The sequence below is a fragment of the Carassius auratus genome, unplaced genomic scaffold (assembly GCF_003368295.1).
Source record: "Carassius auratus strain Wakin unplaced genomic scaffold, ASM336829v1 scaf_tig00216514, whole genome shotgun sequence".
Classification (NCBI taxonomy): Eukaryota; Metazoa; Chordata; class Actinopteri; order Cypriniformes; family Cyprinidae; genus Carassius; species Carassius auratus.
The window spans coordinates 349,761-493,939 of NW_020528609.1; the positions used below are offsets into that span (position 1 = coordinate 349,761).

A 144,179-nucleotide genomic window follows, 5' to 3' on the forward strand; every position below is an offset into this window, starting at 1 on the left:
CCAATTGCACAGCCTTAAGAGCGTGCATATCATGAATGCTGGGTCTTGTTTGTTTTCTGACAATCTACTGAACCTACTGGTAACTTGTTTGCCACGTAGCAATAAAAAATATACTAAAAACCTTGATTATTCTGGTTAGTCACATTGTACTGCTATTATTTTGAACAATACTGTAGGTGAAAGAGTCTCTATGTGCTGAGAATTAGCTGACCTCTGTGATGTGAGGCAGCAAGCAGATGGTCGGTTTAGCCAGTCTGTCTGCTTCCTGACCTTGGCCCCAGTTAGTCAAGTATAAACACTAAGACTATTTGGCATATTTCTAGAGAGAAAAGCGATGCCACCCCAGGAGGGATGAAGACCATCTCTTTTAAACAGGTCAGGTCTGCCCCAAAAGCTCGTCCAATTGTCGATGAAACCTATGTTATTCTGCGGGCACCACTTAGACATCCAGCCATTGAGTGATGACAATCTGCTATGCATCTCGTCACCACGGTAAGCAGGGAGGGGACCAGAGCATATTACAGTGTCTGACATCGTGCTTGCAAGTTCACACACCTCTTTAAAGTTATTTAATAATTATCACTCCGTTCCGCGCTCACTGATACCAGAAACACCGTTCTGCCTTCAAGTATTTCAGTGTATTTCAACGTTATATTCACAATGCAGCCTATATTAAAATAAAAAATAAAACAAATAAAACAACAGGAGAGTTTCAAAGTGACTTAGGCTATTGTGTGCAAACTTTTTTTATCCTACCACACGTCAAACTAATAACATTGTCATCATTAAAAGGTATAATTGCTGCTTTCTGCTGTGCAAATATTGTTTGTATTGAAAATAACAGTACACTTTCATCAGTTATTGTTACGTGACCATGGTAATAAACCGAAATCGTACAACATTACATACAAAACCATAGACGCAGTGACATTGCAAAAACAATTGAATTTAGTGAAATAATAATAATTATTTTTTACATAAACAGAGCATGGTGGTAAAAATAACATGAAACTAACAGAAAGAAAATCCTGATCTCACATAACTACAACAAAGGTGAAACTTACCTACCTCCCGACCGGCAAAGTTTACCGTGAGTCTTCCGGGTCCTCTAACTTCTGCACTAACTAACCTAAACTAAATAACATGAAAAACACCAATCACCAGATACTACCCACTCTAAATATCAATTATAAACTGAAAAGCACAAACATTAATCCCATACCGGAATACGTGCTTGTGAAAACGGAAACATTACGTCAAAACATGACAACCTCCACCAGGCGCGCAGATGGCACTAGGGACGGGGGGGACATGACCCCCCCAGATTCATAGTAACCAGATCCGTCCCCCTCACTTTCTCAATGAAAGGTTCTATTGGTAAACAGAGGTTTAATCTGAGTTTCCGCGATGTACATTAGACCCGGCCCGCCGCTCCTTTAAACATGTACTAACTAAACGATTTTTGAACGATTATGCGTTGTTTCACACAACTTATCCATGTTGGCTTTTGTTTGAATATGCTTGTGTGCAGGGGCGCAGATCACAAGCATATTCAAACAAAAGCCAACATGGATAAGTTGTGTGAAACAACGCATAATCGTTACTCACCTATCAAAAAGAAACAAATAAACCTCGGCGTCCGTTTCGAGCCCTTCCAACCCTTGAGTTTCTCTCCACCGCTGGAAAGCTGCTCCGATATTTACGCGGGTCCTACCTTGATTGTAAACCCTTTTTTTTTTATCCACCATCTCTCTCACTAAAAGCGTCAGCTAAATGACTAAATGTAAATGTAATGTAATATGCGTCCTGTGCACTCAAATTGAGCGAGCCGCTCTCTTCTCGCTATCAGGACAAGACACGCCCCCTTACCTCTGATTGGCTACAAGTGTATTTTGGGACTCGATCAGACACAGTGGTCAAAAGCGTCTTTCAAAAATCGTTTAGTTAGTACACGTTTAAAGGAGCGGCGGGCCGGGTCTAATGTACATCGCGGAAACTCAGATTAATCCTCTGTTTACCAATAGAAACTTTCATTGAGAAAGTGAGGGGGACGGATCTGGTTACTATGAATCTGGGGGGGTCGTGTCCCCCCCCGTCCCTAGTGGGATTTTTAAACTGGGGGGGACCAAGCTGTCCAGCAGTCAAATTTTTTCAGTCCAGAAAAATCATCAGCTCAGTCACAGACGAGGTCTTTATTTTTTTTATAACAATTCAAAATAGCAAACCTTCTTATATTCTAGATTAATTGCACACAATCTGAAATATTTCAAAAATATTTGTTTTAATTCTCATAGTTACGACTTACATCTTAAGAAAATAAAAAAAAATTCAGTATCTCAAAAACTTTTATATTCTATTTTGAGGTTGATTAGTTTGGTAAATTTTGAGTATAAATACAGTGTACCTCCTGGGCTAGTTTAGAACATGCAACCACAATTATGGGAAAGACTACTGACTTGACAGTTGTCCATAAGCCGATCATCAACAGAGGGTCAGCCTCAGAAGGTCATTGCTGAAAGGGCTGCTGTTCACAGAGTGCTGTATCAAAATATATTCCTCTATCAAAGCAACCTGTTCTTCAGTAACTCCTCAGCAGTGCCACAGACTGATAGCCTTCATGCCACGCCACACTGAAGCCCCAAACAAGTATTGAGTGCATAATTAAACATACTTTGGATTTTAATTTTTCTTTTTCTTTAAAAGTTTCCTACTTTTAATTTTTCTAAGTTGTAAGTCAACATCAGAATTAAAACAAAAAAACTATTGAAATTTTTAAATCAGAAATATTTTCAGTCTGTGAATCTAGAATATAAGAAAGTTTGCTTATTTGAATTAAATTACAAAAAATAAAGAACTTTTCCATGACATTCACATTTTTTTTAGATGCACCTGTATATGATCACTACGGTTACCGCTACAGACACAATTGAGGCAGTTACCAGCTCTTCGTAGGACCCCGGGGTCAGGAGTCATAGCAATACACACACAGAGAACGTAAACGTCAGTGGAAGTACCATCGTCATGTGTGTTTATTGACAACAGAACAGTGTGTAGTGATGTGAGAATGTGGGTAAAGTAATGCTTACACTATTATTGTGCTTCAGCCTGCATCTGCCCTGATTCTTTAGCACCAAAACAAACACACCCATACCCCAACAGGACCTGCTACGGTGGCCAAGAGAGATAAACATTAAAGAAAAATTAAAATCCAAAGTATGTTTAATTATGCACTCAATACTTGGTTGGGGCTTCAGTGTGGCGTGGCATGAAGGCTATCAGTCTGTGGCACTGCTGAGGAGTTACTGAAGACCAGGTTGCTTTGATAGAGGAATATATTTTGATACAGCACTCTGTGAACAGCAGCCCTTTCAGCAATGACCTTGTGAGGCTGACCCTCTGTTGATGATCGGCTTATGGACAACTGTCAAGTCAGTAGTCTTTCCCATAATTGTGGTTGCATGTTCTAAACTAGCCCAGGAGGTACACTGTATTTATACTCAAAATTTACCAAACTAATCAACCTCAAAATAGAATATAAAAATTTTTGAGATACTGAATTTTTTTTATTTTCTTAAGATGTAAGTCGTAACCATGAGAATTAAAACAAAATATTTTTTAAATATTTCAGATTGTGTGCAATTAATCTAGAATATAAGAAAGTTTGCTATTTTGAATTGTTACAAAAAATAAAGACCTCGTCTATGACTGAGCTGATGATTTTTCTGGACTGAAAACATTTGACTGCTGGACAGCTTGGTCCCCCCCAGTTTAAAAATCCCATCTGCGCCCCTGACCTCCACAAAGATAATAACAAGCCGAGCCGTGCGAGCACAGCGAGACCCCATGGAGCTGTGCTCCGCACTCCGTCTGCCAGCAGGAGCAGATGAGAAGCAAAAGAGAGCCCCTTCTTATACCTGACGTCAAACAAGGCGTCTTTAAAGCGGTTGCCCCACCCGCAAACAGCAGCCAGTTGGACATCACATGACCTAGAGAAAAAACAAAAAAAAAAGAACAACAGGCGCATAACCGCAACTAAGCAGCACAAACTGTTCAAATCGCGTGTAATAGCATAACAGTTATTTCAAAATCAGTCGACAGGGAAAGTGATTGAATGTGCTGAATCATAAATCATGCTTTAACCCGAAAATATTCAGTAAAAGAACAGACAAACTCCTTGAGAACTAGCCTGTAACTTCCCGCTCGGTTATTGCCGTCATTATAATTATAATTGTACTCATGATGGAACGGTGGTGAAGTGCGCTTGGAGCGAGTGAGAACCACATCCACGACACTCCGACTTTTAAAAAATCTGCTCCTCTTCCAGTCAGAATCATCTACTCCAATCACTCTGGTCGGGTGAATGCAGCGCTCAGAGAAGGCACAGGACAGAGCAGCGTGCAGATGAAACATTTGAAAGCACATGAGAGAGTAACTCTAGCGCTGAGTTAACACTGCTGTGAATGATGTGGTGCTGTTCAGTTAATGATGGAGGCTCCAGAACTGCAGCTGATAGAATGAGCGCTGGAGCACGATACAACTATATTTCTTCAAAAGCAGATTGTAGAGACATTTTTATCATCCACGATCAAAAATCTTCATATCCCACACCACTAGTTTATAGTTTATTTATATAAAAGGTAGGCTATATTTGTGTATAAACAAACTCATCTTTTCAATGCAGACGAAATGCAGAAGCTTCATCGGAAGTGGAATTTAGATTTATTTACAGTGTTTAGTGCAGCACAAGAATGCATTTAACCTGCAGTTACAAATACATGAATAATGTTTTGATATACAAAACATAAAATGTTGAATACTCATATGAAATTGTAAGAAATTATATATATATATATATATATATATATATATATATATATATATATATATAAATAATCAAAAGATACTTTAAATGTGAAATTAAAATGGCCAGTATGTGTCAGAAAGTCACTGTTAATAAGTGAGTCATTGCGTTTGAACCGAATCATTTAAATGGTTGATTCATTCAGGAACAAAACACTGTCATGTTGGTCAGAGACACAAAACTGTGCTTTGGAGGCTGTGTTTGGAATTATTTTTTGTTTTAGAAATAGAGCAGAAACAGGCAATTTGGTGACTAAAACGCAAATCTCTTAATTAACTTGTTTACTGACCCGTTGTTTATATATATATATATATATATATATATATATATATATATATATATATATATATATATATATATATATATATACACACACACACACACACACATAGAGCTGTAGTCAAGTCCAAGTCCAGGACTAGTCGAGACCGAGTCAAGACCGAGTCCAAAGAGGTTCGAGTCCAAGTCAAGTCCAAGTCCAAAAGTTTCGAGTCCAAGACCGAGTCCAAATGAAAGAAAAAAGGGTCCTCTTCAAGACCACATACTTAACTACTGATAATGTTTGTGATGCGAGAGAAAGCATATCTCCTATTCTAAGAAAATAATTTTACATTATTATTTGTAATGATCAAAAAGCATGTGCAAAGTAACAACTCTGTAGGACAGGGGTCTCCAAACTACATCCTGGATGGCCAATGTCCTGAAAAGTTTAGCTCCAACTGACCTTAAAACACCTGGAAGATTAGTGTGTCTAGTAAGAGCTTGATTAGGTTCAAGTGTGTATAATTAGGGTTAAAGCTAACAGGGGCGTTAAACAAGATCCTGGGCCCTATGCATAGGCAGTCCTGATGGGCCCCCATGGCCCCCACCCATGAAAATATCCAGGTAAAAAATATATATTTCAGATTCATACTTTTCAAGGGCCCTCTCTTCCTTTGGGGCCTTGCTACTGGTTTTACCCCCAGTCCGACCCTGGGAGCTAAACTTGGATAAACAAACAAAGTTTGGAACTGTAAGGTCAAATAATTTGTATGTACTTTATTTTTTGTTGACATTATATCTGTGGTCAAAAATGTATATGACTATGCCTAATTGGCACAGTGCACAGACACACGCAAAGCTCGGGATATGACAAATGCGCGCAGCAAGGCTAGAATGGATACGTTTGGCTCTACTGGACATGCGCACATAAATACAGCGAAATCTTTGTCATACTGTACTAGTGCTTGCATAGACTATTCAGTGCTGTCGGAAACAATCAACTACTCCAGCATGCATTAACCATAATGCATACAAAGTGTTTGCAAGTACGACGTGAATTTTAGAATTACAATATTGCGTGGAGCTGTTACTATATGACCTTATCTATGTTGCATGTAAAAATAAAATATGTAATGTAATAATTAGGGTTGTGCCTGAAGCCGAATACCTTATTCGGAATGGCACGGATAATGGCTTAAAAAACGAATAACGCTCAAGGAATAATTCTGCCTGAATACTCGGCTAAAGCTGACAGAGTCTGGTGTTTGCTAGATAACAGGTGAGCCAGGGCATCAGCGCCAGAAGTGAATGAATGTAAACTTTATGAGTGAAAAGAGAGCAAATCAAACACCGCATTGTTGTCGCCTCTCTGTTTATCTCTCAGAAATCAGAGCGTTGCAAGAGGAATTTTACCTATAATAATACATCATAGCTACACGTTATATTATTTGTATTTATTTAAAAGGCAAATATTGAAAGCTTAGGCTACCATATGATACGAATGAAGGGAATAATTACAGCGCGCTCACCAATCAAACAGCCGCGCTGCGCGTCTCAGTCTCTCAAAAACCAAATCAGTTCTCTCTCAAGAGTAGGCTAATAATCAGCTTCGATACGGATACATTGTCTACTTGTCCTACATGTTTGCATCTTTACCTTTTGCTGGTTTGCGCGGCACACACACATTTGTTTAGTGAAGTTCATTAACATTAAGACTCGCTCAAAGTGTTCTGCGTAATGAGAATGTGTGCATTGAATAGATTCAGTCGTGTTCAAATGATCACTAAACGTTTGTCATGACATCTCTCTTCTTGCATGATAAATATTATTTTAGAAATTAATAATTATTTCAGTTTAACACGACATACTTGTTCAGTGATAACTACGAAAAAATACATAAAAAGTCTTATCAAGCAACTGTACGATGTTGTATCCGAATGCAGATAGGAAAAATTTTGTGATTGTTACAGATACAAATACTGGCTGTTACATAAAAATGTAAATATGTTATGTCATATATAAAGTTTTTAAAATTTACATATGTAATTGTTGCATAAGGCTATACATTAATAGGCGTTTATTGATAAAAAAAAGAGGCTATCTAGGTGTAGACGTAAATAAAACACAATCTAGCAGGTAGAAAATTAAATTAGAAACATCTAAACTTTTAATTTTTTATTTTATTTTTTTGCTGGACTCGGTCGAGACCAACTAGAAGACTTGGCGAGTCCAATGGCCAAGTCCGAGACAAGTCCGAGTGCAAATTCAACGAGTCCGAGACAAGTCCGAGACGACAGAAAAATGTCTCGAGTCCGGACTCGAGTCCAAGACCGGACTCGAGTACTACAGCCCTACACACACACACACATATATATATATATATATATATATATATATATATATATATATATATATATATATATATATGAAGATTAATGAGGTGAAAAATATACAGTTGGTGTGATATCTTTAACTAAAAAGAGTTGCAAGTTTCATTGGTCCAGTACTGTAAAAAAATAAGTATAATAATCTGAAAACAGAACATTGTGCATTATAGGGAATAATATTTAGAGATATATAAAGTTGGTTTGATAACTTTATGTTTAATGGCTAAATAGTTCATTTAAAAAAATCCAAGAAATTAAGCCTTGTTCATTGTTAAGGGCATATATTTATGACTATGAGTTAGTTTGGACTCAAAACATAACAGTCACAAAGAGTTTAATTGGCAAAAAATAAATAAAAAAATAATGAATACTAATTCTTTCTCAGCTCGCTAAACGAAGTAGTTTACTATTACAAACAACAGAATGTTACTACTACTTTTATGTTTCTCTCAATTTATTTGGATTATCCATCCCTATACTTTTCTCCTGTCTATTTCTTGCTAGTCAGGGTGAAAGGTAAGATGTTTGTCTTTTATTTTTCTTTTCTTTTATTAGGCAATTTATCTGGGTTTAAACTTTAGGAAGCCCGTTTGTTATTTTCGCCTGGATACCGCTTGCAGTATCACCGGATCCACCATTCCTCTATCATGATCTTGAAGTGCGGTCTGGTGTTTCTTCGGTTCACAAGGGGGATTATATATCTCTTGGGTTTTCGGGCCATGAGCAGCCCGCCTATGAGCATTCCTCTTGCGAGAGGTTACTCGTGCGGTGGACAGGTTGCAGCTTGATTGGCCATGCAAACAAGAGACCCCCAAACGTAGTAAGCTGGAGGATAGGTTTCTGACCTCCATGATGAGCTGTAAACTCATGGAGCAAACCGTATACTTCCCGCATCTTTGGGCCCTCGACGTTGACTTTTTCAACTATCATGGATGCAAAGTCGCGGGGGTATTCGGAGATGACTCGGGTTGAAGAGATGCTTGCGAGCTATCTCTCACCCGAATCTGCATCCTCGGTTAAGAAACCTACTCTCCCCACTAAACCTAGTAAAAGCCAAATACCAAGCTGCAGGTCAGGCTGTGCTGCACACTATGGCAGTGTTACAGGCATATCAGGCTCATCTGTTGAAGGCAATCTCTGGGGAAGAGCGGTGTACACCGGATTACACGGTGCCCGTCTCTCCTCGGTGCCCTCAGGAGATTGGTCTGCCAACCCTGCTGGTGTTCCAGGGTACAGCGATGTCCGGCGAAGCGCTTCTCTCAGTTACTGCCCGGTAATGTAGCGGTGCTAGGAGGCTCGCTACATCTACGGAGGTCTCTAGAGCGGCTAGTATGGTCGTCCCCTGCCGGTCTGCTGCTTCTGGGCACCGAACTAGTAGCTCTAGGTGCACTGAGCTTCGTCGAGCCACAGATTTGTCTCCCTGTGCGACTAAGCAAACGGCCCGTGCCTTCGGCCTTTCTATGTAACAGCTTTAGTCAGCACGGGGAGAGATCTGTTGCTTAATTTGACGGGTATTGAAGAGGCATTCATCAGTTCCTCCCTTGACGCACTCAAGGGGAGGGACCATCTGCACGGCATTGCACAGTGCCCGTCTCTTTCAGTGCCTTCAGGAGATTGTTCTGCCAACCCTGTTGATGTTTCAGGGCGCGGCAAAATTCTGGCGAGCGATTCTCTCAGTTACCGCCTGGAAACTAGAGGTGCTAAGAGGCTTGCTACCTCTACGGAGGTCTCTAGAGCAGCTAGTACAGTCATCCCCTGCCGGTCTGCTGCTTAAGGGCACGGAGCTAGTGGCTCTTGATTGACGGGATGCCACTCGGGAGACACCCTCTGCTCTCTCGCTGCATTTGTGGGGCCAGACGACTGAGGCCTGCAATGAAAACCGAGATGCCTTCTTGGGACTTAGCTATAGTTCTCGAGGGTCTGGTTAAACCCCCCCTTTGAACCTTTAGAGTTAGCGTCTGATAGACTTCTGACTTTAAAAATGTTTTTTTTTTTTCTCATGGCAATAACTTCTTTGAAGAGAATTGGGGATGCGCAGGCTCCGTCTATCTCACCATCATGCTTAGACTTTGCCCCAGGCAGGGTAAAAGTGATCATGCATCCTCATCCTGATTACCTGTCTAAGGTTACATCTTCGGCTGTACACCCAGTCATTCTTGAGCCTTCTACCCGCCGCCGTTCAAAACGTCGGAGCAGGAGAAATCTTATAGACTGTGTCCAGTCCATGCTCTTCAGGCTTACGTCCACTCCACTAGCCAGTGGCATAAGTCGGAGCAGCTTTTCATCTGTTATGGTGGTGGTAACAGAGGAGCAGCTGCCACCAGGCAGACCATGTCTCACTGGGTCAGGATGCTATTGCTTTGGCTTATGAGGCGCCCTATTTATAGCCCTGTGTTGCGGGCGTGCACCCAGATGATGTCATCAACCGAGGCTATATAACCACCGGGTCAATTCTATTGACGTGTTACAAACATTATTCACAGCTGGTCACGAATAAGACGTTTCCCAATGCGCTGAGCAGTGCAGCATCTTGTTCCGCTTTCTCAGGGAGCAAGGTTACAGTTAAGTAACCGGGAATGTTTTTCTCTATCTGACGTCAGTAAAGCCAATGTAGGTCAGATGTATGTTTGCATTTTCTGATACTTTATTGAAATAGCTCTTCCCCACAGAAGTCAAAGTCTACATTGAGTTTGTTGTTTTCTCATCACATTTGGTTACTTTCATATATGTGTGTTTTTATCTCACTTTTGCCCTTTTTCCTTTGCACAGTTCTCACGACACACATATGAAACGTATTGTGTTCAATACTTACATGTTACACATGTACTTACACACAGATTATCTGATTTGGGTGATCTTTGGTTAATGTTACTGGTATCTAGGGCATTTAGGGAATTTCAGAGTTAACCATAGTACTTCTGAAAAGTGTCAGTTGCCAGTTGATAACATCATAATGTCTGACAGGCTGTATTTAACTAGAAAAACTGTTACTAAAACCAGTTTTCAATAAGACATTGACTTAATGCCACTAGTACCATTAGATTAGACTACACTTAAAAACAATTTTAGTATTTTGTTCAGTTTACTTAAAAAAAACACACCACAAATCTTTAGTTAATTACTCAATTGTCATTTGCACTCAATTTTATTATTATTTATATAAAACATTTTAAGTGCTGTTTAATGTGTTTTTATATAAAGGGAAATACCTATTTACGTTGGTTGTTCAGTTATATTTGACATTTAAAAGTTTGTTGATTTTTGCGGTTACCATTACGCTGAAGTGTAGACCTTGTGGTTAGACTAAGATTACTTGAGCTGAAACGATGTTCTTGATAGGCGGTAACTGTGCTGATGCCAGAAATAAGATCACCTTTACTTTTGCATCATTACTTGCATACTACAATAGTTATACTTTGCATCTCAACATGTGTTATGACATAATTTTATTAGTTCTTATAAAAATAGATAAAGGCTCTCCTCTTCAACACAATGGTAACTCAAAAAAAAAAACTCTTTATAAACTCATATTCTCTAAACTCTTTTAAATGCTCAAAATAACTAGACCTCAAACACTTAAACTTTAATGTTTTTTCATTCTCATGAAAATGATGAGAACAAACAACTTCATTTACACAAGAGTTACATTGTTGAATATGTGCAGCAAGTTGATAAATTATAGAGAATGAATTTTATAAATTATAGAGAATGAATTTTTTGAAACTTCTAGAAATGCAGAAAGTAGAGTTAGGATAAAGGGATAGAAATACAGTTTTTACAGTATTAAAACCTTTATGCCTATGTAGAGTGTTCCGAGAGAGCACAACGTATCCAAACCAGGAGAGCCAAAAGATCGTCCATCAAACTGAATATCACCAATGAGAATGGACTGTGCATCAGTGTTACAGTGAACTCTGGAAACAAACAACAGAGTCAACCTTTGTACTTTACCATCCCTCCACCTCCAGGTACTCTGCATTATAGCCAACTACCTGATGGAAAATGCTTTTTGGTTTTGGTTCTTGGTCTATTTTGAATCATTCCATATTGATCCAGTGGCAGTGGGCTCAGTTATGATCATGAGAAGTATGTTTATTAGGTAATTCAGTCATATAAATAAAAATACCTCAATGACTTATGCTATTAATGGATAGAGATCAAAGAGTTTTTTCCTTCATTTCACATAAGAATAAAGGCACAAGGTGAACATTTTCTATTACATTTAATCATTTAGCAGACACTTTTATCCAAAGCGACTTACAAATGAGAACAATAGAAGCTCAGATCAACAATGGCTGGGCGATGTGGCCTAAAAAAGTTTTTTTTTTTTTTCTTTTTCTTTTTTTATTCTAGCCCATCATGCATCTAACCATCCAAGTGCACACTCTGCGTTAAGAGCTGTTCAGATTGAAACACAGCTCCGCAGTGAGTCAGAGTCATGGACGGAGGACAGAGCAAGTGGAAATATATTTTCTAGTCTAGATTAACATTTCGTTATGCCACTGGTTTAGGTTTTTTTGTTCTTATAGAACTTGTTTGTAAATAGAGCAGACACTGTCTAACCGTGTCTACACCGGATGTGAGAGTTGTCGTGGAGCTAAAAGTGTGTCTAAACTTGATGACATCACACTATAGTGCCAGATCATCTGAACACAGTGTCAGAACATTTCATCATAAACAGAACGAGCATCAGTTCACTGATGGGGATCGTGTCCAGTGTATCCATCACTGGGTTCTGTTGTCTTTTGTCGGATCACGCCACTTGTGTCAGGTTTAGATCTGATGTGTGTTTTTTAATGAGTTATGTTACAGCCCTGCTCATTTTTAATGTCTTTATGAAATATCTGTATTGACCGCATGATCATATCATCGTATCATGTTGAGCCCAATCTGAACTATAGGAGCCCTGAGTGGAGCGTCTGCGGGTGATAAAAGATAAAATAAATAAAATAAAACTGATTTTCATCCAAACAAATCGATGTAAACTACACATTGGAGTTAAATCGATAAAAATCAATTTATCACCCAGCCCTATTTCAAGTTTGATAACAAAAGTTCAAACTTTTACTCAATTTAACTATTTTTTTTTCTTATATTTCAGTTTATTTTAGTAAAGGTACATGTTGTATATGTGTCATTTACTATCTTTAAATTAAATTGTGTTATATCATGTGTTTAAGCCATCCTGCTCTCTAAAAATAAAAATTACAAATTATTTTATTTTTAAATAAAACTTGTTTAACCATTATTATGCAGAATAGCTGCTGGTTAGCAGTGTTTTTATATTTATATTTATTGTTTTTTCAAGTTTATTTGTTTAACACAATTTTCACAATTTGAGTTGAATTACTGAAATGAACTTTTCCTCGACATTCTAATTCATTGAGAAGCACCAGTATTTGTACAACATTTGGAACTGCCTTTTATCACTTAATTAAATGTATCACACATTAAAATGTTCGTGTTATAGGGACTATACTAAACAGATATTTAGAAGTTAAAAATGCTAATTATTTAAAATTAAAATAAAGCAATGTAAACACTTGCATTTTCACAGAGCTATAAGTTTGTCCCATCAAGGTAATGAATAGTTTGACACACACTTCGTGGTCTTCATCACTTGAACACTTGGGCCAAATACAAGAAACGTCAGAGAAGTAGTCAAGTGCAAAGACCGCAAGTGGCTGTTTGAACAAGGCTGTCAACAAGGCAAATCACTCCCCGAGAGGATCGTTCAAGAACAACCCATCATCACTACTGAGTCGCACTTTGGCTTTTAGCTCGAGGCTGACAGATCAGTCAACATATAATGGTAAATAATTGTGTCGAGCACGAGTACGACTGTTTAAAAACGTTTTGAATACATCAGGATTACGGGACTTTGGATTTTACACAAAACATCCGATAAAACCTTCCACGGGATGTTTCGCGTTCGGGATATCTGCTTAATGACGATCTTCTCCGTCTCGGTCGTGTTCGTCGGAGCTGAAGGAGTGTCAGGTGAGTTCACTGCTGTTTATCTGTGCTTGCTCCGGTCGGCGCTGCGTGGCTGCACGTAATTTCAAATGTTGAAGATTCATCGTGTCGACGTCGTATAGAGGTAAAGAAGACGGCTCATTAACAACTGAAAACATTCGAACGAATGCGATGTTCACCATATGCTACGATCTTTCACAGACGTATCCGCGACGTACCAGAGGAATGTTTGTGTATGCGCGTGCTGTCGTGGGAGAAGACGGTAAACTTCGTTTGACGTTTGAATTAAACTCTGGTTTATGGTTTGAGCCCAAACTCCGATACTCACAAATATATAGCCTTTACGTTGCACAAGGCACAAGGGAACAGTTTTTGTAAAAAAAAAAAAAAAAGGAACCATTTATGTTAATTAAACTACAGTTAAAACTATAATATAAAACCAATACTAGCATGTTCAGAAAAACATCCCTGTTTTTTCACAAAGCCTCGTTTTTGGAACTACTATTTTATTTGTTTTATAATGTACAAATTTTAAAACGTAGTTATAATATAAATCCATTAATAAAAGACAACCCTGCTAACAACATTACGTAACTGTTACGTAACTGCAACGTAATTTGGTGACCAAAGTTTCGTCGTGGCGTGGCAACCGGAAAAGTGAAAGGTGCGTATACGTCGCCACGACGTAACTTTGTGACGTTGCCAGTAAGTAACTGCGACGTCGTGGCAACGTCGCGGATCGGTGGTCGTGGTCAGTTTGTCATTTTTTTATAATTATTCTATGGGCTGACATGCAGTACTTCCTCATATGCCCAAACTAATTTAAAGGCTGTTTCAGCAGCTGTGAATGATGAATACATACTCGAAAGGAATTCAGTTAATTTATTAACAAGCAAATATGAACAGTCATACACCCAGATTATTAATAAAAACATAGGATATACAGCGAAATATTAATGAAAGCTTTCAGCCCATACAGAAGCGCATAAATTGAGATATATTAATAATAAATACATTTCCATATATTTAAATATCTATACCCTTATGTAAGCATCCAGGGTCAAAACATTATGCACAACATAAAAGTCTTAGTAGGCACTCAGTACATTGCATTTAAATATTATCATTAACAATGCACACATTCATTAACTAATCACAAGCTCCCACAATAATACGTCAGCTAATCACGCCCTTAACCAAACCACTACAAATAATTCATTGAACATAATATGCAATAGCTTATGAACAGATGTATTATAGCAAATCAAGTTTAATGAATCTCACACCTATCATACAGCATTATGGCCAGTTCACACTGCCACAAAAATATATCTAAATATATAGATAATATAACTTACTTTCTCTATTCTTGCAATATTCATGTGTTCGTGTCCATGAGTAATATCTGCATCCGCCGAAGTCTGAAGAAAACACAATATGCTTGTAGACAGCAATCCTCGTGAGAGAGAGGTCTGGTGTGGAGGGTGGATCTGGAACTGACTTCTCTTGATTATCTGTCTTCACAAACTGCCCTGAAATACAATTCAAACATTAACAATGATTGTTATAAATGTAATGTAAGGCTCTTACATTCATAATGCTCATTTTGGAAATATAGTTAATATCAGTAATATGCAGCATGCACGATACAAGGAAGTGGTCAGTAACAACACTTTGAGGTATGATAACTATATCAGTAAGGCTACCTTTAAGAAAAAATAAAATGAATAAATTAAGTTATGCATTCAAATAGTTAGACATGCTAAAATACAGAATTTGTTAACAATAATAATAAAAAATAATATGCTGGGGAAAAAATAAACATTTCATAGGGCCGTAAATATGTTTTTTTTTTTTTTTTTTACTTTTAATAAATTGATATGAAAATATATGTACTACGAAAAAGGAGTAGAGAAAAATGAAATATGTATTTTATCATTGAGGATTTCGTAAAAAAAAAAAAAGAAAAAGAAAAAAATTCTTGTCTCGCTCTCATGAACCCAGTCTCGTGTCTCGTCTCGTCTTGTGGGATAAGTGTCTCGTCACACCCCTAGTAGCCAGAGCAAGAGATACATTAGATTTATTTTGCATGTCTGACAGTCTAACATTAAGCTGAAGTATTTCAAAAGAGTTAAACCTGTATCCTGTTTTTCTGGGTAACATTGAGAATATCACTATATATTGTTGCAACACCTCCTCCACGACCAGTCTGACGGGGGTCATGCTTATAACAGTAGTTTGGTGGAGTTTAGACTAATGCTAAATCAAAAATGCCTGTCAAAATTAACACTGGAACAAACACAATCTTTATTGATTGGACAGCACAAGTACTTCTATTTAAGCGGGTGGAACAAAACTCATCATAATGGTTATTTGAGAATTGTCTTACTAGTCACATGGAGCGAAGTGTCCTGGAGATGTTGTCAGAGAGAAGCTCCGCTCCAATTCTGCTGGGGTGTAATCCATCAGCGCGAAACAGTCTAGGACGCTCCCAGAAAAGATTCCAGTTATTAACAAATAGCAGGTTCTGTTCTTTACACCATGACAACAACCATTCATTTAAAGCAAAAAGTCTACTGAACCTTTCGTGTCCTCGTCGATACGTGGGCAGTGGTCCTGACACGACGATCTTCGCTGCGGGCGTCGTGCTGCGAACCGTCTCGATCAGGCTCCTGAAGTCCCTCTTCAGCGTCTCCGTCTGCCGCAGCGTGGTGTCGTTAACCCCGGCGTGAAGCACGACCGCTCTGGGGCTCTCGTCGTCCTTCAGGATCACGGGTATCTGCGCAGAAACATCGAGAACACGAGCACCAGGCAAACAATGAGTGTGCACTTTACCTTCGGCTAACGTAGCACGGACGTGTCGGACGATGGAGTCTCTGATGATCACAGTGTCGTGTTCTGTCTGGCGAAGTGGAGCTCCTGCGGGTGGAGATCCTGAAGACCGGAGGCGTTGGAAGCAGAGAGGTCGTCACCCAGGTCCTGGCTCATTTCTTACGCTGTGGACATCTGGGAAGATCGCGTCCTGGTTGCACCGAGCCTGTGCAGAGAACCACACAAGAGAGGTGGTAGGAGGGTTAGCTGTATACTTACCCTGGACTTATGAGCATCAACCCCTGAATGTTTCCAGCACAGCTCTGCACTCGCTCAGCTGGTCCTGCTTCTCCACAAGGTCACGGATCTGCTTTTCCACAGCCTCAAACTCCTTATTAGAAATAAACAAACTAGAGGATAGAGGAAATGCAGAAAAGAAAAATAGCAAAATGGAAAACATACATAAAAATCTTAAGATACCAGTATTCACATGTTTTGATGTTACAGATGCATGATGATATGTTGTGTAAAATAAATATGAAGTTATTTAATAAGCTTTCTCGGATCACCTGTGTTTTCTATCTCTGTCAGCAGGTCCCTTTAGACATTTTCTTGGAACTTCTCCTCTGTTTTAGAGGGTTTTTAAGACACTCCTGAAATCACTGTACAATTTTTTTTTAATCAATATTTGTTTACAATGAAAAATCAGAACAAGCTTGAAACAGTGGTTTGAAATAGTTTCAGCCCATTTTAGACCGCGAGTGACGTCACTGATAGACTCTACAGTGCAGACTTTTAGGTTAAATTAATTATCTTAACATTACTTCATTTATCTATTGACAAATTACCATCAAAAACATTTACAAAGCAGTCAAAACCGATCCTTTACGCATACGATGTAATTAAAAGCCCAAACTTTCATTAATAAGAGCTCAAATCTAATATGCTATAACGTTAATTATGTTTCTATGCTAGCGTAATACTTGCTAGCAGACATTTCGGGAAAAATACCATAATCACAGAGGTATAAATATTAACAAAAAGTACTTAAAGTAGACGGTGGATAATATTAACGTGTTACTTAACAAATCTGTCGCAGTTGTTTCCTTTTCTTTGGTATAACTGACGAGAAACAGAGAAAATGTCAGACGAGTCCTCTCCAGCAGCTGATGTGTACGCGGTTGCCATGGTAACTCAACGGCTAGAAGGCTAATAAAAACAATAAAATAATAAAAAAAGGTTTTAGCAACGTTAGACTTTTGTTTTTACTTTGTTTTATACATTTTATCAACCAACTTATTTATTATAAATTGTAAAACTCACCTCAGAAAGCTAATTCTCCTGTCAGACACAGTTGAAGTGAAAAGTGCGTCAAACAAACGGGCTGTCCTCCTGATACTGTATCTGCGGCAGATGAGATGGTGTAGCCAGTCTGTGTCATTATTTCATGTTTATAACTCCTTACGGGATAGAAAGTTTCACAACTCTTTCATTGTCAATACTGTGCGCGCGGTGCTTCAGTTCAGTTGTGGAAGTGCGCGCCTGTATCTCACGTTAATCATGTCACATTAAAAGCATGTCCATATTCTGACTTGGTGAAAAGAAACATATTTTATCTTGAAGGAACGTTTAATTTTGTGTCTGAAGTTTAATTAAACTTTTTAAATAGCACTATACTCAGAGAGCATATAAAGAACATCCAAAAAATATGGTAATGAAATTACGTGCATACGACGTTGTAGTTACGTTGCCAGTAAGTCATGAAGTTACCAATATATTACCAATAGAGGACCTATCTGGGACGTTCTTGGTTATCTGGTCACGTTGGAAGGACGTACTGACGACATTGTGAGTTGGTAATGTGATGGTAATAAAATAACGGGCATGCGACGTCGTAGTTACGTTGTCAATTGGTAAGTCATGGAATTACCAAAAATTACATTACGTAACTGTTACGTCGTGTGTTAGCAGGGAACACCATTTGATGTAAAGGTATCAAACCAATTGTAAAATATTCAGAATATTATTCCCTATGATGCAAAAGGCTTGTGTTTCAGATTATTCCTTTTTTTGTTATTATATACAGTACTGATACCATATTTTTCATGTTTATTATACTGTATCCACTTTAATTAAACTGATGTCAATAAAGGTATCAAATCAACTGTAAAAATCTCTCAATATTATACCCTACAATGCAAGGGTTGTAAAAATGTAAATGTAAACTTTTCACTATATTAATTATTGTAATTGCATCTCACTAATCTAAATCAAAAGGAGTATTTTCCATCTACTTTAAATGGGGTGGTAAATGCTATTTCATGCATACTGAGTTTTTTACACTGTTAAAGAGTTGGATTCCCATGCTAAACATGGACAAAGTTTCAAAAATTAAGTTGTACGTTTGAAGGAGTATTTTTGGAACAAACTTCCGGTTTGTCACAAGTTTGGGAAAGTTTTTTTCGAGTATGGCTCTGTGTGACGTTAGATGGAGCGGAATTTCCTTATATGTGTCCTGAGGCACTTCTCCCGGAAGAGCGCGCTCCCGTATAGCAGAGCACTGAGAGCACAACAGACTTCACTGATCAGAGCCAGAGCGAAATGTCACAAAAGAAGTGTGTTTTTGGTTGCCAGGGCAAGACAACCCTGCACAGATTACCAAAAAAAAAAAAAGAGAAACAGCATTAAGGGACCAGTGGACGGAGTTTATTTTTACAGAGCATCAACGGAGTTGTGCAAGTGTTTGTGTTTGTTCCCTGCATTTCGAAGATGCTTGTTTTACAAACAAGGCCCAGTTTGACGACGGATTTGCGTATCGTTTATTTCTTAAGGATGATGCAATCCCAACGAAAAAGGGTCACGATCGTGTGTTGGAACCGCAGGCGGTGAGTAAAACTGCTTCAAATATCTCTGTGTTGTTAACTTAGCTATCAGCGCGTAAGCACATCAAGTAAACAACATGCGATGTTGTCATCAAACTGCACTTTCCACATGTACACCTTAAAAAAAAAAGACGACATAAAGTGGAACTTAGTCATTTTCCAAAACCGCTAAGCAAAGTTTCAGTACATACCACATAGAGACGTCCTGCTGTAGTCGTTGATGCTGCTGCTCTTGTTCGATTTCAGCCTCAGGATCTGATTCTGGATCATAAATATACGCTGAATCTGACTGTTAGCCATGGTTTGTTTTGGATGATGTTTTTTTTCCCCTCAAGGTAATGTCACTAGGGCTGGGTATTGTTCAAAATCTTTCGATCCGGTGCCAATTTCGATACCTCAGTTTCGATACCGGTTCCTAACGATACTTTTTTCGATACCATATGTTTTAAAATCCATTTCAACATCAGCACAAATACATTAAACACAAAACTTTTATTTTTCACCTTAATTAAAACAAATTCTGGTAACACTTCACGCTCAGGATAACATTATTAATACAACTGGTTGTGCTTTTTGGATAGGGGTGCGCCATTCAGGGGCAGACTGGGACCAAAAAGACTTTCTGGCCCACAGCAGCCCACCACATCATAACGCAAACGCCCCTGTTTTGATGTCATATATTAATTTAATATTTAAGTAAACAGTTTGGGGATTTTAACCAATAGGGCAACTGATCCACCGTTGAAAAAAAAAAGAAGAAAAAAGAACAGCAGCTGTTCATTTAGCGACTCCGAGTGAGCGACAAATGCTCATCAAGACATTCTTCTAGAACTAACACTTTGCATTCAGTTATCAGATCCATACGAATCATGCATGAAATAGAAGTTTATAAACTCAAACGACAGCTTTATGTGCTTTACAGTTCAAGTCACACAACATTTGCAACGTTTCTGAAATGCTGCTCGCACTTGTTTCTAAATATTGCTGATTCAAGCGTTTTAAACAATTTGCGCGCGTTCGGAGCTTTCGCTCACTCATTGAAAGCATGCGCTGCGAGAAGCATTTCAGACAATGCGCATACAGAGAATGAATTCATCTTTTGCGTATCGTAACTTCTGAATGAACACATACACACACAATTATATCAAAATAATTGTCTCTGCAAGTATTCTCGTAAACACAGTCGGTTATGTTTTAAGTGAACGTATACAGTGTCCTGCTGCTCGGGAACCGGATAAATCTGTCTCTCTCTCTGTTTTTTAGACGACGTGAAAGGGGGCGTGTTTCAAGATACACAATGGAGTAGACCAAACTAAACAGGGAGGGAGGGCAAAACACTCATCCAAACAAATGCTTAATTAACACCGGCTTTGGTTGCAATACTCTTATCGCATATGTTGCACTTTGCTGACACGGCATCCACTTTTATAAAGTGTAGCCACACTTTAGACCTCTTTGTCATTGTAAAACGGAAACGTTTTGAGAAAAACCAATACTTGTGTTGTGTGACTGCGAGTATCTTCAGAAATGCTCCCCGTCACGTCACGTGGTGGTGGACAGCCAATCACGGCGAATTTAGGTCCTTACATGCACATATGCTACAAGCTCACACAGACACAGCCGCTTGGCAAAAAAAAAAAAAATCCGGCCGCTTGGCTTTTGGAACCGAACTTTGGCACCGAAAGATAAATAATTTTTCAATATTCATAGTATCGAAGTTTTTCGTTCGATACCATAAAGGCATCGAAGTTCGGTACCCAGCCCTAAATGTCACAGCTTCCAAACGCTCTCAACGCAAAAGCCTACTGGCGCTCGTGATTCTTTAGCTCCACCCACACCTCACGCCTCCAGACGATCGTGTTTTTCCGGGAAAAATTGGTACAGACTATCTTTCTCTTATGAATATAATAAAAGTAAAGACTTTTTGGAGTTATGAAGGATGCAGTACTACTCTATAGGTACTCAAGATTAACAGGAGATTGAGTAAAAACGAGCATTTCACCCCCCCCTTTAAAAAAGGCTGGCTGTGATGCCAAAAGGTCCTAACAGTCAATGATAATCTTTTCTACACAGTTCAGCATTGCTGAGAGGGCTAGGTGTCAACAACACCATATTAACATAGTGATTGAAGTGAATATATATATATATATATTAGTGCTGTCAAAATTAGCGCGTTAACGCATTCGATTAATTTGAAATATTTAACGCGTTAAAATAAAATAACGCAATTAACGCGGTTGCAGTTTTTTTTATTTCCAGTTGTGGCCTATGTGTGTTCAATGTGCAAAGAAATATGGATAAGACCAAGGAAGGACTTTTAGACGGAAAGTTTCAGTATAAAACTCTGCCGGATTACTCTTCAGTCTGCCACAAGAAACATTATGACTGTATGACTGTAACAGTGCGTAAATCAGACCTTTCTGTAACGCTAACGTTAATAAGCTTAAACGAAAATAAAGAAATAATTGTGTAGCGGAGTATTTTTTGTACACAGTGCCGCGAACTGTCAATCACTCCTGTACGCGTGCATCACTGTCCTCCTCAGCTGCAGCAACTTGCGCTCTCTCTCTTCATCAAGCTTTAAAACAAAAAGGGGACAAAAAGATCATATTGTCTTTGTGCATAGGCTATAGATTAATTAGATAAATGAATATCTAAATTTGTGCCTTGCCGTCTACGGTATTTTTTTAGAACTTAGAAAAAAGATGCTGCAGCCAATGAACAGCCAGCGGGGGCTGCAGGACGACTGAACCTCCGCGGACAGATTTTAATGTTTATCAGACAATAAATACTCAAGATTTTGCTTTAGTATAACTCACAACGAGTTTCACACACCTTCTCCGGCCACGTTGAGTTGTTGACACTTAACAGTGGGAAAAGCGACACATGCGCTATTCACTTGTATTATTTAAGGGTGAATGGGTAATGTAGTTTCTGCTCTGGGTGGGATGAATTAGGAAGCTTGCATTGTGAAGGGCGCTCTGAAAATCGGCAGTGCAGGTAAAAGATTAAAACCTCTATTAAAACAGATGTCCAAATGAGCGTAGCGGTACGCTACAAGCACGTTCTGGGCGCACGGAGAGGTGGCGGTACGCTCAAGAGCTATATTTGGAAGTGGCGGTAGTGAGTACCGGTGCATACCGGCCCACTTAAAGCACTGGCAATGACTATACTTTGGAATTTTTTTGCAGTCCACTTAGAATTCAACATGGAAATTCAACATTTTTGTTTTTTATTGGCATTGATTGTTTTGAAATTCAAATGGTACTTACATGCCTGTGTTTTTATTTCTGTAATAAATATGGCTTTCAAGCCAACAGTTAATTTGGAGGATATTGATGGTTTATTGCAGGTATGTTGTTTACATGAGAAAATCTGTGTTACAAGTTAAACAAAAATTCCAATAAACAATCATATTTTGAATTTAAATAGTTTCTTTGTCTTGAGTTTACATTAATTATTTACATTTTACATTTACATATCCAAAAAGTTTCAGTCTTTTAATTGCGATTAATCGCGATTAATCGCGATTAATTTTAAAAAATTGTGCGATTAATTAGTTAATTTTTTTTAATCGATTGACAGCACTAATATATATATATTTTCGTTCCAATATTAATGTTGGAAACTGTTGTGCCGCTTAATAATTTTTGGAACCTGTAATATTTTTTTCTGTATTGTTTAATAAGAAAAAATTAAAAGAAGAGCATTTATTTAAAATATAAATCTTTTTGTTGTTGTTGTTGTTAAAAATGTTGGGATCAGTAATTTTTAGGGGTGTAACGGTTCACAAAATTCACGGTTCGGTTCGATACGATACACTGATGTCACGGTTCGGTTCGGTTCGGTACGTTTTAGATACAGCAAAATGTAAAAACATCTCAACTTTTCAGAATGCCGCAAGCGCACCGCGGGTCATGTGACAAGAACTAACCAATCAGCTTCATCCTTTCCCGTAACAACGTTGAGAGCTCAGCCAAGATGAAGGATCAGCTGATCATAGTTGTATATGGATTGCAATTTTGAAATAAATTTAGTAGCAGAGCTACTGCAAGCGATTTTTAGAGCTGCAAATCCATTTATCCTTCGCTGAAATTTCCGCGTCTCATGGAGAGAGCACGTCATTGTTGCTTAGCAAAGACAGACGCCTCATGAGCGCTTCTGCCCGAGCGCTTTGGAAAGGAGGAGAAAGACGTGCTTAGCGTTTTCCATGCGTTTTTAGGAGCGATATGTGAACGGCCCCTAAGGCGCTCGCTCACTCAGCACGCGCTGAAGGCTCGTTGCAAAATGTCGAATGCATTTAACAGACCAGAAATATAAGATCCTAAAATAACCAACAGGTCTGGTGTTTGGGTTGGATTCCCTGTAAGCTATAGTGTCTAAATGCTGCAGGGATAGTTTGCTGCGTGCATGTTTCTCCTTTTTTTCGTCTTTTCCCAGATAGTACTGACGCATATATCCCAGATATTCCCGCTGGTTTTTTTTTTTTTTTTTTTTTATTCCCGCTGGTGTACCCTGTCATGTTGCAGATGCGACATACCGTTGTTTTTTTATCCACCACTCTCTTGCCATCACCATTATAGCTTAAAGGGAATCCAAAGTGCACCCAAACACCAGACCTGTTGGTTATTGGAGGATCTTCTCATTTCTAGTCTGTTAAACGCATTGGCTATTTTGCAACGAGCCTTCAGCGTGTACTGAGTGAGCGAGCGCCTGCTGAGTAGCCTAACATAAACAAAGAGTCCTGAAAAAAGTATTTCCGTTTCCAAAATAAATATTTGGCAAGATTACAATTTTTTTTTTCTTCTTTTTTTTTTTTTTTTATGGAGCCTTGATGAGCATTAGAGAGTTGTATACAAATGTATGCATGTATGTATGCATGTACACTAAGTAGACATCGAAAACGGCTCTTTTACTGCCTCGGGTACCGCCGCCGCGCCGTCTATAAAGTGCATTTGCAGCCTTTGACCGCTGAGTGGCGCTTTAACCACAAGTTATCAAACAAGCGCATCACAGCACATTTTCGCTAATAGACGTCAGTTTTGCCTCGCTGATGTGTTACATTTGACTGCTTTAGTCACGGAAAATGAAAGAAAAACACTATAGTTTAAATATTTAATATATTTAATATTTAATATTCACAGATGAAAGTTTGGTATTTATGAAGTTATGTGCATTTCTTAGAACGAATTCAATCAGGATAAATGTCAAGCCTGTGCCTGAGTCTGTGCTTATATTTAAGTTATTTATATTTATATAAGTTAAATGGTATTAAACCATATTTTAGATTTGACAGATTTAAAAGGTGTGCAGTATTATTTATATTATATTAATTATGCGTTATATTATTCAAAAGAAATTGTGGTTTACTTTGCATCGGAGCATTAAAAAAGGTAGCCTATTTTAGGGGGGTAGGCTACATGGATTAATATGCAAAATGTCAATATTTTAATATACTATGTAGGGCTGGGATAAACGATTATTTTTTAAACGATTAATCTAGTGATTATTTTTTTCGATGCATCGATTAATCTAATGATAAATTTTTTCAGACCGATTCGATTTCGATTATCTCCCCATTAATTGACTACTAAAAATTTATACATGTTGATTTACATATCTGAATGAAAAAAAACATGAATTCCTTAACATTGCAATATATGTTTATTGCTCTTAAAATTATAAAATAAAAGACTGACTAAGAATGCATTACTTTGCACTTGTATAGAGATAGCATTCAATAAAACCTTGAAGCCTTGAAAACACATGGCTTACCGAAACAAGCTTACTGAACACATAGGGCCTAGCTTACTGAAAAAAAGCTCTTCTTTCAGATGAAAATAACAACAACTTGATGTCTAGCATTCAATAAAAAAGGTCACCCAAAATACTTGTTAAGAGTAATTGAAAGAATACAGTAACCAATGTAAACTTGAGGGCTTTAAGCTAATACAGAGAGTGCTTTTCCAAAAAAAAAAAACAATTAACAGTGGGAGCCAGCAGCCTGTCAAATCTCCACGTGAAACTTTGGCGTTCCGCCCTTTTTCTATCTTGTTTAATGATTTTGATTAATATGCATGAGGGGGAGAGAGAGAGCGCGAGCAAGACATCGCTAGTGTAGTTTGAAGACTGTGAGTGCGCGCGCAGCCGGGGCTCTCTCTCGTACGCGCCCTGTCAGGCGCAGCAGTCATTCTATTCTACATCACTCACCGATCAAATAAGGCTTTGACAGCCGCAAAAAAAAAAGATCAATGCAGAAAAAACCCCTGGATTGGTTACATAACGTTGGACAGAATGTTGATCCGGCCATCGCGTATATTCAGCGCACATAAGGTAAACGTTTTGCAAACGTTTTTTAGAGAAATAAAAACAGGTAGATGAATTGATGCGCATATTTTGCGTTTACGTATTCTTTGCGTCGACATCATCGATGACCTCGACGTGTTGTCCCAGCCCTAATACTATGCATATATTTTAATTTACATTTTAAATATAAATATATTTTTTCCTTTAATAAAACAACATGCATTTTTGTTATTCGTTACCTGTTATTCGTTATGCTGATAATAACGGCGAACACACTACACTTTATATTTATATACACACACACTTTATTTATCTAACACACATACTTAGTATACACTTAAATTTTGCACACAATATATATGTACATACATAACTTCATTTTGTAATATACCTGCCTACAATTGTCATTTGTATATTGTCATTCACTATCTACATATTTGTATTTTTTATTCTTTTATTATGTGTTTTATGTTCTGTCGCTGTCATTCTGTTGTACTGCGGAGCTTCTGTCACGAAAACAAATTCCTCGTATGTGTGAACATACCTGGCAATAAAGCTCATTCTGATTCTGATTCTGATTCTGATTCTGATTCTGCCCTTTATTTTGACATAACTTATTGGGAAAAATTTGTCTGTAAACTTATTAAGAAATTGTTGCATGTTTAAATGTGAAGCACTGTATAATTTCCTTCCCATAATTTAGGCCTGATTTGCCTAAAACAATAAATGAATAAAATTAAACCGGCACGATTAAATCTTTGAAAGCATTAATAAAACGTCCTCACGGTTAAATGCAAGTTCTCTCATTATAATCAACAACGTTCACACGATGTAAAAAAAAAAAAGCATTAGTAATTGACAACTTAAGTGATTTTAAAGGGAACCTTCTTTACTTGCTTTTAAAGTAGGGTAATATCATATGGCCAAAAAAAAATCCCAGTTTTTTTTTTTTTTTTTTAAAAATCTGATCTATGATTTAAACCGATTTTTAAATCAATATTCAAATGACGAAGAAATTGCAAAACAAGTTTTAATATAGTTCTTCATCATTCATTTAGCAGTCAAATTTATTCTAATGTTCGAATATTCGTTCGGTGGGGTGGCATTCGATTTTCAGTTTTGAGATTCAAATATTCTTTTTTTTTTTCAACACTTGACTTCCGTCGCGGATTCATTCTCACTCATGATTGAACCGCCCGTTGGCGAACGATTTATTTCATCTCATACTGAATAGGTACAAAATGCCCAAGACCTCAGCTGTTTGGGAGCACTTTAAATTAAGTGAGGATGACAAGACAATATGCGATTTGAAACTGGCCTACCACAACAGCACCAAAAGTTTGAAAAATCACCTGAGTTCTTTAAGTAGCACGCGGCAAAAAAAAAAAAAAAAATGCTTTTATGCGCTTAACTTGCTATGATAAATAGGCTAATTGCAACATGCTTTCAATAAAAGCATTGCGCATTTTAAAGATTTAAATTAACAAAAAGTCAGAATAAGACAAAATAAATCCCTTATATAGAATAAAACTAATTGTAATAGATATTACATTTTGTGTCATTTTAAAAACAATTAATTTATTCTTATTCAACTGTTTATAAGCGTGCTACCGTGTTCTTTATTTATTGCAGTTCGTTGAAATCACTGTGTGTTACTAATTTAATTTCTGTTTTGGGATTCGTTTTAAAGAAATGTTCGTTATTAATACCTTATTAAAGTTCTTGCTCTCAACAGACTTTGTGTTTTGTATCACTTGTGCACTGTCCGTTTTCGGAGCATAAACCTGCCCGTGTAATGCGTACCGGAAACTGTTCTAATTAAAAGATTATTAAATGTTTATTAATATTTAAAGAATGTGTGCCACCTGATCATATTGCACCAAATGCAACACTGCACTCCACTGGGTCTGCCGCAACACATTTACGATGCCGAAGAGTGAAACGTGAAGTCGTGAAAGATGATACAAATGCAAACCGACACTATTATTATATATTTAGCCCCACCCACCGAAGCTTCGAATATTCGATATTGATTGCCACCTAAGCTTCGAAGCTCAAAAAATGGTATTCAAAACAGCCCTACAAATGTATAACTGCAACAAGATGATTTAAAAAAAACATTACTGTTTTTTACTATTACTATTAAATTCATTACTATTAAATTTATTAATTAATTTATTTATTTTTATACTAGCCCATCATGCATTTAACCATCCACTCAGCTTTAAGAGCTGTTCAGATTAAAACTGGCAGCTCAGCAGCAGTGAGTCAGTGTCATGGATGGAGGACCTGTTAATATATTTTCTAGTTTATATTTCCATCTCGTTATGCCACTGGTTTAGATTTTTTTTTTTTTTGAACTTATTTATAAATAGAGCAGACACTGTCTGTGTCTACACCGGACGCCAGAGTTGTCATCTGTGTCCCACAGCGAAAAGTGTGTCTAAACTTGATGACATCACACTACAGTGTCAAATCATCTGAACGCAGTGTCAGAACATTTCATCATAAACAGAACGAGCATCAGTTCACTGATGGGGATCTTGTCCAGTGTATCCATCACTGGGTTCTGTTGTATTTTGTTGGATCGTTCCACTAAACAGCATTAAGGGACCAGTGGATGGAGTTTATTTTTACAGAGCATCAACGGAGTTGTGCAAGTGTTTGTTCCCTGCATTTCGAAGATGCTTGTTTTACAAACAAGACCCAGTTTGACGACGGATTTGCACATCGTTTATTTCTTAAGGATGATGCAGTCCCAACGAAAAAGGGTCACGATCGTGTGTTGGAACCGCAGGCGGTGAGTAAAACTGCTTCAAATATCTCTGTGTTGTTAACTTAGCTATCGGCGCGCATACTATGCATATATTTTAATTTACATTTTAAATATAAATATATTTTTTCCTTTAATAAAGCAACATGCATTTTTGTTATTCGTTACCTGCCCTTTATTTTGACATAACTTATTGGGAAAAAGACGTTGTCTGTAAACTGATTAAGAAATTGTTGCATGTTTAAATGTGAAGCACTGTATAATTTCGTTCCCATTATTTAGGCCTGATTTGCCTAAAACAATAAACGAATAAAATTAATAAATTTTAAAACGAATAAAATTAATAAATTAATAAATCAACAGAATAAAGTTCTGTTGTCTTTTGTTGGATGGTTCCACTTGTGTCCGGTGTATATCTGGCGTGCATTTTTTATCATTTTATTTTACAGCCCTGCTTGTTTTAAAGTTTTTATTATATATCTGTATTGACTGCATGGTCATATTATCTAATTATTTACTGCCATGCTACCTACAAAAGTAAAGCTTGGCGTGTCGAGCAACGAGCATTGCTGCAGGTTGATTTTTGCGGATGTGCTGTGCTTGTGTTTGTCTTCATTTCATTTCATCTCTCTCACTCGCAGCGGAGTCTGTGAGAAGCAACAACTTCCCCTCCGCGCGAACTGATACCAGAAACACGCTCCGCCTTCACCCAGTGAATAAAGTATTTCAGTATGTTTGAAATGTTATGTTCATAACATAGCATATAAAATAATAATAATAAAATAAAATAACAGGAGAGTTTCAAAGTGGCTTAAGCTATGTGTAAACTTTTTCCCTATATCACATGCCAAACTAATAACATTGTAAGCATTACATCTTTAATTGCTGATTTTTTGCTGTGAACATTTTGTTTGTGATGAAAATAACAGTACACTTTTGTCAGTTATTTTATCTAAACAGATCAATTAATTTCTTCAAGATTTCAAAACCAGATAGCATGCTGATAATGTAGCACTGTAAGATTACATTTGTTTGAACGCATTGTTGCGAAAGCGATTGAGTGTGAATCTGTTTAAAGGGATAGTTCACTCTCAGATTAAATTTTGATATGTTTTAGCTTACCTCAAGGACATCCAACATGTAGGTTTCTCTGTTTCCTCAGTATTTCCCATTTTGATATTTTTAGGTCCAACCATTCTTGTCTGTTTCTCACATAATGGAGGTCTATGGTCACCACCTCAAAGAGCATGCACAGAGGAGGCAAAATTAAACAATTCCCCATCATAAGTACACATTGATGACCTAAGACACGAAACGAGCGGTTTGTGTAAGAAAACGAACAGTATTTATATCATTTTTACCTCTTGTACACAACCATGACCAACTGATGTGAGTGCACGAGTGCTTTCTGATGTGACGTGCGCACGCTCTGGCTTTAGTCTGCGCAAGCGCAGAAAGCCCCGGATGTGCTCTCTCACGCGTGTACATCACTCATTGTTTACACTTACTGCCTACCCAGATAGCAAATGACATGTGGCCCAGTTCTGGCCCACATCTCCCATATTCTTCTGGCCCACATAACGCACGGAATGACAGCGATGACTCAACCTGAGTCTGGCTGACATATGTCAGCCACAACTGAACCAGATCTGGGCCACATCTCAGAAATGGTGTGGGTGACATCTGGGCCAGATCTGGCCCAGTTTTGTCTGACAGAAGTCAGCCACAACTTTACCAGATCCATGCCACATCTCACAAATGGCATGGGCAACACCTGGCCCAGATGTCAACCACGCCATTTCTGACATGTGGCCCAGATCCGTCCCAGTTGTGGCTGACTTCTGGGTTAGATATGGCCCATATTTACCCTTTCTAGACACAAAAGAATATGTAATTCATCCAGAATAAAGAAAACACTCATGTAGTCTAAACTGCTTTATTAAAATATAAAAATTAGACAAATAAATATACATACATGAATACAACTGCATGTATAGATATAAAACAAATACATTTACATTATTACAAAATAAAAAATACAGATAAATATTTATAAATATAGTTAAATACACATTAACATTACATTTACATTAAGCAGACACTTTTATCCAAAGCAACTTACAAATGAGGACAATGGAAGCAATCAAAATCAACAAAAGAGCAATGATATACAGGTGCTGGTCATATAATTAGAATATCATCAAAAAGATGATTTATTTCAATAATTCCATTCAAAAAGTGAAACTTGTATATTATATTTATTCATTACACACAGACTGATATATTTCAAATGTTTATTTCTTTTAATTTTGATGTTTATAACTGACAGCTAAATTCAGATGTGGCAGAGAGGAGTGAGTATGAGAAACATTCAGATACACAGGCTGATTCAGTCCTCTGAATTGGGAGAAGCGAACATGCATTATAAACTTCTTTCAAATTAGAATCTGTTGGGGAGATAAAATGTGCAAGATAACGTATATGTACTATTAAAAACATCAAACAAAAAAAAATGTATCTTTTACTCTCCAGCACTGAAAGCAGAACTGATAAGGGAGCCCTTGATACTAGCCGCATTTCCACTGTCGGGCCAGTGCGAGCCAGGGCTTAAAGTGGGCCGGGCGGGGCTCATAGCCCCGGGCCAGAATAGCTCAGGGTTTCCACAGTGGAGCTTGAAGCACCGCTGCACGTCACTAAAACATGCCCTTTACACGCCTCTCAGAACGACGTCATGCAAAATTAATCACACATAAACACACTTATTTCTATTTTATTTATTTATTTATTTTTAACGCTTATGAAAATAGCCTGCTTATTCAGTCGAGTCTGTTTCTGTTTATTAGCCACAGTATAGCTGTCATATTTATAATGAATGATAATATCTCTATTTTTATAAAAGCTCCCGAACAAAAAAACATTATTAGGCTATATTCTTTTATGATAGGCAACGTGAGATAAACTCTCGAGAAGAGGCTTGTGACAGATAATATAAGTTACTAAATAAATACACGATTGTGATAGAGAATAAGAAGCTGACGTCTGATTTCTTCAAGCGGTCTTATTTTACCATGTTTACTATGGTAATATGTTTAGCGTGCATATCTTTTTCATCGCTTATACATATTTCTGCCTTGCATGGTGATTATAATCCACATTGGATCAAGTTATTTCAAACACTCGCTGCTGACTGAAAGAGAGTTTTGAGCTTGATTTATTAAAAAAAGTGTTTAATGCTGGTGTTAAAGCTGTTATCTTTCTGAAATGATCCACAGCGCAGACTCGCTATTTTTATAAAAGCTCACCAACAAAAATCATTTTTATATTTTGATGATATGCAACGTGGAGCTAAACTCTTGAAACGAGATGACAGATAAAATGTTACTTAATAAATACACAATTTTGATAGAGAATAAGAAGCTGACGTCTGATTTCTCGAAGCAGTCATATTTAACATGTTTACAATGGTAACGTTAATGTTTAGCGTGCATAGTCTTTTTCATCGCTTATACATATTTCTGCTTTGTTTAGTGATTATAATCCACATCGGATCAAGTTATTACAAACACTTGCTGCTAACTAAGAGTGAGTTTTGAGCTCAACTGATTTTAAAAAGTCTTTAATACTGCTGTTAAAGCTGTTATCTTTCTGAAATGATCCGCGCTGATGCTCTCCAGACACGGAGAAACTCCGCCTTTGTTCATAACCCCTCCTCTAGCCCCAGCTGGCCCGCTTTGGCCCAAGGTTTTCGTCGGGCCAAAAAACCTGGCCGTTGGCCCCGAGGAAGCCCCGGCGAGGCACGATCAAGCCCCGGAAGTGACAGTGGAAATGCGACTGGCCCTGGCACGCACTAGCACGCCCGGTCTTAGCTCGATAGTGGAAACACGGCTACTGTGACACAGCTCTTTCAATTTAACATTACCTTTTTTGCAGTGGTGGTAGTTTGTATGTCCATCTATAGTTGCCATCATCTAAGGTCTTTTGAGTACTGGTATCATCTGAAGTCCTCACAAGTCCTGCAAGTCCTGTGCTGTGCAGTTTCTAATAACCTTGGGATGGACATTTGCAGAAACAGGAAGATTAGCATAGCTGCTGTTCATATCATTTCAGGCAATGTGCACTTTTTACTATTTCATCAATGGAGTACATTGAGTACTATTTTTAATCTAGTAGCTTTAAACTGAAATAATTTTTCTAGATCCCTTAATAAACATATTATTTGTTGTCTGTTTTTGGGGAACAGACACAGTCTCTATAGAATGGACTGCATATGCCAGAGTAACATTTAATACATTTTAATAAAATTTAACTGGGAGGAACATCATAACTGTAATTTACGCAACCATTCAAGAGTTTGGGGTCTGTAAGATATTTTATGCCTTTATAAAAAATCTCTTATGCTCACCACATGATATGTAAAAATTGATAGCCTGAATGCACTGTAAGTCGCTTTGGATAAAAGCGTCTGCATAAATAAATGCAGGTCTTTTGAACTTTGTATTCATCTGTGAATCCTGAAAAATAAAATGCATCACGGTTTCTACAAAAAAAATGAAGCAGCACAACTGTTTCAACGCTGATAATAAGTTTCTTGAGCAGCAAATCAGCATTTCTGAGGGATCCATGTGACACTGAAGACTGGAGGAATGATGCTGAAAATACAGCTGCACATCACAGGAATAAATTAGTTTATAATGTATTCACATAGAAAACAGCTATTTTAAATTGTAATAATATATCACAATATTACTCTTTTTACATATTTTAATCAAATAATTACTACAGAGGTGAGCAGAAGATAATTATTACAAATTGTATCAACTTCAAGCTTTTGAACACTGGTGTACTGTATATTTGAGGTTTGACTTACTGTACTAGTCTTGTATATAGCATATAGCATATATAGCATCTTGGAGATGTTGTCTTACAGTAGGTTCACTGCGACTCTGCTGGATGCAGCAGGCCATCAGCACTGGAGAATCTAGGAACAAAACAAGCAATTTGACACAGAGCCAACAATATTTAGTCTGCAGTTCCAGGTTTATTAGATGGAAACAAGCTAGAGCAGGTGAAATGCAAAAAATAAATAAATAAAATAACAAATTCATTGCGATATATGTTGTGAAAAAAATGCATATTAGGCTACTTAACCTTTTTAGCGCTTCCTACATCTCTGTCAGCAGCTCCCATCAGAAATATTGAAATCTTGGACACTCCCTTCTGTTGTAGAAGGATTATTTTGTCACTCTTGAAATCGCAGAACAGTTTTATGTTTACCATAAAAGATCAAAACAACTTTAGTTTTCTGCCAATTTTCGCGCTCCTTGATAACGTGACGTCATCGATAAACAGTAAAGTGTAAATGTAAGGTTAAATAAATTACGCAATTTCCAATCATCCATTGAAAGATTACCAACAAAACAGTCAAAAGCTATCATCTACAGATGAAGATTTGATTAAAAGCCCAAACTTTCATAAATAAGAGAACAACAGAGTTATCATACCTGACGATACGTCGTCTGAAAACGGTAGAAATGCTAACGGACTTTTTCGAAGACATTAAACCATTCCTATAAAGTAAATAAACAACAGAAACGAGTCAAATACAAGTAAGAGAAGTGTCAACAACAGTTATAAGTAATATTTGTGTGATTTTATGGACTTAACTCACCTGAAATCAGCGAGAAACGGGGTGTTTCCTCGTGACATTTGCAGTGTCGCGCTCCGTTTCCATGGCAACTCCATCTGGTCCGCGCGCACCCCCATGAAAGCACGTCACGAATTAAAAGTCACACGCTTACGTTACATAAATAAACATATGAATAAACATATGCCCCTTATTTTTTTTTCTGTAAGAGGGGCCGCGGCCATTTGTAGATTTAATGTGTCTGGCTTTCGGTGTCATTCCAGCTATATTAGCTGTACAAACAGCTTGTTTTGCTGTTTACTGTTGCAAACTGCTGTATCTTACCATGTTATTTTTAATGTATTGTCTTAATTATGAACGTACTGGTTTGTAGTGCAAACAGTTTGACCGTTTACTGCACTTTGTTCTTCTTGTTATTTCCCTATAACCATGACCATAAGTCTCACACATTCACATGCAATTGTTTGGTGGATAGAATTAGATCACTACATAATTCAAAATGTCATTCAATTATGATATTTCTAATTTAAAATTAATTTTGTAGTTCTATAGCCCAGTGCAAAATGCCAGGCCTGCACATAATAGTGGGACAAAGTGGCACTTTTATAGTTTAAGATTTTGTATTGTTGCTTTTACGAACACTCATATATGTATATATATATATATATATATATATATATATATATATGTGTGTGTGTGTGTGTGTGTGTGTGTGTGTGTGTGTGTGTACGTGTGTGTAAAAGGTGCATCTTGAAGAAATGTGAATATCATGAAAAAAGTTCATTTTTGGTAACTTTTTTTATTAAAAAGTGAAATTTTAATATATTCTAAAGATTCATTTTTTTTTATTTTTTTTTTGATGATTAGAGCTTAATTTAATGAATGTAATTATTACATTTAAAAGTAAAAAAATGAGTTAAACAAATATTATTTAATTATTTAAAATGATTTTTAAAGAAACTTTGTCCTGTGGTGTGACAGTACAGGTGTCACAATGGAGGACTTTTTTTATCACACCAAAGGACGTTTCAGCCTCTAACAATTAATGACCTTGCTATTCCAAGCTAACCTGTCATTAGTGGCAAGCAAGACACATTTGCTAAATTTTCTAGGATTATGTATCTTAACATGCACTTTTTAATAAAAAAAATATATATAATTTAGGGGTGTCATATTAATGCACAACAAAGCATAAAACATTTTAAGTGGTTCCAAAAAAGTTCAAAGGACATGGTGTCACACCAGAGGACATGGTACAAAAATGTAAAAAAAAATCGAATAACATTGCAGCTTCATAAAAGGTCCGTGTAGGTCAAATAAATGTGTGTATGTATTTATATTACGTGTCCTGAAATATTATGGGCGTCCAGTACTTAAAATAGTTTTAGAACCACTGACTGGTAAAGAAAGGTGATCTGCCAGGACGTGTCTTCAGGAAATGGCACATCTGGTCACCTGGTATAGGCCATATCTGGCCCACATACAACAAGCCATAACTCAACCTAAAACCGGTTTGTCGCACACGGGCCAGATCTGGCCCACACACAGCAAGCCACGACTCAAATTAAAGCCGGTTTGTTGCACACGGGCCAGATCCGGCCCACACACAGCAAGCCACAACTCAAACTAAAACCGGCTTGATGTGTGTGGGCCAGAGATGGCCCATATAACCTCTGCCGCTGCCAGAACTGAGCCAGATGTGCCATAGTTGGCCCAGATGAGGCCCGGATATGTTTGCTATCTGGGTATGGTTTACACAGATTTCAGAAGTATTACCTTTCACTGTGAAGATCTAAACATATTTAGACGTACGGGAAATTGTAATGGAAGACGATTTCAATATATCCATAGACAACGTTGAATTTTTTTCACAACCATATTAATTTGAACAAGAATACACAGATCAAGTACTCAGGAGCGATCCGCTGCAGCAGCACGTCTTCAAGCCTCAGAGACAGAGATCTCCTCAAAATTGGTGGTGTTTTAGTAGCAAGTGTTGTGAGATGCCAACAGAAGTGGAGAGCATATGTTGTCACGAATGGAACAACTACAAGACGACGACGAGGACATTGACAGTATCGCATCACACACCTGCCTGACTGAAGATCCTGAGTTTTCTCCGCTGTTGAGACCCACTGTTTTGCCACTTTGTGTTTAGTTTGCCACGTATAAACTGGAGGCGACGTCCAATGCCAGAGGGAGCCAATGGCACGCTGTCAATAGAGTGAGTAATGTGTTGTATTTTTATTATAATCGCAACGATTACAGGATGCATTATAAACAAATTAATTAATTACAATTACTGCATTATATTACAGTGCAGATTGGTGGCGTAGCGTGTGGTAAACAATGAGTGTGAAAAAAATGAATAAATAAACCCAATGAGTGATGTACACACACTAGAGAGCACATCCGGGGCTTTCCACGCTTGCACAGACTAAAGCCAGAGCGTGCGCACGTCACATCAGAAAGCACTCGTGCACTCACATCAGGTTCGTGTCTTAGGTCGTCAATGTGTACTTATGATGGGGAATTGTTTAATTTTGCCTCCTCTGTGCATGCTCTTTGAGGTGGTGACCATAGACCTCCATTATGTGAGACACAGACAAGAATGGTTGGACCTAAAAATATCAAAATGGGAAATACTGAGGAAACAGAGAAACCTACATGTTGGATGTCCTTGAGGTAAGCTAAAACATATCAAAATTTAATCTGAGAGTGAATTATCCCTTTAAATCATGCTTTAACCCGAAAATAATCAGTAAAAGAAACAGACAAACTCTAAAGCTAAATATGTTTAACATGAATTCTTGCTGAATATGCAGTTAAATGGCTGTTACCATGAATTGTAGAAAACGTCGTGAAAACCACGACGCTCATATTCAAGTGTTTGTGCAAAAATTATTAATGTGCATTAATGACAGGGAGGCGTCGTCTCATCACTTTAATTTTTTCATGATAATGAATGTATAATTTTTTAATTAACATAATATCGTGGTGTCTCACATAGGTACATTAAAAATATATCTACAGAAAGCTTGAAATGTTTTTAAACGAAAAGGAATAGTGTAATGTGTGAATGTTGCATTTCTCTCGTCGGAGAGAGCCAGCACTGTGAATATAACCAAAACAACAGTCCTATTATAAACCGGTTCAGCAAGTGAAAGACACTATCCATATGAAAGAGCAATTCACACCTTTATCTCGATCCCACAAGCCATGAATAACTATCCAAAACCCAACCCCCTCCAGCTGAACTGAATTCGGTCTGTGTTTTGGCTCTGAGGAACAGTGTGTTACTGGGCTGAAACATGCCTGCACTACACTTCATAATTTTCTCGCAGCCCATATTATTATTTTCACAAGACCATAATGATAATAACAAATCATCAATTAATAATTAATCATTATTTTACGAAAATCATTGTTATTTGTGATCGTGGATGTTTGCGGAAGGCTTTAAGACCAAGCGTAGTCCTCTGTTCCCACCTCACAGCGCGCGGGTCTACGAGGCTTCACTGTCTGAATCAGATGGAGGCGAACTTATTGATCATGAGCCCCACATTTAGCAAGGCAGGAAAACATTCATTCTAACGGAAGGAAGACATATATCATTGAGCTAATGCTGAGAGAGAGATAGTTTAAGAAAATCCAAACACCAGAAACGTTATGCATTTTATGCAGAGTTGGCGTCAGAGCAGATCTACAGGAGGGGCATTGGATCATTGGCGGGGGGGCACTGTCGTTTGATAAATATTTTTTGACGCATTGGCAACATCATAGTAGTGTGGAAATCCAGACCTAAATCTTGAAGATCTATATAGAATGACAATGAATGATTTGGACTTGGGTTTGTATCTAAAAGAGGAACAGCAGCGCTGAAATTTGCTGTCAATTAGCTCCAATGATCTGTATAGAATGACATTCTACCATAGAATTATAGCTCCAATAATCTTATCTATATAGTCATTATATATTTTTTATTTAATTTTTACCTGTCTTGATTCCTAATACACAACAGATGACTATTGTTAGGCTAAACGTTCAGAATACGATTCCATATAAGGTTAGTATAGCCTAGTTCAGCACTTTGCGAATGGACAGTGACTCAATTAGCACGTAGCATTTTACGAGTTCAGTAGCCTACATTTTTGTGAAACGTGCGAGGAATTGCGGCTAACGTTCATAACCTTGCACGTAGAGAGCGCTTTTAAGAGCTAAGATAGGCTAGACTACATCGTAATCGGGAAACCCGGCCCAGAACAGATAGCCTAAACAACAGAACAGAACAGAAAATAATAATATAAATATAATATAGTCTAAATAAAAAAACATGAAATAGGCCTACAATAAATAGCTATATATTTTTTATACTTAAATAATTAACAAATTATGACGACAAAAATAAAATACTGAATCACTTTCAAAAAAATGTCCCCATCAGACAAAGTTTTTTTCGTATAGATGTTTCTGAAAACTTAAGGCTTTTTTATTCATAAAACGAGTTGGAGATCATCACACAAATGTCTGCGTATGGACCAGTTAAATCAGAAGACTAAAATTCGCCTGCAGAGAATAAGCATGTCGTAAGATTTTTTAAATTATTTTTTAGTTTTTGATTTGCGTAGAATGCTAATTTTGTAGAACTTGAGAAATAGATAAAGATAAAATAAAATACAGGAAATGGAAAAAATAAAACACAGAAAATACAAAGCTTCAACTAATAAAATAGTTTCTTCTGTGTTAGTTAAAGTACTGTGTCCTTCCATTCGCTTGTGCATTTACTAGCATTCGCCAAAGAAGAGCCAGCTCAGCTCTCAGACCGTGGTACTGGTGGTCTTGGCCGGAGTATCTGCTGATTGACGAGGCTGCGGCGTTCTAATCCATTTTCATAAATCCATTAATATATTTTTTTAATTAGCTGCTAACAACTGTCTATAATATAGACGGACAAACTGTTCTTCAACTTGAAATGGATTTTGCGCGCGCGCTGCAAATCAAATGTAACAAGTTTACTCGGCGAGACAGCGACCAATAAGCATTCACCATGACGAAGCCTAGTAACGTGCCATGAACAACCAAAATTATGCATTTTCCCATTCTTTTTATTTTCTTTAATTTAAGTTACAGTTTGAACATTTTATATTATCAATATCAATAACCGCTAGGGGGGGCACGGCCCTCGAATGCCCCACCATAGTGTCAGGACAGATGAGGACCCAAGAGCGGAATGAGGCTGGAGAACAGAGTTTATTTCAGAGGACGACTTAACGTCAAAAACAAAACAAAATAAAACAAAACCCCTCAAGGAGGAGAGAAAAAGTCTTGACTTCACGCTGCTCAGCGGGCAGGTCGAGCGCTCAGCCTCCGCGAACGCCAGGAGAGAGGAAGCAACAAATCCAACAACGGCAGGCAGGAGAATAGTCGGGCAGACAAGGGGTCAAGCGAGGTGCAAACAGGGCTGAGAACGGCGGGCAGTATCAGAATCAAAAACAGTCCAGATCGATAACCAGAAGAGCGGTCCGAAATCCTCTGAGGGCAAAACACAGGTTACACTAACTGGGCAGACAAACCAACCAGCAAACTGACCAGAACAGGACAGAACCGAAGCCAAAGGGTCACAGAACACACTGACAAGGAAGGGTGAAAACCAAGCAGAATAAATAGGGTGAGTAATGAGATAACGGGAACAGGTGAGTAATGAGATAGAGGGGGAACAGGTGCATCGGACAAGCCGCAGCCTAGATTGCAAAGCGAGATCAGCTGGCGCTAGGGCGAAGGGAAGAAAAACCAGAAAAATATAAAAAATCAGAGAGAAAGAAAAGAAAGTAAAGAAAATGAAAACAAGTGTAGAAAAATGAGTAGAAACGAAAAAATAAATATAAAAACGAACGAAGTAAGAAAAAGGAAGAAAAAAGGACAGATCACACCCGAGTCCTGACAGTACCCCCTCCCCCAGGAGCGCCTCCCGGCGCTCCCGAGGAAGGGCGGCGTTGGTGAAACTGGTCGATGAGCGAGCGGTCCAGGACGTCCCGGGCTGGAACCCAGCATCTCTCCTCCGGACCGTACCCCTCCCAGTCCACTAGGTACTGATATCCCCGCCCACGGCGTCTGGAGTCTAAGATTCTCCTAACCCTATATGCAGGAGAACCGTCAACCATAACAGGGGGAGGGGGGGCGACAGGGGAAGACACAGTAGGAGAATGGGGGGAACGCAAGACAGGCTTAACTTTGGACACATGGAAGACAGGGTGCACACGACGAAGAGAATTGGGCAACCGGAGACAGACCGTCACCGGGTTGACGACCTTGGCAATGCGGTACGGCCCCACGAACTTAGGTGCCAACTTTCGTGATGGGACTCTCAGTGGCAAATCCTTGGTGGAGAGCCACACGCGTTGTCCGCAGACATAACGGGGCGTCAACCTTCGGTGGCGGTCTGCGGCAGCTTTAACGCGTCCCCTAGCTCGGAGAAGCGCCTCCCTGGCCCTCCTCCAGGTGCGGCAACAACGCTGAACAAAAGCCTGAACCGAGGGGACAGCTGCCTCGGAGCCCTGGGAAGAAAACAGAGGAGGTTGATAACCCAGACTACACATGAACGGGGACATACCTGTAGACGTCACCGGTAGCGAGTTGTGAGCATATTCTGCCCAGGTGAGTTGATCACTCCAGGAGGAGGGGTTATGGGATGCCAGGCAGCGGAGCATCCGACCGAGATCCTGGTTGGCGCGCTCGGTCTGGCCGTTGGTCTGTGGATGAAAGCCTGATGACAGACTCGCAGAGGCTCCAATCTGTCGACAGAACTCTCTCCAAAAATGTGAAACGAACTGGGGCCCCCTGTCAGAAACCACGTCCTCCGGAAGGCCGTGAATCCGGAAGACGTGATCAATGACCACCCGGGCCGTTTCTTTAGCCGAGGGGAGTTTAGGAAGAGGAACGAAGTGGACCGCTTTGGAAAAGCGATCCACCACAGTGAGAACCACAGTATTGCCACTGGATGGAGGGAGTCCAACTACAAAATCCAGGGCAATATGGGACCAGGGGCGGGATGGGATGGGAAGCGGCATTAACAGACCAGCGGGAGGAGAATTAGAGGATTTATTCTGAGCACAGACCGGGCACGCCCCCACGAACCGGCAAACATCCTCCGCCATGGCAGGCCACCAAAACCGCTGGCGAATGGCTGCCAGGGACCTCCTCACACCTGGATGGCACATGATTTTGGAGGAGTGACCCCACTGGAGAACGGCGGAGCGAACTGACCTGGGCACGAAGAGCAGGCCGATGGGACACCCCGCGGGCACTCCGTCTCCCCCCTGCGCCTGTCTGACGAGCTTCTCGATTCCCCAGGTAAGCGCCCCCAGCACGCACCGCGGAGGTATAATAGTGTCAGGGGGCGGGTCGCCTGGAGAAGCGAAAAGACGAGACAGCGCATCGGGTTTAACGTTCTTGGACCCGGGTCGATAAGAGAGGGTGAAGTCAAAGCGCCCGAAGAAGAGCGCCCACCGAGCCTGTCTGGCATTTAGCCGGCGTGCAGACCGAATGTATTCTAAATTCTTGTGGTCAGTCCACACCAGAAATGGAACGGCCGCTCCCTCCAGCCAGTGGCGCCACTCCCCCAAAGCCAGTCGAACAGCCAACAACTCGCGATCACCGATGTCGTAGTTTCGTTCTGTGGGAGACAAACGGTGTGAAAAAAAAGCACAAGGATGTAATTTGTTATCCAGGGGGGATACCTGGGAGAGCACGGCACCGACACCAACCTCTGACGCATCCACCTCCACCACGAACTGCCGGGAAGTCTCTGGAGTTACCAGGATGGGAGCTGAAGTAAATCTGCGTTTTAATTCATCGAACGCCGCTTGGGCATCCGCTGACCAACGGAAGTTGATCCTGGTGGAGGTTAGCGCGGTCAGAGGGGCCGCCACCTGCCCGAAGTTCCTGATGAATCGCCTATAGAAATTGGCGAAACCCAGGAACCGCTGTAACGCCTTGCGGGAATCAGGAGTCGGCCATTCGGAGACGGCTCTCACCTTCGCAGGGTCCATGCGAATCCCCCCTACCGAGATGATGTGGCCCAAGAACGAAACTGACTGAACGTGGAACTCGAACTTCTCCGCCTTAACGAACAGCCGATTCTCTAACAGCCGCCGAAGCACCTGTCTGACGTGCTGGACATGATCCTGAAGAGAAGAGGAGAAAATTAAAATGTCATCTAAATAAACAAAAACGAACCTGTCGATCATGTCCCTCAGCACGTCGTTGACAAGTGCTTGAAAGACAGCTGGAGCGTTGGATAAGCCGAAGGGAAGAACCCGGTATTCAAAGTGCCCGCGAGGCGTGTTAAACGCGGTTTTCCATTCGTCCCCCTCCCTGATCCGCACTAGATGGTAAGCATTGCGAAGGTCCAATTTTGTGAAGAACTCGGCCCCCTGCAAGAGATCGAAGGCCGAAGACATCAGCGGCAGAGGGTACCGGTTCTTAACTGTGATGTCATTCAACCCCCGATAGTCTATACAGGGGCGCAGAGAGCCATCCTTCTTCTTCACAAAAAAGAACCCCGCACCGGCCGGAGAAGAAGAGGGACGAATAATACCGGCTGCCAGAGAATCACTTAAATACTTCTCCATCGCTTCGCGTTCTGGCGCGGAGAGAGAATACAGCCGCCCGCGAGGCGGAGAAGCCCCAGGGAGGAGATCGATGGCACAGTCGTACGGTCGGTGAGGAGGAAGAGATACAGCCCGGGATCTGCTGAAGACCGCCCGCAGATCATGGTAGCAAGCAGGAACTCGAGAAAGATCCGCCTCCTCCTCCTGTAGGGAAACAGAAACAGAGACCGGGGAGAAAGCAGACTGGAGACAATGTGTATGACAATACTGACTCCATGACAAAACTACACTGTCTGCCCAGTTAATGTTTGGCCCGTGGCGAACGAGCCAAGGATGACCCAATACTAAAGGGACAGATGGAGAGTCACAGACTAGGAATCTAAGGTCCTCCCGGTGGTTCCCGGAGGCAAGAAGACTCACCGAATCAGTGATCCGCGAGATCTGCATAAGTGGCCTGCCATTGAGTCCATGAGCGACTATAGGTGACTGCAGGGATTGGATGGGTATATCCCGAACGCGAGCCCACTCCTCATCGATGAAGTTGCCCTCTGCTCCTGAATCAACGAGTGCTGAAGCCTTAAACAGAGTGTGTTTAGTAGACAGAGACACAGACAGAAGAGTGCGTGACCTGTGAGCAGGGGAAATTGCATTACCACTCAGATTAACCCTCTGTGGCGAACGAGCAGCCTTAGCTGGACAGGAGTGAGCTCGGTGCCCTTGAGCCGCGCAATACAGACAGAGACCCTCCAACAGGCGGCGCTGTTTCTCCTTGGGCGTGAGGCGCAAGCGATCCACCTGCATAGGCTCACACTCCTCGGTAGTCTGGGATGGAGGGACGAACGTAACAGGCTCGGAGTCGGCACGAACTCGACGGCGAAGCTCTCTCCTGGCGTCTATGCGGAGGGACAGGCTGATAACATCGTCCAAGCGTTCTGGAACCTCGCGGGAGAACAGTTCATCCTTGACTGAGTCATTGAGACCCTCTAAAAAGCGAGCGATAAGGGCCTCGGCGTTCCATCCACAGGTAGCGGCCAGGGTACGGAACTGCACGGAGTAGTCTGCCACTGAACGCCTGCCCTGTTGAAGGCGCGCTAACAGTCGGGATGCCTCCTTGCCGAAAACAGACTGATCAAAGGTCTTGACCATCTCCTCCTTAAAGGAACTGAAGTCCGAACAGCACGCGGCCTGTGACTCCCATACCGCAGTCCCCCAATCACGTGCTCTACCGGAAAGCAGGGATATGACATACGCCACCTTGGAGACATCTGACGCGTAGGTTCGAGCTTGAAGGGAAAACACCACCTCGCACTGAATAAGGAAAGCTTTGCAATTAGTAGGCTCACCGGAATACACGGGGGAGTTGTTCACTCTCGGCTCAGAGGAGGAAGCGGACGGGAGAGGCCCGGGAGGCGGAGAAGGGAATTCCTGACGAGTGAGACGATCGAGACGACCCACTAGATCCGTGATCTGAGCCGACAAGGCATCCACAGAGTGACGGGTGGAAGAGAGTTCCATCTCATGACGGCCCAGCATCGCTCCTTGATGCTCCAAAGCCGCCTGCCAAGTCGAGTTCTCCGCTGGGTCCATTCGTGGTCAGTGTGTGGTGTCAGGACAGATGAGGACCCAAGAGCGGAATGAGGCTGGAGAACAGAGTTTATTTCAGAGGACGACTTAACGTCAAAAACAAAACAAAATAAAACAAAACCCCTCAAGGAGGAGAGAAAAAGTCTTGACTTCACGCTGCTCAGCGGGCAGGTCGAGCGCTCAGCCTCCGCGAACGCCAGGAGAGAGGAAGCAACAAATCCAACAACGGCAGGCAGGAGAATAGTCGGGCAGACAAGGGGTCAAGCGAGGTGCAAACAGGGCTGAGAACGGCGGGCAGTATCAGAATCAAAAACAGTCCAGATCGATAACCAGAAGAGCGGTCCGAAATCCTCTGAGGGCAAAACACAGGTTACACTAACTGGGCAGACAAACCAACCAGCAAACTGACCAGAACAGGACAGAACCGAAGCCAAAGGGTCACAGAACACACTGACAAGGAAGGGTGAAAACCAAGCAGAATAAATAGGGTGAGTAATGAGATAACGGGAACAGGTGAGTAATGAGATAGAGGGGGAACAGGTGCATCGGACAAGCCGCAGCCTAGATTGCAAAGCGAGATCAGCTGGCGCTAGGGCGAAGGGAAGAAAAACCAGAAAAATATAAAAAATCAGAGAGAAAGAAAAGAAAGTAAAGAAAATGAAAACAAGTGTAGAAAAATGAGTAGAAACGAAAAAATAAATATAAAAACGAACGAAGTAAGAAAAAGGAAGAAAAAAGGACAGATCACACCCGAGTCCTGACACATAGGGCCGGGGCTGATTTTATGAATAATGAAATGTTATGAAAAGTATGCATTTTATTTATTCACATGCTGTATGGTAATGGTTGAAACAATATTTTAGTTCACAACTTTAAGTTCCGTTGTTTAAAAATAATTGCTTTACTTGGTAATGTTTCATAAACCTTCAGTTGTTATGCTCTAAAATCCATGCCATCCATTATTAATTTCACAGTATTTTCACCACATAAATGGCTAATCTTTAAAGTCACAATTCTATAATGGTCAAAATTACTCAGGCCAATGGTATTTTTTTATGACATTATTTTATTATTTTTTATTTTATATTTTTGAATAATTGTAGCCTACATAAATAGGTAAAGCAAAACAAATATTATTACAAATATAATTGTGTTAACAATATAATTAGAACTAACAATATAATTTGAGTTTTTAAAATGAACAATTCCTGTATAAAATGGGACAGCAACCTTTATATCAGTGGTTCTCAACCTTTTTTTTCCAGCGAGCCGCACTATGGTCTAAGTGCAAGTCTATGCATATAATTTACATATTACGTAAGCAATACAAACCAACCTGATTTATAATATTATAGCCTAACTATTATGATATATAATCTATTACATTCATTGAAATAATTAATTCTACTCCCCATAAATAAAACACCTGATGCTGTCGGGAGCTGACCAATTTTGTGAGATTCTTATACTTTCCGCATGAACAATCCGGAGGCGTACACGGCCAGCGCGGATGCAGACTTCTTCAATTTATACTTCTGAATGCGCAGGCTGATGGCCAGCTCTGCAATTGCCCAATTGTCTTTATATTCTTTTATTGACGGATTGCACAGGTTCGAGTAGCAATGAGCTTCTTCACTCTGCCTGCACATGTGCAATTTTGCTTTTAAAGCCTGACCAGGCGCACCTGTCCGCGCGGTCGTCTGCTCAGAGCCTCGACACACACTCTCCAATGACGATTTTCACGTCACGTCTACCTAGTGGTCCATAGCGGACTCACGGACGCAGAAAGTTTGACAGAGGGTTTAAGATGCAAGCTTGCATGACCTGACGCGCAACATTTCAGAAAATGTGCGTTCACAAATGTAGCCTATTTTGATCCAAATATGGAAAGCACTTTTGAGGTTCTCTCCAGAGATGTTTTGCCACATTTCTTCAATTAAGGATTGCTACGTAGTGTATGGTGTTTCCATTTATCTGAACTTCTTCAAGTGAGCTGCAGGGCAAATCCAGCACTTCTCCTTCAATACTGATACTGCGACTATTGACAGTTTGTACATGTTCATTCGCTGGCATTTTTTGAATTTCTCTTTTTTTCTCCCATAAAAAACTAATTTGTCCATTCTGATGCGCAATTTTACCTTACAGGCAATTTACCTAATGGCTGTTGATGACTATTTGAATTGAATTCTGAATTGAATTGAAGTGCGCGCTTGTATGTGTTCGTTAAATGCTTATGACAGTGCTCATGTCATGTCTGAAAATAATATATTAAGAAAAAAAAAATCCATTTGAATTCGTGATGGGCCGCGGGTTGAGAACCACTGCTTTATATCAAACATTTTTAAATCGTCCACAGCTGAGCTTTGCGGGTGGCTGATATGTGCCAGATCACGTGAAGTGAATGTAATGTACAAAGTCATTTTCAGATGGAATGAAAAAAAATAAAAATAAAGAAACATGGATAGCCTAGATTAGTCCCAGGCTCTGTTCTGAAGTAAAATAATTATAATTACTGTTAACCAAGAGTAACACATTTTAACGGATCAATCGCATATTTTCATTTGCTGAATGTTTTCTTTATTTTTTATTTTTTAAACACGCTAAAAAATAAAGTTTGTCAGAGATAAAAAATATGAGTCGTCTATAGGTTTCATTTTAACAGATCAATCACCTATTTTCGTTTGCTGCATGTTTTTTTTTAAACATTTTTGACAATTCTGAGCTGTACTGCTCTAATGCGCTGTTTGCTGTAAAACCAAAGTGTAAACACATGTAAAAACATATCCTCGTGGCCCGGGTGATACAGAAGAGTGTACGCCATATGCGCACTGCTCAGATTTGAGTACTGTAAAAAAATAGAAAATAAAAACATTATAATAATCTGAAAACAGAACCTTGTGCATTATAGGGAATAATATTTAGAGATTTTTACTGTTGTTTTGATACCTTTATGGTTAATGGCTAAATAGTTAATTTTAAAAAATCCAAGAAATTAAGCCTTGTGCATTGTAAAGGACATATATTTATGACTATGAGTAAGTTTTTGCTCAAAACATAACCGTCACAAAGAGTTTAATTGACAATTTTTTTTATTTCTTGCTTACCGTGGTAGTTTACTATTACAAACAACAGAATGTTACTACTACTTTTATCGAACATTGTTTTTGTTTTATGTTTCTCTCCTTTGGTCTTCATAACCTTGTCCCACTACTCTTGAACCCCACAGAGCTCCCTTCACCAAGTAACTTAATCTTCAGTTGGGAAACACCTTTCACACTTTATTTGACATGGGAAAAACCAAAGGATCTGGACCCAGATTGCAAAGTGTACTACACAGTGAACGTACATCATTCTCAGGTGTGCACCTTTCAAACAGCTACACTTTAATGAAGTATTTCTACTGGTATACTAGTGAACTCCTAAAATGTGTTTTCATAGTATAAGTGACCTGAGCACACTTTGTGTAGTACAGCAGCATAGTTTTTCTCTATAACCACACACTTAACCGGGTCTGAGAAGCCCTGAACAAACACTGAACTCAAGTTTATTATGTGTTTTTCTCTATCTGAAGTGAGTAAAGTCAATGTAGGTCAGATGTATGTTTGCATTTTCTGATACTTTACTGAAATAGCTCTTCCCCACAGAAGTCAAAGTCTACATTGAGTTTGTTGTTTTCTCATCACATTTGGTTACTTTCATATATGTGTGTTTTTATCTCACTTTTGCCCTTTTTCCTTTACACAGTTCTCACGACACACATATGAAACATATTGTGTTCAATACTTACATGTTACACATGTACTTACACATAGATTATCTGATTTGGGTGATCTTTGGTTAATATTACTGGTATCTGTGGCATTTAGGGAATTTCAGAGTTAACCATATACTTCTGAAAAGCCACTTGTGTTCGGAGAACCAGTCAGGTTAGCAAACAGCGTGGCCAGTTGATAACATCATAACGTCTGACAGGCTCTTTTTAACTAGAAAAACTGTTAATAAATCCAGTTATTTAAAAAGACATTGACTTAATGCCACTAATGCCATTAAATTAGACTACACTTAAAAACGATCTTAGTAGTTTGTTCAGTTTAACACAACACATATCTTTAGTTAAATACTCAATTGTCATTTGCACTCAATTTTATTATTATTTATATAAAACATTAAGTGCTGTTTAATGTGGGTTTTTTTTAGTAAAGGGAAATACCTATTAAAGTTGGATGTTTAGTTATATTTGACATTTAAAAGAGTTTGTTATCTTGATTTTTGCGGTTACCATTACGCTGAAGTGTAGACCTTGTGGATACTTGAGCTGAAATGATGTTCTTGATAAGCGGTAACTGTGCTGATGCCAGAAATAAGATCACCTTTACTTTTGCATCATTACTTGCATACTACAATAGTTATACTTTGCATCTCAACATGTGTTATGACATAATTATATTAGTTATCATAAAAATAGATAAAAGCTCCCCTCTTCACCACAATGGTAACCAAAAAAAAAAAAACGTTCATATTCTCTAACATTTTTTAAATGTTCAAAATAACTAGTCCTCAAACACTTAAACTTTGTGTTTTGTTTTTAATGTTTTTTTCATTCTCATGAAAATGATGAGAACACACAACTTCATTTGCACAAGAGTTATGTTGTTGAATATGTGCAGCAAGTTGATAAATCATAGAGAATGAAGTTTATAAATCATAAAGAATGAAGTTTATAAATCATAAAGAATGAAGTTTATAAATCGTAGAGAATGACGTTTATAAATCATAAAGAATGAAGTTTATAAATCATAGAGAATAAAGTTTATAAATCGTAGAGAATGAAGTTTATAAATCGTAGAGAATGAAGTTTAAATATCATAGAGTTTAAATATATAAACTTCATTCTTTATGATTTATAAACTTCATTCTTTATGATTTATAAACGTCATTCTTTATGATTTATAAACTTCATTCTCTATGTTTTATAAACTTCATTCTCTATGTTTTATAAACGTCATTCTTTATGATTTATAAACGTCATTCTTTATGATTTATAAACTTCATTCTCTATGATTTATAAACTTCATTCTCTACGATTTATGAACTTCATTCTCTACGATTTATAAACTTCATTCTCTACGATTTATAAACTTCATTCTCTACGATTTATAAACTTCATTCTCTACGATTTATAAACTTCATTCTCTACGATTTATAAACTTCATTCTCTACGATTTATAAACTTCATTCTTTATGATTTATAAACTTCATTCTCTATGATATTTAAACTTCATTCTCTACGATATTTAAACTTCATTCTCTACGATTTATAAACTTTATTCTCTACGATTTATAAACTTTATTCTCTATGATTTATAAATTTCATTCTCTATGATTCATAAACTTCATTCTCTATGATTCATAAACTTCATTCTTTATGATTTATAAACTTCATTCTTTATGATTTATAAACTTCATTCTTTATGATTTATAAACTTCATTCTCTATGATATTTAAACTTCATTCTCTACGATATTTAAACTTCATTCTCTACGATTTATAAACTTTATTCTCTATGATTTATAAACTTTATTCTCTATGATTTATAAATTTCATTCTCTATGATTTATAAACGTCATTCTCTATGATTCATAAACGTCATTCTTTATGATTTATAAACGTCATTCTTTATGATTTATAAATCATAGAGAATGAAGTTTATAAATCATAGAGAATGAAGTTTATAAAACATAGAGAATGACGAATGAGTTTAATTATTTTTTTTTTTTTTTAACTAAGTCACTTTGGATAAAAGTGTCTGGTAAAGGCATTAATTTAGTTTAATGTAATATTTTTATTTAATTTTAGCAAAAATATTTTGGAAAGGAATGACATGGTTTTCATAAGAAACAAGTGACTCATCTGTACTCTGTAATGAGTAATGCACACACACAGAGTAACACAAAATGAACACAAGTGCAATCAGACTGTATTTTATAGTAGTAATTACATGAAAATCCTCTGTCGCCAACAGAACTGTTCTGAGAGAGCCAACAATTTCCAAACCAGGAGAGTCCAAAGATCGTCCACCACACTGAATATCGCCAATGAGAATGGACTTTGCATCAGTGTTACAGTGGTCCCTGAAAATTGTGGAAACAAAAACCGGAGTCAACCTTCGTACATTACCATCCCTCCACCTCCAGGTACACTGCATTATAACGACCTGATGGGAAATGCTTTTTGGTTTTGGTTCTTGGTCTATTTTGAATCATTCCATATTGATCCAGTGGCAGTGGGCTCAGTTATGATCATGAGAAGTATGTTTATTAGGTTATTCAGTCTTAAGTCATTGAGGCATTTTTATTTAAATTACACTCTAAAAAAATGCTGGGTTGAATACACAATTACCAAGCGCTGGGTCAAAAAGGGACGAACCCAACGCTGGGTTATTTTAACCCAACCGGTTGGGTTATCATGTTTATTGCTTTTTTATGGTTTAAAATGATTACATTGCAGGGTTTCAAAAACCAGAGCGGGTGTTTATCACTGTATTTCAGAAGGAAAACTACTGCATTTAGAAAATGTTCAATTTCATTTTGCATGTGGTTGAAAAGGCAGCGTTTGTGAGCTCACCGCCGCTTTGCAGCCATTACCGTCAAAACCCTTACCTCTCCCGCTCTTAGCGCCTTCAGATTGGACTGTTTTCAATTGTATGGATTGTATAAAAATATACGAAAACACTATTATACAATAAATGTACAATTAGTTAAGTTCTTTGTCAACTATTCTAGCATGACAGTACACAAATAAGCCACAACATTAACATTGATTCAAGATTTTTATTCATCGCATACAAAATTATATATAGCATATATAACTAGCAGTGAAATGTGAGTCAGGTCCGCTCCATGGACAGTGCAATTATTAAAGAAAACAACACGGATGAAAATATACATAAATATAGCCATGTAAGAATGAAATAAAAGTAAACAATAAAAATATAAGAGTAAAATATAAAAAAGGTATATATTGTAGAATTAAATATATAACGCAAAATGTGCATGAATGTAAACTGTAGTCTTAAATATTAAGATACCCAGGAATGTACAAGAAGCAAATGTGCAAACAGGGTGACACTGTCAGTGTGTCTATGTGAGGTAGTGAGTAAAGTGAAAAAGATAAAGTGAACATTAGGTGGAGGCATGAGGATGTTAAGAGGCTGGTTTGATGATATAACATTTAACCTGTGTGTGTGAAAGAATATGAGCATGTGTATGAAACTATTTCTACTAAACAACACAGAACAAGCATTTAACATCATTTTTACAAATAATACACTTACAGTTTGTTTCATAGTCCATGAATACAGATCATGCATCACTGTTAGTTTTCATGATCTCTTCAGCATAACTGATGCAGTCATGAAGGGGTTGTAAAAGGTAGTAAATTAAATTATGCCAAATTAAGGCCAGTAAAAAGTATTAAAAGGTAGTAAACGTCATCTGAAGAGGTAGTAAATTTTCGAAGCCCCATCTAACTGGGTCTATATCATGGGTGTCCAAACTACGGTCCAATTTTTATTGGCCCGCAGCCAGGGTCCGAAATTAACACCCGCCAAGCACCAAGTGCGTTTAGATTTTCCGTTTGGTGAGTAAATCTCAAAAGGCCATTCCGCCACACTGGCGGGTGAATGTTCATCATACCAAAATAGTAATACAAAAATATTACAATTGCCTTTTGTAATGTTATGATGCCTGGAAATGAGTTCAAATCTCCTGCGAATCTAGAGCGAGCGAGCAAGCAAAAGCGCACATGCAAACCGTGTAGCGAGCGCACGGCAGAGAGGGAGAGACCTTGCGTGTGTGTCTCTCTCTCTCTCTCTCGCTCTCTCTCTCTCTCTCCTTCTCTCTTATGCAGTGGTGACGCGTTCATATAAACGGCACCTAAACGCTGTAAAAAAATATTATGACATTTTAATTGTTTATTAATAATCAAGTGTTTCTGTGTCAGCTGCAAAGATGAAGTTGACACTGTCTCGCGATCTTCGCAGTAGTGAACGCGCCGGAGAAAAATGCATTTCTTATGGACTAGCCTGGCTAGCCTACTTTTATTTACCGTATTTTTAGGACTCTAAGTCACACCAGAGTACAAGTCGCATCAGTCCAAAAATACGTCATGATGAGAAAAAAAAAAAAACATATATGAGTCGCACTGGACGATAAGTCGCATTTATTTAGAAACAAGAGAAAACATTACCGTCTCCAGCCGCGAAAGGGCGCTCTATTGCTGTGTCCAAATTCAGGGTCTACATCCTTCGGAGGACTCATTTGAAGGATGTTGCGTCACAGCGCCACGACGAAGGCTGTCCAAATTCGTAGGATCCTTCAAATGCGGCCCACAAATGCGTCCTCCTTTTCCCCGAATTGGAAGGATGGGTGTGGTGGATCCTTTCGCGTCCTACCTATCCCATAATTCTTTTCGGCAGGACGAAGCGAGCGGTAGCGGTCAGTGGTTTTCTAGTAAGGCATTTTGTTTTAGCATTAAGCATTTTTTTTTTTTACATTTGTACGTGTATAGTAAAAAAAAAAAAAAAAACTTTTGTAAACTAGCTTCTTCCTTACTGCCTGTATGAATATCCCCTTACACACAGCTTATTTGTTAGTGATTGAAGCTGTTTTTAACGCTTCTAAGGACGAAAGAGCAGACAGAAGTGTTTATAAAGCTCTGGGGAGAGAACGATGAGCCCTTCACCCGCGTCTTGCTTGGCGCTGTCACGGTTGCTAGGCGACAGGATATGAGCAACGGTTAAGGGAGGGAACTGAAAGAAGGGTAGGCTGTCCAAATTCACAAACACCGACTTCTGGTTTTTGCGGTCGTCGTAGGACCCATCCTCCTTCAACCGGGTAGGAAGGATCCTAAGGAGGATGCAGACCCTGAATTTGGACACAGCTTATGTCTTCAGTGTAGACTACAGGAGCAGTGAGCAGTATAGAGCGCCCTCTCGTGGCTGTAGATGGTAATGTTTTCTCTTGGTTCATTTCTCTTAGTTCATTTCTCTTGGTTCATGTCAAATTCATTTTGATAAATAGGTCGCCCCTAACTAGAAGTCGCAGGACCAGCCAAACTATGAAAAAAAGTGTGACTTATAGTTCGGAGAATACGGTAGTTTTGAATGGTTCTGTTTAAAAGTAGAAATTTCAAGCTTTCTGTAGATAATAGCTATAGGATATTTCTAATGTGTTTAGGTCTGTGAGGCGAGTAGCCTAGGCTACCTATACGCTGAGTTTCGGTTCATGTCTGAACGTGTTGTGATTATACAAAATAATGAAACATGGATTAAAATTAAGATAAAATTAATACAAAACGAAATTCATTTCAAAGAGAGGCTTTGTGTTTTCTGTTTGATGTTTTCTCTCTTTTCCCTCTCTCTCTCTCTCTCTGTGTGTTGGACAGTGCTTTCCTTGTGTCCAGTGTTGAAGTTATTTGTTTATTAGTGAAATACTGTTATTATAGTGTACAATTGCACTTTATTATTACACATTGTGTAGCTGTTCATTCTAAAGGTCCAGTCTGTCTTCTAATTGTTATGTAATTGTTACTCTTTGACAGAGTAAATCCTATGGACCAAGGCCTGTTGTGATCTTGATTAATCCAAGTCCTATGGTAGAGTTCCCTCTTACTTGAATGTAGCTCACTCACTTGCCCTAACACACATGCACACTCACATACACCTACAGAACCTCTCCTTACTTTCTCTGTCTTGCTCTCTCTGGTTCTCGATCTCTCCCTCCCAGTGTTCAAATTAAGTTATAATTGCCTCATTAAATTGTGATTAAATATGTTATAAATTAATTTTGAAAAGATATTTCATGTCTTTACTTTTCACTTTACTTAACACTGCTACAGCTGAAGTTTGAAGCCGTGTTGGTAGTAAAATAGGTGGTAAAAAGTTAGTAAATTAAATTTAAGAATCTCTGTATAAACCCTGAAGCCCCATCAGCACATGTGACATCATCCAGGGCAGCGTCCTCCTTTAAAACCACCGCTGCATCAGTTTAGGGGAAAGAAGATTCTCCTCTGAGCATTCATCCAGTCACCGACTGCTCTTCATCAGTGGCCTAAGAGAAACACATTTGAAAAAATAAAACACTTAATTAAACTATCCATTTTCAGACAGAGGTTTATTTACATCCGTAAGGACAGGTAAATAATCTGTGTTAAAGTTTCAACAGTTTGTGTGGTTGTTTAATGTCTCAGTCCACCACAGCTCTCGTGAAGGATATAATGGCAGCACTAGTGTGAGGACAGGTGATATTGTTTCAATAAATATATTGCTTCCAGAAAGCTTCTTTACTGAAACATTAAAACAGACTTGACATTCACATACCTCACAAATGTTCATGTACGTGGAGGGCTGCGCTTCAAACCGTTAGTTCACCAAATAATGAAAATGGTCATAATTTACTCTCCCTCATGTTGTTCCAGACCCACACAAACTCTGCTCATTTTTGGAAAACAAATGAATATATTTAATATTCTCTTAATTTGGGTCTTCCATTGTTGGTCTGGGAGACCAATGTTGTATTTTGAACATACATGTTTGCTATCATATAATTTAAGATTTATAAATATCAGAATGAATAGTTTTACTTGCCTTAAACGATCTTTCCCTCTCTTCTGAAGCTGAGAAAACCTCCTCCTCACACAATCAGACTTCTGTGTCCTTAACTCCAGTTAGTTTGAGTTCTGCAAAGAGGGACATCAATGCTTTCAATAAAATATTAACACATACATATTCATTGTTGCATCAAAATGTGAAGTAAACAGGCAGGACACAACAGAACTAATAATTTTATACAAATAACTCGCATCAGTCTCAAAAGAATTAAGTTATCTTGTCTCTGGATTTCAAAACCTACAAAAACAAGCATTATTTTAGTCTAAGTAAACAAAGATAACTTGATGTTATTCTGAAGTTTCCTCTTCTTAAACCCGTCTGTCCCTCTCTTCAGAAGAACACCTCCTCCTCCTCACAGTGTGTGACTCCTCACACACACACACACACACACACACACACAGGTCTGTGACTCCTCACACAAACAGCTTCTGTGTCTCTGACTCTCGGTGCGAGGACAATGAAGACACAAGCTCGACAAGTCTGAAATATTACATGTAAAACATACTTTTACCAGTTACCACTTCAACAGCCTCAAAATAATTATGCTAGTTTTTACTACACAATGCCGTTTCCTTTAGGAGACTAACATACATTCAGTTTAACCGCCAAAAAGACAACAACAAATTAACATGAGTATAACCATTACAGTCTATTAGCACCTCAAAAAGTGCAGACAGTGTAAAATCTTATGTTAATATGACAAAAGACATTCACGGACGTTATATTAAAAGTAACTTACCTCTTCCGGTCAGTAACATTCCTCCGTGGAGGCGAAAACCGCGTCCGTTTTTTTTTTTCCTTTTTACCTTTCAAACAATAAACAATAACTTAACATTTGAATCTTTACTTACCACAATGTCTTTCACTCACTTCTTGCTTCTTTCACACTGAGAAAATGGCAGCTGCTCGCACAGGAGACATACGATCTTAACGAGACGTGTGTGCTCTCCTTCACGTCCGCGTTCCCAACCCAGCCCCGCTGGGTTAATATCGAGACCAATTTTCAACCCAAACTTGGGTTAAAACAACCCAAAGTCCTACGCAGCGGTCTCAACCCAGCGTTTTTTAGAGTGTACATATTATGCTATCAAAGAGTTCTGTAACAGTTACAGTGGTGTGCCAACTGCTACAAGCTGTTCAAGCAGTAGCGGCATCTCTGCTCTGGATGTACCGGCCCATGGAGGCGTGAAAAAATGAAGTGTGGTGCTGCTGAAGTCAAAAAGTTGGTGTTTATTACAAAATGTGAAAAAAAAGATTTTCCAAAAGAATGCAAATTATATTGAGAGTGTAACTCCAAAAGTATCAAAAGAAACAAAAATAGGGGAAAAAAAACCTGTACAAAGTTAAAACGTACAAACAAAACTTTTGGCTGTGTCAATAATTTGACCCAAAAATCAAGCAAGCAACTTCACCGACTCAGTCTATAAGCCCTTTTACAAGACTGAGAGAAACTCTTAAAAAGTACAAGCCCCTCCCACTTGGACTAAACCATTAAGTAATTGATGGTAACAAATCAGTTATAGAAAGACAAAACAATTAAATAGCGTCTAAGGCATAACTATTAGAACCAAAAAATATACAAAAATATACAACCATTTCAAACAACACAAACTAAATGTATTATTACGGTTTACCAAAGAATCGATCAAACACCAATCTCCCCCTCCGGCATGAGACCAATTAAGTGTGCCTTCTATTGGCGGGAAACAGGTATTTAAAAATGGTGGCAATGTGGTGCCCGGGTTTCTTCTGTTTGTTATGAGGAATTGTTCCAGTACGTAAGTATGATTGAAAACAATAAACATTTAACATGGTAACCGGTAGTGAAGGCAAAATGAGGCTTCCTGAACCACTGAGACCTCGCAGCCCATTGCTTCACCAAAAGGTTCATTACTCGAAGCTTCATTCATTATTGCTCACTAGTGACACCTAGCTACTGTGCAAAGAAATAGCAGACCAATAAAAATACTGAATCAATGACCTGAGAAGACATCTGTCCATTGACTGGGTATCAAATAAAATATGTTTCTCTGTCTGTCTGAATTTACTTGTGCAGAGACAACTGTCACACACAGTTCATTCATTATTCATAAATTGTTTGGATAGTGACTGTAGGAACAACATAAGTGAGACTGTGTTGAGTGTAGTTCTTATGGTGGAGGGAGTGTAATAACGCAAATTGCAACAGAAAAGTGTGGGGTGGGAAAGGTTTTTCTGGTGTGTTTTGTGCATTAAACTGTTACTAGTTTTAGTGCAGTGTTGTGCTTATGGGACTATGGATTTAAAGGAACAAACTGCAACACTGCAGTTTGGGGTGGGTGAAGGAAGGATCACACATTCTTTTTATTGAGGAACAGAATTTGTTCAAGTGTGTTGGGGCTTAGACGAATCCTCCTTTTGGACAGAACATCTCCAGCCTTGGAAAAGGTCCTTTCGCATGGAACAGAGGATACGGGGGAACATAAAAATGTCAGTGTCAGCTGGTATAAATGAGGATACAGATGTTTATGTTGAGCCTAATATACTAGTGGATCCCCAGATCTTGTGAGATTCACTTTGGATAAATATTGATTTGATTTGATTGATAAACATTGTTAGTAGTCTGTGCATGCTCGTGCAGTGCTCGATAATGCCTGAGCATGGAAGTGTTATTGTTGTATGTCAGCTGTATGGGAGGATTTCCTCTTTCTTGCTGGCTCCATTACAAGGAAAAAGGAAAAAGGAAGGTCACAAAAAGCAAACAAATCCAAAAGGCCAATCCAAATCAAAAAGCAGTCCATTCCAAATCCAAAAAACCAAAGCAATCAAAAAATCTTATCTAATTAATATAACAATAATATATTATAACTACTTTAATAATAACAATATACTATAACTAACTAACCTGATATAATCTAATAATATACATCCCTAACACACATATGACACAATAACGATGACGACACAACTATCTAACTGTAACTCTGACTCGCTGACTCTACTACAACTGATTCATCTACTTTTGACAACACCCACAAGGTGGCGTGAGTTTCGAACCCCCTTTATCCGGAACCTACACTCAGACCGAACCGATGACGTGTCCACACAAACTAAGGCCTCGTTTGTCATAAGTCATGTGATTTCCATATCAACAACACAAGCCTCGAATCGCGGCTTCAACTGGCACGCCCCTTTTTTCTCGACACAAGCTCCGACGCCTCAGTTCAAATGTCACATCACTAGTAACCGGTCTTGTTTGTATTCTCAACAATACTCAAATCAACATAATAAAATTAATGACTCGCAAAACTAAAAAACAAAAAATGGTGAGAACAGTATCAACACTTAAACAATACATAATCAATTACAAACACACATACCTGGTGTTAACTGATGTTACATTGCTCAAAACAAATAATTGTATGAAAAGTGTATGTATGCCCAGTGTGTTTTCAGTCCAGTACCAAAGTCTTTATTCAATTCAATTCAATTCAAGTTTATTTGTATAGTGCTTTTTACAAAATAAATCGTTACAAAGCAACTTTACAGAAAATTATGTTTCTACAATATTTAGTAGTAGCTAGTAGTTTGTGCACATTTGACAGGATTTTAGAAAAAATAAAAAAAATAATAATAATACAAGACGTAGTCAGCTAGACGATGAACTATCAATATTATTAATTAAGTTATTATATGATTCAGTCACACATTTAGCAATAACTGTTAGTTCTGTTTGTTGATTCAGGGTTAGCATCATCTGAGGTCCTCTGAGGGTCAGCATCATCTCTTCTCAGGTGTTCTGGATCCAGACTGGAGCTTGTGTAAATCCCGTGGCGAAACATAGAAACAAAATACAGACATCATTAGCATAGCTGCTGATCCAACAAAGTAAAATTAGTTTAACCCAAGCTAATGAATAAAAATGCACCTTTGAACAGATGCAACTACACTCACAATTAAAAAGATACATTATTCGAATGCTTGGCGAAAGATATGTGTTTTTAATCTAGATCAGAGAGAGTGTGTCTGAACCCCGAACATTATCAGGAAGGCTATTCCAGAGTTTGGGAGCCAAATGTGAGAAAGCTCTACCTCCTTTAGTGGACTTTGCTATCCTAGGAACGACCAAAAGTCCAGCGTTTTGTGACCTTAGGGTGCGTGATGGTTTGTAACGTGGTAGAAGGCTAGTTAGGTACGCTGGAGCTAAACCATTTAGGGCCTTATAGGTAAGTAATGATAATTTGTAACTGATACGGAACTTAATAGGTAGCCAGTGCAGAGACTGTAAAATTGGGGTAATATGATCATATTTTCTTGACCTGGTAAGGACTCTAGCTGCTGCATTTTGGACGACCTGTAGCTTGTTTATTGAAGAAGCAGGACAACCACCTAGAAGTGCATTACAATAGTCCAGTCTAGAGGTCATGAATGCATGGACTAGCTTTTCTGCATCAGAAACACATAACATGTTTCGTAGCTTGGCAATGTTTCTAAGATGGAAGAATGCAGTTTTTGTAACATTGGAAATATGATTTTCAAAAGACAAATTGCTGTCTAATATAACACCCAGATTTCTGACTGTAGAGGAAGTAACAGTACATCCGTCTAGTTGCAGATTGTAATCTACAAGATTCTGTGTAGTGTTTTTTGGTCTAATAATTAGTATCTCTGTCTTATCCGAATTTAATTGGAGAAAATTGTTTGTCATCCAATCTTTTACATTTTTAACACACTCTGTTAGCTTAGATAATTGGGAAGTTTCATCTGGTCTCGTTGAGATATATAGCTGAGTATCATCAGCATAACAGTGGAAGCTAATTCCGTATTTTCTAATAATATTACCAAGGGGCAACATATATATTGAAAATAGAAGGGGACATAGGACGGATCCTTGTGGCACTCCATATTTTACTGATGATAAATGAGATGACTCCCCATTTAAGTAAACAAAATGGTAGCGATCGGACAGGTAGGATCTAAACCATCTTAGAGCCTGCCCTTGAATACCTGTATAGTTTTGTAATCGATCTATGAGTATGTCATGATCTATGGTGTCGAACGCAGCACTAAGATCAAGTCAGACTAGAAATGAGATGCAGCCTTGGTCTGACGCAAGGAGCAGGTCATTTGTAATTTTAACAAGTGCAGTTTCTGTGCTATGGTGGGGCCTTCATACAGATTCTTCATACAGATCCTTTTTATGCAGGAAGGTGCTCAATTGAGCAGACACAACTTTCTCTAAAATTTTAGACATAAATGGAAGATTTGAAATAGGCCTATAATTTGCCAGTACACTAGGATCTAGTTGTGGTTTCTTAATAAGAGGCTTGATAACCGCCAGCTTGAATGGTTTTGGGACGTGACCTAAAGATAACGACGAGTTTATGATATTGAGAAGCGGTTCTTCGGCTACAGATAACAGCTCTTTCAGTAATTTAGTGGGTACAGGATCTAATAAACATGTTGTTGGTTTAGATACAGTGATAAGTTTATTTAGCTCTTCCTGTCCTATAGTTGTAAAGCACTGCAGTTTATCTTTGGGTGCGATGGATGAAACTGAAGTGTTAGATGTTGTAGAATCTACATTCGCTATTGTATTTCTAATGTTATCTATTTTATCAGTGAAGAAATTCATAAAGTCTTTAGTCACAGTGCCCCACTGTTACAAGTTTTTTTCCTTCATTTCACATAAGAAGAAGGGCCCAAGGTGAACATTTTATATTACATGTACATTTACATTTAATCATTTAGCAGACACTTTTATCCAAAGCGACTTACAAATGAGAGCAACAGAAGCAATCAGGTCAACAAGAGAACAACAACAGTATACAAGTTCCATGACAAGTCTCAGTTAGTCTAGTACAGAAACGTAGCCAGTTTTTTTGAGTATATTATAGAAAAGAAAAAGAAAAGGTAAGTACTAGTATTCGTTGGTTATTATATGACCGTTATTTTTTTAAGAGCTACAGGATTTCTATTAAAGGCACAATATGTATTTTCACCGCTGGAGGGCGCATATTCTAAATAAACAGTGACTAGATAGTGTAATGTGATGACACAGCTGAGCTTTTGTGCATTTTTGAGCGTATTTGGGGTAAAGCAGCGCTGTTTTATCATACTTGATACATAAAAGTTCTGTTTTAATGCTACTCTGTGCGCTCGTCACCCGTCTATTAAAATGCAGAACATATTGAAGCATCTTTAGTGTTTCCATGTTTTCTACAAAACAAAATCAGAAACCAAGGGATTATGACATCATTGGCAGGGGACACAATGTCACTATTGAGAATGAGGAGTCACGTGCCGATTTGGGTTGATTTGGGAGGGGTCTGAGCCGGTCGGCCCTGATGGAAGGATACGCTATCTGTTGCCAGGGGCAATGCCTTCAGAACTTCACAGAGGCGCGACTAAACATTTCAGAGCTCTTTAATTTTTGCGCATTTATTTTGTCGGCAGAACAGATCGAGACGGATCTACGAATACGAGAAAGAAAAGGAAGAAAGTAAAGCAATGCAAAAACATAAGGCGAAAGAAAGGGGACCTTACAGGAGCAAACTTTGGAGAAGCTCTCAGGCATCCAAAATATCAACCCATACGAGCTCCCTGCAGCGGCACAGAGACCTGGACCATTTACCTCAGTGCACACATATGGACATTGGGAATTATATTGTTTACGATGTAAGTCACTTTGCATTCACGCTGTTAATGGCTTTAATCTAACCCAGACATTTACATCTCGCAATCACACATTTAACTACTGCAGCCCCAAACAAAAAAAAAAACCTGGTATGTGTCATTGGGTTAAAATCAAATTATAACTAAGAGATGCGGCAGTGATCTCCACTGTGGGCAACCGTCGACCCGGGATTCGGTTGGGGGCTGCCAGTTCCCCAGTTTGTCCCGAGAGGAGAGGGGAGACGCAGGTCGGCCGAGCCAGCGCCGTGGAACCAGATGGCCGCCAGTCCTGTGCATCGGCACAAAATGGCCGCCAACCCAGCACCACAGCACAAGATGGCCGCCAGTCCAGCGCCACAGTACAAGATGGCCGCCAGTCCAGCGCCACAGTACAAGATAGTCGCCAGTCCAGCGCCACAGTACAAGATGGCCGCCAGTCCAGTGCCACAGTACAAGATGGCCGCCAGTCCAGCGCCACAGTACAAGATGGCCGCCAGTCCAGCGCCACAGTACAAGATGGCCGCCAGTCCAGCGCCACAGTACAAGATGGCCGCCAGTCCAGCGCCACAGTACAAGATGGCCGCCAGTCCAGCGCCACAGTACAAGGTGGCCGCCAGTCCAGCGCCACAGTACAAGGTGGCCGCCAGTCCAGCGCTGCTGCACAAAATGGCCGCCAACCCAGCGCCACAGCACAAGATGGCCGCCAACCCAGCGCCTCAGCACAAGATGGCCGCCAGTCCAGCGCCACAACCCATGAGGGCCGCCAGCCTAGCACCACAGCACAAGATGGCCGATTCAACGGCTGAGTCTCCTGATAAGGTGCCACCGACTCGCCATCATAAAGGACGGAGGAGGAGACGGGCGTCTGCCGTTCCTCAAGGTCCAGAGGACGTTCCCGAGCGGGCCGCTGCCGTCCAGGAGGACGTTCCCGAGCGGGCCGCTGCCGTCCAGGTGGACATTCCCGAGCGGGCCGCTGTCGTCCAGGTGGACATTCCCGAGGCGGTGCCCGATGCAGTTCCCGAGGCGGTGCCCGATGCTGTGGCCGAGGCGGTGCCCGATGCACTTCCCGAGGCGGTGCCCGATGCAGTTCCCGAGGCCGAGGCGGTGCCCGATGCAGTGGCCGAGGCGGTGCCCGATGCAGTTCCCGAGGCGGGGCCCGATGCAGTTCCCGATGCCGAGGCGGGGCCCGATGCAGTTCCCGAGGCCGAGGCGGGGCCCGATGCAGTTCCCGAGGCTGAGGCGGGGCCCGATGCAGTTCCCGAGGCCGAGGCGGTGCCCGATGCAGTTCCCGAGGCGGGGCCCGATGCAGTTCCCGAGGCGGGGCCCCATGCAGTTCCCGAGGCGGGGCCCCATGCAGTTCCCGAGGCGGGGCCCGATGCAGTTCCCGAGGCGGTGCCCGATGCAGTTCCCGAGGCGGTGCCCGATGCAGTTCCCGAGGCGGTGCCCGATGCAGTTCCCGAGGCGGTGCCCGATGCAGTTCCCGAGGCCGAGGCGGTGCCAGAGGCAGTGCCCGAAGTAGAGGTGTCTCACGTCTCCACAGGCAGTCTTGAGTCGAGTCATGTTCCCATGAACTCTCCAGAGACAAGGCTAGTCACCGGTGATCTTCGAGGACTGAGTCAAGTCACCGGTGATCTTCGTCCTCCCATGGGGTCGGCCACAAGAATGTGGTGGTCTTCCGCTCCACCCTGGGGGACTCCGGCCTCGACCGCGAGGATGTGGTGGTCTTCCGCTCCGCCCTGGGGGGGCTTCTGCCTTAACCACATGGGTGTGATGGCCCTCTGTTCCGCCCGGGTGGTAATCACCTAATGTCCTCCTTTTACCCATGTTTTTGTTTGCATTTGTTTGTCTATTTTCCTCCTTTGGACCTGGCCCTCCGTCCCTCCCCTTTTTCCCTCCGCCGGTCCACCACCCTCCTGGACTCCTTGTTTTGTGTTACACCTTCCTGTCTCTGCCTTTCCATCCCATCTGGTTGTTCAGTCTCTGTTTTTTCCATTTTTACCTGGTTGTCCTGTCTTTTGTCTCTCCATTCCACCTGGTTGTTTGTCTCTGTCCATTCTATCTGGTTCTCCTGTCCCTGTTTTCTGACCCTCCGTCCCTCCCCCTAGTCCGCCGCCGCTTCACCTCCCTCCTACCTCTTTCTGTTGGGTTTTCCGGGGTTTCAGGTGGAGCATCTGGGAGCTGCTCCGTAGGGGAGGGGGTAATGTCACGCTCTCAGTCTCTGTTTTCCTGGGTGTTCCCTAGTGAGCTCACTTCTCCTTAGGCACTTCACCATAGGCACTTTAATTCCTCTAGTCTGGTTGTGTCTTCACAGTAATTGCACTCCAATTAGAATCGCACAGGTGCTGACAATCCTCTGTCATTAGTCTCCCTATGTATAGCTGTCTTTCTCTGTCATCTGTATGGAATCCTTACCCTATGTGTGAGTTGTGCTCGTCTCCCGAGTTTTCCCTTACCTTCTTGTTCCTCCGAGTTTCCTATCCGTTTCATCCGGTTCCCTCTTTTGTTTGGTTTTGTCTCTCACGACTGTTTATTTAGTATTTTTTCCCTTCTGTAAATAAACCCGTACTTGCAATTGGATCCTGCCCTCACTTTGTGTTTTTCCCAAAACCCAACCGTCACATGATTACCTTAAGGCTGGAAAGACCGTATGTTTGTTTTTGTTTTTTTTTATTCTAGCCCATCATTCATCTAAACCATCCAAGTGCACACTCGGCGTTAAGAGCTGTTCAGATTGAAACACAGTGAGTCAGTGTCATGGACGTAAATCAGAGCAAGTGTAAATATATTTTCTAGTCTAGATTTACATCTTGTAATGCCGCTGGTTTAGGGTATTTATTTAATAATATCAAATATTTGTAAATAGAGCAGTCACTCTCTGTGTCTACACAGGACGTGAGAGTTGTCGTGCGATAAAAGTGTGTCTAAACTTGATGACATCACACTAGTGTCAAATCATCTGAACACAGTGTCAGTACATTTCATCATAAACAGAACAAGCATCAGTTCACTGATGGGGATCGTGTCCAGTGTATCCATCTCTGAATCATACAAATCATTTGATGTAACTGGATCTTTTTGAACCAGTTCACCAAATCGAACTGACTCGTTTTAAACGGTTCACGTCTCCTATATGCATTAATCTTCAAATGACTTAAGCTGTTAACTTTTTTAATGTGGCTGACACTCCCTCAGAGTTCAAACAAACCAATATCCCGGACAATGTTGTGCATGAACGCGTTCAATGAACGACGTTCACTGAACGCGTTCATATTTTCACCGAACGCTGAACTGAATGAATCACTTTTCATACAATGAACGTGAACGAGAGCGGCGCTCACTCTGGCAGGAATGAACAGCACGTGCAGTTCACGTTCACGCTAATTGAAAAGTCAGGTTTTACCAGGGCTTAATTTGTGCCGGAACATGTTCTGTCACCTCCGACATTGGATCCGGCACCTCCTGTGTCACTAAAATTAATTGCCTAAATGAAAAAAAAACTGTTTGTGTAGTGTTCAATGTTTGTGACACACAAGTTGAGATTGCTGTTAGCCTCGATCGTTTCACGCAGGGGAAAAATGTCAAAAAGACAGGAAAGTTTGCTTAACTTTTTCAAATACGCTGGACAGTCAGATCCCAAACAAGCAAAAATCGTTTCCGCTGATTAAAAAGGAGAACACAGTGGACACAGTAGCCTAGTATCGATATCTCGTTATTTCATTATTATGTTATTTCGACATAATAAGGGGACATTCTAATCTGCATTAAGCCACATTAAGCGTTCTTATAATGGTTTTCTATGGGAGGAAAATGCTTAACTGTTCATATTATGGGCTCATCTGATTTTTTGTACATAGCATAGCCTATTCGTTAGGATTTTAGTATCATAATGATTAGGCTAATAAATGCACGCACAATTATCCATGTACTTGATTTGAACAAATGCCTTTCAACTTGTGTGTGCAACATTCAGAATTAAATTTATGTGCAGAAATTTGTACAAATAAAGAGTAGGCTATGTAGACATACTATACTGTTGTAGCCATTAAAAAAAGCGCATTTCATATTTGTTAAAATATTATAATGTTATTTTTTTTTTTCATTTATGTTGATTTATGAAAAGTGAACAGCACGACCGAGTAAGATAGGATGCGCAATATGAGACATAATTTAAGGGGTAAATATATTCTCTATCTCAACATTATTTTTCTCCTGGCTATAATAATTGTCTCTTGTTTATTGGTACAATAATTTTGATTAGTTTTGGAGTGGCAGTGATTTGCAGCTGGTAATGAACACATGAACTAGTTCATTATCATCTGTGTGAACTGAACTTTGAGCTAGTTCTTTTTAAGTATGAACTGGCACAACACTGATCCCGGAGTAATTCATTTACTCAAACAGTACACTGACTGAACTGCTGTGAAGAGAGAACTGAAGATGAAAACCGAGCCGAGCCAGATAATGACTCGTTCATGAGTCAAGAACCGGTTGCATTGGTGTTTGGATCACCAGTAGTTCTTTTGGACAGTTCGATTCAATAAACCGGTTGAAGAAAACGGTTCACTGGTTCTTTTGCGCTTGACGTAATGGCGTCATTGGCGATGATTGCCCTTGATTCAAGCCTTCGGTTTACCCACGCACATAAGACTAGCACAGAATCAGTTCAGAATCAATCACCAAAAGAATCAGTTCAGTTCAGACGCTCTGTGTGTCGGTCTGCTTCATACTGAATCATACATGCGCAGTATCATCAGCTCCTTGATTCTCAAATCAGACACGTCTGACAGAAACGGTTCTTGACTCGTGAACGAGTCAGTCTATTGTTCGTTATCTGGCTCGGCTCGGTGTTTATCTTCAGTTCTCTCTTCACAGCTGTTCAGTCAGTGTACTGTTTGAGTAAATGAATTATATTCTCTAGTCAAGAACCGTTTCTGTTTATAATAATATAAACAGTAATAATTACTTACGATTAAATGCATATTCAGTAGTAAAATGAATTAATATTACCAACAGCAACGTCTATGAAAGGTTAACATTTGTGTTGTCTGTCAATCAATCAATCCATCAAAAATAATAATAATAATAATAATAATCACACATTTTCTGGAATTATTCTTGTCTAAATGATTGATATTTTGTCATAATTTTACACTGCACCTAAAAATGAATGTTAAAATAACATAAAGATGGTATTTTTAAATATATATTTAATTACATCCCTTAACCAAGTCTCTTTATTACTAACACATTTTTGATAATACTGCTGATGTCTCTATAATGCATCTTCCTCTCAATTATAGCTATTACAGTATAATAAAAAATAAAAATCAAAGTTATTTTTTAAACTTTATCTAGGCTCTGAAAAATATAACTTAAGTAGGCTAAATGTAAAACAATTTTCACATAAACTATAAATTGTATATACATAAACCATATATATTAATCTTTATTCAAGCTACAAAAGTTAATCAGCGACTAGAACAATCGAGTGATTTCTCTTTAATCTCCGCTCTCTACCCAACAAAACGGACGAACTGCTTCTGCTCTCTCGGACAAATAAGGATTTCTCTCACTCTGCTGCTCTGTGTTTCACGGAAACCTGGCTGAATGACACCATACCGGACAGCGCGCTCCATCTGCCGGGCTTTCAGCTGTTTAGAGCGGATCGCGAATCAGAATCCACTGGGAAATCACGCGGCGGCGGGACATGCTTTTACATCAATGAACGGTGGTGTACAGATGTAACTGTGTTAAAGAAGACGTGCTGCTCAAATCTCGAAACACTCTTCATTAACTGCAAGCCGTTCTATTCGCCGCGGGAGTTTCACTCGTTCATTCTGGTCAGTGTTTACATCCCTCCGCAAGCGCATGTGAGCTCAGCTTTACAGAAACTCGCTGATCAGATCACAGAGACAGAACAACAACACCCGGACTCTGTTTTAATCATTCTTGGGGACTTTAATAAAGCCAATCTGTCCCGTGAACTGCCAAAATACAGACAGCATGTTACATGTCCCACAAGAGACAGTAATATATTGGATCACTGTTACACCACAATAAAGGATGCATTTCACTCTGTTCCACGAGCAGCTTTGGGACGTTCTGATCACTGTCTGGTTCATCTTATACCGTCCTACAGGCAGAAACTAAAATCAGCTAAACCTGTAGTAAGGACTGTAAAAAGATGGACTAATGAAGCAGAGCAGGATTTACAATCTTGTTTTGACCTCACTGATTGGAGTGTTTTTGAAGCTGCTGCCACCGATCTGGATGAACTCACAGAGACCGTAACATCATATATCAGTTTCTGTGAGGATATGTGTATTCCTACAAAGACTCAACTAATTTACAATAATGACAAACCGTGGTTCACTGCAAAACTCAGACAGCTCCGTCAGGCCAAAGCAGATGCTTACGTGAAGGGGGACAATGTCTTGTATAAACAGGCTAAATACACATTGGAAAAGGAGATCAAAGTGGCAAAGAGGAATTATTCTGAAAAATAAGGACTCAGTTCACTTCCAACGACTCCGCATCAGTGTGGAAAAGTCTAAAGAACATCTTACAATTACAAGACACCACCCCCCAGCACCGTAGAGAATCAACGACTGGCAGACGATCTGAACGAGTTTTACTGCAGGTTTGAAAGAACAACCATCACCTGCCCTGAACGCCTCCCCACAAAACCATTCACGCCATTCACAACTCCTGCAACCCATCCTGAACACCTCTCCAATCAAGCTCTCTCACCATTCACACCTCCTGCATCCCCCCTCTCCCCCACACCTGCAATTCAGATCAGCGAGGATGCGGTGCGCCAGGTCTTCCGGAAGCAGAAAAGGAAAAAAGCACCAGGCCCAGATTGTGTTACACCAGCCTGTCTGAAATCCTGTGCTGACCAGCTGGCCCCCATCTTCACACAGATCTTCAACAGATCGCTGGAGCTGTGCGAAGTCCCTTCATGCTTCAAACGCTCCACCATCATCCCCATCCCTAAGAAATCCAAAATTACAGGAGTAAATGACTACAGGCCTACTAGTCCTCGTTTTAGCGAATACCAGACACTGCCATCAGGAAAGAGACTAAGAATGCCAATGTGTAAAACTAATAGACTGAAGCTTTCATTTGTTCCTGCCTCGATAAAAATGCTGAATTCCACCAAAAATAATGCTCATTTAACATATGAGAACCTTGTATTTTGCATTATATGCATTTTATATATCAGACTCAAACATTGTATTTTATTCTATTTTTATTGTTTTTATTATTGTCTGTTCAGAGAACAATACTGTAGCACTTTGCCCAAGACAAATTTCCCTTCGGGGACAAATACAGTTTATTCTTTATCCTTATCTTTATCCTTAACAAAAACTTTTGAATATGCTGGGTAGCTTGATGGAGAATAACCATAACAAGCAAAAATGAATGTTTAAACAACAAAATTATAATGGGCTCTATGAAGCTGCTTAAGAACACCTGTCAAGTCAAATCAAATGAATATTGTGAACACTCACAGGGCTTTTCGATAATTTATATTATTTCAAAACAGATTTACACAATCTGAGGATGTCTGTTTAGACCTAAGTAATAGTATTGTTCATTTAGTATAGAATTGGGAAATCAGTCTGCACTTTTTCAGTTAATAACAATTTGGAGTAAATAAATATTTACTGCCAAAAGACAAACATGAATACATGGATTTTTAATATAAAGTGGGACCTAAATACAATTTAAATTCAGGTCTGGCACACTTCTATGCACTTTGAATGGAACATACGAAATTGTTTCGAATTGGAATCATGGCGGAATATCCGGTGATATCCACTTCGCAGAGCACTTATGGTCGAAGAGAACAAATGTTGTATGTGATAAGAGATACATACAAAATATGTCCCTCAGTGGGGCACAGTGGACCAGAGCGCCGTCTATTTTCCTTTTACCCACCTACTATCAAAAGTATTTCTAAAAAAATACAGCAAAACATTTTCTTATGACCTTACGTCAATTATTATGACAAAATACACCATGAAGCATAATTCCACCTGTTCTGCAGCTACATTAGAGCTAACGTTAACACCAAGCTATATAAGACCATTTATAACATTAATAAATAATAAAAACTACCATAGAGTGTTTGCAAAAACTTCCCTTTGCGATCATATGTGGAATTTGTTCTTAACTGTTGTTAAAATATGCTATTTATAGAAAACAAAACAGGTAACATTAAGGCCCACTGAAGTGCCTTGAAATGCACAGTGTTATTCTATATGTGCTGCCTAATCATTTCCACAAAAACATACCATAAAATAAACATAAGATGAAAATATGCATATAAAATACCAAAGAACATGGTTATTAGCCTACTATACTTTTACTATAGTAATGCCATTGCTAATCTTTGTAAGGGATTGTATATAATCAGGGCCCGTTTTTGAAAGCTACAAAGGGGTGGGCTGGTAGATATCCTGGGTGGGCATTTTTCCTTTTTTTTGGGGGGGGGGGTTGTGCTGTTGATATTGTTATATTAACTACATTAATTATAGCCTGTTATATGTACAATGGGAAAAAAAAACACATTTATCATGTCCCCCGCAGCCTAGAATATCATGCACTTTCACATCACATTACAATTTTTTTCTTTATTGAATGATAATAATAATAATAATAATTAAAACTCTTTGTTCTCTTTTTCTGTTTCATTGTTTCTACACTGGTGATTTTTTTCACCTAACTTTTCATTTATACAAAACAAGGACATAATCATATCCAGAAAATTATAATGGAACTATTGTTTTGAGGAAAATATTAAGACCAGAACACTATGGTAATGGTAAAGGATCTAAATATGTTAATATAAAATAAAATAAAAAAAATTTTTTATATCAGTTGCAAATAATATTTTATTAATATTTTATTACACCCATTTCATTTTAGTAGTATTACTTACATGCTGAAAATGCAAGACAGAAAAAAGCTATTGTCATCACATTAATTATGAATTACATGAATCACGTAAATGACAGCACAACTTTTTAAATTCAAAACGGTGGAATTTGAAAAAAGAAAAGAAAAAGTAGAATAGTTTGAATCACTGGATATTACAGTCAAGCCTGTTGATATAGTAATTGATACATTCAACATTAATGGCAAGTGTTCCTGTAGCTCAATTGGTAGAAGATTGCACTATTGCAATTGCATCAAGTGCAAGGTTGGGGGTTCGATTCCCCTGGAACACATGATATGTAAAAATTGATAGCCTGAATGCACTGTAAGTCACTTTGGATAAAAGTGTCTGCTAAATGCATATATATATATATATATTTTTTTTTTTAATTTTATTTAATTTAAGTCAAAAGGGGTAAGCTCTCAACTGTATAGTCTACAGTACATGCATTTAAGATGATTACATTTGCTCATGCCCCATCCATGCAATGAATGCATGTTATTGATTTTTTTTTTTTTTTGTAAAACATTGAAACTGCTAAGGTTTTTTCAGTGGTAGGCTATGATACATATTTGTGTATTAAAATCCTCATAACTCGCACATCCCCCTGCAATAGCACGCAAATATTTTTGCCCATTTTAACTACTGCAACAGACTACAGCTCCTAATGAATTCAGCGCGGTTTGTATTCAGTTTATAAAAGAAAAAATGCTCCAATTTTCCAGAGTTAATTTATGATTGTTTGGGCAGTCTCAAACTATAGCTTAAACTTCTAAAAAAAAAACAGTCCGCTTCAGATTCGTTTTAACTGCACACACACACACACACACACACACAAAGAAAGAAATAAAGATAAAATAACATTTTAATGTATTCTTTATCTAATTCTGATTGGGTGGGCACCCCTGCACATGCCTGGAGCTGGCCCTGTGTATTATAATATGAAAAATGTTTTAATAGAATATGACATCACAAAATATCAGGGAGTGATTGATTGTGATTGTGATGTGAAGGAGGGTTACTGCAAGCCGTGCAGGGGACAGGACTAATGACAGATCACTGCAGGGTAAGTAGTTTGCCTATCTGTGCTACCCGGTCAGTGCTCCCTCCAGTAGTCCATCTGTTTATCAATCATGTACATCTTCAGATCAGGTTTTTTAACTTAATAGTGTTACAGAACGCCACACAGCAACTTTACAGCACTGGGGAAAAATGGCTCAAAACATCACTAGGCTACAAATACAGTTTAAGAGAAATGATACAACATTGAACAGATTTTAATGTTATTTTCTGAAAGACATGTTATTTAAATGTTTTTATGTATTTATACTAACCTTCATCTGATGTTAATCCAGGGCTGGCCCAAGCCTTTATGGAGCCCTAAACAGAATTTTACATGGGCCCCCCTCAGTGCCGCCAATACGACTATTTTTGTCAATGATTGATTATTCTCACATCCATTATCGTACCAATGTCGTACCACATCATACCAATGTTTGCCTGTTATGTTTTTACCCTTCTACAATTTTTAATTGCAACAGTAGCAAAGCCACAAGAGTGGTCAGGTGTTAATTTGCACTTCAACATTAAGGGCTGATAATACACCCAGCGCAATGCGACGAATATAATCATATTCAAGGCACAGTCCAAGTGTGTTTGCTAGTTTCAGTCCGGCTCTGTATGCATTGTCCCGTCCAGTGCCACGTCGATTAATTAGTGAAGTGAAGTGAAGTGACATTCAGCCAAGTATGGTGACCCATACTCAGAATTTGTGCTCTGCATTTAACCCATCCGAAGTGCACACACACAGAGCAGTGAACACACACACACACACACACACTGTGAACACACACCCGGAGCAGTGTTCATCATTTATGCTGCGGCGCCCGGGGAGCAGTTGGGGGTTCGATGCCTTGCTCAAGGGCTCCTCAGTCGTGGTATTGAAGGTGGAGAGAGAGCTGTTCATGCACTCCCCCCACCCACAATTCCTGCCGGACCGAGACTAGAACCCACAACCCTTCGATTGGGAAATTAGCAAATGCATTTGCGCTCATGGGCATGCTGGTCTAAAAAGATGTATGTTCAGGTGCTGTTTAAGGAGCTGAAAATAAACTGCGCCATAGACCAACTCAAACCTGGTCAAAGTCTGGTGCAATGTTTTTTCTTTGTTATTTAAAGAGCGTTCACACTGCTTATTAAACACAGGGATGCACAGCAGCACACCAACATACCACATATCAAAAATTAAAGGATTGCAATGCATAAGAATGTTTTGTAGGCTAATAATATATGTATATATATATATATATATCTATATATATATATATATCTATATATATATATAGATATATATATATCTATATATATATATATATATCTATCTATATATATATATATATATATATATATATATATATATATATATATATATACATATATATATATATATATATATATATATATATCTATATCTATATATATACATATATATATCTATATCTATATATATACATATATATATATATATATATATATATATATATACATATATAGATATATATATATATATCTATACATATATAGATATATATATATATATATATATGCGCCTACATGTCATAATAGATAGTCACTGCATGTAACAGAATCTATTTGTTCACACACAAGCAGCTTCATTTAATCTCAGAGACGAGTTCTGTCTTTGCACTTGCCAAATTCCACCATGTAAATAGCAAATCCGTCATGGCAAGAGCGCAACTGGCTCTCAAAGGGAATGGAAGATGAGACTCTGATTGGTTCATTACACGTTACGCCTAAAAAACACCCATTACTCATTAAGAGAATATGGACAACCCGTTAAGACCATGTGCTCGGGCGAGCCAACCGTTTTTCCGTCGTTAAAATAGCAAAAGTGGATTTGGACACGCCCAGAGTGCACCTGCGCCGTGCGCTTTACACTTTGCGTTTAGATCGTTAAAATAGGGCCCAAAGTCTTACATTACTTAGTGGCATACTTTATGTGGTGTACTGAAAAGTATCTAAATAAACCAGCAGACAATATATTCACAGAGCAAAATTTTATTTTAACAACATAAATTATAAAACACACATCTAAAACAACAATTCTTAATTCATAACTAGCTAACTGAGGCATAATGATATTGGAATATAATAGCAAAGGTAAATAATGTTAAACTGTTAATGTTAAAAGTATTATATCAGGAAGTTATTTTTACACAGAAGACAAAAACTTTAATCTAAAACCAGTTAAGTAAAATATTATAATCTATTATCAAGAATAAATGGCTCGAAACATACTAGAAATACATATTCAAAATATAACAACAACTTTTAATTTTATGTTCTTGTAAACATGTTTTTCAAAATGGTTTTATATATTCACACGTACCTTCGTCTGTCTGAAGTAAATCTCTCGGACACTGTTAGCGTGCGCAAGTATAAAAACGGCAGCTGCGGGGGGAGGGGGAGGGGTAATAACAGTGAGTCGATTCTGAAAAGATTTGATTAACAAGCGTCAAGAATGGGCTCGATGCAAAAGATGGTGCTGGTGAGCTTCAGCGACAGGAATGTGTGCATACTTACTTCCGGTCTTGAGATGCTTGCATTGACTGTAAGGGAAACTTACATACGAAACTTGGCTAGATGTATACAATTAATGATTTTCAAATTTAACAGCGAATAGTGGTATATCAAAGATATGGATAAACATCCTCCCTACATTTTTGCGTATCTCTTTGTGGAAATTCATCACGATACAACGCGGATATTGCTTTATTCTTCTGTTGATTATGCGGATCAGTGTCAGGTCAGGTCCACAGGGATTTCTTCTTTCAAACACAAACCACTCAAAAACAATACTTTACATTTTCGAAGAGCTGGTTTTGTTGTGACTGTTGTATAAGATCAATGTTTCTGACTGTCAAACAAGACGCACAGAGATTTCTGATAAAGCATGTTTTATTAACTTTATTTGATAACATAAATTATTACTACCTGTACAATTAAACGTAATGTAATTATGGTGGGTTTGCATTAAATAAAAGATCGCTGTTTGCATTCATGTGTGGTTTTATCAATGTTTATTTGTTTTGTGAAAGATCTGTAGCATAAATCATTATCTGTCTATGAGCAGCATGTATATTGTTATTCTTTTGCATTAATTATCAGATAAAAACAGATATTAAAATGAGTCATGTATTACTTTACTGTGTAAAATAATAAAATATGTTGTGAAAATAATTATGAAACAGACTGATGTATGTGTACAATTGAGAAATGGATACTTCTGAAGATAAATCGCAGCCCACGTCTCACAAGGTAAATATTTAATAAATAAAAAAAATGAATACAAACATTTTCGAGAAATAAGTAATTTGTACATTTACATATTTGGTAAGATAAAAATACATTATGTATCTCTGTATACACCATGAGTTCAACTTTCATTTTGTGAACAGTAGGGAACAAGTGTATTAAATTCATTCACCAGACCCAAACATACACAAGTTTCAAATCCACTGGCTCAGGTAACATTTATAGTACAGTAATAATAGCAGTTTATATCTTATTTGCATTTGAAATTATATTATAAATCCTGTAAAAATATAGACGGTAATATTTGGATTCTCCGGTTCTCTGCACTGATGTTTAGCACAACCGGAAGTGTCTTTGCACACACTCGCAAGACCGGAAATCCAAGATGGCGGCAAGATGGAAATCCAACTAGCTCATTGTGATTCTCGTGTAAAATCAGCTCTTGTGTCAGTGTCAGTGCATGATATTACTGTTCATTACCTCTATTACTAAACTAAAACACACCCCGGAATTCAACACTACCGCGAATAGTGTGGATTTTATTTTATTAATCTCACACAAATTTTGCAATTCTGTTCAAATTCTGTTCAAAATTGTGAATCTGTTAGATTCATTCAGTTTGGAAAAATTTAACCCCGAAAAAAAAAACAAGACAGCACTTGCTCCCTTAATTACGACATTAAACATACAAATAAAACCAAAAAACATGGTTATTGTATTTACTGTACCAGGGGAACACTAACATAACATACACTAACCATAGCTTAACGTGGTATTTGTAGTAAAAAAGTCATTATGCAAATGGCAGTCAATCTGTCAAAAAACATAGTATATAGATTTTTACTATAATAAAACCATGGTTAATTTCCATGAGGGCTGGTGTGCTGTAAATCTCTGAACACGTCTGGTGTGTGCAATCAGAAATATCCTGTATCCAGAAATCTCTGTGCATCTCAAGTGTATGGCCGTGTACGGGACTCAGCACACTTGCCTGGGAAATTTTCGTACAGGGGTTTGCACCTTACATTTCACCGAAATTTCCCTTGTCAGATTTTTCCCGAAATTCCTCTATTCACGCAGTGACATTGACATGTATATATGGGTGTTCATGTGTTGATGTATTCATTGAGTTTTTAATGTTACAGTGAGTTTTCATAGCCCATCAAGCTCTTTGGATTTAAACAATAAACCACTTATTTACATAGTCAAGGAACTCAAACATTAAGATTCACCTCTAACATAATCCACAGATTAATTTCACATTCATAAATTCATAAAACTGTAAAATTCTAGTCTTGAGGACTGATTTGAAATCTCCACATTCCCTTCAGTGATTCTGGTGAAAAACAGGAGCTTCGAGTATTCCCACAACAGATTGAAGTGCACATGGCATTCTGATGTTGATGTCCAAGACCTTGGTTTTTATTACTGGTATGTAACTGTTTATCTTACCATTGTTTTGTATATTTTACTTTCATTTGTTGTTAATTATTTGTTTCAACCATGCAATGGTTGTAAATGTATGTGTTTTAGGTCACTTCAGAATGACACAGTAATAAAGTGCAATGAGATGAAGACTGGAGAATGCGTCATACACGATACTTTACTCAAGGAAATGACAGAGATGTTCTACCTGTTCAATGGCACTTATATGGGTAAACCTGTATACAACACGTTCATGGATGAAGGTCCAATACATTTCGGTAAACATACTCTTTTTGTGTAAAAAGGAACATTTGCTTTTTTTAATTCTGCACAGAAAGGCAGTTAAACAGCCACTTCTCTCCAGGGTTCGTACAAGGTGCTTAAAGTGTTAAAAAAGTACATGAATTTGACTTTTTGAAATTTAAGTCCTCAAAAACCCTTGGAAACAGGCATCAAAGAATTGTTCCCTATGAAAGCTGTAGGGAACACTGTTTGTCCCATATTTAAGGCATATGCTGTATACCCACCTAGACCATATGAATACCAAACTCTAAACTGAGAATCAATAATTATCTTCTTTTAACAAGTGTTTGATTTGTGAGCATAACCGTTCGAGGGAGGCTTTAAGACCAAGGGGAATCCTCTGCCAGCTGGTCGCTCACAGTGAGTGGGACTCGCGCTGGTTATTAACGTCCGTGTTTCGACTTCAGTTTGGGTGAATGCAAAAAACGTGATTCCAACATCCAGCCACACAAGAAAACGTGCATTTTACCTGAGGGAAGACGTGATCAATAAGGAAAGTCGTCTTTCTTTAATGTAGGTAATATTGTTAAATACCTAGATAAAACTATTTTATATTTAAATAACTTCCAGCATATTCTTAACCTTGAATATCATTCTTAAAACACAAAATAATGAATTACGTGTCTAGCACCTAAAGCAGCTTAGCTCAGCTCTTCAGTTTGAGTCGTTCCTTAATCACCTATTTTTCACAGTTTATTAATGTGTGAATTTCTGTGGTTCTTTTCAATAACACTGAATGTGGTAACAAAGGTAATGAAGAGTTGGTTATTATTATTAAGTCTCTTTCCAGCTCAGACTGCATTGGTTAAAGTTAATGGGGCTGTCATGTGATGAACGAATGACTCAACCCCGAAGACTCATAACAGGTGAACTAATTCCTGTAACATAGACTAACCATGTTCCGTACACAACGATGTTCCATAGGGGACGTTTTTTAGCGCTGAGTGCTGAATGAATCATTCCAGGTCGTACATAAAATATATATCTGTGTCATCCTTTTGTTTCTCTCTTCCACCACATGTGAAGAAAGAGACCCATCCGCTGTTTGTTTCAGTAAGATCTGAGTAAGTTTGCTCGGTTCACCCACCGCGCTTAAACATGGACGGTGGGCAAGATACACTTCAAGACTATAGCTTGAGAGGGAAGACTGCTAGACCAGCGAAAATGTACATTTCTATTTAATTTATGTTTCCAACTGTACTACAGCCTTTATGAAATGAATATTATGTTATCACAAATTGTTAAATATATTACCTTTTTCTTCAATAAATGCTTTGAAATGTGAATATTTAAACATTGATTGCGGGCGATGTCCACTTAGTGTCACCCTCACCTGAGACAGGCAGCAGAGATCTCTTAGTTTATGAAGATTTCACATTCGTTGTTCTTTATTTTTATTATTATTATTAATCAGTGCAAATTATTTGCCCTTCTTGTCTTTAGAAAGATATGGAAATGGTATTCACAAGCGTTTCACATGGTTCATGCTGAACTCACACGCCATAATTAATATCCCGACTCAGACACGCCTAACTTGCATAGCCCTTTATTAAAGCAGCAATTAACTTGCATTTTAACCAAATAAAAAGGTACTTATCTTTCATATTCATTTAAATAATGTTTTCTTCAGGTAAAATATATAAACAGTTCACAGCTGATTAGTTAAATGTTAATTTTCTCTGATAAAATCAAGTTATAAAGCACTGTACGGGAACACTGTTAACCCCCATCATCTTCCGTACACTGGCGGAGGAGCTACTTTTCACCACTTTTCTAAAAAACTATTGGTCCTAAACACATCAATCAAAGTGTGAACTATAATAATAGGTATTTCCCCAGAGAATGAGCACACAAACATGCTTGTCTGTCTTTCAACAATGGAGGAGTGGTCACTGGTGTGCGGTGAATAGTGAAATGTGTACCGAACATGATCTACTGTAGAATGTTGCGTGCGTCGAATGAACGAATCATTCCCCGAAACAACTCCTTCTCCCCAATGATTAGTACAGCCCTTGATTAGTTAAAATATTTACAAATATGTATTCATGGAAAAAAATAATCAGTTTGAAGAAGGAAAAGAGTCCTTGAAAATAAAAACAGTAGTGCTTGAAAAGTCCTTGAAAGTCCTGGAATTTCATTTTGCAGTTTCTGTACGAACCCTGTGTCTCAAAAACAGTACACTACATTGAGAGTTATCATTTTCATCAGTAAATTATTTGAGAAATATTATTAGTTGATCATGTTGAGGAAAAATATAACTATATCTAGCTGTATTAGAGAAGATGAGCTATATTTTTCACATTTCTAATGTTTCCACTCTGTTTGTTTCACTCATTAATTAATTATCTTTTTTTCTTTTTGGGCTTCCTTTGCAGTAAAACTAAACAAACCTCAACTAACAATCGAGAGAGTCGGCCAGTCTCTCCGTTTTCAAACAAATGTATCAGATTTAGAGTTTCCATCTCATTGCTACAAATTCAACTACACATACACCATGTGCGATAAGGTAAGTCATGTTCTGTATTTTTATATAAAATAGTATGAGATCTTTATTCACTATTACATATTATCATTCTTACTAAAGCTTTAAATACACATAAAACTGTCTTATTTTAATCCTTAAGAGTATAGAATAAATGAAAAAGGAAATTGAAACAGTGCAGTATGTACCAACCCACATTTTAAACATTGTCTTTGTGGAGCCATATAGTGTAGCTCATAATGCCATGTTAAACAAGATCCAGCTTCTTTTATTCTAGGAGTTTCTAATCCTATATTTTTCTCTTGTTGTGTTTACAGAGAATACAAACAATGGTGACAGGAAAAAGCAACTATGAAGTGAACTATGACTCAAAGTGCATGTACAGCGCCAGAGTGCAGATCATCTTTTCAGACAAATGTGGTGCAGGAAATAGTGACCTGAGTGACGAGGTGATTTTTTGCAGGACGCACACTTGCCAGGATTTCTGTATTGCGTAAAATATCCAGGTGCACAGTACAGATCGATTATTGTATGACATTATTTCATGAGAGCTATAGAGAGCAGAGCAGACGGCTTCTCTTGCTTTCAAATCACTCTCGCTGTACTTCTGTGTCATTCAGTGATCGGTGCACAGCTCCGTGTCCCGTATAAATGGAACATATGGCCATCCTAAAAATGGTATATCTGGGCCTACTAATCAGCATCATATTCAGATATAATAATCATTCTTTGATTAGATTGTCTTAATATTAGGCAAATAGTTAATATTTTATGGAAAAATAATATGAAGCCTGCAACAAGGTTAACAATTAAAAATAATAATAATAATAATAAATTAGTTTCTAGGACAATCTTGTTGCACCTAAACTACTGAATGGTAGTTTATGTATGATTGCTTAATTTCCTGCAAATGAAATGTGCTTTCTTCTGCTCTTATGAAGTTCAGAGGGGGTGGTAAAAAACTAATTAAACTGAGAGTGTAAAAATTATTTTTTACTTTATGAGTTGATGTAGATCACCTGTTCAACATCATATTAACCTTCCCTTAAGATTGTATTAGACAGGTACAGGTGGGGGGAACATATGGCTCTCAACATGCTTTTATTGTAAGATGATGTTTGATTATTAAATCACAAAGTTAAGAAACAGATATGGTTTTGTGGACATTGATTATTCCTACATATGAGTTAAGGACAACTTACCATCCTACACTGTCTTATAAGAAAGCCACAACAAAAGTAAGAACCATCTTGGACTAAGAGGATATTTTTAAAAGTAAAGAGTAATTTCACTGTGCATTAAAATGGACTGAGAAACTCTTTGAATGGAGAAAGTTTGGACGCGCGCATGTGGCAGTGAGTGACTACTATTGATGCATCTTTACACAGCCGATTTAATGCTGCTCTAAACCGGGTCTGTGTCTGCTCAGAATTCAGTGTAAAGACACAATGCCTCATATAATCAGCCCTAAAATCTCATTCCCTAGTATCAAAGGTGACGCAATGCTGTTTTGATTCAGTGTAAATGAAACGTGAAACAGTGCCGCTCTAAGCAGAGCCGCTGTCATGGTACACAACCCAATGTACGCCTGTCAGTTCCAGCCTATAACACGTAGCCTACAGTAAGCTAGCTCTATTTGTTTTAGCTAACATTAATTTAAAAATAATTCTACCAATAGGGGAAATAACTGGTATGACAAAGAAGTAAAGAGCTTCTTTTAATAAGAGCAGAAGAAGAAATTATCTGGCAAATTGACAGAATTATAAGAGACAGCAATGTGTACTGTACTATTGCTGAGAGACTTCAACTTCACGGTGTGCAGTTTTTACCTAAAAACAAAAGATCACAACAACATGAGTGGATTGACTGCCAAGTCATTCACTTTTTTGGCATGTATGATAACATCTGGGGACATCATCCCAGTGCTTTGTCGGTAAATGCTGTTGGATGCTTGACGCAGACAGAAGAAAGTTACAGCGCCACCGAAGATGGAGATGAAGAAGACATTTGTCCACCAACAAGGAGTTTTCTGACATCAGTTCTCTTATTACGCTTACGTTAAGATGATGTAAGAGAAACAGGTCAATTTAACTCAAAGATAATCATTTAAGATTTTAAATGGAATTTGGTAGGGCTTGAATAGACTAGTCGAGTAGTCGAGTGATCGATTACTTAAACCACTAGTCGGTGCTGTCGGAAACAATCGACTACTTTAGGATTTTTAGGATTACAATATTGCATGTAGCTGGTACTTTCTATGACCTTATCTATGTTGCATGTAAAATTAAAATATGTAAATAGGGGTGTGCCTGAAGCCGAATTGCTTATTCTGGATGGATATAGCACGGATAATGGCTTCAAAAACAAATAACAGACCAGGAATAATTCTGCCTGAATACTCGGCTGAAGCTGACACAGTCTGGGGTTTGCTAGATAACAGGTGAGCCAGGGGATCAGCGCAAAATTAGATATACAGAGACCGCTAAAGTGAATCAATGTAAATTTTATGAGTGAAAAGAGCGCAAATCAAACACAGCATTGCTGTCGTCTCTCCGTGCATCTCTCAGAAATCAGAGCTTGGCAAGAATAATATAAACTTTAATAAAACATCATATACGTTCTATTGTATATATTTAAAAGGGAATGATTTAAACTTTAGGCTACGATATGATACGAATGAATGGATTAAGCACAGTGCGCTCACCAATCAAACAGCCGCTGCGCATCTCAATCTCTCAAAAATCAGTTCTCTTTCCACAGTAGGCTAATAATCAACTTAGATATGGTTACATTTTCTATTTTGCCTACATATTTGCATCTTTATATTTTGCTGGTTTGCACGACACGCACATTTGTTTAGTGAAGATCACTAAACATTAAGACTTGCTTAAAGAGTTAATGTAATGAAAATGTGCGCATTGAATTGATTTAGTCGTTTTCAAATGATCACTAACCGTTTGTCATGACATCTCTCTGCTTGCATGATAAATATTATTTTAGAAATTCATAATTATTTTAGTTTAAAACAGCATACTTGTTCAGTGATAACTACGAAAAAAAAGATAGCCATAACAGTCTTATCAAGTGCTGTACAATGTTGTATCCGAATGCAGATACGAAAAATTTTGTGATTGTTACAAACACAAATACAAATACTGGCTGTTACATTAAAATTTTAATATGTAATGTCATAATAGTTTTGACAATTTATATATGTAATTGTTGCATAAGGCTATGAATTAATGAGCATTTATTGATTAAAAAGAAATTAATGTCTTTTCATTTACAGGTGCATGAACCACCAGTAGTCGAGTAACTCGAGTATTTTTTTAATAAAAAATCGACTAGTAGAAATCAGTAGTCATGCAACCCCTAGAATTTGGACAGAATCACTGTTTTACGACTGATCACTGAGTTGGCCAGAAATTTACTGAACCAGCCATATAACATCAACTCTGCAGTGGATACTAATATCCAAAATATAGTGAAAACACTATTAATTAGCACAGTAATGAGATCGGCAGTTTAAGACATTAACTGGTCCCACTTTATATTAAGTGACCTTATCAACTATGTACTTACAAATTAAGCATTTGATGCAATGTACTTATGTTTTACTTACCTGTATTTACATTGTGCTTACATTTTAAGTACCTGCATGATTTGTCTGTAGTTACTGTAGTGTACTTACATTTGTAAGTGCACTTTTGTAAGTACACACCATAACTTCAATATTGTAACTATGCTACAGTTTCTGTGACTGGGCAGTTTCATGATTTTACATGTGTAAAGCATTATTGTTCATGCCTACAGCCATTTTGCTTAAATATGAGTATGAGTGGATACTTAATATTCAAATCAAATAAAATGTTCCTGTAGCTGAAGTGGTAGAGCATTGTGTTAGCAAGTGCAAGGTTGTAGGTTTGATTACCAGGGAACGCATGTTAAGTAAAATATGTTAGCCTGAATGTACTATAAGTTGTTTTGGATAAAAGCGTCTGCTAAATACATTAATTTATTAAATTTTTTATTATTTAATAGTCAAGGTATTTGCCAAGTGCATTCCCAACGGATTCATAATGGCACGCACTTGCCCTGTTCACTACAAAGTCACCACTTCAAGGGCTCTACCCTTCCAAAGGAGTAGGGCATGATCACTTCCATTTGGAATTTGCCCATGCCTCGTTCAGTACGACTAGATAGACTGTTACACCACTATTTGTACAGCATGTATTAATCTCAGTTGATGTTAGTTAAAATGTTCTTGTTCATGTTAATTCACAAAACATTAACCAAGGTTGTCAGATACAACTTTTAATCTTAAAAACGTATTAGTAAATGCTGAGATTAAGTCAAGTCGCCTTTATTTATATAACGCTTTAAACAACAAAGATTGTGTTAAAGAAACTGAACAACATTAATTAGCAAAACAGTGCAAATAATGGAAAATTACAGTTAAAAGCAGTTCATCATTGAATTCAGTGATGTCATCTCTGTTCAGTTAAAATAGTGTCTGTTCATTTATTTGCAATCAAGTCAATGATATCGCTGTAGATGAAGTGACCCCAACTAAGCAAGCCAGAGGCGATAGCGGCAAGGAACCAAAACTCCATCGGTGACAGAATGAAGAAAAAAACCTTGGGAGAAACCAGGCTCAGTTGGGGGGGTCAGTTCTCCTCTGACCAGACGAAACCAGTAGTTCAATTCCAGACTGCAGCAAAGTCAGATTGTGCAGAAGAATCATCTGTTTCCTGTGGTCTTGTCCTGGTGCTCCTCTGAGACAAGGTCTTTACAGGGGATCTGTATCTGGGCTCTAGTTGTCCTGGTCTCCGCTGTCTTTCAGGGCTGTAGAGGTCCTTTCTGGGTGCTGATCCACCATCTGGTCTGGATACGTACTGGATCCGGGCGACTGCAGTGACCCTCTGATCTGGACACAGACTGGATCTGGTGGCTACGGTGTCCTCGGAATAAGAGAGAAACAGACTAATATTAGCGTAGATGCCATTCTTCTAATGATGTAGCAAGTACATCGAGTTCTTCAAGTTCCAGAGTTTAGGCGCCAAATAGGAAAGGGATCTGCCGCCCGTAGTTGATTTTGATTTTGACATTGTAGCCGCACTGGGTTGTACATAATAATTAACTCAAATGATATATAGGGAATTTGAATAATTAATCAGGAATATGATTAATATATATCTCATATGACAGTTACACAAAATTTTATTGATTTTGAAAAATAGCTCAATTGCATTCATCAATAAATCATTACAGGGCACTGCAATTTACTCATTAATATGTCAATATTCCATTTTTCATATAAATTATTGTGATATCTCTTACTGTAAATTACTGCAAATCAAACAGTGGTTTGTCCAGCAAATGGCCGTAAGATTAACTTATCAATTTTCAATAAAGTTATCACTTCTTATAATTCAAGGAAAAATATTCTCTGGCCATGAAAACATTATCCTATCAATATGATAAATTTAGTTTCTCAAAATAAAGCTTGTAGCTAAAGATCAGACACTTCAGTGACTCGTAATGTGAGCGGTTCGGAGGCAATCATGAATATATCGTTTTTTAATAATTGAACAAATAATACATCAAACTACAAATCACACAGAGTAAATACGCGTACAACACTACAGACAGTAAACTTTGTACAAGACATAACGGAATCCAAATGAGGGAGAGAGAGAGAGAGAGAAAGAGAGAGAGAGATCACAGAATGAGCTCAGGTATGAAAATCACAGACAGTAACCGTAAGACGCCAACATGAATCAAATCATTGAGCAACTTTAAAGAAGCATTTAAATCTCTATAGAAAAATGATACTTGCAAATGTCCAGTGTGTGTGGCGTGAGCCCGTGTGACGCGCGTGTGAGCTGAGCTGGAGCTTGGCTTGAGCGTGGTGTCTTTGTCTTCCGGACCGGGGCTGCTGCGGAATCGCGCGGTATTTGAAAGGTTCAACAAACAATGTTCCAGAATTCTTCTTCCTTGTGTGGAGAGGCGAATAGTTGAATAAACTTAGTAAAGAAAAGAAAAGAAAACAACGAAAACAAAAGCTTCCGAAGGAGCCATGAGAATGGCTGTCCTCTCAGTCCCTGTGCTGAGGGGGACGGCGATAGGCGCGCGGCCCAAGGCCGTGCAGAGGGACCAGCGGGAGCGACGAGGGTCGCAGCAGGTTAGCAGCGTGTAAGAGAAGGAAGAGAGGGCGGACCTTGTTCGGTCAACTCTTATTGCTTGAGATGGTTCACGCCTCTGTTCGTGTGAACAACCAATGAACGTCCGCGATCTGAAGCGGGAAAAAGTTCCTTTGTCTCTGTGGAAACACCCACCCTACTAACTTTGGGGCTTATCAGATTTCAGCAGTGATATTCTAACAAGTTCGTAATTCCAGATTAATACATTTTTAATGTATTAATGTATTAATACATTAATACATTAATACATCTGATTACATTTTACCATTCTTTTTGTAAGAGTTAGATTTCCTGTCCTGTTTCCCAGTAGGATCATAAAGTTTTACGACCTGGTCAGGAGTGGGTTTACATAAACATGACTATTTGAGAGCCTTAAAATGAGGAGAAACATTTCCAATTTATAAGATAGTAAAATTATAATCCTCGCATAACAAGGATTAACCATTGTACGCACAAACATATTCAAAATACATATTATTAATAAAATGAAGAAGGTAAGGAACTTTAAGGAAGGTTTCTTTTTGTGTGTATGTTGGAATGTGGGTGGGGGTTTCGTGTCTCCTTTGAGGCTCGCACGGGTATCTTAAATAATTTAAGTCCAGCCAGGCCGGCGCCAGGCCGGCGCCAGGCCAGGCATTTAGTGTAAAAAGGTTTCATGTTATATGCTTGAATTTAACCCATGAATCGATGACCTGCATATGCATTACAACATTAGCATTAACTAATTGTCGATTCATGTTTTCTTCCTTGACTTTAACCCTTTCAAGTCGATTAATGCGTATACGCGTTATGAGGCATTTTCTACTGATAACCCCAAAAAGAACTTAAATTACACTTTCAGTTTTGATCGTACAGATAAGAGCAATCACATCAATCGAATCTGTAAAGGGTCTTTGTATACAGAAAAAAGCGTTTTCGTATACAGACATAATAACAAAAAAACTTTGTGCATTTATAAAATAAAGATAACAAGGTGTGCTGTCTGCAGCCTTTGTCTGCGCTGATCTTCATTTAGACATGCCTCATTAAAATGAACTGTAACTCAATGAATACTCAACGAAGAGACATGAGAGACATATCTATAGAAAGCTTGACATGTCTACTTTTAAACTAAGTGCTACTGAAAACATATTCTGTGATAAAGTAATCCATATGAAAACAACGCGATGTCCATTTTTCACGTCTTCCTTCATTATCTTCTAATGTGACCACGCCCCTGCACTGAACGCCCTATTCAGATTAAAATGTTTCACTGAAGCGCGCGGCTTGAATACGCCCACACAACAGAAGACAACGCAGCGAGACTGTTCTTCAAGTTCTTTTATTTTACTGTTTGCTTCGCGATGAGAGGAATAAGACATAATTCACCCCAAAAAGATGTGATGTGGATTACCTTAGGATTTGAGATTTGGATTTCCTCAGAAAAAAGGAATGAAGCACTTTATTCAGCAGAGATCATAAACATAAAAAGTCTATTTTTATTTATGTATATACTTGTACTAGTTTTCACATAATGTGTAAACATTTTACTAGTTAGACTTTTTCCAAACTATAATTGCTGACTAAATGTAAAATCAAGTGAAACATTATGAAGTTTCAATATCAATATACAATACTATACCATTCAAAAGCTTGATGTAAATAATATAAATGTAACAAATAAATGTAACTGTAAAAATGTAACAAACAGTGCTGTTCTTTCAATTTATATTATGCAGCTCATTATGCAGGCCTTTATCTTCTCATGTGTAAATCACAATGATAATTATGATAGTTGATGCCTACTCGCATCTACTCGACTACTCGACTTTTACCCAAAAAAATGGTCTTAGAACATTTAAATCAATATATTGTTTTCTGTAAGTGAGTAAACAAGATGATTTTCACATAATTTAGAAAGAAAAATTCTAGGCTTAAAGCTCCAGTTCTCAACAGTCCGGGAAACCAATGTTATGTATGTGTTTTATTGCCTTATTCAAGTGTTTTAAAGGGGGGGTGAAATGCTATTTCATGCATACTGAGTTTTTTACACTGTTAAAGAGTTGGATTCCCATGCTAAACATGGACAAAGTTTCAACAATTAAGTTGTACGTTTGAAGGAGTATTTCTGTTCCAAAAATACTCCTTCCGGTTTGTCACGAGTTTCGAAAAGTTTTTTTTCGAGTATGGCTCTGTGTGACGTTAAATGGAGCGGAATTTCCTTATATGGGTCCTGAGCACTTCTGCCGGAAGAGCGCGCTCCCGTATAGCAGAGCACTGAGAGCAGAGGCATTCAGTGATCAGAGCGAGAGCGCCGCGAAATGTCACAAAAGAAGTGTGTTTTTGGTTGCCAGGGCAAGACAACCCTGCACAGATTACCAAAAGAGAAACAGCATTAAGGGACCAGTGGATGGAGTTTATTTTTACAGAGCATCAACGGAGTTGTGCAAGTGTTTGTGTTTGTTCCCTGCATTTCGAAGATGCTTGTTTTACAAACATGGCCCAGTTTGACGACGGATTTGCGTATCGTTTATTTCTTAAGGATGATGCAATCCCAATGAAAAAGGGTCACGATTGTGTGTTGGAACCGCAGGCGGTGAGTAAAACTGCTTCAAATATCTCTGTCTTCTTGTTAGTGCGTCCGCCTCCCATCGGAGACCCGGGTTCGAGCCCCGCTCGGAGCGAGTCGTTGCTGCTGCTGCTCTCGTTCAGTTTCAGCCTCTGGATCTGATTCTGGATCATAAATATACGCTGAATCTGACTGTTAGCCATGGTTTGTTTTGGTTGGTTTTTTAGCCTCACAGTGTCACAGCTTCCAAACGCTCTCAACGCAAAAGCCTACTCGCGCTCGTGATTCTTTAGCTCCGCCCACACGCCACGCCTCCAGTCGTTCGTGTTTTTCCGGGAAAAATCAGTACAGACTATCTTTCTCTTATGAATATAATAAAACGAAAGACTTTTTGGAGTTATGAAGGAAGCAGTTCTACTCTATAGGTACTCAAGATTAACAGGATATTGAGTGAAAACGAGCATTTCACCCCCCTTTAACATTTTTAGTTTTTCACTAACTACGCAAAACAATTTTTTTTCTCAAAAACACAATCATGTAAATACATGTAGCGCACATATTATAATAGCCCAGTATGTGCTGATTACAGTGAGATTAGACTTTAGCCATTTAGATATTTTACATTTGTGTAACCTGTACTAACCTGTACTAATGTGTACTTACTGTAAGGGCTCTTTCTCTATTGGACAGCTGGGGTGAGTTATTTTGACACAACCGGTTTATTTATTTTTCTTCTTCATCAAACTTTCTGGATTCTCGTCTCGTTGTGGTCAGACGGTCACTCACATCACTGCAAGCAGGTTTATAAGGTAAGTTAATATGATGATATGATTATTAACTTCTGTATTTAATAAGTTGTGGTAAGAGCACACTGAATGTACTGTTTAATACAATATTTGATCTGTCGCTGTGGGAAAGGAAAGTTGCGCAGTTGCGCAATTGTTTAAACGTGAGCAAAAGTGGGTGTATTCACACCTGTCTTGTGTGGTTCGATTGACCCTTTGGTGTGGATCTTTTTGGCAGGTGTGAATACAGCAATAATACTCTTGTACGCACCAAACAACCGAACAAAGACCCAGCTGAAGAGGTGGTCTCGGTTCAGTACCAAACGAACTCTGGTTCAGTTCATTTATGGTGTGAATATGATCTTACCCAACTGCAGAAATCACTGTGCCTTTTGAGATAACAGGCTCCCATAGTTGGAGTTGCCTTATGGGAAAGTGTTGGTTTCACAACATTTGCTAGCCATTGAAAAAATTTGTCTTGGTTCAACCTGGAGCTCCAAAGAGACACGCTGCCTCATTGACATTTAGGCAGATGCCATAATATCACAGCTTCTCGTGAAGACACATAAAAATGCGGATGTGTTTAGTAAGTTCAGCGAAAGGACGAATGAGAGGGGATTTGAGCGGTCTCCCACGCGGTTTTGAGTAAAAGTAAAAAAAACTTTGGCAACTTTATATGGAGGTGCGCGTGATGCTCTAAGCAAGAGAGGCAGTTCCAGAGACAAAAAAGACAAATGTCCATGGTACAACGAACTGGACAAAATCCTAGGACACGTCCAACCGTTTGTCCCATGGACAGTGTCGAGTCGAGTGGTCTGACTCTGACATAGACTAGGCTATATAGACTTCAGAAGCTTCATGGTCATGAAATGTATTCAGTTTAGACTACAGTTTGGTGGCATTCAGTAAGACGTTGTTGCCTTTTTTTGTTTAATGTTATTTATTATTATTATATTATATATTGACAGGACAAAAGGGAATAACGGCCTCTGATCCTGAACCAAATGGCCCTACAGATACTTCACTTACCAAATCCATTGACAAAGAGGACAGCGATACTACACTCAGTTGTGATGAGCAGAGTGGAGAAAGCAGTGGAAGGGTGGCCATTCCTGGGGCTCAAGCTAGGAAACACCTAGGAAGGAAGCATAAGGCCAAAGATTGTCAGGCTGCTAGTGAGCTGCAGGCTCATATGGCTTAGCAAAGCAAGCAGCTACAGGACATGTATGAAGCTGAGCAAAAACAGCAAGCACAGGAGAACTCAGTCCTTGGGAATCTGCTGAGGGCACATCAGGAGGCAGAGGAAAGGAGATTTCTAGCTATGCAAGCTCAGCAGGAGGTAAATCGTCACGTTTTCACACCTAGTGGCTACTCTCGCTAATGTGTTGTCCTCTGGTCAGTCACAGCACCCAACCCACTTCATTCCACCAGCTCCAATGAGTTCAACCCCAGCCAGTGCGTGGTCCATTTCCCAGCCACCCAGGGCCCAACCACAGCAGCCCATGGCCCTGCAGCTAATGCTACCATATATGTTGACCAGGTGAAGAGGCTGCAAATAATAATAATAATTAATAAATAATTCCTTACATTTATATAGCGCTTTTCTAGACACTCAAAGCGCTTACATAGTAAGGGGGTATCTCCTCGTCCACCACCAGTGTGCAGCATCCAAATGTTTAATCTATTGAATCACATGGCAACCTGCCTATGTCCGATGTACTGCATCAAGTGAATGTCAGTGAGAATTTCTTCAAATTGTAGATGGCGTAGTTGTACAGCAGTCTACCTCATACAGCGTTATATGTTCATGTTTGTATTATAATTGTTCAAGTTAGGCTCATTGTTGTGAGTTTACACTTGTTATCGAGTGTCATTGCATGACAATTTATTTGTTGCAAACTGTTTTCTGTTTAATTGTATGAAAATAAGTGTATTCAACATTTGTGAAATAAACAAAGAAGGGACATTTTAGCATGTAAATTTTTCATCAACAAAGATTTTTTTTATTTTTTCTCTTAATTTTACTTTTTTGCAACTATTCTCATTACAGAAACTTGGATATAAAAAAGGATTCTTTATTTAAAATGCTATAAAGAACCTTTCTTGACACAGAAAAGTGTTGAAAATTTTTTAAACACTTTGTTTCTTCAGCAATCAAGTTTTTTTTTTTTTTTACAAAATTCAACCACCACATTAACATCCAGTAATCAACTTTGGCTGCTGGCAAAGTAACTTTTTCTGTGATCCACAACCAAACATGTATATGCAATATACATATATGCAATGAACTAATTAAATTAGAATCAAAACAATTACAAGCAAACTATTTCTTTAATTTGACTGGCTAAATTCTATAGGGACCCTGACATTACCCATACATCCTTGAAAAATACGCAAATAGTGCATTTCTAATGTCCTGAGCCCTCTGGTCTCTGGTCTGCTCACGATTCTCTCTTCCACTTCACCTTCATCCTCTTCATAGTCTCCCTCATTAAACATTTCATTGTGGACTTCACAAAAGTTGTTTAATACACAACATGCTGAAATTATTTGGCTGAACAGAGAAATGTGTGCTTCATGTTGCTTAAGGAGGCATCTCCATTGACCTTTGAGACGCCAAAGGCTCTCTCATTAGGCATCCTTGCCTGAAGTTTATCGGTTCAGCAGTCACTCCTCTGCCTTCTCGTCATGGCTTCACAAGCCAGGGAAGTAATGGATAGGCAGCATCTCCTAAGATCATAAGAGGCACATTTACTCCATCAAATATTTCAGTCCATTGTGGCAACAGTCTGCCACTCTGGTCCCGATCAAAAAGAGATGAAAGGGCAAAAACACAAGCATCATGGATTTGAGGATTATTATAAGCAAATTCGAGCTAATATTGATTTAAATAAATGTGTTTTTAATCTGGTTTTTAACCCACCTCTCGTGTATGATTGACAGCAGAGGGAACCAATCAGCATCTCCCGTGGAAGTAAAAACAGAGAAAATCACAGCAAACAACATCTGAACGCCACACAGGGACGCATTTATCATTAGATCAGCTGTTTGCATACAGAAAACTGTGAACAATTTAGGATCTGAAAGTAACTTGAATACTTTTCCAAATGAGCTGAGAGAGAGTTTAATGTGTGAGGATCCACAGATGAGCTTCTCTTCCAGCAGCACGTTTCAGCAGCTTTACACAGTTTCACGCATTACACTCGACATTTCATATTCATCTAAGCGAAACATTTAATAACACAGTTTGACACATTACACTTGACACTTCATATTAGTCTAAACTCAACATAATAATAATAATATTTATTATTATTATTATGTTGAGTTTATTATTATTATTATTAATAATAATAACACAGTTAATTCATAACACAGTTTCACGCACCCTGGCCCCTGCCTCAGCCTCTATGGCTGGATCTCTACTGCCCCCCGCCTCCCCCTCCAAATACTTGGGGAAACTTACGGGGGTAAACTCAGGGCCTGGAGCCGACACTGGAGCAAACTGGGGATCAGGAGCCCTCCCTGGGCTTAACTCAGGAACAGGAGCCTCTTCTGGGCTTAACTGGGGATCGGGAGCCAATCCTGGTCTTTACTTAATCATGGTGGTGGATGAGGAGATACCCCCTGATTATGTAAGCACTTTGAGTGTCTAGAAAAGCTCTATATAAATGTAAGGAATTATTATTATAACTCCAGAACAGGAGCCTCTTCTGGGCTTAACTGCTCTTAACATCTGCTCTTTCTTCACACTTTATTGATCAGATACACGATTAATAAGAAACATAAGGGAGGATGAACAGCAAACTCTGTATTAGTGGGAGAGCATAGCTATCGAGTGACTATAATGTATTATTGCATACAGCGCTTCAATGTTAATGATGAATCAAGACTAGTTAGTACTGAGTAATGCTTTAATGAAAACATTTTGTTATGGTTACACTTGGATTGGTTACAAAATGGATGAAGGATGATAAAGTTAAAATACAAATTACATCTTTCCACACGGAGTTAAAGGTGTGTCGGTTAACAGATCTCTTCCTATTTCCATCTAAATGGACCAATCTTAGCCTTGCCCATGTTGGTTTTGTAGAGTATATCAGTTACTAGACTTACTACAGTAAATGTGCGCGTAAATAAGATTCAGTAGATAATGAACACTGAGCTGCTCGTCCATCCAGTCTTCTCAGCTTCAGCAGCACAGTCTCGAGTCTTCCAGTGTTAAGAATAGATACTTCATCATATATTTTAAGATACATCTGCTTACACAGTAGTAGATAATAAGTAGTATTTTACACCAAAATACAATAAGTATACTGACTCCCTTACTATTGAAAGATACAGTAACATGTGAAATAGAGAGTGGAAATAAGAGGCACTCCTCACAGTGTTTTTGAGGAAATGTGTGCGGTTCATCCAGTCCAGAGCCTGCTGGGAACATGTGTGTGTATCTAACATCAGCTCCAGATCGTCTCTCTCAGACACACTGATCATCTGTTTGACTGCTGCACTGGCCAGCACTGATCTGAGGAAAGACAGCAGAGCAACACAAAAACAACAAACATATTATTATTCACATTGTAGTATGTCATGTAGGACTCTAGTATAGATAGTAACTCCCCAAGCCCCAAAATTTGTTATTTGGCTAATATATATATATATTTTTTAATAATAATAAAAATAAAATAAAAACATTCCTCCATATCCATCAGATGACTTGGTAGGCCTTGGCATACTTAATTTTTTCTTAATAATCTTGTGGCAAATGAGCTGCTCTATTAAATGACTGAAGATCTAGATCTTATAGTTTTGAATCCATGGCCAAAAATATTGGCATCACGTAACTCCTGGTAATGACAACATTTGTCATCTCATGATAATTTTGGAGTTATTAATTTAGATCTAGCACTAAAATAAGAGCTATTAACCAAGATGGAGTGACCAGCAACACAGCTGTCATTCATATTTTTGATCTTGATCACTGTGTGGCCCCTTAAGGAGATCAGTAACACACAAGCTCATCAGCTTTGTCTTGAAATCTGAGCCTAAAGCCTCTCTCTCTCTCTTCATTGTTCAGCATCATCAATGATCTAATTATGCATTTATCCACAGTTGGTTAAAGCAGTAACCCTACTACCAAGTCCAGTCCCAGTTTCAGTTCATTGTCGCTCCACTTCCCCTACTTTTATTTAATAATAACAGCTAAAATCTACTGAAGGAAAGCAGATACAGAGTGTTAGTTTAAGGCGCAACAATGCAGACAAAAACAGTTTTTTCAGGCACCAGTCAATTTTGAGATTTTGGGCCTTTTCTGTGTTTTTTTTTTTTTCAGACTAGTGGAAAGAAAACATTCAAAAGACACTGTTAAGTATCTCTTATAACACTTATCTACTTGTGTCAATAGATTTACAATACATATTTTTAACCCCTTACCAGTCACCCCCCTTTTTTGGCATGGAGACAGAAATGACATACCCAAAATAAAAAGGTTTCTGCTCATGATTCTTTCTGACTAGATACATAATCAACATTTGTTCACAAAGCTGACACTTTAAAGTTTACTGTTCAGGAATCAGAATCACTCAGACTGTTATGATAATAGAGATATATAAGCTCAAACATAAAAACAAAAATACAAATATTAAAAACATTTTTTAAATGTATAAAAAAAAAATGTTGATGTAAGATATGAGTTTAGAGATACAGTGTAGCTAAATCCAGAAGTCTTTCAAAACTTCATTAGAAAGTTCATAATCTAATCTGTAAAACTCTGAATTTTATGAAATATTTTCTAAGGCCATGTCATGTGTGTTTTTAGTAGAGCCCGGCCAATATGAGTTAATTGCATTTAAATCCGCATCGCCGTTTATAACGGCCGATGAAACATGAGAAACAGAGTCTCATGCTTCACTCATGTTATGAGTGTTGCATAGTTTGCCCACCAGAGGGAGCTCTGCAGCTCCAGAGTTAACAACAGCGCCAGAAATTCACTACAGAAGAAAGCGATCAGCCAAGCCACGGATATATACTGTTTTGACATTGAGTCTGTCGTTCGTCATGTGAAATGATTGTAGATTTAGTTCATACACTGTATATACTGTATATAAATACAGTGTGGTAGTTCTAGCTAACGGTCCTATCATTATCACTTCTAAATATTCTGTAACATCACTTACAGGCGCTCATGCATTGCTATATTAGATTAGCCACAAAGCTAATACCATATTTATTAGTGGAAGAGCGCGAATGTTAACAAGATGTCAAACTATAACGTTAGCGTTTATCTTATTCTTATTCTATTGCGGTGTGTGTTTCCCACATAATGACTGCGTAATGGGCCCTTCACACAGGACGCGGTATGTAACCGCTTGCTGCTGGGTTCAGCGTTGCCCTTCAGATACAACGCGATTTGCGCTGGCGCTATGGCGTAGGCGGAGTTTTAAAAAGTTTGAAGGTGGTTCTTCTCAAAATTGACACTAACGTTAACCATTCAACTTCGAATTGATTCCGTAATCTTCCGGTAATAGTAGGCAAGACAATGTTTTGATTCAGACTGCACAAAGAGAAGAGGAGAAGATATACGGGTCCGTTGTGAATGTGTCTGTGAGAGCAAATATAGTGTAGTTACAGTAACTACAGTAGGTGCGTCAGAAATTATTAAACAAGAGGGGACATGTAAATAAATGTGTGAACTGAACAAGCGCTTTTTTTCTTTTTTTGTGTTTTACATATTGTTTCAAAGCAGCTTTACAGACATAACAGGAAAATGTTGAAATAATATTGTTAAATATAAGTAGGTAATACCTATTGCTTGACAAATAAAAATATATATATACATTTCTCATTTTTGCCTATGTAGGAGATCCCGGTTTATTATAATTCTAATTCTAATGATGACATGAGTAATGATGCATGGTGATATTATTAATACACATGCTTATTATTTCTCTGTCTCTTTCTGCCCTACAGATGGCTGAAAAAGGTGAATCCTCTAGCAGCAAAGTGTGGGACTACTTCTGAAAATACTTTAACTTTAGTATTATAATTTATTTACAGTACACACACAGACTGTTAAAACAAGCTTCAACTGGAAGAAAGTAAAAGTGTTAAATTTTTAAAACCAAACTGTTTTTTGATGTGCAATTGTTTAGTCATTGAGACTGTAATCTAAGGCTTTTTTTAAAACATAAATCCCTTCTGGAAAATGGTTTATACAGCCCACATACATAGAACAGGCAGATATTTTGCTATTGAATGTTGTGTAAATGCAGTTTATAGGAAATGGGTCTAATATCCAGATTATTTTTAAAATCAAAATATCGGCTTATAAATCGTCTCTTTTCGAGTTAATATCAGCAACCAAAAATCCATATCGGTCGGGCTCTAGTTTTTAGAGAAGGCTAATCAGATTGATTTATGGCACTTGTCATCTCTGTAAGATCTCACATGTAAACTCTCCTGTGTGCTCTGTATGGCTTTGAAAACTCCCCGATTCATGATTCTATTGTTCTCACCAAACGAGTCTTTCACACCTCTGCCATGTATGACACATTATCTGCATTATTCTTTTATCATTATTCTTTTGCTTTTGTTACACCTTTATCAGCCTTTTTTGTGGGATTTCAATGTTTACAAAGCAACAAAGCAGCAATCTCAATTCAGAAAGTCTTACTATAAAAATACAACAAAACATTTTCTTATAACCTTACGTGAATTATTGTGACAGAAATGCATTATGAAGAAGAAATGCACCTACTATTAGTAGCATTAGAGCTAATGTTAGCATTAAGCTACATCAGACAATTTATTAAATTATTAGTACACTTTTACTCAAAACTCACTTTGAACCCCGATCAAGTGTTTGTAAAAACATTCTTTTGCAATCATGGGTGGAATTTGATCGTTTACTATTGTAAAAATATGTTATTTGTAGCCCTTTTCATTGTTGCACAAGTTAGCATGTCCGATGTACATTTTTTATATTTTTTATAAAATGCCCCAGATCTCAAGAAAATCTCATACCAAGCTTTTCTATCGTAATCGCGGGTTTATTATTCGGATATTTTGTTGTGAGCAGATATGAACCAGGATGTGTTCTCGAACCATGTGACACGATCTGACGCTGTCCGGTTTTGGGACTGTCAGATTGAAAAGCCGAACGTGCAATCAGAGTCTGTCTGGGTCACAACTCGAGTACACGGAAGCAAACACACAGAGATGGCTCTGGGAGAGGCTAAATATCATCAGATCGCGTAAATTAGTGGAAAATGAATACAAATGATGATTCTGTCTGAAGAAATATGAAGTAAACATCAGTAAATATCCATATATTGCAGCGGATATGCATCTTTGGTCTACAAATCCTTATTGATGCTGTTCAGTGAGTCTATGTGAACACAAATAAACAGCTGCAGACGTGACTGAATATGAATGAGTGGTGAATTTCTATTAAAAATGTAGCATTATTTATTTATTATTTATGTTGCACTCCTGAAATAAATTACAAAATAACTGTCACTGCAACAATGTTTTATCAAAATATTGGTCAAATATCGAAGCTAGAGTCTTTAAACTTTCAATTGATGCACAGTTTGTCCAGATCAAGTAAGAGAGTGATGTTTAACGTGCTGTGAAAGTGAAACAATAATAAACTGGGGACGTCGGCAATGCTTGCACGTAAAGGAGTTAAAGTCCTTTTTTTTTCTAAATACATTTTTTTTTTACAGGTGCATCTCGAATTTGAATTTCGTGGAAAGGTTCATTTACTTCAGTAATTCATTGGTTCATTAGGCTACACAATCATGGCGAAGACTGTTGATCTGACAGTCGTTCAGAAGATAATCAGTGACACCCTTCATAAGGAGGGTAAGCCACAAACAAGCTGCCTGTTCACAGAGTGCTGTATCCAAGCATGTTATCAGAAAGTTGAGTGGAAGGAAAAAGTGTGAAAGAAAAAGATGCACAACCAACAAGCAAAATCAATTCAAGAACTTGAGTGAACTTCACAAGGAATGGACTGAGGCTGGAGTCAAGTCATCAAGAGCCAAAACACACAGACGTGTCAAGGAATTTGCTGAACCACAGACAACGTCAGAGGCATTTTACCTGGGCTAGGGAGAAGAAGAACTGACCTGTTGCCCAGTGGTCCACAGTCCTTTTTTCAGATGAAGTTTTGCCAGTTTTGTATTTCATTTGGAAACCAAGGTACTAGAGTCTGGAGGAAGGGTGGAGAAGCTCATAGACCAAGTTGCTTGAAGTCCAGTGGTAAGTTTCCAGAGTCTGTGATGATTTGGGGTGCAGTGTCATCTGCTGGTGTTGGTCCATTGTGTTCTTTGAAAACCAAAAATTGGTTAAATGACCATGGTGTTGGTGTGCTTGACTGGACAAGAAACTCACCAGACCTGAATCCCAAAGAGAATCTATGGGCTATTGTCAGGAGGAAAATAAGAAACAAGAGACCAAGCAATGCAGAGGAGCTGAAGGCCACTGTAAAAAAAAAACCTGGGCTTCCATACCACCTCAGCAGTGCCACAAACTGATCACCTCTGTACCACACCGAATTGAGGCAGTAATTAAAGCAAAAGGAGCCCCTACCAATTATTGAGTACATGTACAGAAAATTTATTTTCCAGAAGGCCAACAGTTTACAAGATATGACCTCGGACAAACAAACAGCATTGCTAAGTGTCTTACAATGACAGCTGTCAGTCCCAGGATGTTTTTGATACATTTTGGACAAAGAAGGGCCACCAAGTAGGACTTAAATATGCCATGGATGTCACAATGATCGAGTCCCGAGATCCAAGTGTGAGGTAAAAATGGTTTATTTGTAATTCTGACAGTCAGCAATGAGATCGTAGGAAGACGATGGTATAACCCCAGATGAAACACGTCCAGACCACTCAAGCAACAGTAACTCAAACCAAGCTCAGGAATCCTATGCGGGCGAGGAATAAGGTCCAGAGAATCCCAACTGTAGGGACAGGAGTATAAATACACAAGAAAGACAGACGAGAAATCATGAACCAACAACACGAACAGGAAACCAGCCAAACTTAAAGGCAGCGCAAATGAGCTGCAGCTGGTGCTCATTAACACAGCTGCTCCTAGTTAACCGACACACACAACAGACAGAGACGCAAGATGAGCGCACTGACCCATGAACCATGACAGTACCCCCTCCCCTAGGAATGCCTCCTGGCGTTCTCAGGAGAACCTACCTGCTGATTGAAATTATCGATAAGGGAGTGGTCCAGTATGTCTCTAGCAGGAACCCAACTCCTCTCCTTCGGGCCATAACCTTCCCAGTCCACCAAGTATTGAAATCCTCATCCTCTCCACCTCGAATCCAGAATACATTTAACCGAATAAGATGGTTCCCCGTCTATGAGATGCGGTGGGGAGGGTAACCAGGATCGCCGGATTAATGGGTGAATGAAAAACGGGCTTTAATTTAAAAACATAAAACACCGGATGAGTTTGAGGTGGACTGCCACCGGACTAATAATTTTGTTGACAGTAAATGGGCTAATAAACTTGGGCGCAAGCTTATTACTGATGGATCGGAAAGGAATATTTTTTGATGAAAGACACACTTTTTGACCTGCGATGTAGACGAGAGTTTTCGACCAGTGGCGATCAGCCTGAACACACTGGAGCAGGGTCAATCTGGCCCTGAGCCAGGTGCGTCGGCACCTCTGGATAAATGATTGGGCAGAGGGGACCGCGACTTCAGATTTCAATTATGGAAAAAGTGGTGGCTGGTACCCTAAACTACTCAGAAAAGGCAATAGGCACTCGCCTGACGTGTTGAATAACACTCGCCTGACGTGTTGAACATGTTCCTGGAGAGAATGAGAAAATTTCAGTATGTCATCCAGGAAGACATAAATGAACTGATCTACCATATCTCTCAACATGTTGTTAACGAGTGCTTGGAATACCGCGGGGGCGTTACAAAGGCTAAAAGGAAGAACAAGATATTCAAAGTGCCCCCTGAGCGTATTAAAAGCGGTCTTCCATTCATCCCCATCTCTTATGAAAACCAAATGATAAGCATTACAGAGATCCAGTTTAATGAAAAAGGACGCCCCCTGCAGACGCTTGAAAGCCGACAACATCAACGACAAAGGATAAGTATTCTTCACTGTGATGTCATTCAACCCTCGATAATCAATACAGGGACGAAGAGAGCCATTTTTCTTTTTCACAAAAAAAACTCCCGCACCCGCTGGAGAGGAAGAGGGGCGGATGATCTTGGCTGCAAGAGAATAAGAAATCTATTTCTCCATGACCTCCCTCTCCGTATTGGAAAGCAAATATAATTTGCCTTTAGGCCGGGAACGTACCTGACAATAACTCTATAGCACAGTCATAGGGATGATGCGGAGGTAGAGAAGCAGCCCGAGACTTACTGGACACTTTCATCAGGTGGAGGTACTCACGTGGCACGTTAGACAGGTCAGTGAGATCATCCTGAAACCCAGAACAAGACACAGGAGAACTTGCAGACAACAGACATGACGCATGACAATATTCGCTCCAGGACAGGACAGAATTATTTCCCCAGTTTATGTGGGGATTATGGAGCACTAGCCAGGGATGCCCCAAAACCACGGGAGCAACACGAGTGTCAGTGTGCAAAAAGTCAATGTTCTCAGTGTGTTGTCCACAGATTATGAGTTTAACAGAGACTGTGGAATGTGTGACGGAGGGTAATGGCTGACCATTTAGGGCCACCGCAGAGATGGGCTGAGAGAGTTCCACCATGGGTATCTTAAGTCTTTTAGCCACATTAATGTTTAAAAAATTACCCTCCGACCCAAATCTACCAAACGCTCACAGTCAAAAGAGAGAGAATGGAGAGTCAGTCTTACCAGTAGCAATGTAACAGAAAGAGAGGATTTAAGAGTTGCTAACCTCTTACCTACTGGCGGACACCTGCTTTTGCAGAACGTTGCAGAACTACGTGACCGGCGGCTCCACAGTATAAGCACAAACCTCTCTCTCTGCGTCTCTGCTTCTCCTGCTGTGAAAGGCGAGACCTGCCCATCTGCATGGGCTCGGGATCTGGAAAAGAGAACTCACTCTCGCCAGTGACTGATGATAGGCTGCTCTGATGAGTGACGTCAGGGATTCTAAGTAATGTCTTCTGTTGAACACGCCTCCTTACTCAGGCATCCACCCGAATAGCCAGCTCAATGAGCTTATTCACCCCCACGGGTAAATCCAAGGAATAAATTCCGTCCTTGATGAAATTAATGAAACACTCTAGACCACTCAAGCAGCAGTAACTCAAGCCAGTGCAGGAATCCTAGGCGGGCGAAGAATAAGGTCCAGATAATCCCAACTGGAGGGACAGGACCACAACTACACAAAAAAGACAGACGAGAATCAACGAACCAACAACACAAAACGGAAACCAGCCAAACTTAAAGGCAGCGCAAATAAGCTGCAGTTGGTGCTCATTAATGCAGCTTCTGCTAGTTAACAGACGCACACAATCAGACAGAGAAGCAAGATGAGTGCACTGACCCATGAACCGTGACAATGGAGGTATATATAAAAGATTTGAAAATAAATATGGTGGGTAACAAGGCTAAGCTACCTATTTTCAATTACGCCTATTACTACTTATAATGATAAATTAAATTGGCTATTTGAAAGCCTGCATCCAACGCATCATGCCATGCTTTCTTCACCTCGGGAAGCTTTGGTGAATTCCTGCTTGTCCCATAGATGTTTCTTCGCTTGAGAAGCGCTCAGCTTTTGCAGCAACAAATTCCGCCATGTAAATAGCAATCCACCATTGCACAAGCGCATTTCACTCTTAAAGGAAATGGGAGATAACACTCTGGTTGGTTTATTGAACATTACACCCATTACTTATTAAGGGAATAGAGACAAACCATTTTAAAAAATGTGCCTCGGCACACGGACCGTTTTTCCTTCGTTAAAATAGCAAAAGTTGATTTGGACACGCCCTGAGTGCACCTGCGCTGTGTGTTTTATACTTTTTGCATTTAAATCATTAAAATAGGGCCCATTGTCTAAATGATTGCTAGTAGTCACCATGATAGACAGAGAAAGATTGCTCTTACCAGTTCTTTCAGATGCATGCTTCAAACAGAACAGTCAGTGAAGACAAAGAAGAGAATGATGTGTTCTCCCGGTGCCTGTTTATAGTTGTGCCAGTAGTGACGTCAGAGGCTGTCAGTGTTTTTTCAATATATGCTTCAGACATGGGTCACAACGAGGTGTTCCCTATAGCGCCCCCTAGAGGATGCAGTTCAAAGTTCCTTTGAAAGGGAACTTAGACATCATCATAAGTGATTTATTTGAGCAGTACAAAAATTCAATAAGAATAATTTGAATAAGAAAAATAAAAAAAATGATTTAACTTTGTATGACATATACAGCACATCCTTAAATTGCTAGAAATGCAGCAATTACAATGAATTACAATGAAAATACGTGCTGATGTGTTGATGGCCAGTTATAGAGATAGTAATAATACAAATGCTCCATAAAGTAAATAAATCACACTCTATTCACAAAGACGCATTCACATTGATAGTCAAGATTACACAGTAATAGCGAGCGGATTTGCACTCAAACAGATGGTAATCATGCAGATACATTCACATTCAACATAAAACACACTCACACATAAATGAAAACTGTTAATAAAACAAATAAAGAAAAAGGTGATTGCGAAGTTTTGTCTCCATCAGATGATAGGTGTGGCACGAGCCGTCACAAGAGAGCACCAGAATTCAAATATGACATAACTGAATTCAATAATGAACTGCCATTAACTGTCATTTTCCGGGTTTGGTCAAGTGACGTTCCACATATACTCTATAGTAGTGCTTCCCACACCTGTCCTGGAGTTCCCCCTGCCCTGCACCTTTTGTATGTCTCCCTTATTCCAAGGGAACACAAATTGGTTGATTCAAGGGAACAAACAAGGCACACAAACAACAAGGAGGGAGCACATTCTTGAAGTCATGTGAGATCAGCACAAGGATGTCTGATAAGTGATCTGAAGCTCAAGGTGAGTGCAGACACTAGCTGTGTCTTAAAGTTGAGTGTACGCACTTCGAAGGCCACGGACTTCGAAGACCGGTCTCCGAAGTGCACGAAGGGCCCTCCAAAGTGCGTGAGATGCTCCACCTCCGCAGGATTTCCTAATTCCTCCACCTGGTGTTTCCGATTAGCGCTCTGTCGCATAGCAACGGTGCGAACGGAGCACTAACGAGAGGAAAATCCTGCCAGGAGAGGTGGAGCCAGAGCGGTTTTTGTTTTTATGTTTTACGTCAAAGTGGAGAAGCCTCCGGCAAAACCGAGACCGAGGCCAAGTTACACTGGTTTGCTGCGTCCTTTGTCGGATTTAAAACTTTAAATGCAGGTACTGGTTTGGAGCTTACTTGAATAATGTAACGTTAATGATACATATGAAAAACTACAAAATACACGAGCACACATATCAGTTAAAATGCTTACTGATATCTTGCAAAGGTGCGATTTTATGTAATTTATTGTCTTGACCATGGTGATCATATGTAGACATGTTTGCAACCCGTTTTTATTAAGCAGTTAAGCATAAAAAATAAAACTGAAAAAAGCGCATAGTATGAACAGTCCTCTGTTTGATTTTAATATTCGGACAATAAATGTTATTACTTTAATCAGAGGTGGACTGTAAGGAAGTACATTAGTTAAGTTTACTCAAATATACAAATATAAAGTACTATGTTTTGTTTTGTTTTTCTCACAGACAGCAGCACTACAAAACTATGGTATTTTACAACATGATGCATTGTTGTAGATTAAACTACCCAACAGTGTATTAGTAGGCAACTTTAAATTGAATAACACTGAACATATTTAGAAATTAAACAAATTATTTTTCAGAACAATAATGTACATACCTTTACTTTTACTCTCAATACCTTAAGCATATTAGAGTATGCAAGATAATACATGGAGCTAAACAATTTCTCTTTTCCGTCTTTCCCTAAATCAGACTGGACCCCTGTACTGCAGGATAGAGCTGAATGTGGCAGTGCTGGACAGGTGTTTAATGGTTTGGCCCTGACAGTGCTGCTGGATCTTCTGAGAAGTGAACGCCAACAGTGATGGGTGCCACAATCCAGACCCTGGTGTTTCTCTTCCGTCCGCCAGTGATACATCATAAAGATGCTCTCCAGAGTGTTTGACATGTGCCTCGTTCCACCGTCACTGTATTGTCCTCCGAGTCTCTGCTTCACTAAGAGATTCACCTCCTGAAGACCTCAGAACACATGGAGGCAGCGCTGGGCTCAAACTGATGGTGTTTTTCTGATTTTAAATCTAAACTATGCTGTAAATGGTTGTAAAAGAATAAAAGAATGTTTTGAGAAAAAATGTATAAGCTGCATTAAACAAATTAACAACGTACATAAGTACTTCTTTTATTTACACGTGAATATGCAAAAAAAAAATATATATATATATACAAAATGTACTTATTTACAAACAAATAACACAAAAAAATTAATAATGTATACAACTTGCACCACAAAAATAAACTACAGAAATTAGGTTGTTTCATTGACAATATGATATTTAAAAATATACTGAAAAACTGTAATGTACCCATATTTTTCCCACTTTTTTTTCTTGACTAATGAAGAATATATTTAAGCATTCTCTCAAGAATAGAAAGCTTGTGCTCCTCTCTCTCTCTCTCTCTCTCTCTCTCTCTCTCTCTCTCTCTCTCTCTCTCTGGAGTTTGATGTCCTCCCTGAGCAGCTCCACTCACTCTCTCACCTGTCCCAGGACACTTAGCAAATAAACCATGCCTGTTAACAACAACAGCACAATGAATTTCAGCAAAAAATTGTCTATTAACTTTGTATTAAAGGGGGGGGGGGGTGAAATGCTCGTTTTCACTCAATATCCTGTTAATCTTGAGTACCTATAGAGTAGTACTGCATCCTTCATAACTCCAAAAAGTCTTTAGTTTTATTATATTCATAAGAGAAAGATAGTCTGTTCCGATTTTTCCCGGAAAAACACGACCGGCTGGAGGCGTGACGTGTGGGCGGAGCTAAAGAATCACGAGCGCCAGTAGGCTTTTGCGTTGAGAGCGTTTGGAAGCTGTGACATTACCGTGAGGGAAAACCCATCATCCAAAACAAACCATGGCTTACAGTCAGATTCAGCCTTTTATTTATGATCCAGAATCAGATCACAAGGCTGAAACTTAACGAGAGCAGCAGCAGCAACGACTCGCTCCGAGCCGGGCTCGAACCCGGGTCTCTGATGGGAGGGGATGCACTAACAAGGAGGCAGAGATATTTGAAGCAGTTTTACTCACCGCCTGCGGTTCCAACACACGATCGTGACCCTTTTTCGTTGGGACTGCATTATCCTTAAGAAATAAACGATACGTCCGTCGTCAAACTGGGCCTTGTTTGTAAAACAAGCATCTTCGAAATGCAGGGAACAAACACAAACACTTGCACAACTCCGTTGATGCTCTGTAAAAATAAACTCCATCCACTGGTCCCTTACCACAACTGTTAACGTTTCATTCATTCTTTATGTCCAATAAAATTTGATTTACTATTCCCATCTTTTTTTCTCATCGTTTTTTTCACAATACATTTTACAATTCACTCCTCAACCTTCACCAGGTTGAGGAGTGAAGAAGCAGGGCGTCGTCGTCGTAGAACCAAACGCAGGTCGTTTGTGAGGCGGCTGGTTCTGACGTTCATGTGCAATGTGTGTAACGAAAGCTACTTATTTTAAAGTTCAAATATTTAAAGTTTATAGTATTACTATTGTTTACCGTATTTTATACTTAATTTTATACTTATGTATATAATTCAAAAATACCCAGATGAAAATGAACCATGCTTTCACTATAGTAAAAGTGTAGTAACCATGTTTCTTTGGTTGGACTAATAAAGTTAACATTTGTACAGCCACAGTATTACTACAAATAAGTCAGTGTGGTTAAACTATGGTTAGTGTAGTAAAAGGTGTTTATTTTCATAAGGGTTTATAGTAAGGTATAAATCTAAGACAGAAAGATCAAAAGAAATACATAAAAAAGACACTTGCATGACACTGTAGTAGAGCCTTTTTATTTATTGTTTTGTAGCCTGATAACCCCACACCATACTGCCAGCTGAATGCAACGGCCCCCATCCTGAGGATGTTTTTGGACAGGGAGTCTGACTTCCGCCCCTATCTGCGCCTGACCAGACCACCCATAATCAACCTCATAGAGGCACTGCCTTATCAGGTTGATCAGGGATGGTCAAAAGACATAGAGGTGGTGATGTTTCTGCACTGGCTGGCCCATGCTGCATCCTATAAGGTTGTGTCCTCAGCATTCGACATCCCTAAATCGACTGTGCACAGGGTTGTGCACAAGGTCAGCAGGGCTATCCTTGGCCTGCTAAAAATGATGGTGCGTCTCCCTCAGGGTGAAGAGTTGGAGGAGGTTGGTGCAGAGTTTGCCTGGCTTGCAGGCTCTCCTACTTTAGTTGGAGCTATTGACGGTTGCCACATCCGTATAAATCCCCCAGCAGTCAATGCAGCCTGTTATTTTAACAGGAAATTATTCCATTCAGTCCAGCTCCAGGCTGTATGTGACCACAGAGGAAAGTTCCTTGACATCGGTGTTGGCTTTCCTGGATCTGTCCATGATGTAAGGACCCTAAAGAACCAGTGCCATTTACAGCAGGCAGTTGTACCCACCCGAAGGCCGGTGCATCCTGGGAGATGGAGGGTACCCCTGCCTGACATCACCCATCACCATCATGACCCCCTACCATGAGCCTGTTGCCTCTCCAATTGAGGCCCGCTACAACAGGCATCATTCCAGGGCCAGGTGCGTGATTGAGAGGGCCTTTGGCATGCTGAAGACCCGCTGGAGGTCCATCTTTTTTAAAGCCATTGAGGTGAGCCCAGACTTCACCCCCATCGTTGTTACATGCTGTGTCATTTTACACAACATGTGCTTTGCCACCGGTGACATCATGGAAGCAGATGTGGGCGATGATGATGATGTCAACAACGAAGACAACGCTGACATCAACATAGAAATTGTGTGCGGTGATTTCATGCGGAACCGTCTGGCAGCAGCAGTTTCCGCACCCGACATCCACGTTCCTGCATTAATGGAACATGACTGTTTAGAGTCATTCACCTTTACTTTCCTTTGTTATAAAGTTTATATTGTATTGTTTTAAAGTTCTATAGAAGTTTTGTTTTATTATACCACATTCTCAGTTAAACAATTATTTCATGATCGTAGTAATAAGCACTTTTGTATTGTTAATATTAAAAATATTCCAATTAACATACAATGTGTCATGGGTTTTCATTATATTAAATTAGCTCTAAAATAGTCTGAAAAATTGCAGCCAGGAAGAAAAATTTAATCCTATGGATTTGGGAGAATTTAAAAATGACTCACCCTCCACAAATAATCACTACCTCCTCCTGTCCTGGCTGCTTCTCCAACCACTACTCAACCCTTGATTTCAGTGTATACTATATATGAAAAACAATACTCTGTGTAGTTTGTCAATCAAATTTGTTCATAAATGCTATACTGATTTTCATAAACTCAATCAATTGTCAACAACTACAGTGCCAATTAATTTTTATATTAACCCTTTCAGATTCTGCATTCATTCCAATGGACAAAATTAACTGATATTAAATATGGTGGACTGCAACAGAGGGTATAACTAAATAGATGTCATAATATATATAAATATATAAAAATTATACAAACGTCTGTCTGTTTGTTAACAGCATATCTGTCGAAACTTTAGTCCGAGGGATTTCAAACTTGACAGGTGTCTTGCTACGGGCACGAGTAAGTGCAGTGCCAAGTTTGAGATGGCGTTGTTTGGATGAGAAATGCAAATGATATCGTTAAATATATCATTTTTAGAGGGTTGTGGTTTAAAATAAACATTCTGACATTAGAGGGTTGTATCTGTAAAAGAAACACAAAGAAAAGTTGTGGTTTAAAAATAAACATTCTGACATAAAGACTCTGTTAGCTTAACATTAAATCAGCTATACTGTTTACTTCTGAATATTATATTTTTACTCAATTTTCCACATTTATTTTATGTCATTATGTCAGGACCAGTATTTGCTTTCTACCATAGACAAATAAAAAGCTCTCAGAACTTTTGCGGTGTAATTGTAACAATGAGCTCTCAAACACACCAAACAAACAATTACTAAAAACAGGGTCAAAAACTGATTTTGCACAGGCCTTTTGCACTAGTATATATAAAATGTATATTATCAATGGATTTTACATTTACTGTAGAATTAAAGAATGGTCATATTTTTGTTCCTGGAATATAATTTAAGACGTTACGAATTAATACCATAATCACTCAAACAGAATGAAAAATCATACCAGAGATGGTCTTAATTTACAATTTTATTAATTTATTAATTCATTATAATAACTGATTAACTCTTTATACAAACTGATTAATAAATTAATTGCAATTATTTATTAATTAAAGATTTTGTCAGGACCTCCATCAAATTAAGGAGCCTCTCTTCCCTAGCTGCTACATCTCTTCTCATCTCCTCATCCCTCATCTCCATTCTCATTCTAAATTCTTCTTCTCTCCTTCTGGCTTCTTCTCTCTCTCTTCCTCCTTTCTTCTCTCCCTCTCTTCCTCTTTTCTTCTCTCCCTCTCTTCAAACTCTCTTTCTCTTCTTTCTTCTCGCAGCTGTGCCTCTTCCTCTCTCTTAGCCTCCCTTTCCTCCTGCTCTCTCAAATAGGAAAGAAGCTCACTCTCTTCTGACCCTCTCTTCCTTTTTGTGCCTCCAATGTTAGAAGGGCCAGGAACAGAGGGAACAACAGCCTCATCCTGGTCACCAGACTGTATTAATACTGGTGGGGTGATGGATGGCTTTGAGCCTAATGCAGCATACATCACCCCATACCACTTCCAGGATGCGGCTGTCAGTTCCCCTCCCTCTGTGCTGACCCCTGACTGTGGACACTTAAGATCCTATAACATTCGTGGGAAAAAGACTTACAATTACTAACATTTTATTTAACTAATTATTTATATTTATTTAAGGCAAAATAGAAGACAACATACATCACATTTACTTTGTACATTTGCTTAAGATTTTCCCACTTTTTCTTAACCCATGCCGCTAAAACCTTTCCCAGCAGGTCGCATTGATGAACTAAGGCTCTTGTGGACCCAAAAGAGAACACAGCAAGCACATTTACAAGTTATTCACAACAATACCATTGGAAGCTTTTGAATTCATAAAGCAAACACAGAACATGTGTTACTAAGTTAAAACCTATGAGTATCACTTACTAAAACAGTGAGTACACCCTAAAATAGTATTCACGAGTTCACACTTACATATAATTAGCTGAAGTATTATAATGCATATTTGGCGTGCTGTCCGGGAAAGGGGCTCCGAGCTCTTAATGGCCCGAACCTAGAGTACCCCCCCCCCGTATATGTAAAAGTGTAAAATGAACTCTAGTGGAGGAGATGGGGTGGAGGGGGATACTGATAAACCGTCAATGGAGACAGGTAGGCTAATTCAGCTGTATTTATACCCTAAGGTTGATTATCTTAAGTGGCTCCACCTGTGCTAATTAGGCTAAGTATCTGACGTCCTCCTACCGAACCTTGTTATGAAACTGCATTTCACGAGTTCACACTTACATATAATTAGCTGAAGTATTATAATGCATATTTGGCGTGATGTCCGGGGAAGGGGCTCCGAGCTCGGGAATGGCCCGAACCTAGAGTACCCCCCAAAAAGCAATAATGGAAAGGACAGCCGCCAGACTAAGGACCCCCCACAATAGCTTTGACATCTGGCGGGGACTGATATTTAAAAAAGGCAGGTCGGAAGAGCCCATGTACTCCAGTGATTGCAACTTTACCTATTGGAGGAATAGGCACCACCGGCTGCTTGTGTCGGACTATGTGATTTAGGGCGCCCGGTCGGGGGGGCTCAAGCCGTTGCACAACCAGAGCACCTCAATGCATTGGAACGGATGAGCCCCACCGGCCGATAGCGGAGGAGCGACGTGATTGGATTGCCCGACCAGGAGGGCCCGAGTTGTCTCGACCGGAATAGGTCACGGTGTTGGCGTACGGGCCCTACTGGCTGATAAGCCTCTGCTAGTCAGTGGGCAACCAGGACAGATACCTGACCGAGAGGACCCATGAAGCCTCCAACTGGAGATCATGACTCAGGACGACGGACGTGTAAGTCCTCTTGGTTGAGCAGATAAACAGGCTTTGGGCCGCCGACAAAGAGGACTCTTGCGACACCTGACGGGAGATCAATACTCACGGCATCGGATGGATAAGACCTGTTTGTGGGCAGCAAGTAAAGAAAACCCGACCGGGAGCACTCTCGCCGACATCTGACACGAGCACAATACTCAACGGCATCAGACGGGTAAGCCTCGCTGGCCGGGGAGCGGGAAAAGGAAAACCCAACTGCGCGGGCTCTCGCAGCATCCGATGGGAGATCAGGACTCAGAACATCGAACGGGTAAGCCTCACCAGACGGGGGGGGGGAGATTTGGACAGAGTTTGGCGGGAAGTGGAGACTCTTGTCGTCGTATGAGAGCACCGCCACCCATCAAACAGGAACGAAAGTTTATGGGACCGTGAGACTCTCGCCGACGTCCGATGGGAGCTCAATACTCAAGGCACCGAACGCGTAAGTCTAGCCAACCGTAGAAAGGAAAAGGTAAGGTTGTCTAGCCGGGAGGCTCTCGCCGACATCCGATGGGAGCTCAATACTCAAGGCATCGAACGGATAAGCCTCTCCGGACGCAAGATGGAAAGGTAAAGTTGTGTTGCCAGGAGACTCTCACCGCGTCCGATGGGAGCTCAATACTCAAGGCATCGAACGGATAAGCCTCGCTGACTGTAGGAGGAAAAGGTAAGGGTGTGTGGCCTGGAGGCTCGTGCCAGCATCCCGAGGGAGCTTAATACTGACAGCGTCAGATGGGTAAGCCTTTTGACCAAAGGATGAAAAAAGTTGTCTGGCCGGGAGACTTAGCAACCATCTGCCGGGAGCTCAATACTCACGGTGTCGAATGGGTAAGCCTCGCCGACCGTAGAATGGAAAAGTAATGTGGTCTAGGCGGGAGGCTCTCACCGACGTCTGATGCAAGAAAATCTTGGTGCAGTCATTGTATTTGAAAAATTAAGTGTACAAAAATTTTTTTTCCTGTGCCAGTCTACCTCAGATGAGTGCCATCAGTGATATGGCCATTGTCAATCGTCATCTTGTCAGTGCGTGAGATCGACGATACGTATACATATGTAATCGTGCTTGGGTGGAGGAAGAGAGAGACTCTGTTCTTGTCATGGCATGACTTTTTTGCTGTTTTAAACCATGCAGGTGAAAGAAAGAGAACCTATGGAATCACCGATAGTCTAAAAGAATATACTTTCAGATGCACTGATGAACTGATGTTAAATATAAAATTATTATATTTAAAACAGCTAGTTCATGTAATCGGGTACTACGGTCATCTCGCTTGTCTTGTGAAAAATTTGCTGCATCTGCACACGGAAGTTATCTATCTAAATAATATGGAAATCGGTCAGTGGTGAAATAATAGAGGATTTCATTTAAAGTTCAACAATTAAACCCTAATATGGACGTAAACGAACATGTTAAATATAGTATTCAAAACCGGTAAATATATTTGGAGTAAGGTTTAGTTGAAACTGATGCATTGGTTGTACGCGCTCCGTACCATGCGCCTCATGATGAGACCGACACAACACCACAGAAACAAAAGAATGAGATACATTCTAACATAACTGAGGCATTAAACTTAGTTAGTGAGGCTTGTTTAAAATATTGCGCATACCAGATTACTTGTTACAGTGCAAAGAAATACATTGTATCTGCAGACGATGTACGTCTGTTTGTGGATTGAGACTTCATCACCTACAGGCTCAAATCATCCTTGCAAGCACGGGCAAGCGTGAAATTAAATAACGGAGCAGTTTGGTAGCTGAATTATAGTGGCCACCTAATAATGATAATAAAATACAATAATAGGAGAATGAGTCTAATATCGTCTTGACTATAACTGATACGAAATACTATCATCACCACCTAGGATGGGTAGACATAACTTGGAAGCGGAGGTGATGTCGACTTTTGCCAGAAGAGAACCAACGACCCATTGAATGATGAAAAAGGATTTTTTTTTTTTTTGAGGAGAAACAGAAAAGGCTCCTGCAGGAGCAGACACTGCTGCAGCAGTGAGGAGAAACAGAAAAGGCTCCTGCAGGAGCAGACACTGCTGCGGCAGATACAGAAAAGGCTCCTGCGGGAGCAGACACTGCTGCAGCAGTGAGGAGAAACAGAAAAGGCTCCTGCGGGAGCAGACACTGCTGCAGCAGTGAGGAGAAACAGAAAAGGCTCCTGCGGGAGCAGACACTGCTGCGGCAGATACAGAAAAGGCTCCTGCGGGAGCAGACACTGCTGCAGCAGTGAGGAGATACCAAAAACAGATAAGTAAAGGGGAGCATGAGAAGAAGAGGAGAGATAGCTGCTTTGGCCGCCTGCGGTGCTTGCTTCGACTGCTGCAGTTGTTGAAAGTGAAAAAAAAATGAAAGTGACATGACATTCAGCCAAGTATGGTGACCCATACTCATAACTCGTGCTCTGCATTTAACCCATCCAAGTGCACACATACAGCAGTGAACACACACACACGCCATGAACACACTCCGGGAGCAGTGGGCAACCATTTATGCTGCAGCGCCCGGGGAGCAGTTGGGGGTTCGGTGCATTGCTCAAGGACACCATGGTCATGGTATTGCCAGCCCGAGATTCGAACCCACAACCCTAGGGTTAGGGGTCAAACTCTCTAAGCACTAGGCCCATCTCCCCCCTCCTTGGCTGTGGGAAGAGTAGACAGGTTAGTAACATTGGATGGGGCAACCTAAAAAATTAATGCGTAGTCTACTGTGTTGCCAGCTTAGCGATTGGTTGCCTAATTTGACAATTCCTTAAGCCTTTGTCCACATTAGTACGTTCCTGTTGGAAAAGCATTATTCCTCTTGTTTTGGCCTTCCGGCCTTTTTAAGCAGCCTCCAAAACGGATAAATTTGGAACACTGGTTTCACATTGTAGTATAGACTTTGGATACAGAGGCTTCTGAATACAATGAACATCATTTAGTCTTGTAAAACATACCAATAGACATGATTATGGCAATAACATTAATAGCAGTTATGTGCTATTCACTTCCAAGCAGTTTCTAAAGATATTTACTTGCATGCTTTTCATATTATAGACCTAGAAAGACAACTGAATTTTTACTCACACTTGCTGTCCTGCAGCAAAACGAGGGTAGTGGTGTATTAGATAAATTCTGAGCGATCAAGCCAGTAAATGGTGAAATAAAATATATCCCTAAATAAATTGATCCTGCCAGAATAATTGCATGAAACTTATGTCTGTGTGAGGTTTAAACATGCACGGTAAGATAGATAATATCTTTGGACATTTCAGCGTGGATGACAACTATGGGAAAAAGCCTTGGCTTCGTGGTAAAAATTGGCATCGTCATCCAACAGAACTATGTCATAACCTCATTTAACAAACTTTAAGCCACCTTCCATGGCACACGACATTTGGACACGATTGTCATATTTCTCCCTCTAGGCAGTCGTGCAGAACTTTCAAACTGGTCGTGCAGCAACTGTTACCTTGGCATGTTCACCATGGTAAAATTAATTTTAATGAATATAATGTATGAATACATCGTCACAAATCAGATGATCCCCAAATAAAACCGTAGGTTTTATGGGGCTAATCAAATAAATAATGGTTTAATAATTATTTCTCCCATAATTATTATAAACCTCCATTTTACATAAATTGTGTTTGAAGAATAAATGTTAAAGTTAACAAAATATTGGTAATTCTGACCTCACAGTGCTGCAACAACGTGTCGACGTCATCGATTACGTCGACTACAAAAATACGACGTGCGTGAAATGCGTCGACGCGTCACACTGTTTGTTTACATCTCGTGTAACGGCATACTGGGAATGGAGAAAGTTGCATTCTTTCACAAAAACAGAGACCACTGTTATCAAAAGTATGGGAATACTTTAAAAAGAGGACAAATAAAATGGCCCTTTGTTCCCTTTGCAAAACCGATATGGTGTACCACGGCAGCACAACTGCGATGCGCGAGCGCCTCAGAGGAAAACATCTTGGCGCTCTCCAGTTACGGTTTAACTGGTTACCGTGTGATCTGGTGACCAACTTCCTGGTTCAGGTCTGATATTCTTGCGCTTGCGGCATTCTGAAAAGTTGAGATGTTTTTAACTCGATGCGGTTTGGACGCGCCTGGAAAAAAAAGAGTGTGTCGCGACGCGCACCGCGCCGCTTCCATTATGAGCGCGCTTATCGTGCATCTACATTGGAAATAACGTGATATGTGAATGGCCCCTTAAAAGACGGCGCGCCGCGAGACAGTCACAAACCACCGAGCTACCCCGAATCAGCTCCAGATCTCTGGAAACCAAGCTAAACCATAGCAGAACCCTGACTACATTTTATGGTTTGTGATGCTCAAGAACATTTCATGACATCTCAGACTACTGTAAATTTATAGCTACTGTGGTTTAATCATAAACTCATATTTACCATAGTAAAATCATTTTCTTTGCCTCTTTATTATTTTAAACTGTAAAAACTTCAACCACATTGGTTGAAAATTAATAAAGGTTGAAATATTATATTAGTTGTACTTATATTTTTTCTTTAAAGTTCTCCAAAGGATTCATTACCTAATTAAAGAAAAAACATTAGATTAATTATTTATTGTAATAAAAATAATCGTTAGATTAGTCGACAGAAAAAAAAAAAAAATCGTTAGTTGCAGCTCTACCTCACACCGATAGATTTGATTAGAAAACGTCACATCCGGTTGGGCGTTCGCATACGGTCTAGTCGCAGGAGTTCAAATATTTGAACGCATCTGAGGCTCAAATCAGATCTGAAATTTCCGTATACGTATGTGATCGGAACTCCACGCAGCTGCCGCACTACTTTCTAGCCGCGAACCTGTATTTAGCGTTTTCACCTGAAAATGTATTGATTACGACGCGCGGTCTGCGCCGCTAGAGGAGGCAGCCTCGAACTGCGTCTCGGCCGGAAAAGCTGTGGCGACAGGCTGAGCCGCGGTGGGTAAGAACTGAAGTGTGATTCCAGCACTCGAGGAGAGCCCGGTTTTGATCGGATCAATCGTGGTGTCAAGCGAGGCGAGCTCGGGTTTTGCATGGTCTATTGGCCAAGACGTGTGGCTTGGCGAGAAGAGCAGCTGTCGCAACGACGTTTGATGGTGCTCAGCGGCAGTGTTTAATGATCATGGGTATCAGCAAAAGTAGCAGATCTGAAAAATCCCCGGTATGGATCTCCTTGTTGGAAGAAAAATTGGGTCTGTGATAAGATGGCAGACAGAGCGAACCGGGATGCTGATAAACCGTCAATGGAGACAGGTAGGCTAATTCAGCTGTATTTATACCCTAAGGTTGATTATCTTAAGTGGCTCCACCTGTGCTAATAAGGCTAAGTATCTGACGTGCTCCTCCTGAACCTTGTTATGAAACTGCATATAAAACAGACATTAAAAGAGTGTTTAGAGCTCAATTGTTTTCACACTAACTTACTCCTTTCTAGAGCTATTTAAGTAAACATGTATCCATATCATTTCTCCTACTGAGCACACCCTTTGGACTAAAAAACCCAGAGGAACATTTCACAGGAGTTGTACAGTGGATGTATATTTAATTACTCACTATAGTATTTCTATAACAAATCAGAGGGATAGACATTGGGACAGACTTTTCCTACATCCAATGGATAATTGTTTTTTACACAATATAACAGCAAATATAGAAGCCTATGACACATAACAAATAAAGTAAAATACCAATTACTACAGCATCTACAAAAGCATATAAATGTCAATGACTGCTACTTACTCAAAACCTTTGATTGCCGCGTTTCTTTTTCCTGTCAAAAGGGCATCATTGGCAATGCGCCAGTTAATGAGGCGCTCAGTATCTTCATCGGACCCTACAAGATAAACACGGTACTTTTTTAGCACAATATAAGCCCAATAATATTATGAGACAATAAAATAACTTTAATTAGGGTTAAACATTTGAATTCTTACACTTAAAAGCTGAGGGTGCATCTCTGCTGCTGCATCCGGCTGCCATGTTTACATCACCGCAAAGCCATCGCAAAGCTCCTCCCTCCCGCACACAATGGGTTGTGGGCAATATTAGCACTTAGAATGTGCATTGATCTGCAATTCTAACCGAAAAATAGTAGACCATCCAGGTATCTTTGGAATACTCAACATACTACGATTTGGGACGTACTAATTCTAGTTTTGCATACTATTTAGGACGGATAGTATGCGAATTGGGACTCCATTTTCGTTTTCATGGGAACTAAAGGGCACGTTTGAAGTCGCTTTCGAAATTCGTCAGCCTTCGTCGCGCCGCAGTGACGCATTCGCACTACAAATGCGCCCTTCCAAGTGCGCATTCTGACTATGTTACAGCTTATGTCGTGACGCTTTGACGCAATCACACTCCACATCCGCACTTTGGAGTCCACGCACTTCACTTTGGGACACCCTTCGTCGCACTGCTGTGATGCATTCGCACTTCAAATGCTCACTTCAGAGTCCATGCACTTCACTTTGGGACACAGCTACTGAATGGTGTATGCTTTCGTAGAGATGTGCTGATGAGGGTAGTCCAAGACAGGTGTGGTGATTGTGAAGTGTGAACAGGTGTGAGCTTGGAGGGATTCTGGGAAATGTGGTATGCTGAAGTGACAGGCAAGGTGAATATAGATTGAAAATATCACAGTCAGCACATTCAAAAAAAAATTTCCTTTGGAAAATGAGAGAATTCTTCAGCTTGTTTCATCGTTGATCTTAAGCATTTTTAACAGTTTACATTATTTACATGCAAAATAACACATGGAACTTAATTTAGAGTTAGACTTTCTTTGCAGAGAAGATTCTAGTATCTAGTACAATTATGTCAGGATTTGGCAGCAACTGTCACAATTCAGGAATATGTTTTTATGTATCTTCATCTACCAACATGTTAGGTGTAAAATTAGATTACTGTTATTCTACTGTATTCACAATGAAAGAAGAATTAAAGGGATAGTTCACAAAAAATTTAGCCCATGATTTACTCACCCGCAAGCCATGCTAGGTGTATATGACTTTCTTCTTTCAGACAAATCCAATCAGAGTTATATTAAAATATTTCCTGGCTCTTCCAAGCTTTATAAATGGCAGTGGGCGGGAGTTTCTGTTCAACAGTCCAAAAGAAGTCCAATAAAGTGCATCCATCCATAATAAAAAGTGCCTCACACGGCTCCAGGGGGTTAATAGAGGTCTTATGTAGTGAATCCATGCATTTTGTAAGAGTCATGTAGCTTGCGCTATTGTAAGCGGATGACAAAAAAACAACAAAAACCATTAAAATATTTAATAATTGAATTAATTATTAATTTAATAAAACCATTAAAGTATTGATCAATGTTTGAATTTCTATTTGACTCGCTCCAATTAAATAATCCAAATACTCCATTTAGCTGATTAAAATATATATTATATTCCATATTTTAATTAAAGAGACAGTGATAATAAAACAAATGTTTCTCACCTGTCAGAACATACACTGACAATCACAGGAGCCACAATCACAGGATCCACAATCACAGGAGCCACAATCACCAGGACCACAGTCACAGGAGCCAGAATCACCAGGACCAGAATCACTGGGGCCACAATCACAGGAGCCGAAAACACAAGGGAAGCAATAACAGGGGGCGCGCTCTTTCAAAGGCATTTCAGGCGCCTCAGATGTCTTCTCCTCCACAATCAGTTGTTTAGGTTTAGGACTGATAGTTATTGTATGACAATGACATTGGCATTTACTGCAATCCTTTTGGCATTTACATCCTTCCTTGCTGTTCTCAAACTCCATGGTAGGTTGTAGTGGTCCGCTTGAACCTGTGAGCAGATTCAGAAATATTCTCAACTCTTACAGGAAAGAAATCTTGTATCTTGTGTGAATCAGGGTGTGGATTGCATTAAAGCTCTCTCAGGATTGCACGGAGCATGTGCAGCAGGCACACCTCTCTCCCTCTCTCCCTCCCTCTCTCTCTCATACACACACACTTTGTTGCAGAGGCATCAGCCTCTGTTGTCAACAAAAAAACAAAAAAAAAAACTCATAATGTTCCTTTTTTCTTGCATGATTAATCTTTTTATTCTAACATGTTTATATATGCTTTCAAGGTTGAGATGCCCAGCTCCTAAGCCTGGGCCTGGTGAAAGTTAGTGTGTTGAAAGTATGCAGATACAGTACACAAGTACAGGCTTAAATTATTCAAAAGTTCAAGATGCACTTTAGACCAGTAAAAGAGAAGAATAAATTATACTGGAGAAAATGATGTAATCATATCATGCTCTCATTGCTCATTTCCTATATAAAGTGCTGTAATTCAATCAGTCTCTTGACTGGCCGCGAATAAACTCATAAACACACTTGGGTGGGGGTCTTCCCTTATGAAAAAAAAGAAAGAAATATCCTCATATATTTGCAACCAATATATAAATTGATTTAAATAATTAAAAAAAAAAAAAACCATACAAATAATAATATGATGTGTCAATATATTACAATATAATGAATAATATGTAAAGAACTCTTATGTTTCATATCCTGAAAAATACAGTATGTGACAATATATGTACTATGTTAACATTTAAGTGAAGAAATCTAAAGGAAAGTTTTGGTGAAAGACGAGCAGGGTTGGGTACCAAAACTCGGTAACGCAGATTTCCGTGCCTCATAAATTCCTGAGTGATCGACTGAAATATTTGTCCTGGTTCTCCAAAATGTGAACAAGAAGCATGGGCATCGCTATGCTTTTTTATTGGGGCTATAGCATTTAGCTCCATAAACTGTACTCAAATTAGCGATCACCTCAGAGTAAGTCCCCTTAAATTTAATATGAAAATAGTGGCAGACCTGCCTCCTCCCCATCTTTCAGCATGACCGTGGTAGATCAGCGCGAGTAGACTCAAACAGAAACAGAGGACACAAGGTGTGTTTATTGATAGATTGTTAGAATATCTGTATTTGTGTATTTTAGAAAAGGTTATGAGGGAGCAATCGGTTTCCCATCTACTGCAAAGTTTTTGCTCCGTTTACCGCTTATAACACAACAGCTGAATCCTTCAGCGAAAATCTAGCCCTTAACACATATGAATGCATAGGCCTACTTTATAAAACAATGTTGTTGCTACTTTATAAAGAATGACCATACAGTCATTCAGAGAACTGATTAAAGATAGTGATAGACAGCACGCATTTTAACTACATTTCAGAGTGATTGACAGAGAGACAGTAAAAACATCATGTGTGGTTTTGTATTAAATAATGACCCAAATGATGAAATACATTTATTAGCCTTCGTGTAAGGCAAGCACAACTTGGGAAATGAGAGTATCCAAGGAGCGTGTGAATGCTATGAATTTATTTGTAATATTTTGTTATGAAAAAATAGTTTTTTGTGGCTCTTTTTAAAAATAAAATTAAGTATCAGTTCAGGCACCAAAGGCACGGTACTGTTTTAAAAGTATCGATATGGCACGAGTATCATAAAATACCCATTCAATACCCAACCCTAAAGACGAGACATGCTCACAGTGTCCAAACAGTCCAAAACATCACGTAGCTTGATAATACACGCTACTCATAGGAAAAAGTAGCTAAGCTAATTTCACTACAAGTTACTATCAAAAAGTAGCTAGCTACATTGAAACTACTTTTTTCCAGAACGACTTTTACAAATAAATGAATAAGCATTCATGAGGAATGTTTTAATTAAAATATGCTGTAAACAAGATGGTGCAGAGAATGGCAGCCACAGTGCTGAGCTCCACTACTCTTCTGATGTTTTTGTTTGTTTGTTCTATTTAATCAATCTTCTTCTATAAGATTTACCAGATATTAGCTCCTTAACACTAAGCAACACATCACAGACATTTTTTCCATCTTTTCATTATTCAGACATTTAGTTGTACACTCTATTTAGAGGTGCAGTTCAAACATGCGTACAGACGCAGAAGAGGGAAGCAGGCGTGCTGGTTAAGCTTTGTGATCACAGCTTTCGAACTGCGCTCCCAAGCATTCATCTTGCGAATGTCCATTCCCTTCTTAACAAAACTGATGAACTGCTTCTCCTCACCCACAACAACAAGGACTTTTCAAACTCTGCTGCATTGTATTCACTGAAATCTGGCTAAGTGAAGCCTTTTTGGACAATGCTCTACATCTGCCGGCTCCCAGCTGTTCAGAGGGGATTGCATCGTGGAGTTAATAGGGAAAACGAGAGGTGGTGGATTGTGTTTCTTCATCAACAAAAATTTGTGTTCAGAAAGTTTGCTGAAAAAGATATGCTGTACTAATTTAGAGGCACTCTTCATAAATTTTAAACCATTCTACTCACCGCAGGAGTTTTCCTCATTCATTTTTGTGGATGTTTACATCCCTCCAGACACATGCGAGAGCGCAGCATTGAAACAGATAGCTGAACAAATAACTGTAATGGAGCAATGGTACCCAGATTCTCTTTTTATCATTCTTGGGGATTTTAATAAAGCAAATCTCTCCTGTGAACTACCAAAACAAAGACAGCATGCTACATGTTCCACCAGAGATAGTAATATATTGCATCACTGTTATACACCACTATAAAGGACGCATATTACACTGTCCCATGGGTAGCTTTGGGGCTTTCTGATCACTGTTTGGTTCATCTTATACCGACCTACAGGCAGACACTGAAATCAGCTAAACCTGTACTAAGGACTGGTAAAAGATGGACTAATGAAGCACAGCGAGATTTACAAGCCTGTTCTGACCTTATTGAGACTGTTAAAAGATTGAATAATGAAGCAGAATGAGATTTATAAGCCTGTTTTGACCTCATTGATTGGAGTGTTTCTGAAGCTACTGCCAATGATATGGACAAGCTCACAGAGACTAACTTCATATACAATTTTCTGTGTGAATATTTGCATCAGCACTAGGACGTTCTTATCATTCAATAATGATAAACCGTGGTTTGCTAAGAACCACAAACAGCTCTGTAATGCCAAATGGATGCTCACAGAAGTGGGGATCAAATCTTGAATACTGGAACAGACTAACAAAGGAGATAAGAGTGGCTTTAAAATACTATGAAAAAACAATTTGCACCCAATGACCCCGCATCAGTCTGGACTGGTCTGAGGAACATCAACAAGTACAAGACACTACACCCAAAGTCTGTGGAAAAATCAACAACTGACTTACTATTTGAATGTGTTTTACTGCTGGTTTGAAAAGCCTAGTCTCACACCCCTCACCTGCTCTAATCTGCACTTCACATATTTATGTACCCCTCCTGCAATGATTACATACCCGTCGCTCTCATGTCTGTGGTCATGAAGTAATTTGAGAGACTGGTCCTGGGCTACCTGAAAAACATCACTGGATCCTTGCTGGATCCTCTTCAATTTGTCTACAGGGCAAACAGATCTGTGGATGATGCATTCAACATGAGACTGCATTATATTCTGCAATATCTTGATAGACCTGGAAACTATGCAAGGATATTGTTTGTGGACTTCAGTTCGACCTTTAAAATTTTACCTGCCCCAGGAACTGCTTCTATTCTGCCATCATTGAGTCTGAGTATATCCATAACTGTCTGGTCTGGCTCAGCTACAAAATCAGACATCAAGAGACAACAATGGACATTCAGGACTGCTGAGAAGATCATTGGCTCCCCCCTTCCCTACATCGAGGATCTGAACACCTCCAGATTGAGAAAAAGGGCTAAGAAAATCACTTTAGACTAGAGCCCGACTGATTAATTTGATGGCCCATATGAGCTAGGGATGCAATCTGATATTCAAATTGGGTCCCGCAATTTTTCTAGCATCCGGTATCGATGAGAGAGGGCCAATCCAAATCCGAGATTTGAACATCACAGGTTATTCTGCCATGATTCCGAAATGAATGTATATTTTCCATTAAAAGTGCACTGAAGACGTGTATTTATTTAAAGAGGTATATGATGCCACACGTGTCCGTGTGTGCAGATGTTGCGCAGCGTAAATCCATGAATGAATCATACAAACTGTGGTAAACTTGAACAGATTTCCCCTGCTCAGGGAGTAGGGACCATGTCAGTCAGAACACAGTTCATGCACAGAGCGCACTTCTAACGAGATGGTTATGTGAATCAGATTTGTTAACAAAGAGATACTGGGGGGCGCGAGGACTGGAATTGAGAACTGCAGGCTTAATGTGAGCTACATATAAATATTTAAGTCCTTACATCAAAGTTAACACAAACTTTTTTTCTCTGCTCTGTCTGTCAGTCAGCCTTTCAGCCTTTAAAATCTGGTCGAGTTTGGTTACGACAGTCAGCTCAGTAAAGCTCTCTCCAAGATCATTCTGAATTTGCAAAGAGGACTTTAATTTCTTGCCAGATTTTAATGTTGTTTTGTTACTTGCTACGTGGTGTCTGTGAGAACAAAACATGGGTGTAGAAAAAGCTAAACTGTTTTCAATGTGCACAGTAACTGAAATTTAAAACTGTTAAAAGAAACGCTCTATAACTGTTAAACATATAGAACGGAACTTTGCGTCCCCTTATGAAAACTATAAATTGACTGTACTGTTCACTCTTCACAAACAAATATTATAAACCTTCATCCGCAATGGAAGAGGGTGCACCCCTCACTGATTTCTTAGATGAAGCTTTTGTTCAGCGCAGAGAACCTGTAGTTAATCTCATTGATACCTTCAGTGAGCTATATTTAGACTCTGAGGAAGAGAGAGAACGTACATTTATGTCTACTGATCAGATAGGTGACCATAATTCTAAACCCGATAACTTGCGATTACCTCCTCCACCTCTTGATGTTAAATAGTGAGTCATGGCCAAAGCCAGTCAAAGTACTTAATTAGCTGTTTTGGAAGCCCTTGTCAGAAGAAACAGTCGAGCAACAGATAAGGACAGCAGTTTGTAAGTTGTTTTGCCTCATTTTCTCATTAGACTAGTGTGTGATCGTCTTTGCTAGGAAACTTTGGGTTATTTACTGTGTGTCTTAGCCTGGTAAATACATGCTGAAGTGGCATTGGTTTTGTGTTTGCCTATTGCGGGACTGCCCAGTTTCGGTCTGCTAAATAGAGAGGCATGGCCAGCTGACTTAATTCGCAGGTAATCAGGCAAATATAAAAGCGGTAGTTTCCACTGCGGTCGTGGCAGCCCTGTGTGAAACCTGCTCATGTGAAGACCGACGAGTGTAAAGACCATAGACTCTACCTGCGCAACTCCACTGAGCAAGGACACCGACAGGCCACTTGAGTAATGCTTTTCTCCCCTTTTAATTTTTGCATAGCTTGTTCTCAAATACTCATTTAAGTGACTTGTAGTCACTATTTGCTTTCAGATCTCTACTATAACTACTAACACTTGGAGAGCACGCAATGTAAGTCAAAGGAAGGCCTATTCGACAAATCTACGGCATGTCCCTCTGATCTTTACTACTACACTCTCTATTCCTGTTGGTCTCGGGAACTGCCAGTCTGCTGTTAACAAAGCAGACTGGCAGTAACCTTACGAAGACAGAACTCCTGGTGGTTCCAGCTAACCCATCGTTTCATCACAACTTCTCTATACAGCTGGGTTCGTCAACCATAACTCCTTCCAGGACAGCCAGAAACCTAGAAGTTTTGCAGTATGTTTTGCAGGAGTATTGCAGATTTGCCTTATACAACATTAGAAAGATTAGACCCTTCCTGTCAGAGCAAGCCACCCAACATCTTTTCCAAGTTCCTGTTCTCTCCAGACTGGACTATTGTAATGCTCTCCTGGCGGGCCTTCCTGCATGTACTGTCAAGCCTCTGCAACTGATCCAGAATGCAGCAGCGAGAGTTGTCTTCAATGAGCCAAAAATAGCCTCTCCTCTTCAAAAATGAGCCTCTCCTCTTCAAAAATAAGCCTCTCCTCTTCAGGTTACACTGGCTACCAGTGACCTGCATTAAATTCAAGGTACTGATGCTTTCCTACAAGATGACCACTGGCACGGCACCAACATACCTGAACTCACTAGTTCAATCTTATGCGCCCTCCAAAAGTTTGTGTGTAACACCCGCGAAGAATGCACGGAAGGAAATAATTTGGTTTCACAGCTACTTCTATGTATGTGTGGGGCCGGATCAGAAGACTACGTTCGCTCAGGAGTCAGGATTGCAGCAGGAGAAAGAACACAACAACAACTTCTGGAAAAGGTAAGTATTTATGTAGATTTTGATTGTTTGAAAGAGCAAAAGAATAACAATTTGAATAGACAATGGTAAATCTCAAGTGAACCAAACACTTTTCAATTAATGGAAATAACTACTTACAGTAGTCACTTTAACTCTCACTTTATGTAAAGCTCCTAAATACCTCTTAATATGTTTATCTATTATTTGATTATATTAATTATATATTTATATTTATTTTATACTTATTTATCTATAGTTTAATGAGATTATGATATAATATATATAACTCTTTGGTTTGATACAACTTCACACTCTTGAAAATGTAAATTCAAAGTTTCACTCTTAAAATAACCAACAATGTTTTACACTCTTTCAGAAAACTCAACAGAAAGTAAACAACAAAAATGCACAGGTAAATAACCAGATGAAAAGGTATCAGTCCAAAGCAAATGCTTAGTCCTTTGAAATAAATGTCCAACGTGGAAACAAAAATACTCAGATCCTTGAGTGAAAAGAGTTTCGATGCTTAGCAAAAAATGTGTCCAAAAAGTAAAAAACAGGTTTACACAATATTTCCTACCAGTGTGATGAACAACTTCCAGATTCTATGAAATGGAATGGCTCGCCAGTTTCTGCAACCGTGTGTCTCTCTCTCTCTCGATGGACAGCAGAAACAATTCTCCCAAACGTCAACAAAACTCCAGATCCAGAATCAGCATTGCTCTCAGGAACATCAATAAACAAAGAAGAGAGAGAGAAAAGAAAAGAAACCAACAAAAAAAAAAAAAAACCCAACCTTGCAAAACAAGGCAGAAAATTACAATTAATATCAGAGCTCTCAATATCAAAAGCATATTTCAGTAACACACTGAAAAAATGTACAATTGCACTCACAATATACACATCTCTTTTTCTTTAAACACATTTCTCATTAAAATACAACAACTGATTTGCTCAACTTACTCAACCCATATAAATCAATGCGTTAGCCATTAGCTAAGACCGCATGGTTAGCATAACTCCCTGTGCTTAGCATCACACTTTCAGCACATATTATTGACATAAAATAACCATTTGACCACAAATCAACATATATACACATATATTTTTCTTCTAAAACATTGAACAGAAATAAAGCATAATTTAGACGTTTGTTTTGTAGTGAAAGACTACACTAACTAATTTATATAAAGGACAGACAAATACATATACATGTAATTCACTTACCAAGAAAATAGTGAGTAAACAGAACAATCCCGGATGGAAAAATAAAAATCTCTCTTTTGGTTTCTCTCGAGTGAATTAACTTTTTTCTGTTTCCTATTTTCTTCAGATCCAGTGCAATCGCGAATCGTCTAATGTAAGCACCACTTTACTGCTAACGAGCGAACACTGTTCTCATATTTCAAAACACTTCTCTTACAGATCGACTTAACTTAAAACACTTTAAATCTCTGTTCAAAAGCTGTTTTTGCTAAATCGCCATGTCTCCGCTTCTCACCGTTCTCTCCCTTTTTCTGTTTTTTCTCCTCAATCCCCTTTTTCTGTTTTTCTTTTTGACGTCAACATTGAGGGAGGGGTTACTCTTAAACGGCCAGTTTCTAATTTTACTTATTTTCCTAGACATTTTCTGTTATTAATTATTTCACTTAGTATAAGTTGAGAATTCGAGATATAATATGAATATGAATAAAATAATGGGATGATATTAATAAAATAGTCTTATTTTATTTACATATGTAGTAATATATATTTTTCTCTATTCACAGGTGCTGGCTCTTGTAACCTGGGTTACATCCTCCCTCACGGAATATATGCACGTCCCTGTGCATTTACACATCGATGATAGGGGGAACCACAGACTCTTCAAAGGAGCACTCGACTGCCTTACTTAAGCCTTGCAATAAGGACTGAAACACTGTGGTGAGTGGATTTCCTAATGTGGGGTATTCAAACTTTTTAGGGGGGTGTCGCTCTCTCTGTGAGCGTCTGGGAATAATATCCTCAAGATCAGCATTTTCGGTCTGTTCTTTCTGTGAAACTGCAACATGACGGTTTTCATTTGCCTCACTGCTTTTCTCCTCACTCAGTAACTCAGTACTTCCTGCATTTTCCTCCACAGGTTGCTCTTCAGGTAAGTATTCGTCCACAGGTTCCACTGAAAAATCCTCTTCGGATTCCAGGGCAGGTAAGCTCTTCCTCACAGGCTCAGGTACAGGTAAGCCAGATGTTCCTTCCAGAACACGAGGTAAGTAACTTGTAACAATCTCAATGTCAGATTCTAAGGATCTCCCTGGAACACTACATAGGATTTGTTCATCCTCAGACTCTTGGCTTTCGGCGACAGATTCTGATCCCAGCACCTCTACATCATTAGAAGAACTCCTGGTCTTAGGTTTCCTAGTAACCTTTCCCTTAGATTGTATATCAGGACTGCTTGGCTGCAAAAACCCACAGGGTAATAACAGGTCTCGATGCAAAGTCCTTAGAGAGCCTGTCTTTCCTTCTGGCTGGACAGCGTAAACAGGTAAATCACGAATCCTTTTGACAACTACATAAACTCCTTGCTCCCATTTGTCAGCCAATTTGTGTTAACCCCTTAGTCTCACATTCTTCACAAGAACTCTGTCTCCTTCTTCCAGATTAGAAGCGACCACTCTTTTGTCGAATCTCCTTTTGTTACGTCCAGCCACTTTCTCAGCATTCTTAGTAGCTATGTCATAACTTTCTCGCAATCTTGCTTTCAAATCTTGCACATATTGGGAATGTGACTTTGTAGGGGCATCCACCGGTAATCCAAAAGCCAAATCAACTGGCAACCTGGGTTGCCGTCCGAACATAAGTTCGTAAGGTGTGTATCCCGTAGTGTCGTTCCGGGTACAATTATAAGCATGTACCAGGGGCTTTACGAATTCCTTCCACTGAGATTTCTTCTCATTCTCCAGTGTTCCCAACATTTGGAGAAGTGTGCGATTAAATCGCTCCACAGGGTTCCCTCTTGGATGGTAAGGGGTGGTTCGGACTTTACGTATTCCGGCAATCTTACACAGTTCTTTTATCATTTTTGACTCAAAGTCTGCCCCCTGGTCGCTATGCAATTTTTCTGGGAACCCATAGTGTACAAAGTAATTGTCCCATAGACTTTTGGCAACAGTCTGAGCAGTTTGGTTCCTGGTTGGTATCGCAACTGCATACTTGGTGAAGTGATCTGTAATAACCAGGATGTTCTTGGTATTACTCCGATCTGGTTCCAAAGACAGAAAGTCTATGCACACCAGCTCCAGTGGCATGCTAGTTTTTATGCTCACCAAGGGTGCTGCTCTTTCCGGTGCGGTCTTTCTACGAACGCAACGTTCACATGTCCTGATCTTTTTCTCCACTGCTTGAGACATTCTTGGCCAAAAGAATCTTGATCTGACAAGATCTAAAGTTCTGTCAGTTCCCAGATGACCCATATCATCGTGGAGACTTCTCAACACTGTACTTCTAAGAAAAATGGGAAGCGCCAACTGATACAAGGGAACCCCGTGATCTTGTTTCTTTCTGTACAATATCCCATTCTTTAACTCAAGTCGATTCCATTCCTTGAACCACAACCGCAAAGTAGACGACTGATTCCCAAGATTACTGGGCTTCTTACCACTCTCCAATCCTTCTATGACAGCTTTTATCTCTGAATCTTTTCTCTGCAGGTCTGCTAAAGACGATGGAGACAGCTGAGGGAGATCTGGAAGACCATGCTCATCCTCCTGCTGGAACTCTTTGGGCAAAGCATCTTCATGGCAAGTGAGGGATTCGATCAAGGTAAGTGAAATATCAGAAGGGCTTGAATTCTCAGCTGATCCAACCACTTGATGTCTGTCACATATCGCTTTTATGGTGTCTGCAAGAACAACAGATGGCTCAGCTTCTTGCTCCATGAAATGGTGCAGAGCGAACTGTTTGATTCTTTCTCTTTCTTTCCGTGAGACCCAGTCATCAAGAAGTTCACCATGTGGTCGGCGAGAGAGCCCATCGGCATCCTGATTTTGGCTGCCAGCTCTGTACTGCAGCTTGAAGTTATAGGTTGATAAGCTGGACAACCAACGGTAACTAATGGCATCAAGCTTTGCCGAGGTAAGGATGTATGTCAGAGGATTACTATCCGTGACAACAGTGAACTCCGCTCCGTAAAGATAATCACTGAATTTGGAGGTAACTGCCCATTTCAGCGCCAGGAACTCTAATTTATGTGCAGGGTATCGGCTCTCTCCTTTCGTCAGTCCTCTGCTGGCAAAAGCTATAACTCTCTTCTGCCCTTCTTGCTCCTGATATAAAGCTGCGCCCAGCCCTGTGGTGCTGGCATCTGTGTGTAGCACATAGGGGAGCTTGGGGTTAGCGAAACCAAGTACAGGCGCAGACGTAAGCTTGTCAATGATGGAATCAAAGGCAATTTGACACTCTGGAGTCCATCTCTCATGAAACTCCTCTTTGGGATTGAAATATCCATCTTTCAACCTCTTACTCCTACTCTTTTGGAGTGGAGGGTATCCAGCCGTGAGATCTGTAAGAGGCTTCACTATCTTAGAGAAATCCCGGACGAATCTTCTGTAATACCCGGCAAACCCTAGGAAGGACTTTAACTCTTTTAGATTCGTTGGCCTCGGCCAAGTCTTCAGAGCTTCAGTTTTCGAGGGATCTGTCTCCACTCCACTCTGAGAGACAATATGGCCCAGATATTTTACAGATGTCTGGAAGAAATGGCATTTCTCAGGAGATAGCTTTAATCCATACTCCTTCAGATGATTAAAGACACGTAACAACCTTGCTTCGTGCTCTTCCAGAGTTTCTGAGAACACAATGAGATTGTCGATAAACACCAACACCTCTTTTCGATTTAGGTCTCCCATGCAACGCTCCATCAATCTTTGAAACGTGCTCGGTGCATTGGATATTCCTTGTGGCATTCGATTGAATTCCCAATGGGCAAACGAACGCTGTCTTACACTTGTCTGTTTCTTCCATTTCGATCTGGTAGAATCCCGACATGTGCTCTGCAAGTGAACAACGTCTTGTGGTGCCATCCCAAAGAAGTTCAAAATCACTCTCATGGACCTTTTTCTGGACTGTGTCCAGCTGGTGGAATGACCTCCCAATTTCAATTCATACAGCTGAGCCTTTACTCATTTTCAAAAAAACATTTAAAGATTTTTCGCCTGCACTCAGTCAACTAATACTAGCACTTAGCTTTTATTTTCTTGTCTTTTTATAAATATATAAAAAAAAAACTGGCTATGCATTCTGTACTAGACTAACTGAGACTTGTCGTGGCACTTGTATACTGTTGTTGTTCTCTTGTTGGTCTGATTGCTTCTATTGTTCTCATTTGTAAATCACTTTCTGCTAAATAATTAAATGTAAATTTATACTACTCCTAAGATGTCTCAAACCTCATCCAAGATTGACCCAGCTACACAAAACAGCACAAAGCAAGTATCTTATCTTTCTTCATCTCCTAATCCTCCAGTTAACCTCTTAGCCTGCACCCTGATGCCCGCATCCTGAACACCCCTCAACGTGTCAGTGTTTATGAATAGATTAAATGAAACGGGACAAATTTAATCTTGACAATCTATGTTTCATTATAAAGATCTAAGGCTGTTTTTCAATTGAAAGCTTATGAAGACTGTATTTGCTATATTTGTGTAAGCAGTACACATAAAAACATGAACATTAGAAACGCAGTACTACCAGATCTGTCGTAATAACGAGTCATAAACACATCCACAGCTGTAAATCCCGGTTTAGTTGGAAAGGTATAGACCCTTTTACAGTTGGTAAACAAGGTGACGTTTTGTGTGGGCGGGGCTTAGCTGGAGGCAGAAAGATTCCCCTCAACACTTGAACAAACGGTAGCTAGCGAGTTTTCTTAGCTTGTTTTTTTAACAATGGCTGGAGAAAATCTGAATATATCTGCTTTATCTGGATATTTAAGGTAACTCACTGTCCGGGACCGCGATAATTATTTGGAAAAGTTAACTTTAACGGACGGAACCAGATTGGTCAACCCGTACACAATCACTCATTGGATGGACGATCTGACAGGATTACCTCCGATTGAGTGGCCTGACATCTACACTTACTTGATAGAGAAACCGAGCGTGTATAGTAAAGAGAAACTGAGGGTGTATAAATCCTTAGATTAAATAAAGAGTGACATTACAGTAAAATTATTATTAAGATGTAAATATTCTCTAGAAATAAAAATTCTGAAGACTGGAAAATAATTATAAACTTTCTGTATTTATTCTTTCTTACCATGTTCTTAAATTCCAGTCACAATTAATCACAACAATGTATATAAAATGTTCTCCGTCAATTCTGGCAACCAACAACACAACAAGACGACATTTTAAGCTCCTTGAGTAGCCGACCCTGTGTTGGTTTGTATTAGCCGCCTCCAGTTTTCCGTTTGTTTTGCCTCCAGCTAGCGCCGTGACGTACCTGTGACGTCCGCGCAAAAGGGGTCTAAAGGTCCACTGAACAACATCTCATGAAGCACGTTTAGTCCAACGAAGCAATAATGTTGTAAAATGGATCATTATTCCTTTTTTTACGTTTCAGTTCTTCAGCGACAGAACTGTTTGCGTCCGTTATGGAATAACTCACGGTCAGAAACTGGGTCTTGGTAGTAAAAAAACGGCATGGTTTTGCAGCGTACAGTGTCACAAACAGAATGAGACGATCCACCATAAAAAAAAGAATGAATGAAAGATGAAAGATATTATATTTGAATTTTGGCGCTCCCTCGTGACGCGCTCTGACGCACCTGTCAGCTGATGGAGGCGGAACTTATAGCCTAATCGCCTTTTTCTTTTGTGGTGGGAAAGCCCTTTACCTTCCCTTATAATTATGTGGATCGTAAGCCAATTGGCTGTCACCATGGGGATATAAAGTGCGATAGACCTGCGCTTTAGGTCAACGTCATTTGTTGACGTCACTGACGCACCGCAAACACGCTTGGTGACTTTGAGATTGGTTTTTAAATTTCGCAACTAATTGTCCTGGGTTGCGTGTCTTTCTTGCACCTTAGTAAGTTACTCATGGTCATTTCCTCTCGTAAAGTGTGAGTCAGCTGTTCCGTTTCTTGTGCGGACTCACTGCTGCTGTGACTACCATTGTTGGGTGTGTGTGTGCGCTACTGATTAAGCACGCACAATATTCATCATTGGTAGGTCTAACTGGCGTTTAATACGTTTGGGTGAGGCTTTATAACGGTAATATTAAATGGTGACCCATTTAATCCAGGTGCTCGCCCGGAAATGTTGAGCGTAAGCTGATTTCTTGATCGCCACTCCCTCTCTTGGGATTAAAGTCAATGGATTCATTTCTCCTGCAGATCTCGCGCTGCGACTGCTAGTTGGGCGCGTTTCATGTCCTGCCCATGGACAACATTGCTGTGTTGATTTTGTTTTTTTCTATTTTTGTATTTTCCTATTTTGTATTTAGTTTTGCTGCTTAGTTAATCATTGTAACTTGATTTGAGTTTGGTTTATTTTTCTGTAAACTAAAATTCAATTCAATTCAAGTTTATTTGTATAGCGCTTTTTACAAAACAAATCGTTACAAAGCAACTTTACAGAAAATTATGTTTCTACAATATTTAGTAGTAGCTAGTAGTTTGTGCACATTTGACAGGATTTTAGAAAAACTAAAAAATAATAATAATACAAGACGTAGTCAGCTAGACGATGAACTATCAATATTATTAATTAAGTTATTATATGATTAAGTCACACATTTAGGAATAATTGTTAGTTCTGTTTGTTCATTCAGGGTTAGCATCATCTGGGGTCCTCTGAGGGTCAGCATCATCTCTTCTCAGGTGTTCTGGATCCAGACTGGAGCTTGTGTAAATCCTAGTTACCACGGGATGTGAATCCCGTGGCAAAACATAGAAACAAAATACAGACATCATTAGCATAGCTGCTGATCCAACAAAGTAAAATTTATGTAAACCAAGCTAATGATTAAAAATGCACCTTTGATCAGATGCAACTACACTCACAATTAAAAAGATACATTATTCGAATGCTTGGCGAAAGAGATGTGTTTTTAATCTAGATTTAAACAAAGAGAGTGTGTCTGAACCCCGAACATTATCAGGAAGGCTATTCCAGAGTTTGGGAGCCAAATGTGAGAAGGCTCTACCTCCTTTAGTGGACTTTGCTATCCTAGGAACTACCAAAAGTCCAGCGTTTTGTGACCTTAGGGTGCGTGATGGGTTGTAACGTGGTAGAAGGCTAGTTAGGTACGCTGGAGCTAAACCATTTAGGGCCTTATAGGTAAGTAATGATAATTTGTAACTGATGCGGAACTTAATAGGTAGCCAGTGCAGAGACTGTAAAATTGGGGTAATATGATCATATTTTCTTGACCTGGTAAGGACTCTAGCTGCTGCATTTTGGACGACCTGTAGCTTGTTTATTGAAGAAGCAGGACAACCACCTAGAAGTGCATTACAATAGTCCAGTCTAGAGGTCATGAATGCATGAACTAGCTTTTCTGCATCAGAAACAGATAACATGTTTCGTAGCTTGGCAATGTTTCTAAGATGGAAGAATGCAATTTTTGTAACATTGGAAATATGATTTTCAAAAGACAAATTGCTGTCTAATATAACACCCAGATTTCTGACTGTAGAGGAAGTAACAGTACATCCGTCTAGTTGCAGATTGTAATCTACAAGATTCTGTGTAGTGTTTTTTGGTCCAATAATTAATATCTCCGTCTTATCCGAATTTAATTGGAGAAAATTCTTTGTCATCCAATCTTTTACATTTTTAACACACTCTGTTAGCTTAGATAATTGGGAAGTTTCATCTGGTCTCGTTGATATATACAGCTGAGTATCATCAGCATAACAGTGGAAGCTAATTCCGTATTTTCTAATAATATTACCAAGGGGCAACATGTATATTGAAAATAGAAGGGGACCTAGGACGGATCCTTGTGGCACTCCATATTTTACTGATGATAAATGAGATGACTCCCCATTTAAGTAAACAAAATGGTAGCGATCGGACAGGTAGGATCTAAACCATCTTAGAGCCTGCCCTTGAATACCTGTATAGTTTTGTAGTCGATCTATGAGTATGTCATGATCTATGGTGTCGAACGCAGCACTAAGATCAAGTAAGACTAGAAATGAGATGCAGCCTTGGTCTGACGCAAGGAGCAGGTCATTTGTAATTTTAACAAGTGCAGTTTCTGTGCTATGGTGGGGCCTAAAACCTGACTGAAATTCTTCATACAGATCATTTTTATGCAGGAAGGTGCTCAATTGAGCAGACACAACTTTTTCTAAAATTTTAGACATAAATGGAAGATTTGAAATAGGCCTATAATTTGCCAGGTCACTAGGATCTAGTTTTGGTTTCTTAATAAGAGGCTTGATAACCGCCAGCTTGAATGGTTTTGGGACGTGTCCTAAAGATAACGACGAGTTAATGATATTGAGAAGCGGTTCTTCGGCTACAGGTAACAGCTCTTTCAGTAATTTAGTGGGTACAGGATCTAATAAACATGTTGTTGGTTTAGATACAGTGATAAGTTTATTTAGCTCCTCCTGTCCTATGGTTGTAAAGCACTGCAGTTTATGTTTGGGTGCGATGGATGAAACTGAAGTGTTAGATGCTGTACAATCTACATTCGCTATTGTATTTCTAATGTTATCTATTTTATCAGTGAAGAAATTCACTTGTATGTCTTCCCTTGTATGTCTTTTGCATTTCTTTATTTTTGTTTAAATTAGTTGTTTGATTTATGATTTGTAATTTTGGGGCAACTAGGCCTTGTACATTTCTCTTCCAGTTTTGTTAATTCTCATTTTGGGTTTTGTTTAATTTAAATCAATATAAGGCAATCCAGCACCTTAATTATTCTCTGTGCATTTTTAGTAACTCGTATTAAGATTGCTCTGTTCTTGTGCCGCAGGATCTGGGTGCCAAAGGCAGGGAGGCCGGCTCTATTCCCTTCTAAGTGGTGGTGGTGTGTTCACAGTGTGCCGTGTCCATCCGAGGAGTGTGGTGTGAGTGTGTGTGTTTGTGTGCACTGGTGAAAGGAATGATTTCTCTGCTATAGGCAGCCTAATCTCTGATAGCCCGACCCTGCTGGTAAGCCCCAGTCAGCTGGTGTTTTTGTGACCTTTTCAGTGTTGAACCCTTATGATGAGCTGTGATTGGCTGAGGCCTGATATATCTTAACGAGTGTTTTAAAATGATTGTGTAACTTAATAAAGTCAACTGTTTTGTATCGTCACCCATGTCTCTGAGCGATTATTGATGAACGAACTTGCGTGTCCTTTTAGAGACACTAAATTCTCTGCGTGTAACTCCCTGAGTGGCGTAGTTGGCAAATTATCCTTTAAATGCACCTCCGGGTTGCCACATTCATGGCGTAGTCGGCAGGGTTCATCTTAATATTTTGGCAGAGACATGGGTACATTTTGAGGTTTGATCTAGTTGTTAATAGTTTTTTTTTTTTTATTCAATTGTCTGCGACTTTTTGCGTTTGAACAGGGCAGCAGTGTTTCCGTGGGTGGGTTATCCTTTTGTAATATTCCTGTGAGAATTTGGTAAGTTCGTTTTATCTCTTTTGATAAGATGGAGGCTGAATTGCAGGAATTGAGGGAACTGGTGGCTCAATTGAAAGCTGATAATGTGAGGTTGCAGCAGGCTCAGGTGGCAGTTGAGCTGCCTGATCCTGATGCTGCTGCTGCTAGCACCACTGCAGTACCACCAGTAATCCCTCAGTTATCTGTTGCCAGCACCTCTGCACCCGAAAGGTTTGTTTTTGTACCCCGAGACCGTAGATGTCCAAAATTTAACGGTAAAACCGGTATGGGTATTGACGAGTGGGTAGAGGAGGCAAAGGCCTGTTGTCTAATGCAGATCAAGCATTTTCCTATTTGACCATCTAGAGGGAGAGGCTCGTGAGGAAGTTCGTTATCGTCCTGAGATTGAGTGTAGGGACCCTGATAAAATTATTTTAGCCTTGCGTGAACTATATGGCTGCTCTCAGTCTTACGTGGCTCTACAGGAAGCCTTTTTCTCCAGAAGGCAACTCAAAGGGGAAACCCTATTAGAGGTTTCCCTGGCGTTGATGGGCCTTCTGGAGAGGGTCAAAAGTCGCTTCCCTAATGTAATTTCCAATGGTGAGATTTTGTTGCGGGACCAGATTGTAGAATATGTGACTGATAGTTCATTGCGGCGTGAGCTTAAACAACTGGTCCGTCGTCAACACACCACTACATTGCTTGAAGTTAGAGGTGAGGCGATTAGGTGGGAACGAGAAGGAATGCCTGGCGGGGCGAGAGGGCGTAGTGATTCTATGCCATTAGCTTATGGGGTTCAGTATGGTGTGCGGGGTGGGCCTGCTGCGGGGCCTGAGAGTTCACCACAGCAGTCAAAGCTGGGTGAGCTGAGGGATTTATTAAAACAACAACAGCGGCAGTTAGACCAGCTTACCCAAAGTTTCGCCGCTTTTTGCAGCATTTCGAACCTTGGGGTCAGGATCACCTTAAATCTTGTCAATGGTTACAGCTTAGGGCAGCTAATGGGCTTACGATCCCATATGTTGATTACCTGGAGCTTGACGTCAAGCTTTGTCACCGGGTAGTTTCAGGATGTGGTGTGTTGGTTGTCCGAGACCCTCCCGGCGGTATGTGTAGAGATGTTCCTGGGGTGCTGGGGATGAACATACTAGGCCGTTGTTATCAGGATCTGTTTGGACAGCATGGCATTGCCCTTTTTGAATTGCCTATCGTTGTGCAGTCTCCGAATGTTTTACAAGCATTACAACATTGTCAACGAGTGAGTACTAAGAGTTGTTCGGATCTTGCAGGAAATGTACGGGTACGGGGATGTCGGATGTGTCGAATACCTGGGGGCACCATGAAGTTAGTTACTGCCACCTGTTCTTCCCAGTATTCTGGCTCTACAGTCCTGTTTGAGCCCCCTGAGTCAGGCTTGCCGGCTGGGCTCTTAGCATCCCCTGCAATAGTCAGAGTGACCCATGGTACAGTTTGGGTTCCTATTGTAAATGTGGGCACTGTGGATGTGGTATTGTATCCAACAGATGTGATTGGTAGTTTGAGGGAGGCTTATGTCATCAGTTTACCTACAGGAGTTGTGGAAGTTGACCCGGTCGTTGCTACAGTTCAGTCTCTTTCTTTGGAGACAGCCTCTCCGCTGCAGTGTTAATTTCGTTGACGAAGACTATGACGAAAAATATTCATCAACTAACCTTTTTCACGGACGAAAACTAAATAAAAACTAAATAAAAAGTCAGATATGAGGAAGAAAAACGTGACGAAATATAACTGACACTTTAGTCAACGAATAAAAATGAGACGAAAATATATGGGAGGGACGAATGGAGAAGAGATCCAATCAGAGCGAATCTTTGAGGGTAGGTTGATCTATGCAGAAGCAGCCGAGCCATTTTAAAAAGCCGCGGCAAATGCAAGCGCAACAGCTAAACAAACGCAGCAGCAGTTACACAGAAAAGAGAACAAAGATGAGTTTGCAGAAATTCGCACAGTTTCGAGGACGTTTTCATAACAGTTAAGTTGTTTACACAGGGAACTACACTGCGACCTTTTGAAATGCCATTGCGACCCAAATTTTTATGGGGTCGTAAATGTATCACTTATTATTTTTGTACCTACTTATGTGTAATGCTATGTTTTAATATGAGCATTTATTAAAACAGAAATGTGTATTTTAAGAATACGTTTTATAACGTGCTCCGAGCATTCAACACATCAAGTTGGCTTCAGCCCCGCGATGCGGGACAGTTGAACTGAGTAGCTGGTTACTCGCGCAAGACTGAACCGAGCTCTCCTTCAGGACGTTTGCGTCCTCCTGCACCTGAACGAACAAATACAAATCGCATTTTAAATAAACATACGAAAAAGAGCGAAAAGTGAAAGAGCTCAATTCAGCAGCGCGGTGTTCTGGTGTTCAGGGAGCAAGCAGAGACGCGTCTCAAAGTCTTCTTGCTTTTGTACCGACAACAAATACATACTAAATATGTCGAAATACTCGTCTTGGATGCATTTGTCTCTTAAAGTGACCGCGCCTAATTTACTAGCTCTGCTGTCAGTGTCTTTAATGTATGAAAATGAAAGTAAATCACTCACTGCTCTTGATTAAATTACTTTGTAGTTTTAACAAGAATTTATCCAAAGTCAATCCAAAAATCAGATAGAATAGATTATATTGTTTTACTAGTGACGCATGTGCGTAGACTACCGTCACCTGAACGCAAAGACCAGAAAGGATGCATTTCCATTGCCGCGTATAGAGGAATCCTTCGATTCGTTGACAGGGGCTCGGTGGTTTTCAACATTAGATCTTGCCAGTGGGTATAATCAAGTCCCTGTCACGGAAAAAGACAAGTCTAAAACGGCTTTCTGTACTCAATTTGGTTTATTTGAATGGAACAGGATGCCCTTTGGTCTTTGCAATGCGCCCAGCACATTTCAGAGACTCATGGAGAGGATGTTTGGTGACCAACAGCGACAATCTTTGCTACTCTGTCTCAATGACATAATTGTGTACTCCTCTTCAATAGCTCAACACTTGGAGTGACTGGAGGTGGTTCTGGGCCGCTTGAAACAGGAGGGCCTTAAGGCAAGACTTGAAAAGTGTGCGTTCTTCAGACAAGAAGTAAGATACTTGGGGCATGTCATCTCAGCTGAAGGGGTGGCAACTGACCCAAGTAAGATCGAGGCTATGGCGCAGTGGTGGTGCCCTACCAGTGTGTCTGAGTTACGGACGTTTTTGAGTTTTGCCAGTTACTACAGGAGCTTTGTGGAGGGGTTTGCCAAGTTGGCTTCCCCCCTGAATAAGTTGGTAGCTGAGGTGACTGGTGGTAAGTCAGGGAGAGGGAAGGGACAGAGTCTGGCTCAAGTGTGGACTGCTCAGTGTCAGGAAGCATTTGAGGGTTTGAAGAGCAAGTTAACCATGGCTCCAGTACTGGCTTATGCTGATTTTTCTCGGCCTTTTATACTGGAAGTGGATGCCAGCTATGGAGGTTTGGGAGCAGTGCTCTCTCAAGAACATCAAGGTCAAGTGCGTCCCATAGCATACGCCAGCCGCAGCCTAAGGCCCACTGAGCACAATATGTCCAATTATAGCTCCATGAAATTGGAGTTTCTTGCGCTCAAGTGGGCCATGGCTGAGAAATTTAGAGAGTACCTTCTTGGCCACAAGTGTCTGGTATACACCGACAACAATCCCCTCAGTCATTTGGCTACTGCCAAGCTAGGGGCCACAGAACAACGGTGGGCAGCTGAATTGGCAGCATTTGATTTTGAGGTAAGGTACAGGTCAGGAAAGAGCAATCGTAATGCGGATGCTCTTTCCAGACAGGATCCGACTGCTGGGGGCATTCCAGAAGGTCTAGTAGGTGGTAGTGCTGTTCCAGCGTCATTGCATCAGGCCATTAGTATGGGAGGGTAGCGCAGGCAGTGGTGTCAACAGTGAGTGTTTTGCCTGGCTATTCTTTGCTAGATATATGTTCCCTGCAGGAAGCTGACCCAGTCATCGGAGTTGTGGAGCAGTTTTGGGAACAAGGGAAGCGTCCAGGGCCTGAGGAGCGTAAAAAATTGACTAAGCAAGTCTTGACCTTACTCCAACAGTGGGATCGCTTGGTACGGAAAGAGGGCGTACTATATCTCAGGATTTCTCGTCCTGATGGTTGTGAGGATATTTTCCAGGTGATTTTACCGGATGTGCTCAGACGGGATGTTCTGACGCAGTTGTACCAACAGCATGGACATCAGGGGATCAAGCGAACTGGTGAACTAATATGGCAGAGATGCTATTGGCCGGGTATGTCGGCTGACATTACTCGTTGGTGCCAAGAGTGTGATCGTTGTGAACTTGGGAAGGATACTCGACCAGCAGCTCGTGGCTTTATGGGCCACCTGCTGGGTTCTAGACCCAACGAAATCCTCGCGATTGATTTTATGGTGCTAGAACCTTCCTCTTCAGGACAGGAAAACGTTTTGGTAATGACCGACGTATTTAGCAAGTTTACAATGGCTGTGCCAATGCGTGATCAGCGAGCTGAGACTGTTGCCCGGGTGTTAGTTGTTGAGTGGTTCTATAAGTTTGGAATTCCGGGACGCATTCACTCGGACCAAGGCCGTAGTTTTGAGTCTGCTCTTATCCGCCAGTTGTGCGAGTTTTACCAGGTGAAGAAGTTGCGTACAACCCCCTATCACCCTGCCGGTAACGGTCAGTGTGAAAGATTTAATCGAACCTTGCATAACTTGTTGCGGACATTGCCGAGCTCTAGAAAGAGGGAGTGGACCGCTTGCCTGCCACAAGTGACCTTCTGTCATAACACCACTCCTCACCAGGAAACTGGAGAATCCCCTTATTTTTAATGTTTGGTCAAGAGTCTCGGCTACCCATAGATTTCTTGCTTGGTAGGGTAACAGAGCCCTGTGCGGGTGTGGAACACCAGATGTGACTACAGGTCACTTTCGAGGGAGCGCGTGAACGTCTGAAAGCTGCTGCAGATTATCGCAAGTCAAAACATGACCAGCATGTCCGTGATTTACCCCTAAAAGAGAGTCAGTAGGTCTACCTCCGTGATCACAGTGTGAGAGGCCGCCACAAGATCCAAGATTTGTGGAGTCCCATAGTTTATCAGGTAGTGAGGGCGCCAAAGGAGGGAGGCGTTGTTTACACTATTGCACCAGTTGAGGATTTGGGTAAGGTACGATGTGTTCACCATTCGCTTTTGAAGAACCGTATTCGGAGAGAATCCATGCAAGTGGATCAGCTCACGGGTCCAGTGTGTGTACCAGGGGTTTCGTCGCCGGAGGACGACATGGACTATGTTGACTTGATGGTATTAGTGCCAGAGATCCCGCAACCTGCTCAAGTACTTGCACCTGAGGGTTTGGGTCATTTAGTGCCAGTCGATTCCACAAATGAGTCATTGTTGGATAGAGGTCATTCCAATCCTCTAACTGTTGAACCGGAGGTATCCTTGGGATTACCTTCGAGTTCAGTGGGTGACAGGCCGGTTGCTGCGTGTAACTCCCTGAGTGGTGTAGTTGGCAAATTATCCTTTAAATGCACCTCCGGGTTGCCACACTTTGTATGTTTTATTTTTCAACAGTTTTTTAAATATGTGAGAGTGTGTTTAATGTTGAATGTTAATGTATCTGCATGTTTACCATCTGTTTGAATCCAAATCAGCCCATATCACTTGCTATTACTGTATGATCACGTCTATCAAAGTGAACACGTCTATATGAATAGAGAGACTGGATTATTTACTTTATAGCGCATTTGTGTTATTACCATCTGTATAAGTGGCCATGAGCACATCAGCACTTATGTGCATCGTTATTCATTGTAAATGCTGCATTTCTAGCAATCTCAGGATTTAAATTTCAAGTTAAATCTTTTTTTTTCTTATTATTTTAATTTTTCTTACTCAAATTATTCTTATTGTATTTTTCTAGTGCTCAAATAAATCACTTATATGATGTCTAAGTTTCTGTCTAGTGTTTTATAATGGAAAAAAACTATGCAGTGATATGAAAATATATATTTTTTTTATATTTGAGGGGTGGGGGGTGTAGACATAGTCTCATAAAAATATTTGCAGGAGTCTCATTTTTCATGATATCTTATTCAGATTTGAAATAGAAACTCAGGAGACATGTGGCTTTCAACCCATTACTTTTCTAGATTGCTCCAGGGCTCATTTCATAAAAATTCAAGGCACTTCAATGTCTATAACTTTTAACATTTTTTAACATTATCAAATCTGATTGATAAAAATAAAGCTCAAAGGTCTCTGTGTGTTTATAACACACTGAAGGAGGAAACTGTTACAATTATAAGTTTAGGTAGAGAACTTTCAGCTGTGAGTCCCATATTGGGGGGTGCTGGCTAATAGGTTAAACTTGAATTGCCTTTTTTCAGTAATCTTGATTCTGAAGACCCGATGGATTTTATTGATCGAATTCAAGAATATAATGGGCTGAGACCTCTGTATCCTGAAAAGTTGTTACCATCATTGTCTGTGAGTCTGAAAAGTACTGCTGAGAGCTGGTGGAAAGCAGAGAAAGAATCGGAATCCCAATTCTATTTTATACCCCTTCCCCTTCCCCTACACCTCCGCCTACCCCTTACCCTTGTCCCTTGAAACAGAGTGTCAAGGGATAGGGGTGAAAATATTCCCCTAAGAATTGGGACACCACTACTGTGCCATCACACATCATCATTCGTTGTCTAGCTCCTACTATACACACATATACTGGTGTGCTGTTGTACATTAGAGCCTCTAATTATTGTTCTGTATTAATGTGCTGCATACTGACACACACACACACACATACATATGCATATCGGAAATCGCGCAGCTCACACATCCAGGAGAAAAACTTGTCAACGCTGCCCCACGACTTATATTAAATCAGTTTAAATAATGAATTGCTAAATTATATTTTCCAGCAGCAAGGGGATAAAATCGCTGTTTTTAAGTAAACTCTAAAAAGAGAAATGTTCAGACGCGCATACACGCAACTTCCATCTCTCCCCCTCTCTCTTTCTCTCAATATGTGCATTTACATGCTTCCATTGGAATTAATTCATTCTGATTGTCGAATCCAAACGTAGTGTTTTCATGAACACTGAATAAAGTGATCGGGTTGATATGCGCGTTTACATGTCACAAGCTTCTGATTGGATTTAATCTTTTGACATGTGCACACTGCATCAATATACAAAGTTTCCCAATGCTGTTGCATACTGTTTTAAAAAGAACACATGATATTTATCTGCTTCGGGTCCTAATTAGGCTACAACCAGCACATTAACTGTTGTGCTTCTTAACGTTACATAGACAAAAAAAAGGAGAGGTGTAAAAGTGCCCCTTCCTTCACCCAAAACTAGTCATTTGTTGATGAGAGTCTTAAACAAGGACTGGTGGGACGTGGTCCTGTTGTGAAAGGGGAGTTTTATAATTGACAGGACACTTATTTATGACACTTTATTCTACGTCACTGCGCATGCGCAGCACTTTCCAGTTTCGGTTTTCAATCCGATGAAGTGTTTACATGTCCTCTCGCTCGGATTACAAAAGGAATAAACCACCCCTTACAATCCGATCAAAATTTTAGTCGGATCTGGCCAATTCAATCCGATTGACGTGTTTACATATTACTTTTTTATTCTGATTGTGCTTCTAGTCCTATTACGATAAGATTAGTAGTGTCCATGTAAACACAGCTATTGTTTGAGAAAAGGGTTTAGTTATTTCTAATTATTGGGGGGACTAGCCCTCCTCAATATGTTGTGGTAGCCTACTGTCTGCAGTCTATAATGATATGACGTTATCAAATATTTAAAAAAAAAATCTAACATTTCTTAGAGTAACATGACTGTTAATATGAACTCACAATTGAATTTAACATAAAATTAATTATTACTTTTCGTTAAAATTTTTATTAATGCCCAAAATGTTTACATTTATGTGTCTTTTTGTTCGCTCAGGCAGCCATGTTGCCAAAATAATTCATACCCCTTTGTTTGAAGTGTGGTCCCGAAAAATCTTAGTTTGAAGGGCTGTCTGCCCCTTCCCCTACCCCTCCAAACAAAAGAGAATCAGGACACCACTACCCCTTCAGGTGAGGGGTAGGGGAAAAGGGGAAGGGCTAAGGTGTAGAATTGGGATTGGGCCTAAGAAACTGCAACCCTCGATTGGCTTTGCTGTTAAGGGGAACTGTGAAGATGGTTGATTATCTGGTCCGTCTTGGTACTCAAATAGAAAAGGATTGGGTGGAAAATAAAAAGAGATGGAATCAAGGAAAAGATGAAGAACAGAGGAAGAATTGTGTGTTGGGAAAATATATATAATTTTTATATTTGAGGGGTGGGGGGTGTAGACAAAAATATTTGCAGGAGTCTCATTTTTCTTGATATCTTATTCAGATTTGAAATAGAAACTCAGGAGACATGTGGCTTTCAACCCATTACTTTTCTAGATTGCTCCAGGGCTCATTTCATAAAAATTCAAGGCACTTCAATGTCTATAACTTTTAACATTTTTGAACATTATCAAATCTGGTTGATAAAAATAAAGCTCAAAGGTGTCTGTGTGTTTATAACACACTGAAGGAGGAAACTGTTACAATTATAAGTTTAGGTAGAGAACTTTCAGCTGTGAGTCCCATAATGGGGGGTGCTGGCTAATAGGTTAAACTTGAATTGCCTTTTTTCAGTAATCTTGATTCTGAAGACCCGATGGATTTTATTGATCGAATTCAAGAATATAATGGGCTGAGACCTCTGTATCCTGAAAAGCTGTTACCATCATTGTCTGTGAGTCTGAAAAGTACTGCTGAGAGCTGGTGGAAAGCAGAGAAAGAATCGGAATCCCAATTCTATTTTATACCCCTTCCCCTACCCCTTACCCTTGTCCCTTGAAACAGAGTGTCAAGGGATAGGGGTGAAAATATTCCCCTAAGAATTGGGACACCACTACTGTGCCATCACACATCATCATTCGTTGTCTAGCTCCTACAATACACACATATACTGGTGTGCTGTTGTACATTAGAGCCTCTAATTATTTCTTCTGAACAGAGGAAGGAGACTTCTGGTGGAAGAGGGCAACAAAATCACCTCATGCTCATTGATCTAATTTTCAGCTCTTAATTTAATAGTGTGCTGCAAACTCCAATAATTGTGAATCACTCTTACTTTAATGCTGTAATTGACACAGGAAGCACCTTGTTTTTGCTGCAGCAGAAAGTATGGCAGAGGTTGAGAAGACATGAGTATCTGACAAAAAGTACCCAAACTTTTATGCTTGTGAATAGTCAGAGTCAGAGATCTCAGGGAAGGTTTCTCTGGGGATGTGACATATATTGAGTGAAACTTGCTGTCACATTATATGTGATGAATGATGAAGCCTTGGCTATATACCCTTTTACAGTTGGTAAACAATGTGACATATTTGTGTGGGCGGGGCTTAGCTGGAGGCAAAAAGATTCCCCTCAACACTTGAACAAACGGTAACTGGCGAGTTTTCTTAGTTTGTTTTTTTAACAATGGCTGGAGAAAATCTGAATATATCTGCTTTATCTGAATATTTAAAGTTACTCACTGTCCGGGACCGTGATAGTTATTTGAAAAAGTTAACTTTAATGGACGGAACCAGATTGGTCGACCCGTACACAATCACTCATTGGATGGATCTGACG

General features: G+C 39.5%; 1 protein-coding gene across 1 annotated transcript; it reads left to right on the forward strand.

The window, feature by feature from the left end:
- The first annotated feature begins 13,205 nt into the window (after nucleotides 1–13,205).
- LOC113098320 (uncharacterized) lies at nucleotides 13,206–80,052 on the forward strand. Its single transcript, XM_026263349.1, has 7 exons — nucleotides 13,206–13,509; nucleotides 47,321–47,451; nucleotides 50,117–50,288; nucleotides 76,028–76,127; nucleotides 76,230–76,399; nucleotides 78,800–78,930; nucleotides 79,224–80,052. The coding sequence occupies exons 1-7, from the start codon at nucleotides 13,431–13,433 to the stop codon at nucleotides 79,401–79,403; spliced, it is 963 nt and encodes a 320-aa protein (XP_026119134.1). The 5' UTR covers nucleotides 13,206–13,430; the 3' UTR covers nucleotides 79,404–80,052.
- The last annotated feature ends 64,127 nt before the right edge of the window (nucleotides 80,053–144,179 follow it).

Coding starts and splice junctions, on each gene's coding strand:
- LOC113098320 (XM_026263349.1), top strand. CDS start 13,431: ATGTTTCGCGTTCGGGATATCTGCTTAATGACGATCTTCTCCGTCTCG. Junction 47,452..50,116: donor TGAACGTACATCATTCTCAG/GTGTGCACCTTT, acceptor TGTCGCCAACAG/AACTGTTCTGAGAGAGCCAA. Junction 50,289..76,027: donor TACCATCCCTCCACCTCCAG/GTACACTGCATT, acceptor CATTCCCTTCAG/TGATTCTGGTGAAAAACAGG.